The 142,038-nt window shown below is 41.5% G+C and overlaps 5 protein-coding genes and 1 pseudogene across 7 annotated transcripts; 4 read left to right on the top strand and 2 right to left on the bottom strand.

Moving 5' to 3' along the window:
- Window positions 1-79,064: 79,064 nt before the first annotated feature.
- Window positions 79,065-81,333, bottom strand: LOC146752906 (uncharacterized). 2 transcript variants are annotated; one of them, XM_085531100.1, is made up of 8 exons: window positions 81,183-81,331; window positions 81,012-81,068; window positions 80,789-80,845; window positions 80,592-80,651; window positions 80,446-80,510; window positions 80,160-80,235; window positions 79,913-79,959; window positions 79,065-79,759 (listed from the first exon to the last, which is right to left on the bottom strand). In XM_085531100.1, exons 1-8 carry the CDS (start codon window positions 81,252-81,254, stop codon window positions 79,558-79,560), a joined length of 636 nt encoding a protein of 211 aa, XP_085387226.1. In that variant the 5' UTR covers window positions 81,255-81,331; the 3' UTR covers window positions 79,065-79,557. The 2 variants fall into 2 exon arrangements, with proteins under 2 accessions (XP_085387226.1, XP_085387225.1); XM_085531099.1 differs by having other exon boundaries at window positions 80,446-80,651; window positions 81,183-81,333.
- Window positions 81,334-97,648: 16,315 nt separating this feature from the next.
- Window positions 97,649-99,303, bottom strand: LOC146752905 (uncharacterized). Its single transcript, XM_085531015.1, has 3 exons — window positions 98,909-99,303; window positions 98,525-98,595; window positions 97,649-98,065 (listed from the first exon to the last, which is right to left on the bottom strand). The coding sequence occupies exons 1-3, from the start codon at window positions 99,279-99,281 to the stop codon at window positions 98,006-98,008; spliced, it is 504 nt and encodes a 167-aa protein (XP_085387141.1). The 5' UTR covers window positions 99,282-99,303; the 3' UTR covers window positions 97,649-98,005.
- Window positions 99,304-100,945: 1,642 nt separating this feature from the next.
- Window positions 100,946-112,075, top strand: LOC146752904 (kinesin-like protein KIF20B; annotated as a pseudogene). Its single transcript, XR_014940266.1, has 11 exons — window positions 100,946-101,035; window positions 102,621-102,707; window positions 102,830-102,946; window positions 103,139-103,277; window positions 104,582-104,766; window positions 106,158-106,206; window positions 106,840-107,033; window positions 107,686-107,797; window positions 108,249-108,320; window positions 108,783-108,929; window positions 111,262-112,075. The product of XR_014940266.1 is annotated as a kinesin-like protein KIF20B (transcript).
- On the top strand, window positions 111,942-118,662 carry LOC146752903 (kinesin-like protein KIF20B). Its single transcript, XM_085531031.1, has 5 exons — window positions 111,942-112,034; window positions 112,581-112,848; window positions 113,343-113,404; window positions 114,921-115,116; window positions 117,555-118,662. The coding sequence occupies exons 1-5, from the start codon at window positions 111,942-111,944 to the stop codon at window positions 117,869-117,871; spliced, it is 936 nt and encodes a 311-aa protein (XP_085387157.1). The 3' UTR covers window positions 117,872-118,662.
- Window positions 118,663-119,109: 447 nt separating this feature from the next.
- LOC146752902 (kinesin-like protein KIF20B) lies at window positions 119,110-122,624 on the top strand. The gene is made up of 6 exons (XM_085531120.1): window positions 119,110-119,242; window positions 119,664-119,786; window positions 120,185-120,245; window positions 120,481-120,606; window positions 120,870-121,009; window positions 122,203-122,624. The coding sequence occupies exons 2-6, from the start codon at window positions 119,673-119,675 to the stop codon at window positions 122,341-122,343; spliced, it is 582 nt and encodes a 193-aa protein (XP_085387246.1). The 5' UTR covers window positions 119,110-119,242; window positions 119,664-119,672; the 3' UTR covers window positions 122,344-122,624.
- On the top strand, window positions 122,462-126,637 carry LOC146752901 (kinesin-like protein KIF20B). The gene is made up of 5 exons (XM_085531123.1): window positions 122,462-122,623; window positions 123,899-124,018; window positions 124,962-125,042; window positions 125,772-125,898; window positions 126,439-126,637. Exons 3-5 carry the CDS (start codon window positions 125,004-125,006, stop codon window positions 126,609-126,611), a joined length of 339 nt encoding a protein of 112 aa, XP_085387249.1. The 5' UTR covers window positions 122,462-122,623; window positions 123,899-124,018; window positions 124,962-125,003; the 3' UTR covers window positions 126,612-126,637.
- Window positions 126,638-142,038: the final 15,401 nt, after the last annotated feature.

The raw sequence follows: 142,038 nt of genomic DNA, 5'->3' as shown, positions 1-142,038 counted from the left end.
TATTGAGGCTGCTGAGCTTTGAGAATGGAAAGCAATGAAGATTCTAAGCATTGAGGGTTCTAAGCATTGATGATTCTATGCTATGCATTGAGCATGCTATGCCATGAGGTTTCTAAGCATTGAGGTTTCTAAGCTGAGCATTGAGGATTCTAAGCATTGAGGTTTCTATGCATTAACGACTCTATGCATTGAGCTTTCTAAGCAGTGAGGTTTCTAAGCATTGAGGATTCTAAACATTGACGTTTCTATGCTTTAAGTTTTCTATGCATTGAGGTTGCTAAGCATTAAGGACTCTATGCATTGTGGTTTCTAAGCTTTGTGGTTTCTATGCAATAAGGTTTCTCATCGTTGAGGATTCTAAGCAATGAGGTTTCTAAGCATTGAGGTTTCTAAGCTTTGAGGTTTGTAAGCATTGAGGATGGTACACATTGAGGATTCTAAGCTAAGCACTGAGGACTCTATGCATTGAAGTTTCTAAGCATTGAGTTTTCTAAGCATTGAGGATTCTAAGCATTGAGGGTTCTAAGCATTGAGGGTTCTAAGCATTGAGGACTCTATGCATTGACGTTTCTAAGCATTGAGCTTTCTAAGCATTAAGGACTCTTTTCATTGAGGATTCTAAGCATTGGGGATTCTATGCATTGAGGATACTAAGCATTCAAGATGCTAAGCATTGAGGATTCTAAGGTAAACATTGAGGGTTCTAAGCATTGACGATTCTAAGCACTGAGGATACTAGGTTAAGCATTGTGGGTTCTATGAATTGAGGTTTCTAAGCATAAATGTTTCAAGCATTAAGGACTCTGTGCATTGAGGTTTCTAATCATTAAGGATGCTAAGCATTGAGGATGCTAAGCATTACGGATTCTAAGACATAAAGATTCTATGCATTGAGGATTGCAAGGTTTGAGAATGCTAAGCACTGAGGATTCTAAGCATTGAGGTTTCTAAGCATTAAGGACTCTAATCTTTGGGGATTCTAAGCATTGAGGATTTTAGGCATTGAGGATTCTGAGCATAGCATTGTGGATTCCAAGTATTGAGGATTCTAAGCATTAACGACTCAATGCATTGAGGTTTCAAAGCATTGAGGGTGCTGAGCAATGAGGATGCTAAGCAATGAGGATTCTAAGCTTTGAGGTTTCTAAGCCTTAAGAAGTCTAAGTACTGAGCTTTCTAAGCATTGAGGATTCTAAGCATTAAGGACGCTATGCGGTGAGGTTTCTTAGCATTAAGGATGCTAAGGATTGAGGTTTCAAAGCAAGAAAGTTTCTCAGCATTGAGCATTCTAAGGAATGCGGATTCTACGCATTGAGAATTCTATGCATTGAGGTTTATAAGCTAAGCATTGAGGATGCTGTGCATTGAGGATTCTAAGCATTGAGGATTCTAAGCTATGCACTGAGGTTTCTAAGCATTAGGGATGCTAAGCATTGAGGTTTCAAAGCAATAAGTTTTCTCAGCGTTGAGGATTCTACGCATTGAGGATTCTATGGAATGAGGTTTCAAAGCAAAGAATGGAGGATGCTAAGCAATGAGGTTTCTAATCATTGAGTATTCTAAGCTAAGCATTGAGCATACTAAGAATTGAGGATGCTAAGCATTACGGTTTCTAAGCATTGAGGATTCTAAGCTATGCAGTGACGATGCTAAGTATTGAGGTTTCTAAGCTTTAAGGGCTCTAATCATTGGGGGGATTCTAAGCATTGAGGATTCTAGGCATTGAAGGTTCTAAGTTGAGCATTGAGGATGCTAAGCGTTGAGGATTCTAAGCATTGAGGATTCGAAGATTAAGGATTCTAAGCATTGAGGATTCTATGCATTGAGGATTCTAAGGTATGAATTGAGGATGCTATGCATTGAGGTTTCTAAGCATTAAGGACTGTACGCATTGAGGTTTGTAAGCATTAGGGATGCTAAGCATTGAGGTTTCCAAGCAATAAAATTTCTCAGCGTAGAGGATTCTAAGGTATGAGGATTCTACGCATTGAGATTTCTAAGCAATGCATGGAGGATGCTAAGCACTGAGGATTCTAAGCATTGAGGATTCTAAGCTAAGCATAGAGCATACTAAGGATTGAGGATGCTAAGTATTGAGGTTTCTAAGCATTAAGGACTCTGTGCATTGAGGATTCTAAGCATTGAGGATTCTAAGCATTGAGGATTCTAAGCTAAGCATAGAGCATACTAAGGATTGAGTATGCTAAGCATTGAGGTTTCTAAGCATTGGGTATTCTACGCATTGAGGATGCTAAGCACTGAGGATTCTAAGCATTGAGGTTTCTAAGCAGTGAGGATTCTAAGCTAAGCACTGAGGATGCTAAGTATTGAGGTTTCTAAGCATTAAGGACTCTGTGCATTGAGGTTTCTAAGCATTGAGGATCCTGAGCATTGAGGATTCTAAGCTAAGCATTGAGGATGATAAGCATTGAGGACGCTAAGCATTGAGGATGCTAAGCATTGAGTATTCTAAGCATTGAGGATTGTAAGCTATGCATTGAGGATTCTAAACATTGAGGATGTTAAGCATTGAGGATTCTAAGCATTCAGGATTCTAAGCTATGCATTGAGGATTCTAAGCATTGAGGATTCTAAGCATTCAGGTTTCGAAGCAGTGAGGATTCTAAGCTAAGCACTGAGGATGCTAAGTATTGAGGTTACTAAGCATTAAGGACTCTGTGCATTGAGGATTCTAAGCATTGAGGATTCTAAGCATTGAGGATTCTAAGCATTGAGGATTATAAGCTAGGCATTGAGGATGCTAAGCATTGAGGATGCTAAGCATTGAGGATGCTAAGCATTGAGGATTCTAAGCATTGAGGATTCTAAGCCAAGCATTGAGTTTTCTAATCTTTGAGGTTTCTAAACATTAAGGCCTCTATGCATTGAGGTATGTAAGCATTAGGGATGCTAAGCATTGAGGTTTCAGAGCAATAAAATTTCTAAGCAATGAGGATTCTGCGCATTGAGTTTTCTAAGCAATGCATGGAGGATGCTAAGCATTGAGGTTCCTAAGCAGTGAGGATTCTGAGCTTTGAGTATTCTAAGCTAAGCAATGAGGATGCTACGCATTGAGGATGCGAAGCAATGAGGATTCTAAGCATTGAGGATTCTAAGCTATGTAATGAGGATGCTAAGCATTGAGGATGCTACGCATTGAGGATGCTAAGCAATGAGGATGCTAAGCATTGAGGATGCTAAGCATTGAGGATTCTAAGCTATGCATGGAGGATTCTAAGCATTGAGGATTCTAAGCATTGAGGATTCTAAGCATTGAGGATTCTAAGCTATGTAATGAGGATGCTAAGCACTGAGGATGCTAAGCATTGAGGATGCGAAGCATTGAGGATTCTAAGCATTGAGGATTCTAAGCTATGCATGGAGGATTCTAAGCATTGAGGATTCTAAGCATAGAGTATTCTAAGCCAAGCATTGAGTTTTCTAATCTATGAGGTTTCTAAGCATTAAGGCCTCTATGCATTGAGGTTTGTAAGCATTTGGGATGCTAAGCAATGAGGTTTCAAACAATAAAATTTCTCAGCATTGACGTTTGTAACCATTGAGGATTCTAAGCATTGAGGATTCTAAGCTAAGCATAGAGCATACTAAGGATGGAGGATGCAAAGCATTGAGGTTTCTAAGTATTGGGGATTCTACGCATTGAGGATGCTAAGCACTGAGGATTATAAGCATTGAGGTTTTTAAGCAGTGAGGATTCTAAGCTAAGCACTGAGGATGCTAAGTATTGAGGTTTCTAAGCATTAAGGACTGTGTGCATTGAGGTTTCTAAGCATTGAGGATTCTAGGCATTGAGGATTCTAGGCATTGAGGATTCTAAGCATTGAGGATTCTAAGAATTGAGGATTATAAGCATTGAGGTTTTTAAGCAGTGAGGATTCTAAGCTAAGCACTGAGGATGCTAAGTATTGAGGTTTCTAAGCATTAAGGACTCTGTGCATTGAGGTTTCTAAGCATTGAGGTTTCTAAGCATTGAGGATTCTAGGCATTGAGGATTCTAAGCATTGAGGATTCCAAGCTAGACATTGAGGATTCTAAGCATTGAGGATTCTAAGCATTGAGGATTCTAAGCATTGAGGATGCTAAGCATTGAGGATGCTAAGCATTGAGGTTTCTAAGCATTGAGGATTCTAGGCATTGAGGATTCTAAGCATTGAGGATTCTAAGCTAGACATTGAGGATTCTAAGCATTGAGGATTCTAAGCATTGAGGATTCTAAGCATTGAGGATGCTAAGCATTGAGGATGCTAAGCATTGAGGATTCTAAGCATTGAGGATTCTAAGTCAAGCATTGAGTTTTCTAATCTTTGAGGTTTCTAAACATAAAGGCCTCTATGCACTCAGGTTTGTAAGCATTAGGGATGCTAAGCATTGAGGTTTCAGAGCAATAAGATTTCTAAGCAATGAGGATTCTACGCATTGAGGTTTCTAAGCAATGCATGGAGGATGCTAAGCTATGTAATGGGGATGCTAAGCATTTAGGTTTCTAAGCATTGGGGATTCTACTCATTGAGGATGCTAAGCACTGAGGATTATAAGCTTTCTGGTTTGTAAGCAGTGAGGATTCTATGGTAAGCACTGAGGATGCTAAGTATTGAGGTTTCTAAGCATTAAGGACTCTGTGCATTGAGGTTTCTAAGCATTGAGGATCCTGAGCTTTGAGGATTCTAAGCATTGAGGATGCTAAGCATTGAGGATGCTAAGCTTTGAGGATTCTAAGCATTGAGGATTCTAAGCATTGAGGATTCTAAGCTAAGCATGGAGCATACTAAGGATTTAGGATGCTAAGCATTGAGGATTCTAAAAATTGAGGATTCTAAGCATTGAGGTTTGTAAGCATTTGGGATGCTAAGCAATGAGGTTTCAAACAATAAAATTTCTCAGCATTGAGGTTTGTAAGCATTGAGGATTCTAAGCATTGAGGATTCTAAGCTAAGCATAGAGCATACTAAGGATTGAGGATGCTAAGCATTGAGGTTTCTAAGGATTGGCGATTCTACGCATTGAGGATGCAAAGCACTGAGGATTATAAGCATTGAGGTTTCTAAGCAGTTAGGATTCTAAGCTAAGCACTGAGGATGCTAAGTATTGAGGTTTCTAAGCATTAAGGACTCTGTGCATTGAGGTTTCTAATCATTGAGGATCCTGAGCTTTGAGGATTCTAAGATATGCATTGAGGATGCTAAGCATTGAGTTTTGTAAGCTAAGCATTGAGGTTTCTAAGCATTGAGGATGCTAAGCATTGAGGATGCTAAGCATTGAGGATTCTAAGCATTGAGGATTCTAGGCATTGAGGATGCTAAGCACTGAGGATGCTAAGCATTGAGGATGCTAAGCATTGAGGTTTCTAAGCTAAGCATTGAGGATGCGAAGCATTGAGGATTCTATGTATTGAGGTTTCTATGCTAAGCATTGAGGATGCTATGCATTGAGGATGCTAAGCATTGAGGATTCTAAGCATTGAGGATTCTAGGCATTGAGGATGCTAAGCATTGAGGATGCTAAGCATTGAGGATGCTAAGCACTGAGGATGCTAAGCATTGAGGATTCTAAGCATTGAGGATTCTAAGCCAAGCATTGAGTTTTCTAATCTTTGAGGTTTCTAAGCATTAAGGCCTCTATGCATTGAGGTTTGCAATCATTTGGAATGCAAAGCAATGAAGTTTCAAACAATAAAATTTCTCAGCATTGAGGTTTGTAAGCATTGAGGATTCTAAGCATTGAGGATTCTAAGCTAAGCATAGAGCATACTAAGGATTGAGGATGCTAAGCATTGCGGATTCAAAGCATTGAGGATTCTAAGCTATGCATTGAAGATTCTAAGCATTGAGGATTCTAAGCATTGAGGATTCTAAGCATTGAGGATTCTAATCTAGGCATTGAGGATTCTAAGCACTGAGGATTCTAAGCATTGAGGATTCTAAGCATTGAGGATTCTAAGCATTGAGGTTTCTAAGCTAAGCATGGAGGATTCTAAGCATTTAGGATGCTAAGTATTGAGGATGCTAAGCATTGAGGATGCTAAGCATTGAGGATGCTAAGCATAGAGCATACTAAGGATTGAGGATGCTAAGCATTGAGGATTCTAAGCATTGAGGATTCTAAGCTATGCATTGAGGATTCTAAACATTGAGGATGTTAAGCATTGAGGATTCTAAGCATTGAGTTTTCTAAGCTAAGCATTGAGGATGCTAAGCATTGAGGATTCTAAGCATTGAGGATTCTAAGCATTGAGGATTCTAAGCATTGAAAATTCTAAGCATTTAGGATTCTAATCTAGGCATTGAGGACTCTAAGCATTGAGGCTGTTAAGCATTGAGGATTCTAAGCATTGAGTTTTCTAAGCTGAGCATGGAGGATTCTAAGTATTGGGGATGCTAAGCATTGAGGAAGCTAAGCATTGAGGATGCAATGCATTGAGGATGCTAAGCATTGAGGATGCTAAGCATTGAGGATTCTAAGCATTGAGGAATCTAAGTATTGAGGATTCTAAGCATTGAGGCATTGAGGATTCTAAGCATTGAGGTTTCTAAGCAAAGCATTCAGGTTTCTAAGCATTGAGGATGCTAAGCATTGAGGATGCTAAGCATTGAGGATGCTAAGCATTGAGGATGCTAAGCAATGAGGATGCTAAGCATTGAGGATGCTAAGCATTGAGGATTCTAAGCATTGAGGATTCTAAGCATTGAGGATTCTAAGCTAGGCATTGAGGATTCTAAGCATTGAGGATTCTAAGCTATGCATTGAGGATTCTAAACATTGAGGATTTTAAGCATTGAGAATTCAAAGCATTGAGGTTTCTAAGCTAAGCATTGAGGATTCTAAGCATTGAGGATTCTAAGCATTCAGTATTCTAAGCAGTGAGGATTCTAAGCTAAGCACTTAGGATGCTAAGTATTGAGGTTTCTAAGCATTAAGGATTCTGTGCATTGAGGTTTCTAAGCATTGAGGATTCTAAGCATTGAGTTTTCTAAGCTAAGCATTGAGGATGCTAAGCATTGAGGATTCTAAGCATGGAGGATTCTAAGCATTGAGGATTCTAAGCTATGAGGATTCGAAGCCAAGCATTGAATTTTCTAATCTTTGAGGTTTCTAATCATTAAGGCCTCTATGCATTGAGGTTTGTAAGCATTTGGGATGCTAAGCAATGAGGTTTCAAACAATAAAATTTCTCAGCATTGAGGTTTGTAAGCATTGAGGATTCTAAGCATTGAGGATTCTAAGCTAAGCATAGAGCATACTAAGGATTGAGGATGCTAAGCATTGAGGATTCTAAGCATTGAGGATTCTAAGCTATGCATTGAGGATTCTAAACTTTGAGGATGTTAAGCGTTGAGGATTCTAAGCATTGAGTTTTCTAAGCTAAGCATTGAGGATGCTAAGCATTGAGGATTCTAAGCATTGAGGATTCTAAGCATTGAGGATTCTAAGCATTGAGGATTCTAAGCATTTAGGATTCTAATCTAGGCATTGAGGATTCTAAGCATTGAGGATTCTAAGCCTTGAGGATTCTAAGCATTGAGGTTTCTAAGCTGAGCATGGAGGATTCTAAGTATTGAGGATGCTAAGCATTGAGGAAGCTAAGCATTTAGGATGCTAAGCATTGAGGATGCTAAGCATTGAGGATGCTAAGCATTGAGGATTCTAAGCATTGAGGATTCTAAGCATTGAGGTTTCTAAGCAAAGCATTGAGGTTTCTAAGCATTGAGGATGCTAAGCATTGAGGATTCTAAGCACTGAGGATTCTAGGCATTGAGGATGCTAAGCATTGAGGATGCTAAGCATTGAGGATTCTAAGCATTGAGGTTTCTAAGCTAAGCATTGAGGATGCGAAGCATTGAGGATTCTAATTGTTGAGGATTCTAAGCAATGCATGGAGGATGCTAAGCATTGAGGATTCTAAGCATTGAGGATTCTAAGCTATGCATGGAGGATTCTAAGCGTTGAGGATTCTAAGCACTGAGGATTCTAAGCCAAGCATTGAGTTTTCTAATCTTTGAGGTTTCTAAGCATTAAGGCCTCTATGCATTTAGGTTTGTAAGCATTTGGGATGCTAAGCAATGAGGTTTCAAACAATAAAATTTCTCAGCATTGAGGTTTGTAAGCATTGAGGATTCTAAGCACTGAGGATTCTAAGCTAAGCATAGAGCATACTAAGGATTGAGGATGCTAAGCATTGAGGTTTCGAAGCATTGGGGATTCTACGCGTTGAGGATGCTAAGCACTGAGGATTCTAAGCATTGAGGTTTCTAAGCAGTGAGGATTCTAAGATAAGCACTGAGGATGCTAAGTATTGAGGTTTCTAAGCATTAAGGACTCTGTGCATTGAGGTTTCTAAGCATTGAGGATTCTAAGCATTGAGTTTACTAAGCTAAGCATTGAGGATGCTAAGCATTGAGGATTCTAAGCATTGAGGATTCTAAGCATTGAGGATTCTAATCTAGGCAATGAGGATTCTAAGAATTGAGGATTCTAAGCATTGAGGATTCTAAGCATTGAGGTTTCTAAGCTAAGCACTGAGGATTCTAAGCATTGAGGATGCTAAGCATTGAGGATGCTAAGCATTGAGGATGCTAAGCACTGAGGATTCTAAGCATTGAGGATTCTAAGCATTGAGGATTCTAAGAATTGAGGATTCTAAGCATTGAGGATTCTAAGCATTGAGGTTTCTAAGCTAAGCATTGAGGATTCTAAGCATTGAGGATGCTAAGCATTGAGGATGCTAAGCATTGAGGATGCTAAGCATTGAGGATTCTAAGCATTGAGGATGCTAAGCATTGAGGATGCTAAGCATTGAGGATTCTAAGCTATGTAATGAGGATGCTAAGCACTGAGGATTCTAAGTATTGAGGTTTCTAAGCTAAGCATTGAGGACGCGAAGCATTGAGGATTCTAACTATTGAGGATTCTAAGCAATGCATGGAGGATTCTAAGCATTGAGGATTCTAAGCATTGAGGATTCTAAGCATTGAGGATTCTAAGCATTGAGGATGCTAAGCATTGAGGATTCTAAGCATTGAGGATGCTAAGCTTTGAGGATGCTAAGCACTGAGGATTCTAAGCATTGAGGATGCTAAGCATTGAGGATTCTAAGCCAAGCATTGAGTTTTCTAATCTTTGTTGTTTCTAAACATTAAGGCCTCTATGCAATGAGGTTTGTAAGCATTAGGGTTGCTAAGCATTGAGGTTTCAGAGCAAAAAAATTTCTAAGCAATGAGGATTCTAAGCATTGAGGTTTCTAAGCAATGCATGGAGGATGCTAAGCATTGAGGATGCTAACCTTTGAGGATGCTAAGCATTGAGGATTCTAAACACTGAGGATGCTAAGCATTGAGGATTCTAAGCATTGAGGATGCTAAGCATTGAGGATGCTAAGCATTGAGGATTCTAAGCATTGAGGATTCTAAGCTATGTAATGAGGATGCTAAGCATTGAGGATTCTAAGTATTGAGGTTTCTAAGCTAAGCATTGAGGACGCGAAGCATTGAGGATTCTAACTATTGAGGATTCTAAGCAATGCATGGAGGATTCTAAGCATTGAGGATTCTAAGCATTGAGGATTCTAAGCATTGAGGTTTCTAAGCAAAGCATTGAGGATTCTAAGCATTGAGGATGCAAAGCATTGAAGATGATAAGCATTGAGGATTCTAAGATTTGAGGATGCTAAGCATTGAGGATTCTAAGCATTGAGGATGCTAAGCATTGAGGATGCTAAGCATTGAGGATGCTAAGCATTGAGGATTCTAAGCATTGAGGATTCTAAGCATTGAGGATTCTAAGCATTGAGGTTTCTAAGCTTAGCATTGAGGATTCTAATCATTGAGGATTGTAAGCATTCAGGTTTCTAAGCAGTGAGGATTCTAAGCTAAGCACTGAGGATGCGAAGTATTGAGGTTTCTAAGCATTAAGTACTCTGTGCATTGAGGATTCTAAGCATTGAGGATTCTAAGCACTGAGGATTCTAAGCATTGAGGATTCTAAGCTATGCACTGAGGATTCTAAACATTGAGGATGTTAAGCATTGAGAATTCGAAGCATTGAGGTTTCTAAGCTAAGCATTGAGGATTCAATGCATTGAGGATTCTAAGAATTCAGGTTTCTAAGCAGTGAGGATTCTAAGCTAAGCACTTAGGATGCTAAGTATCGAGGTTTCTAAGCATTAAGGATTCTGTGCATTGAGGATTCTAAGCATTGAGGATTCTAAGCATTGAGTTTTCTAAGCTAAGCATTGAGAATGCTAAGCATTGAGGATTCTAAGCATTGAGGATTCTAAGCATTGAGGATTCTACGCATTGAGGATTCTAAACATTGAGGATTCTAATCTAGGCATTGAGGATTCTAAGCATTGAGGATTCTAAGCATTGAGGATTCTAAGCATTGAGTTTTCTAAGCTAAGCATTGAGGATGCTAAGCATTGAGGATGCTAAGCATTGAGGAAGCTAAGCATTGAGGATGCTAAGCATTGAGGATTCTAAGCATTGAGGATTCTAAGCATTGAGGATTCTAAGCATTGAGGATTCTAAGCTAGGCATTGAGGATTCTAAGCATTGAGGATTCTAAGCATTGAGGTTTCTAAAGCAAAGCATTGATGTTTCTAAGCATTGAGGATGCTAAGCTTTGAGGATGCTAAGCATTGAGGATTCTAAGCATTGAGGATGCTAAGCATTGAGGATGCTAAGCATTGAGGATTCTAAGCATTGAGGATGCTAAGCATTGAGGATGCTAAGCATTGAGGATGCTAAGCATGGAGGATGCTAAGCTTTGAGGATGCTAAGCATTAAGGATTCTAAGCATTGAGGATGCTAAGCATTGAGGATGCTAAGCATTGAGGATTCTAAGCATTGAGGATTCTAAGCTATGTAATGGGGATGCTACGCATTGAGGATTCTTAGTATTGAGGTTTCTAAGCTAAGCATTAAGGATGCGAAGCATTGAGGATTCTAACTATTGAGGATTCTAAGCAATGCATGGAGGATTCTAAGCATTGAGGATTCTAAGCATTGAGGATTCTAAGCATTGAGGTTTCTAAGCTTAGCATTGAGGATTCTAAGCATTGAGGATTCTAAGAATTCAGGTTTCTAAGCAGTGAGGATTCTAAGCTAAGCACTGAGGATGCTAAGTATTGAGGTTTCTAAGCATTGAGGACTCTGTGCATTGAGGATTCTAAGCATTGAGGATTCTAAGTTTTAAGGATTCTAAGCATTGAGGATTCTAAGCATTGAGGATTCTAAGCAGTGAGGATTCTAAGCATTGAGGTTTCTAAGGTAAGCATTGAGGATTCTAAGCATTGAGGATTCTAAGCATTGAGGTTTCTAAGCTAAGCATTGAGGATGCGAAGCATTGAGGATTCTAACTATTGAGGATTCTAAGCAATGCATGGAGGATGCTAAGCATTGAAGATTCTAAGCATTGAGGATTCTAAGCATTGAGGATTCTAAGCCAAGCATTGAGTTTTCTAATCTTTGTGGTTTCTAAGCATTAAGGCCTCTATGCATTGAGGTTTGTAAGCATTTGGGATGCTAAGCAATGAGGTTTCAAACAATAAAATTTCTCAGCATTGAGGTTTGTAAGCATTGAGGATTCTAAGCATTGAGGATTCTAAGCTAAGCGTAGAGCATACTAAGGATTGAGGATTCTAAGTATTGAGGTTTCTAAGCATTAAGGACTCTGTGCATTGAGGTTTCTAAGCATTGAGGATCCTGAGCTTTGGGGATTCTAAGCTATGCATTGAGGATGCTAAGCATTGAGGATTCTAAGCATTGAGGTTTCTAAGCATTGAGGATTCTAAGCACTCAGGTTTCTAAGCAGTGAGGATTCTAAGCTAAGCACTGAGGATGCTAAGTATTGAGGTTTCTAAGCAATAAGGACTCTGTGCATTGAGGTTTCTAAGCATTGAGGATTCTAAGCATTGAGGATTCTCAGCATTGAGGATTCTAAGCTAGGCATTGTGGATTCTAAGCATTGAGGTTTCTAAGCATTGAGGATGCTAAGCATTGAGGATTCTAAGCATTGAGGATTATAAGCATTGAGGATTCTAAGCACTGAGGATTCTAAGCATTGGGGATTCTAAGCATTGAGGTTTCTAAGCATTGAGGATTCTAAGCATTGAGGATGCTAAGCATTGAGGATTCTAAGCTATGTAATGAGGATGCTAAGCATTGAGGATTCTAACTATTGAGGATTCTAAGCAATGCATGGAGGATGCTAAGCATTGGGGATTCTAAGCATTGAGGATTCTAACTCAAACATTGATTTTTCTAATCTTTGAGGTTTCTAAGCATTAAGACATCTATGCATTTAGGTTTGTAAGCATTTGGGATGCTAAGCAATGAGGTTTCAAATAATAAAATTTCTCAGCATTGAGGTTTGTAAGCATTGAGGATTCTAAGCATTGAGGATTCTAAGCTAAGCATAGAGCATACTAAGGATTGAGGATGCTAAACATTGAGGTTTCTAAGCATTGGGCATTCTACGCGTTGATTATGCTATGCACTGAGGATTCTAAGCATTGAGGTTTCTAAGCAAAGGATTCTAAGCTAAGCACTGAGGATGCTAAGTATTGAGGTTTCTAAGCATTAAGGACTCTGTGCATTGAGGTTTCTAAGCATTGAGGATCCTGAGCTTTTAGGATTCTAAGCTATGCATTGAGGATGCTAAGCATTGAGGATTCTAAGCATTGAGGATTCTAAGCATTGAGGATTCTAAGCATTCAGGTTTCTAAGCAGTGAGGATTCTAAGCTAAGCACTGAGGATGCTAAGTATTGAGGTTTCTAAGCATTAAGGACTCTGTGCATTGAGGTTTCTAAGCATTAAGGACTCTGTGCATTGAGGTTTCTAAGCATTGAGGATTCTAAGCATTGAGGATTCTAAGCATTGAGGATTCTAAGCATTGAGGATACAAAGCATTGAGGATGCCAAGCATTGAGGATGCTAAGCATTGAGGATTCTAAGCATTGAGGATTCTAAGCATTGAGGATTCTAAGCATTGAGGTTTCTAAGCTAAGCATTGAGGATTCTAAGCATTGAGGATTCTAAGCATTCAGGTTTGTAAGCAGTCAGGATTCTAAGCAAAGCACTGAGGATGCTAAGTATTGAGGTTTCTAAGCATTAAGGACTCTGTGCATTGAGGTTTCTAAGCATTGAGGATCCTGAGCTTTGAGGATTCTAAGATATGCATTGAGGATGCTAAGGATTGAGGTTTCTGAGCTTAGCATTGAGGATTCTAATCATTGAGGATTCTAAGCATTGAGGATGCTAAGTATTGAGGTTTCTAAGCATTAAGGACTCTGTGCATTGAGGATTCTAAGCATTGAGGATTCTAAGCATTGAGGATTCTAAGCATTAAGGATTCTCAGCATTGAGGATTCTAAGCAGTGAGGATTCTAAGCATTGAGTTTTCTAAGGTAAGCATTGAGGATTCTAAGCATTGAGGATTCTAAGCATTGAGGTTTCTAAGCTAAGCATTGATGATACGAAGCATTGAGGATTCTAACTATTGCGGATTCTAAGCAATGCATGGAGGATGCTAAGCATTGAAGATTCTAAGCATTGAGGATTCTAAGCATTCAGGATTCTAAGACAAGCATTGAGTTTTCTAATCTTTGAGGTTTCTAAGCATTAAGGCCTCTATGCATTGAGGTTTGTAAGCATTTGGGATGCTATGCAATGAGGTTGCAAACAATAAAATTTCTCAGCATTGAGGTTTCTAAGCATTGAGGATCCTGAGCTTTGAGGATTCTAAGATATGCATTGAGGATGCTAAGGATTGAGGATTCTAAGCATTGAGGATGCTAAGCATTGAGGTTTCTAAGCTTAGCATTGAGGATTCTAAGCATTGAGGATTCTAAGCATTCAGGTTTCTAAGCAATGAGGATTCTAAGCAAAGCACTGAGGATGCTAAGTATTGAGGTTTCTAAGCATTAAGGACTCTGTGCATTGAGCATTCTAAGCATTGAGGATTCTAAGCATTGAGGATTCTAAGCATTGAGGATGCTAAGCATTGAGGATGCTAAGCATTGAGGACTCTAAGCATTGAGGATTCTAAGCATTGAGGATTCTAAGCCAAGCATTGAGTTTTCTAATCTTTGAGTTTTCTAAGCATTAAGGCCTCTATGCATTGAGGTTTGTAAGCATTTGGGATGCTAAGCAATGAGGTTTCAAACAATAAAATTTCTCAGCATTGAGTTTTGTAAGCATTGAGGATTCTAAGCATTGAGGATTCTAAGCTAAGTATAGAGCATACTAAGGATTGAGAATGCTAAGCATTGAGGTTTCGAAGCATTGGGGATTCTACGCGTTGAGGATGCTAAGCACTGAGGATTCTAAGCATTCAGGTTTCTAAGCAGTGAGGATTCTAAGCTAAGCACTGAGGATGCTAAGTATTGAGGTTTCTAAGCAATGAGGATGCTAAGCATTGAGGATGCTAAGCATTGAGGATGCTAAGCATTGAGGCTGTTAAGCATTGAGGATGCTAAGCATTGAGTTTTCTAAGCTAAGCATTGAGGATGCTAAGCATTGAGGATTCTAAGCATTGAGGATTCTAAGCATTGAGGATTCTAAGCATTGAGGATTCTAAGCATTGTGGATTCTAAGCATTGAGGATTCTAAGCATTGAGGTTTCTAAGCTAAGCATTGAGGATTCTAGGCATTGAGGATGCTAAGCATTGAGGATGCTAAGCATTGAGGATTCTAAGCATTGAGGATTCTAAGCATTGAGGATTCTAAGCTAAGCATTGAGGATGCTAAGTATTGAGGTTTCTAAGCATTAAGGTCTCTGTGCATTGAGGTTTCTAAGCATTGAGGATTCTAAGCATTGAGGATTCTAAGCATTGAGGATTCTAAGCTAAGCATAGAGCATACTAAGGATTGAGGATGCTAAACATTGAGGTTTCTAAGCATTGGGCATTCTACGCGTTGATTATGCTATGCACTGAGGATTCTAAGCATTGAGGTTTCTAAGCAAAGGATTCTACGCTAAGCACTGAGGATGCTAAGTATTGAGGTTTCTAAGCATTAAGGACTCTGTGCATTGAGGTTTCTAAGCAATGAGGATCCTGAGCTTTTAGGATTCTAAGCTATGCATTGAGGATGCTAAGCATTGAGGATTCTAAGCATTGAGGATTCTAAGCATTGAGGATTCTAAGCATTGAGGATTCTACGCATTGAGGATTCTAAACATTGAGGATTCTAATCTAGGCATTGAGGATTCTAAGCATTGAGGATTCTAAGCATTGAGGATTCTAAGCATTGAGTTTTCTAAGCTAAGCATTGAGGATGCTAAGCATTGAGGATGCTAAGCATTGAGGAAGCTAAGCATTGAGGATGCTAAGCATTGAGGATTCTAAGCATTGAGGATTCTAAGCATTGAGGATTCTAAGCATTGAGGATTCTAAGCTAGGCATTGAGGATTCTAAGCATTGAGGATTCTAAGCATTGAGGTTTCTAAAGCAAAGCATTGAGGTTTCTAAGCATTGAGGATGCTAAGCTTTGAGGATGCTAAGCATTGAGGATTCTAAGCATTGAGGATGCTAAGCATTGAGGATGCTAAGCATTGAGGATTCTAAGCATTGAGGATGCTAAGCATTGAGGATGCTAAGCATTGAGGATTCTAAGCATTGAGGATGCTAAGCATTGAGGATGCTAAGCATTGAGGATGCTAAGCATGGAGGATGCTAAGCTTTGAGGATGCTAAGCATTGAGGATTCTAAGCATTGAGGATGCTAAGCATTGAGGATGCTAAGCATTGAGGATTCTAAGCATTGAGGATTCTAAGCTATGTAATGGGGATGCTACGCATTGAGGATTCTTAGTATTGAGGTTTCTAAGCTAAGCATTAAGGATGCGAAGCATTGAGGATTCTAACTATTGAGGATTCTAAGCAATGCATGGAGGATTCTAAGCATTGAGGATTCTAAGCATTGAGGATTCTAAACATTGAGGTTTCTAAGCTTAGCATTGAGGATTCTAAGCATTGAGGATTCTAAGCATTCAGGTTTCTAAGCAGTGAGGATTCTAAGAAAGCACTGAGGATGCTAAGTATTGAGGTTTCTAAGCATTGAGGACTCTGTGCATTGAGGATTCTAAGCATTGAGGATTCTAAGTTTTAAGGATTCTAAGCATTGAGGATTCTAAGCATTGAGGATTCTAAGCAGTGAGGATTCTAAGCATTGAGGTTTCTAAGGTAAGCATTGAGGATTCTAAGCATTGAGGATTCTAAGCATTGAGGTTTCTAAGCTAAGCATTGAGGATGCGAAGCATTGAGGATTCTAACTATTGAGGATTCTAAGCAATGCATGGAGGATGCTAAGCATTGAAGATTCTAAGCATTGAGGATTCTAAGCATTGAGGATTCTAAGCCAAGCATTGAGTTTTCTAATCTTTGTGGTTTCTAAGCATTAAGGCCTCTATGCATTGAGGTTTGTAAGCATTTGGGATGCTAAGCAATGAGGTTTCAAATAATAAAATTTCTCAGCATTGAGGTTTGTAAGCATTGAGGATTCTAAGCATTGAGGATTCTAAGCTAAGCATAGAGCATACTAAGGATTGAGGATGCTAAACATTGAGGTTTCTAAGCATTGGGCATTCTACGCGTTGATTATGCTATGCACTGAGGATTCTAAGCATTGAGGTTTCTAAGCAAAGGATTCTAAGCTAAGCACTGAGGATGCTAAGTATTGAGGTTTCTAAGCATTAAGGACTCTGTGCATTGAGGTTTCTAAGCATTGAGGATCCTGAGCTTTTAGGATTCTAAGCTATGCATTGAGGATGCTAAGCATTGAGGATTCTAAGCATTGAGGATTCTAAGCATTGAGGATTCTAAGCATTCAGGATTCTAAGCAGTGAGGATTCTAAGCTAAGCACTGAGGATGCTAAGTATTGAGGTTTCTAAGCATTAAGGACTCTGTGCATTGAGGTTTCTAAGCATTAAGGACTCTGTGCATTGAGGTTTCTAAGCATAGAGGATTCTAAGCATTGAGGATTCTAAGCATTGAGGATTCTAAGCATTGAGGATACAAAGCATTGAGGATGCCAAGCATTGAGGATGCTAAGCATTGAGGATGCTAAGCATTGAGGATTCTAAGCATTGAGGATTCTAAGCATTGAGGATTCTAAGCATTGAGGTTTCTAAGCTAAGCATTGAGGATTCTAAGCATTGAGGATTCTAAGCATTCAGGTTTGTAAGCAGTGAGGATTCTAAGCAAAGCACTGAGGATGCTAAGTATTGAGGTTTCTAAGCATTAAGGACTCTGTGCATTGAGGTTTCTAAGCATTAAGGACTCTGTGCATTGAGGTTTCTAAGCATTGAGGATCCTGAGCTTTGAGGATTCTAAGATATGCATTGAGGATGCTAAGGATTGAGGTTTCTGAGCTTAGCATTGAGGATTCTAATCATTGAGGATTCTAAGCATTGAGGATGCTACGTATTGAGGTTTCTAAGCATTAAGGACTCTGTGCATTGAGGATTCTAAGCATTGAGGATTCTAAGCATTGAGGATTCTAAGCATTAAGGATTCTCAGCATTGAGGATTCTAAGCATTGAGGATTCTAAGCATTGAGGTTTCTAAGGTAAGCATTGAGGATTCTAAGCATTGAGGATTCTAAGCATTGAGGTTTCTAAGCTAAGCATTGATGATACGAAGCATTGAGGATTCTAACTATTGCGGATTCTAAGCAATGCACGGAGGATGCTAAGAATTGAAGATTCTAAGCATTGAGGATTCTAAGCATTGAGGATTCTAAGCCAAGCATTGAGTTTTCTAATCTTTGAGGTTTCTAAGCATTAAGGCCTCTATGCATTGAGGTTTGTAAGCATTTGGGATGCTATGCAATGAGGTTGCAAACAATAAAATTTCTCAGCATTGAGGTTTGTAAGCAATGAGGATTCTAAGTATTGAGGTTTCTAAGTATTAAGGACTCTGTGCATTGAGGTTTCTAAGCATTGAGGATCCTGAGCTTTGAGGATTCTAAGATATGCATTGAAGATGCTAAGGATTGAGGATTCTAAGCATTGAGGATGCTAAGCATTGAGGTTTCTAAGCTTAGCATTGAGGATTCTAAGCATTGAGGATTCTAAGCATTCAGGTTTCTAAGCAGTGAGGATTCTAAGCAAAGCACTGAGGATGCTAAGTATTGAGGTTTCTAAGCATTAAGGACTCTGTGCATTGAGCATTCTAAGCATTGAGGATTCTAAGCATTGAGGATTCTAAGCATTGAGGATGCTATGCATTGAGGATGCTAAGCATTGAGGACTCTAAGCATTGAGGATTCTAAGCATTGAGGATTCTAAGCCAAGCATTGAGTTTTCTAATCTTTGAGTTTTCTAAGCATTAAGGCTTCTATGCATTGAGGTTTGTAAGCATTTGGGATGCTAAGCAATGAGGTTTCAAACAATAAAATTTCTCAGCATTGAGTTTTGTAAGCATTGAGGATTCTAAGCATTGAGGATTCTAAGCTAAGTATAGAGCATACTAAGGATTGAGAATGCTAAGCATTGAGGTTTCGAAGCATTGGGGATTCTACGCGTTGAGGATGCTAAGCACTGGGGATTCTAAGCATTCAGGTTTCTAAGCAGTGAGGATTCTAAGCTAAGCACTGAGGATGCTAAGTATTGAGGTTTCTAAGCATTAAGGACTCTGTGCATTGAGGTTTCTAAGCAATGAGGATGCTAAGCATTGAGGATGCTAAGCATTGAGGATGCTAAGCATTGAGGCTGTTAAGCATTGAGGATGCTAAGCATTGAGTTTTCTAAGCTAAGCATTGAGGATGCTAAGCATTGAGGATTCAAAGCATTGAGGATTCTAAGCATTGAGGATTCTAAGCATTGAGGATTCTAAGCATTGTAGATTCTAAGCATTGAGGATTCTAAGCATTGAGGTTTCTAAGCTAGGCATTGAGGATTCTAGGCATTGAGGATGCTAAGCATTGAGGATGCTAAGCATTGAGGATTCTAAGCATTGAGGATTCTAAGCATTGAGGATTCTAAGCTAAGCATTGAGGATGCTAAGTATTGAGGTTTCTAAGCATTAAGGTCTCTGTGCATTGAGGTTTCTAAGCATTGAGGATTCTAAGCATAGAGTTTTCTAAGCTAAGCATTGAGGATTCTAAGCATTGAGGATTCTAAGCATTGAGGATTCTAAGCATTGAGGATTCTAAGCATTGAGGATTCTAATCTAGGCATTGAGGATTCTAAGCATTGAGGATTCTAAGCATTGAGGATTCTAAGCATTGAGGTTTCTAAGCTAAGCATTGAGGATTCTAAGCATTGAGGATGCTAAGCATTGAGGATGCTAAGCATTGAGGATGCTAAGCATTGAGGATTCTAAGCATTGAGGTTTCTAAGCATTGAGGATTCTAAGCATTGAGTATTCTAAGCATTGAGGATTCTAAGCATTGAGTATGCTAAGCATTGAGGATGCTAAGCTTTGAGGATGCTAAGCATTGAGGATTCTAAGCATTGAGGATGCTAAGCATTGAGGATTCTAAGCATTGAGGATGCTAAGCATTGAGGATGCTAAGTATTGAGAATTCTAAGCATTGAGGATTCTAAGCTATGTAATGAGGATGCTAAGCACTGAGGATTCTAAGTATTGAGGTTTCTAAGCTAAGCATTGAGGACGCGAAGCATTGAGGATTCTAACTATTGAGGATTCTAAGCAATGCATGGAGCATTCTAAGCATTCAGGATTCTAGGCGTTGAGGATTCTAAGCATTGAGGTTTCTAAGCAAAGCATTGAGGATTCTAAGCATTGAGTATTCTAAGCATTGAGGATGCTAAGCATTGGGGATGCTAAGCACTGAGGATTCTACGATTTGAGGATGCTAAGCATTGAGGATTCTAAGCATTGAGGATTCTAAGCATTGAGGATGCTAAGCATTGAGGATTCTAAGCATTGAGGATGCTAAGCATTGAGGATTCTAAGCATTGAGGATGCTAAGCTTTGAGGATTCTAAGCATTGAGGATTCTAAGCATTGAGGATTCTAAGCCAAGCATTGAGTTTTCTAATCTTTGAGGTTTCTAAACATTAAGGCCTCTATGCAATGAGGTTTGTAAGCATTGGTGTTGATAAGCATTGAGGTTTCAGAGCAATAAAATTTCTAAGCAATGAGGATTCTAAGCATTGAGGTTTCTAAGCAATGCATGGAGGATGCTAAGCATTGAGGTTCCAAAGCAGTGAGGATTCTGAGCTTTGAGGATTCTAAGCTAAGTAATGAGGATGCTAAGCAATGAGTATGCTAAGCATTGAGGATGCTAAGCATTGAGGATTCTAAGCATTGAGGATTCTAAGCATTGAGGTTTCTAAGCAAAGCATTGAAAATGCTAAGCATTGAGGATGCTAAGCAATGAGGATGCTAAGCATTGAGGATTCTAAGCATTGAGGATTCTAAGCATTCAGGTTTCTAAGCAGTGAGGATTCTAAGCTAAGCATTGTGGACGCGAAGCATTGAGGATTCTAACTATTGAGGATTCTAAGCAATGCATGGAGGATTCTAAGCATTGAGGTTTCTAAGCGTTGAGGATTCTAAGCATTGAGGTTTCTAAGCAAGCATTGAGGATTCTAAGCATTGAGGATTCTAAGCATTGAGGATGCTAAGCATTGAGGATGCTAAGCATTGAGGATTCTAAGATTTGAGGATGCTAAGCATTGAGGATGCTAAGCATTGAGGATGCTAAGCATTGAGGATTCTAAGCATTGAGGATGCTAAGCATTGAGGATTCTAAGCATTGAGGATTCTAAGCATTGAGGATTCTAAGCATTGAGGATTCTAAGCATTCAGGTTTCTAAGCAGTGAGGATTCTAAGCTAAGCACTGAGGATGCTAAGTATTGAGGTTTCTAAGCATTAAGGACTCTGTGCATTGAGGATTCTAAGCATTGAGGATTCTAAGCATTGAGGATTCTAAGCATTGAGGATTCTAAGATAGGCATTGAGGATTCTAAGCATTGAGGATTCTAAGCATTGAGGATTCTAAGCATTGAGTTTTCTAAGCATTGAGGATGCTAAGCATTGAGGTTTCTAAGCATAGCATTGAGGATTCTAAGCATTGAGGATTCTAAGCATTCAGGTTTCTAAGCAGTGAGGATTCTAAGCTAAGCACTGAGGATGCTAAGTATTGAGGTATCTAAGCATTAAGGACTCTTTGCATTGAGGTTTCTAAGCATTAAGGACTCTGTGCATTGAGGTTTCTAAGCATTGAGGATTCTAAGCATTGAGGATTCTAAGCATTGAGGATACAAAGCATTGAGGATGCCAAGCATTGAGGATTCTAAGCATTGAGGATGCTAAGCATTGAGGATTCTAAGCATTGAGGATTCTAAGCATTGAGGATTCTAAGCATTGAGGATTCTAAGCATTGAGGTTTCTAAGCTAAGCATTGAGGATTCTAAGCATTGAGGATTCTAAGCATTGAGGATTCTAAGCTATGCATGGAGGATTCTAAGCATTGAGGATTCTAAGCATAGAGTATTCTAAGCCAAGCATTGAGTTTTCTAATCTTTGAGGTTTCTAAGCATTAAGGCCTCTATGCATTGAGGTTTGTAAGCATTTGGGATGCTAAGCAATGAGGTTTCAAACAATAAAATTTCTCAGCATTGACGTTTGTAACCATTGAGGATTCTAAGGATTGAGGATTCTAAGCTAAGCATAGAGCATACTAAGGATGGAGGATGCAAAGCATTGAGGTTTCTAAGTATTGGGGATTCTACGCATTGAGGATGCTAAGCACTGAGGATTATAAGCATTGAGGTTTTTAAGCAGTGAGGATTCTAAGCTAAGCACTGAGGATGCTAAGTATTGAGGTTTCTAAGCATTAAGGACTGTGTGCATTGAGGTTTCTAAGCATTGAGGATTCTAGGCATTGAGGATTCTAGGCATTGAGGATTCTAAGCATTGAGGATTCTAAGAATTGAGGATTATAAGCATTGAGGTTTTTAAGCAGTGAGGATTCTAAGCTAAGCACTGAGGATGCTAAGTATTGAGGTTTCTAAGCATTAAGGACTCTGTGCATTGAGGTTTCTAAGCACTGAGGATCCTGAGCTTTGAGGATTCTAAGATATGCATTGAGGATGCTAAGGATTGAGGTTTCTGAGCTTAGCATTGAGGATTCTAATCATTGAGGATTCTAAGCATTGAGGATGCTAAGTATTGAGGTTTCTAAGCATTAAGGACTCTGTGCATTGAGGATTCTAAGCATTGAGGATTCTAAGCATTGAGGATTCTAAGCATTAAGGATTCTCAGCATTGAGGATTCTAAGCAGTGAGGATTCTAAGCATTGAGGTTTCTAAGGTAAGCATTGAGGATTCTAAGCATTGAGGATTCTAAGCATTGAGGTTTCTAAGCTAAGCATTGATGATACGAAGCATTGAGGATTCTAACTATTGCGGATTCTAAGCAATGCATGGAGGATGCTAAGAATTGAAGATTCTAAGCATTGAGGATTCTAAGCATTGAGGATTCTAAGCCGAGCATTGAGTTTTCTAATCTTTGAGGTTTCTAAGCATTAAGGCCTCTATGCATTGAGGTTGGTAAGCATTTGGGATGCTATGCAATGAGGTTGCAAACAATAAAATTTCTCAGCATTGAGGTTTGTAAGCAATGAGGATTCTAAGTATTGAGGTTTCTAAGTATTAAGGACTCTGTGCATTGAGGTTTCTAAGCATTGAGGATCCTGAGCTTTGAGGATTCTAAGATATGCATTGAGGATGCTAAGGATTGAGGATTCTAAGCATTGAGGATGCTAAGCATTGAGGTTTCTAAGCTTACCATTGAGGATTCTAAGCATTGAGGATTCTAAGCATTCAGGTTTCTAAGCAGTGAGGATTCTAAGCTAAGCACTGAAAATGCTAAGTATTGAGGTTTCTAAGCATTAAGGACTCTGTGCATTGAGCATTCTAAGCATTGAGGATTCTAAGCATTGAGGATTCTAAGCATTGAGGATTCTAAGCATTGAGGATGCTAAGCATTGAGGATGCTAAGCATTGAGGATTCTAAGCATTGAGGATTCTAAGCATTGAGGATTCTAAGCCAAGCATTGAGTTTTCTAATCTTTGAGTTTTCTAAGCATTAAGGCCTCTATGCATTGAGGTTTGTAAGCATTTGGGATGCTAAGCAATGAGGTTTCAAACAATAAAATTTCTCAGCATTGAGTTTTGTAAGCATTGAGGATTCTAAGCATTGAGGATTCTAAGCTAAGTATAGAGCATACTAAGGATTGAGAATGCTAAGCATTGAGGTTTCGAAGCATTGGGGATTCTACGCGTTGAGGATGCTAAGCACTGAGGATTCTAAGCATTCAGGTTTCTAAGCAGTGAGGATTCTAAGCTAAGCACTGAGGATGCTAAGTATTGAGGTTTCTAAGCATTAAGGACTCTGTGCATTGAGGTTTCTAAGCAATGAGGATGCTAAGCATTGAGGATGCTAAGCATTGAGGATGCTAAGCATTGAGGCTGTTAAGCATTGAGGATGCTAAGCATTGAGTTTTCTAAGCTAAGCATTGAGGATGCTAAGCATTGAGGATTCTAAGCATTGAGGATTCTAAGCATTGAGGATTCTAAGCATTGTGGATTCTAAGCATTGAGGATTCTAAGCATTGAGGTTTCTAAGCTAAGCATTGAGGATTCTAGGCATTGAGGATGCTAAGCATTGAGGATGCTAAGCATTGAGGATTCTAAGCATTGAGGATTCTAAGCTAAGCATTGAGGATGCTAAGTATTGAGGTTTCTAAGCATTAAGGTCTCTGTGCATTGAGGTCTCTGTGCATTGAGGATTCTAAGCATAGACTTTTCTAAGCTAAGCATTGAGGATTCTAAGCATTGAGGATTCTAAGCATTGAGGATTCTAAGCATTGAGGATTCTAATCTAGGCATTGAGGATGCTAAGCACTGAGGATTATAAGCATTGAGGTTTCTAAGCAGTGAGGATTCTATGCTAAGCACTGAGAATGCTAAGTATTGAGGTTTCTAAGCATTAAGGACTCTGTGCATTGAGGTTTCTAAGCATTGAGGATTCTAAGCATTGAGGTTTCTAAGCATTGAGGATTCTAAGCATTGAGTTTTCTAAGCTACGCATTGAGGATGCTAAGCATTGAGGATTCTAAGCATTGAGGATTCTAAGCATTGAGGATTCTAAGCATTGAGGATTCTAATCTAGGCATTGAGGATGCTAAGCATTGAGTATTCTAAGCATTGAGGATTCTAAGCATTGAGGATGCTAAGCATTGAGGATGCTAAGCTTTGAGGATGCTAAGCATTGAGGATTCTAAGCATTGAGGATGCTAAGCATTGAGGATTCTAAGCATTGAGGATTCTAAGCTAAGCACTGAGGATGCTAAGTATTGAGGTTTCTAAGCATTAAGGACTCTGTGCATTGAGGATTCTAAGCATTGAGGATTCTAAGCATTGAGGATTCTAAGCATTGAGGATTCTAAGATAGGCATTGAGGATTCTAAGCATTGAGGATTCTAAGCATTGAGGATTCTAAGCATTGAGTTTTCTAAGCATTGAGGATGCTAAGCATTGAGGTTTCTAAGCATAGCATTGAGGATTCTAAGCATTGAGGATTCTAAGCATTCAGGTTTCTAAGCAGTGAGGATTCTAAGCTAAGCACTGAGGATGCTAAGTATTGAGGTTTCTAAGCATTAAGGATTCTGTGCATTGAGCATTCTAAGCATTGAGGATTCTAAGCTAGGCATTGAGGACGCAAAGCATTGAGGATTCTAACTATTGAGGATTCTAAGCAATGCATGGATGATTCTAAGCATTGAGGATTCTAGGCGTTGAGGATTCTAAGCATTGAGGTTTCTAAGCAAAGCATTGAGGATTCTAAGCATTGAGTATTCTAAGCATTGAGGATGCTAAGCATTGGGGATGCTAAGCATTGAGGATTCTAAGATTTGAGGATGCTAAGCATTGAGGATTCTAAGCATTGAGGATTCTAAGCATTGAGGATGCTAAGCATTGAGGATTCTGAGCATTGAGGATGCTAAGCATTGAGGATTCTAAGCATTGAGGATGCTAAGCATTGAGGATTCTAAGCATTGAGGATTCTAAGCCAAGCATTGAGTTTTCTAATCTTTGAGGTTTCTAAACATTAAGGCCTCTATGCAATGAGGTTTGTAAGCATTAGTGTTGCTAAGCATTGAGGTTTCAGAGCAATAAAATTTCTAAGCAATGAGGATTCTAAGCATTGAGGTTTCTAAGCAATGCATGGAGGATGCTAAGCATTGAGGTTCCAAAGCAGTGAGGATTCTGAGCTTTGAGGATTCTAAGCTAAGTAATGAGGATGCTAAGCAATGAGTATGCTAAGCATTGAGGATGCTAAGCATTGAGGATTCTAAGCATTGAGGATTCTAAGCATTGAGGTTTCTAAGCAAAGCATTGAAAATGCTAAGCATTGAGGATGCTAAGCATTGAGGATGCTAAGCATTGAGGATGCTAAGCTTTGAGGATGCTAAGCATTGAGGATTCTAAGCATTGAGGATTCTAAGCTATGTAATGAGGATGCTAAGCATTGAGGATTCTAAGTATTGAGGTTTCTAAGCTAAGCATTGTGGACGCGAAGCATTGAGGATTCTAACTATTGAGGATTCTAAGCAATGCATGGAGGATTCTAAGCATTGAGGTTTCTAAGCGTTGAGGATTCTAAGCATTGAGGTTTCTAAGCAAGCATTGAGGATTCTAAGCATTGAGGATTCTAAGCATTGAGGATGCTAAGCATTGAGGATGCTAAGCATTGAGGATTCTAAGATTTGAGGATGCTAAGCATTGAGGATTCTAAGCATTGAGGATGCTAAGCATTGAGGATTCTAAGCATTGAGGATGCTAAGCATTGAGGATTCTAAGCATTGAGGATTCTAAGCATTGAGGATTCTAAGCATTGAGGATTCTAATCATTGAGGATTCTAAGCATTCAGGTTTCTAAGCAGTGAGGATTCTAAGCTAAGCACTGAGGATGCTAAGTATTGAGGTTTCTAAGCATTAAGGACTCTGTGCATTGAGGATTCTAAGCATTGAGGATTCTAAGCATTGAGGATTCTAAGCATTGAGGATTCTAAGATAGGCATTGAGGATTCTAAGCATTGAGGATTCTAAGCATTGAGGATTCTAAGCATTGAGTTTTCTAAGCATTGAGGATGCTAAGCATTGAGGTTTCTAAGCATAGCATTGAGGATTCTAAGCATTGAGGATTCTAAGCATTCAGGTTTCTAAGCAGTGAGGATTCTAAGCTAAGCACTGAGGATGCTAAGTATTGAGGTTTCTAAGCATTAAGGATTCTGTGCATTGAGCATTCTAAGCATTGAGGATTCTAAGCTAGGCATTGAGGATTCTAAGCATTGAGGATTCTAAGCATTGAGGATTCTAATCATTCAGGTTTATAAGCTAAGCATTGAGGATTCTAAGCATTGAGGATTCTAAGCATTGAGGATTCTAAGCATTGAGGATGCTAAGCATTGAGGTTTCTAAGCATTGAGGATTCTAAGCATTGAGGATTCTAAGCCAAGCATTGAGTTTTCTAATCTTTGTTGTTTCTAAACATTAAGGCCTCTATGCAATGAGGTTTGTAAGCATTAGGGTTGCTAAGCATTGAGGTTTCAGAGCAATAAAATTTCTAAGCAATGAGGATTCTGCGCATTGAGGTTTCTAAGCAATGCATGGAGGATGCTAAGCATTGAGGTTCCTAAGCAGTGAGGATTCTGAGCTTTGAGGATTCTAAGCTAAGCAATGAGGATGCTAAGCAATGAGGATGCTAAGCAATGAGGATGCTAAGCATTGAGGATGCTAAGCATTGAGGATGCTAAGCATTGAGGATTCTAAGCATTGAGGTTTCTAAGCTAAGCATAGATGATGCGAAGCATTGAGGTTTCTAACTATTGAGGATTCTAAGCAATGCATGGAGGATGCTAAGCATTGAGGATTCTAAGCATTGAGGATTCTAAGCATTGAGGATTCTAAGCTATGCATGGAGGATTCTAAGCATTGAGGATTGTTAGCATTGAGGATTCTAAGCATTGTGAATGCTAAGCGTTGAGGATGCTAAGCGTTGAGAATTCTAAGCATTGAGGATTCTAAGCATTGAGGATGCTAAGCATTGAGGATGCTAAGCAGTGAGGATTCTAAGCATTGAGGATTCTAAGCATTGAGGATTCTAAGCATTCAGGTTTCTAAGCAGTGAAGATTCTAAGCTAAGCACTGAGGATGCTAAGTATTGAGGTTTCTAAGCATTAAGGACTCTGTGCATTGAGGATTCTAAGCATTGAGGATTATAAGGATTGAGGTTTCTAAGCTAAGCACTGAGGATTCTAAGCATCGAGGAATCTAAGCATTGAGGATTCTAAGCATTGAGGTTTCTAAGCATTGAGGATTCTAAGCATTGAGGATTCTCAGCATTGAGGATTCTAAGCATTGAGGATTCTAAGCATTGAGGATTCTCAGCATTGAGGATTCTAAGCATTGAGGATTCTAAGCGTTGAGGATACTAAGCGTTGAGGATTCTAAGCATTGAGGATGCTAAGCATTGCGGATGCTAAGCATTGAGGATGCTAAGTATTGAGGATGCTAAGCATTGAGGATTCTAAGCATTGAGGATTCTAAGCATTGAGGATGCTAAGCGTTGAGGATGCTAAGCGTTGAGAATTCTAAGCATTGAAGATTCTAAGCATTGAGGATGCTAAGCATTGAGGATGCTAAGCATTGATGATTCTAAGCATTGAGGATTCTAAGCAATGAGGATGCTGAGCTAAGCATAGAGCATACTAAGGATTGAGGATGCTAAGCATTGAGGTTTCTAAGCATTGGGGATTCTACGCGTTGAGGATGCTAAGCACTGAGGATTATAAGCATTGAGGTTTCTAAGCAGTGAGGATTCTATGCTAAGCACTGAGAATGCTAAGTATTGAGGTTTCTAAGCATTAAGGACTCTGTGCATTGAGGTTTCTAAGCATTGAGGATCCTGAGCTTTGGGGATTCTAAGCTATGCATTGAGGATGCTAAGCATTGAGGATTCTAAGCATTGAGGTTTCTAAGCATTGAGGATTCTAAGCACTCAGGTTTCTAAGCAGTGAGGATTCTAAGCTAAGCACTGAGGATGCTAAGTATTGAGGTTTCTAAGCAATAAGGACTCTGTGCATTGAGGTTTCTAAGCATTGAGGATTCTAAGCATTGAGGATTCTAAGCATTGAGGATTCTAAGCATTGAGGATTCTCAGCATTGAGGATTCTAAGCTAGGCATTGTGGATTCTAAGCATTGAGGTTTCTAAGCATTGAGGATGCTAAGCATTGAGGATTCTACGCATTGAGGATTATAAATATTGAGGATTCTAAGCATTGAGGATTCTAAGCATTGGGGATTCTAAGCATTGAGGTTTCTAAGCATTGAGTATTCTAAGCATTGAGGATGCTAAGCATTGAGGATTCTAAGCTATGTAATGAGGATGCTAAGCATTGAGGATTCTAACTATTGAGGATTCTAAGCAATGCATGGAGGATGCTAAGCATTGGGGATTCTAAGCATTGAGGATTCTAACTCAAGCATTGATTTTTCTAATCTTTGAGGTTTCTAAGCATTAAGACATCTATGCATTTAGGTTTGTAAGCATTTGGGATGCTAAGCAATGAGGTTTCAAATAATAAAATTTCTCAGCATTGAGGTTTGTAAGCATTGAGGATTCTAAGCATTGAGGATTCTAAGCTAAGCATAGAGCATACTAAGGATTGAGGATGCTAAACATTGAGGTTTCTAAGCATTGGGCATTCTACGCGTTGAGGATGCTATGCACTGAGGATTATAAGCATTGAGGTTTCTAAGCAAAGGATTCTAAGCTAAGCACTGAGGATGCTAAGTATTGAGGTTTCTAAGCATTAAGGACTCTGTGCATTGAGGTTTCTAAGCATTAAGGACTCTGTGCATTGAGGTTTCTAAGCATTGAGGATTCTAAGCATTGAGGATTCTAAGCATTGAGGATTCTAAGCATTGAGGATACAAAGCATTGAGGATGCCAAGCATTGAGGATGCTAAGCATTGAGGATGCTAAGCATTGAGGATTCTAAGCATTGAGGATTCTAAGCATTGAGGATTCTAAGCATTGAGGATTCTAAGCATTGAGGTTTCTAAGCTAAGCATTGAGGATTCTAAGCATTGAGGATTCTAAGCATTCAGGTTTCTAAGCAGTGAGGATTCTAAGCAAAGCACTGAGGATGCTAAGTATTGAGGTTTCTAAGCATTAAGGACTCTGTGCATTGAGGTTTCTAAGCATTGAGGATCCTGAGCTTTTAGGATTCTAAGATATGCATTGAGGATGCTAAGGATTGAGGTTTCTGAGCTTAGCATTGAGGATTCTAATCATTGAGGATTCTAAGCATTGAGGATGCTAAGTATTGAGGTTTCTAAGCATTAAGGACTCTGTGCATTGAGGATTCTAAGCATTGAGGGTGCTAAGCATTGAGGATTCTAAGCATTAAGGATTCTCAGCATTGAGGATTCTAAGCAGTGAGGATTCTAAGCATTGAGGTTTCTAAGGTAAGCATTGAGGATTCTAAGCATTGAGGATTCTAAGCATTGAGGTTTCTAAGCTAATCATTGAGGATTCTAAGCATTGAGGATTCTAAGCTATGTAATGAGGATGCTAAGCATTGAGGATTCTAAGTATTGAGGTTTCTAAGCTAAGCATTGAGGACGCGAAGCATTGAGGATTCTAACTATTGAGGATTCTAAGCAATGCATGGAGGATTCTAAGCATTGAGGCTTCTAAGCGTTGAGGATTCTAAGCATTGAGGTTTCTAATCAAGCATTGAGGATTCTAAGCATTGAGGATTCTAAGCATTGAGGATGCTAAGCATTGAGGATGCTAAGCATTGAGGATTCTAAGATTTGAGGATGCTAAGCATTGAGGATGCTAAGCATTGAGGATGCTAAGCATTGAGGATTCTAAGCATTGAGGATTCTAAGCACTGAGGATTCTAAGCATTGAGGATTCTAAGCATTGAGGTTTCTATGCTTAGCATTGAGGATTCTAATCATTGAGGATTCTAAGCATTCAGGTTTCTAAGCAGTGAGGATTCTAAGCTAAGCACTGAGGATGCTAAGCATTGAGGATGCTAAGCATTGAGGATGGTAAGCATTGAGGATTCTAAGCATTGAGGATTCTAAGCATTGAGGATTCTAAGAATTGAGGTTTCTAAGCTTAGCATTGAGGATTCTAATCATTGAGGATTCTAAGCATTCAGGTTTCTAAGCAGTGAGGATTCTAAGCTAAGCACTGAGGATGCTAAGCATTGAGGATGCTAAGCATTGAGGATGCTAAGCATTGAGGATTCTAAGCATTGAGGATTCTAATCTAGGCATTGAGGATTCTAAGCATTGAGGATTCTAAGCATTGAGGATTCTAATCTAGGCATTGAGGATTCTAAGCATTGAGGATTCTAAGCATTGAGGATTCTAAGCATTGAGGTTTCTAAGCTAAGCATTGAGGATTCTAAGCATTGAGGATGCTAAGCATTGAGGATGCTAAGCATTGAGGATGCTAAGCATTGAGGACTCTAAGCATTGAGGTTTCTAAGCATTGAGGATTCTAAGCATTGAGTTTTCTAAGCTACGCATTGAGGATGCTAAGCATTGAGGATTCTAAGCATTGAGGATTCTAAGCATTGAGGATTCTAAGCATTGAGGATTCTAATCTAGGCATTGAGGATTCTAAGCATTGAGGATTCTAAGCATTGAGGATTCTAAGCATTGAGGTTTCTAAGCTAATCATTGAGGATTCTAAGCATTGAGTATTCTAAGCATTGAGGATTCTAAGCATTGAGGATGCTAAGCATTGAGGATGCTAAGCTTTGAGGATGCTAAGCATTGAGGATTCTAAGCATTGAGGATGCTAAGCATTGAGGATTCTAAGCATTGTGGATGCTAAGCATTGAGGATGCTAAGTATTGAGGATTCTAAGCATTGAGGATTCTAAGCTATGTAATGAGGATGCTAAGCAATGAGGATTCTAAGTATTGAGGTTTCTAAGCTAAGCACTGAGGACGCGAAGCATTGAGGATTCTAACTATTGAGGATTCTAAGCAATGCATGGAGGATTCTAAGCATTGAGGATTCTAGGCGTTGAGGATTCTAAGCATTGAGGTCTCTAAGCAAAGCATTGAGGATTCTAAGCATTGAGTATTCTAAGCATTGAGGATGCTAAGCATTGGGGATGCTAAGCATTGAGGATTCTAAGATTTGAGGATGCTAAGCATTGAGGATTCTAAGCATTGAGGATTCTAAGCATTGAGGATGCTAAGCATTGAGGATTCTAAGCATTGAGGATGCTAAGCATTGAGGATTCTAAGCATTGAGGATGCTAAGCTTTGAGGATTCTAAGCATTGAGGATTCTAAGCATTGAGGATTCTAAGCCAAGCATTGAGTTTTCTAATCTTTGAGGTTTCTAAACATTAAGGCCTTTATGCAATGAGGTTTGTAAGCATTAGTGTTGCTAAGCATTGAGGTTTCAGAGCAATAAAATTTCTAAGCAATGAGGATTCTAAGCATTGAGGTTTCTAAGCAATGCATGGAGGATGCTAAGCATTGAGGTTCCAAAGCAGTGAGGATTCTGAGCTTTGAGGATTCTAAGCTAAGTAATGAGGATGCTAAGCAATGAGTATGCTAAGCATTGAGGATGCTAAGCATTGAGGATTCTAAGCATTGAGGATTCTAAGCATTGAGGTTTCTAAGCAAAGCATTGAAAATGCTAAGCATTGAGGATGCTAAGCATTGAGGATGCTAAGCATTGAGGATGCTAAGCTTTGAGGATGCTAAGCATTAAGGACTCTGTGCATTGAGGTTTCTAAGCATTGAGGATCCTGAGCTTTTAGGATTCTAAGATATGCATTGAGGATGCTAAGGATTGAGGTTTCTGAGCTTAGCATTGAGGATTCTAATCATTGAGGATTCTAAGCATTGAGGATGCTAAGTATTGAGGTTTCTAAGCATTAAGGACTCTGTGCATTGAGGATTCTAAGCATTGAGGGTGCTAAGCATTGAGGATTCTAAGCATTAAGGATTCTCAGCATTGAGGATTCTAAGCAGTGAGGATTCTAAGCATTGAGGTTTCTAAGGTAAGCATTGAGGATTCTAAGCATTGAGGATTCTAAGCATTGAGGTTTCTAAGCTAATCATTGAGGATTCTAAGCATTGAGGATTCTAAGCTATGTAATGAGGATGCTAAGCATTGAGGATTCTAAGTATTGAGGTTTCTAAGCTAAGCATTGAGGACGCGAAGCATTGAGGATTCTAACTATTGAGGATTCTAAGCAATGCATGGAGGATTCTAAGCATTGAGGCTTCTAAGCGTTGAGGATTCTAAGCATTGAGGTTTCTAATCAAGCATTGAGGATTCTAAGCATTGAGGATTCTAAGCATTGAGGATGCTAAGCATTGAGGATGCTAAGCATTGAGGATTCTAAGATTTGAGGATGCTAAGCATTGAGGATGCTAAGCATTGAGGATGCTAAGCATTGAGGATTCTAAGCATTGAGGATTCTAAGCACTGAGGATTCTAAGCATTGAGGATTCTAAGCATTGAGGTTTCTATGCTTAGCATTGAGGATTCTAATCATTGAGGATTCTAAGCATTCAGGTTTCTAAGCAGTGAGGATTCTAAGCTAAGCACTGAGGATGCTAAGCATTGAGGATGCTAAGCATTGAGGATGGTAAGCATTGAGGATTCTAAGCATTGAGGATTCTAAGCATTGAGGATTCTAAGAATTGAGGTTTCTAAGCTTAGCATTGAGGATTCTAATCATTGAGGATTCTAAGCATTCAGGTTTCTAAGCAGTGAGGATTCTAAGCTAAGCACTGAGGATGCTAAGCATTGAGGATGCTAAGCATTGAGGATGCTAAGCATTGAGGATTCTAAGCATTGAGGATTCTAATCTAGGCATTGAGGATTCTAAGCATTGAGGATTCTAAGCATTGAGGATTCTAATCTAGGCATTGAGGATTCTAAGCATTGAGGATTCTAAGCATTGAGGATTCTAAGCATTGAGGTTTCTAAGCTAAGCATTGAGGATTCTAAGCATTGAGGATGCTAAGCATTGAGGATGCTAAGCATTGAGGATGCTAAGCATTGAGGACTCTAAGCATTGAGGTTTCTAAGCATTGAGGATTCTAAGCATTGAGTTTTCTAAGCTACGCATTGAGGATGCTAAGCATTGAGGATTCTAAGCATTGAGGATTCTAAGCATTGAGGATTCTAAGCATTGAGGATTCTAATCTAGGCATTGAGGATTCTAAGCATTGAGGATTCTAAGCATTGAGGATTCTAAGCATTGAGGTTTCTAAGCTAATCATTGAGGATTCTAAGCATTGAGTATTCTAAGCATTGAGGATTCTAAGCATTGAGGATGCTAAGCATTGAGGATGCTAAGCTTTGAGGATGCTAAGCATTGAGGATTCTAAGCATTGAGGATGCTAAGCATTGAGGATTCTAAGCATTGTGGATGCTAAGCATTGAGGATGCTAAGTATTGAGGATTCTAAGCATTGAGGATTCTAAGCTATGTAATGAGGATGCTAAGCAATGAGGATTCTAAGTATTGAGGTTTCTAAGCTAAGCACTGAGGACGCGAAGCATTGAGGATTCTAACTATTGAGGATTCTAAGCAATGCATGGAGGATTCTAAGCATTGAGGATTCTAGGCGTTGAGGATTCTAAGCATTGAGGTCTCTAAGCAAAGCATTGAGGATTCTAAGCATTGAGTATTCTAAGCATTGAGGATGCTAAGCATTGGGGATGCTAAGCATTGAGGATTCTAAGATTTGAGGATGCTAAGCATTGAGGATTCTAAGCATTGAGGATTCTAAGCATTGAGGATGCTAAGCATTGAGGATTCTAAGCATTGAGGATGCTAAGCATTGAGGATTCTAAGCATTGAGGATGCTAAGCTTTGAGGATTCTAAGCATTGAGGATTCTAAGCATTGAGGATTCTAAGCCAAGCATTGAGTTTTCTAATCTTTGAGGTTTCTAAACATTAAGGCCTTTATGCAATGAGGTTTGTAAGCATTAGTGTTGCTAAGCATTGAGGTTTCAGAGCAATAAAATTTCTAAGCAATGAGGATTCTAAGCATTGAGGTTTCTAAGCAATGCATGGAGGATGCTAAGCATTGAGGTTCCAAAGCAGTGAGGATTCTGAGCTTTGAGGATTCTAAGCTAAGTAATGAGGATGCTAAGCAATGAGTATGCTAAGCATTGAGGATGCTAAGCATTGAGGATTCTAAGCATTGAGGATTCTAAGCATTGAGGTTTCTAAGCAAAGCATTGAAAATGCTAAGCATTGAGGATGCTAAGCATTGAGGATGCTAAGCATTGAGGATGCTAAGCTTTGAGGATGCTAAGCATTGAGGATTCTAAGCATTGAGGATGCTAAGCATTGAGGATGCTAAGCATTGAGGATTCTAAGCATTGAGGATTCTAAGCTATGTAATGAGGATGCTAAGCATTGAGGATTCTAAGTATTGAGGTTTCTAAGCTAAGCATTGAGGACGCGAAGCATTGAGGATTCTAACTATTGAGGATTCTAAGCAATGCATGGAGGATTCTAAGCATTGAGGTTTCTAAGCGTTGATGATTCTAAGCATTGAGGTTTCTAAGCAAGCATTGAGGATTCTAAGCATTGAGGATTCTAAGCATTGAGGATGCTAAGCATTGAGGATGCTAAGCATTGAGGATTCTAAGATTTGAGGATGCTAAGCATTGAGGATGCTAAGCATTGAGGATTCTAAGCATTGAGGATTCTAAGCATTGAGGATTCTAAGCATTGAGGATTCTAAGCATTGAGGTTTCTAGGCTTAGCATTGAGGATTCTAAGCATTGAGGATTCTAAGCATTCAGGTTTCTAAGCAGTGAGGATTCTAAGCTAAGCACTGAGGATGCTAAGTATTGAGGTTTATAAGCATTAAGGACTCTGTGCATTGAGGATTCTAAGCATTGAGGATTCTAAGCATTGAGGATTCTAAGCATTGAGGATTCTAAGCATTGAGGATTCTAAGCTATGCATTTAGGATTCTAAACATTGACGAGGTTAAGCATTGAGAATTCTAAGCATTGAGGTTTCTAAGCTAAGCATTGAGGATTCTAAGCATTGAGGATTCTAAGCGTAGCATTGATGATTCTAAGCATTCAGGTTTCTAAGCAGTGAGGATTCTAAGCTAAGCACTCAGGATGCTAATTATTGAGGTTTCTAAGCATTAAGGACTCTGTGCATTGAGCTTTCTAAGCATTGAGGATTCTAAGCATTGAGGATTCTAAGATAGGCATTGAGGATTCTAAGCATTGAGGATTCTAAGCATTGAGGATTCTAAGCATTGAGTTTTCTAAGCATTGAGGATGCTAAGCATTGAGGTTTCTAAGCATAGCATTGAGGATTCTAAGCATTGAGGATTCTAAGCATTCAGGTTTCTAAGCAGTGAGGATTCTAAGCTAAGCACTGAGGATGCTAATTATTGAGGTTTCTAAGCATTAAGTACTCTGTGCATTGAGGTTTCTAAGCATTGAGGATTCTAAGCATTGAGGATTCTAAGCATTGAGGATGCTAAGCATTGAGGATGCTAAGCATTGAGGATTCTAAGCATTGAGGATTCTAAGCATTGAGGATTCTAAGCATTGAGGATTCTAAGCCAAGCATTGAGTTTTCTTATCTTTGAGGTTTCTAAACATTAAGGCCTCTATGCACTGAGGTTTGTAAGCATTAGGGATGCTAAGCATTGAGGTTACAGAGCAATAAAATTTCTAAGCAATGAGGATGCTAAGCAATGAGGTTTCTAAGCAATGCATTGAGGAAGCTAAGCATTGAGGTTCCTAAGCAGTGAGGATTCTGAGCTTTGAGGATTCGAAGCTAAGCAATGAGGATGCTAAGCAATGAGGATGCTAAGCATTGAGGATTCTAAGCTATGTAATGGGGATGCTAAGCATTAAGGATGCTAAGCATTGAGGTTTCTAAGCATTGGGGATTCTACGCATTGAGGATGCTAAGCACTGAGGATTATAAGCATTGAGGTTTCTAAGCAGTGAGGATTCTAAGCATTGAAGTTTCTAAGCAGTGAGGATTCTAAGCTAAGCACTGAGGATGCTAAGTATTGAGGTTTCTAAGCATTAAGGACTCTGTGCATTGAGGTTCCCAAACATTGAGGAATCTAAGCATTGAGGATTCTAAGCATTGAGGATTCTAAGCTAGGCATTGTGGATGCTAAGCATTGAGGATGCTAAGCATTGAGGATGCTAAGCATTGAGGATGCTAAGCATTGAGGATGCTAAGCATTGAGGATTCTAAGCATTGAGGATTCTAAGCTCAGCATAGAGCATACTAAGGATTGAGGTTCCTAAGTATTGGGGATTCTACGCATTGAGGATGCTAAGCATTGAGGATTCTAAGCATTGATGTTTCTAAGTAGTGAGGATTCTAAGCTAAGCACTGAGGATTCTAAGTATTGAGTTTTCTAAGCATTAAGGACTCTGTGCATTGAGGTTTCTAAGCATTGAGGATCCTGAGCTTTGAGGATTCTAAGCGAAGCATTGAGGATGCTAAGCATTAAGGACTCTGTGCATTGAGGATTCTAAGCATTGAGGATTCTAAGCATTCAGGTTTCTAAGCAGTGAAGATTCTAAGCTAAGCACTGAGTATGCTAAGTATTGAGGTTTCTAAGCATTAAGGACTCTGTGCATTGAGGATTCTAAGCATTGAGGATTCTAAGCATTGAGCATTCTATGCATTGAGGATGTTAAGCATTGAGGATTCTAAGCATTGAGGTTTCTAAGCTAAGCATTGAGGATTCTAAGCATCGAGGAATCTAAGCATTGAGGATTCTAAGTATTCAGGTTTCTAAGCAGTGAGGATTCTACGCTAAGCACTGAGGATGCTAAGTATTGAGGTTTCTAAGCATTAAGGACTCAGTGCATTGAGGTTTATAAGCATTGAGGATTCTAAGCATTGAGGATTCTCAGCATTGAGGATTCTAAGCTAGGCATTGTGGATTCTAAGCATTGAGGATTCTAAGAGTTGAGGATGCTAAGCGTTGAGGATTCCAAGCATTGAGGATTCTAAGCATTGGGGATGCTAAGTATTGAGGATGCTAAGCATTGAGGATTCTAAGCATTGAGGATTCTAAGCATTGAGGATGCTAAACGTTGAGGATGCTAAGCAGTGAGGATTCTAAGCATTGAGGATTCTAAGCATTGAGGATGCTAAGCATTGAGGATGCTAAGCATTGAGGATTCTAAGCATTGAGGATTCTAAGCAATGAGGATGCTAAGCTAAGCATAGAGCATACTAAGGATTGAGGATGCTAAGCATTGAGGTTTCTAAGCATTGGGGATTCTACGCGTTGAGGATGCTTAGCACTGAGGATTCTAAGCATTGAGGTTTCTAAGCAGTGAGGATTCTATGCTAAGCACTGAGAATGCTAAGTATTGAGTTTTCTAAGCATTAAGGACTCTGTGCATTGAGGTTTCTAAGCATTGAGGATCCTGAGCTTTGGGGATTCTAAGCTATGCATTGAGGAACTAAGCATTGAGGATTCTAAGCATTGAGGATTCTAAGCATTGAGGATTCTAAGCACTCAGGTTTCTAAGCATTGAGGATTCTAAGCTAAGAACTGAGGATGCTAAGTATTGAGGTTTCTAAGCATTAAGGACTCTGTGCATTGAGGTTTCTAAGCATTGAGGATTCTAAGCATTGAGGTTTCTAAGCATTGAGGATTCTAAGCAATGAGGATGTTAAGCATTGAGGATTCTAAGCATTGAGGTTTCTAAGCTAAGCATTGAGGATTCTAAGGATCGAGGAATCTAAGCATTGAGGATTCTAAGAATTCAGGTTTCTAAGCAGTGAGGATTCTACGCTAAGCACTGAGGATGCTAAGTATTGAGGTTTCTAAGCATTAAGGACTCTGTGCATTGAGGTTTCTAAGCATTGAGGATTCTAAGCATAGAGGATTCTAAGCATTGAGGATTCTAAGCATTGAGGACTCTCAGCATTGAGGATTCTAAGCTAGGCATTGTGGATTCTAAGCATTGAGGTTTCTAAGCATTGAGGATGCTAAGCATTGAGGATTCTAAGCATTGAGGATTCTAAGCATTGAGGATTCTAAGCATTGAGGATTCTAAGCATTGAGGTTTCTAAGCATTGAGGATTCTAAGCATTGAGGATGCTAAGCATTGAGGATTCTAAGCATTGAGGATTCTAAGCATTGAGGTTTCTAAGCATTGAGGATTCTAAGCATTGAGGATGCTAAGCATTGAGGATTCTAAGCTATGTAATTAGGATGCTAAGCATTGAGGATTCTAACTATTGAGGATTCTAAGCAATGCATGGAGGATGCTAAGCATTGAGGATTCTAAGCATTGGGGATTCTAAGCATTGAGGATTCTAACCCAAGCATTGATTTTTCTAATCTTTGAGGTTTCTAAGCATTAAGACATCTATGCATTTAGGTTTGTAAGCATTTGGGATGCTAAGCAATGAGGTTTCAAACAATAAAATTTCTCAGCATTGAGGTTTGCAAGCATTGAGGATTCTAAGCATTGAGGATTCAAAGCTAAGCATAGAGCATACTAAGGATTGAGGATGCTAAACATTGAGGTTTCTAAGCATTGGGCATTCTACGCGTTGAGGATGCTATGCACTGAGGATTCTAAGCATTGAGGTTTCTAAGCAAAGGATTCTAAGCTAAGCACTGAGGATGCTAATTATTGAGGTTTCTAAGCATTAAGGACTCTGTGCATTGAGGTTTCTAAGCATTGAGGATCCTGAGCTTTGAGGATTCCATGCTATGCATTGAGGATGCTAAGCATTGAGGATTCTAAGCATTGAGGATTCTAAGCATTGAGGATTCTAAGCATTCAGGTTTCTAAGCAGTGAGGATTCTAAGCTAAGCACTGAGGATGCTAAATATTGAGGTTTCTAAGCATTAAGGACTCTGTGCATTGAGGTTTCTAAGCATTAAGGACTCTGTGCATTGAGGTTTCTAAGCTAAGCATAGAGGATGCTAAGCATTGAGGATTCTAAGCATTGAGGATTCTAAGCATTGAGGATTCTAAGCATTGAGGATACAAAGCATTGAGGATGCCAAGCATTGAGGATGCTAAGCATTGAGGATTCTAAGCATTGAGGATTCTAAGCATTGAGGATTCTAAGCATTGAGGATTCTAAGCATTGAGGTTTCTAAGCTAAGCATTGAGGATTCTAAGCATTGAGGATTCTAAGCATTCAGGTTTCTAAGCAGTGAGGATTCTAAGCAAAGCACTGAGGATGCTAAGTATTGAGGTTTCTAAGCATTAAGGACTCTGTGCATTGAGGTTTCTAAGCATTGAGGATTCTAAGCTAAGCATTGAGGATTCTAAGCATTCAGGTTTCTAAGCAGTGAGGATTCTAAGCTAAGCATTGAGGATGCTAAGTATTGAGGTTTCTAAGCATTAAGGATTCTAAGCATTGAGTTTTCTAAGCTAAGCATTGAGGATGCTAATCATTGAGGATTCTAAGCATTGAGGATTCTAAGCATTGAGGATTCTAATCTAGGCATTGAGGATTCTAAGCATTGAGGATTCTAAGCATTGAGGATTCTAAGCATTGAGGTTTCTAAGCTAAGCATTGAGGATTCTAAGCATTGGGGATGCTAAGCATTGAGGATGCTAAGCATTGAGGATGCTAAGCATTGAGGATTCTAAGCATTGAGGTTTCTAAGCAAAGCAATGAGGTTTCTAAGCATTGAGGATGCGAAGCATTGAGGATGCTAAGCATTGAGGATTCTAAGCATTGAGGATTCTAAGCATTGAGGTTTCTAAGCTAAGCATTGAGGATTCTAAGCATTGAGGATGCTAAGCATTGAGGATGCTAAGCATTGAGGATGCTAAGCATTGAGGTTGCTAAGCATTGAGGATGCTAAGCATTGAGGATGCTAAGCATTGAGGATTCTAAGCATTGAGGATGCTAAGCATTGAGGATTCTAAGCATTGAGGATGTTAAGCATTGAGGATGCTAAGCATTAAGGATGCTAAGCATTGAGGATTCTAAGCTATGTAATGAGGATGCTAAGCATTGAGGATTCTAAGTATTGAGGTTTCTAAGCTAAGCATTGAGGATGCGAAGCATTGAGGATTCTAACTATTGAGGATTCTAAGCAATGCATGGAGGATTCTAAGCATTGAGGATTCTAAGCGTTGAGGATTCTAAGCATTGAGGTTTCTAAGCAAAGCATTGAGGATTCTAAGCATTGAGGATTCTAAGCATTGAGGATGCTAAGCATTGAGGATGCTAAGCATTGAGGATTCTAAGCATTGAGGATTCTAAGCATTGAGGATTCTAAGCCAAGCATTGAGTTTTCTAATCTTTGTTGTTTCTAAACATTAAGGCCTCTATGCAATGAGATTTGTAAGCATTAGGGTTGCTAAGCATTGAGGTTTCAGAGCAATAAAGTTTCTAAGCAATGAGGATTCTGCGCATTGTGGTTTCTAAGCAATGCATGGAGGATGCTAAGCATTGAGGTTCCTAAGCAGTGAGGATTCTGAGCTTTGAGGATTCTAAGCTAAGTAATGAGGGTGCTAAGCAATGAGTATGCTAAGCATTGAGGATGCTAAGCATTGAGGATTCTAAGCACTGAGGATTCTAAGCATTGAGGATTCTAAGCATTGAGGTTTCTAAGCTAAGCATTGAGGATGCGAAGCATTGAGGATTCTAACTAGTGAGGATTCTAAGCAATGCATGGAGGATTCTAAGCATTGAGGATTCTAAGCATTGAGGATTCTAAGCTATGCATGGAGGATTCTAAGCATTGAGGATTCTAAGCCAAGCATTGAGTTTTCTAATCTTTGAGGTTTCTAAGCATTAAGGTCTCTATGCATTGAGGTTTGTAAGCTTTAGGGATGCTAAGCATTGAGGATTCAGAGCAATAAAATTTCTAAGCAATGGGGATTCTACGCATTGAGGTTTCTAAGCAATGCATGGAGGATGCTAAGCATTGAGGTTCCTAAGCAGTGAGGATTCTGAGCTTTGAGGATTCTAAGCTAAGCAATGAGGATGCTAACCAATGAGGATGCTAAGAAATGAGGATGCTAAGCAATGAGGATGCTAAGTATTGAGGATTCTAAGCATTGAGATTTCTAAGCTAAGCATTGAGGATGCGAAGCATTGAGGATTCTAACTATTGTGGTTTCTAAGCTAAGCATTGAGGATTCTAAGCATTCAGGATTCTAAGCTATGCATGGAGGATTCTAAGCATTGAGGATTCTAAGCATTGAGGATTCTAAGCCACGCATTGAGTTTTCTAAACTTTGAGGTTTCTAAGCATTAAGGCCTCTATGCATTGAGGTTTGTAAGCATTTGGGATGCTAAGCAATGAGGTTTCAAACAATAAAATTTCTAAGCATTGAGGTTTGTTAGCATTGAGGATTCTAAGCATTGAGGATTCTAAGCAAAGTATAGAGCATACTAAAGACTGAGGATGCTAAGCATTGAGGTTTCTAAGCATTGGGGATTCTACGCGTTGAGGATGCTAAGCACTGAGGATTCTAAGCAATGAGGTATCTAAGCTAAGAATTGAGGATTCTAAGCATTCAGGTTTCTAAGCAGTGAGGATTCTAAGCATTGCAGATTCTAAGCTGTGAGGCTTCTAAGCTAAGCACTGAGGATGCTAAGTATTGAGGTTTCTAAGCATTAAGGTCTCTGTGCATTGAGGTTTCTAAGCATTGAGGATCCTGAGCTTTGAGGATTCTAAGATATGCATTGAGGATGCTAAGCATTGAGGCTGTTAAGCAGTGAGGATTCTAAGCATTGAGTTTTCTAAGCTAAGCATTGAGGATGCTAAGCATTGAGGATTCTAAGCATTGAGGATTCTAAGCATTGAGGATGCTAAGCATTGAGGATGCTAAGCATTGAGGATGCTAAGCATTGAGGATTCTAAGCATTGGGGATGCTAAGCATTGAGGATTCTAAGCATTGAGGATTCTACGCATTGAGGATGCTAAGCATTGAGGATGCTAAGCATTGAGGATGCTAAGCCAAGCATTGAGTTTTCTAATCTTTGTTGTTTCTAAACATTAAGCCCTCTATGCAATGAGGTTTGTAAGCATTAGGGTTGCTAAGCATTGAGGTTTCTAAGCTAAGCATTGAGGATTCTAAGCATTGAGGATGCTAAGCATTGAGGATGCTAAGCATTGAGGATTCTAAGCATTGAGGTTTCAAAACTAAGCATTGAGGATGCGAAGCATTGAGGATTCTAACTATTGAGGATTCTAAGCAATGCATGGAGGATGCTAAGCATTGAGGATTCTAAGCATTGAGGATTCTAAGCTATGCATGGAGGATTCTAAGCATTGAGGATTCTAAGCATTGAGGATTCTAAGCCAAGCATTGAGTTTTCTAATCTTTGAGGTTTCTAAGCATTAAGGCCTCTATGCATTGAGGTTTGTAAGCATTTGGGATGCTAAACAATGAGGTTTCAAACAATAAAATTTCTCAGCATTGAGGTTTGTAAGCACTGAGGATTCTAAGCATTGAGGATTCTAAGCTAAGCAAAGAGCATACTAAGGATTGAGGATGCTAAGCATTGAGGATTCTAAGCATTGAGGATTCTAAGCTATGCAATGAGGATTCTAAACATTGAGGATGTTAAGCAATGAGGATTCTAAGCATTGAGTTTTCTAAGCTATGCATTGAGGATGCTATGCATTGAGGATGCTATGCATTGAGGATGCTAAGCATTGAGGATTCTAAGCATTGAGGATTCTAAGCATTGAGGATTCTAAGCACTGAGGATTCTATGCATTGAGGATTCTAAGCATTGAGGATTCTAATCTAGGCATTGAGGATTCTAAGCATTGAGGATTCTAAGCTATGCATGGAGGATTCTAAGCATTGAGGATTCTAAGCATTGAGGATTCTAAGCCAAGCATTGAGTTTTCTAATCTTTGAGGTTTCTAAGCTATAAGGCCTCTATGCATTGAGGTTTGTAAGCATTTGGGATGCTAAACAATGAGGTTTCAAACAATAAAATTTCTCAGCATTGAGGTTTGTAAGCATTGAGGATTCTAAGCATTGAGGATTCTAAGCTAAGCAAAGAGCATACTAAGGATTGAGGATGCTAAGCATTGAGGATTCTAAGCATTGAGGATTCTAAGCTATGCATTGAGGATTCTAAACATTGAGGATGTTAAGCAATGAGGATTCTAAGCATTGAGTTTTCTAAGCTATTCATTGAGGATGCTAAGCATTGAGGATGCTATGCATTGAGGATGCTAAGCATTGAGGATTCTAAGCATTGAGGATTCTAAGCATTGAGGATTCTAAGCACTGAGGATTCTAAGCATTGAGGATTCTAAGCATTGAGGATTCTAATCTAGGCATTGAGGATTCTAAGCATTGAGGATTCTAAGCATTGAGGATTCTAAGCAATGAGGTTTCTAAGCTAAGCATGGAGGATTCTAAGCATTGAGGATGCTAAGCATTGAGGATGCTAAGTATTGAGGATGCTAAGCATTGAGGATGCTAAGCATTGAGGATTCTAAGTATTGAGGATTCTAAGCATTGAGGTTTCTAAGCAAAGCATTGAGGATGCTAAGCATTGAGGATGCTAAGCATTGAGGATTCTAAGCATTGAGGATTCTAATCTAGGCATTGAGGATTCTAAGCATTGAGGATTCTAAGCATTGAGGATTCTAAGCATTGAGGTTTCTAAGCTAAGCATTGAGGATTCTAAGCATTGAGGATGCTAAGCATTGAGGATGCTAAGCATTGAGGATTCTAAGCATTGAGGTTTCTAAGCAAAGCACTGAGGTTTCTAAGCATTGAGGATGCTAAGCATTGAGGATGCTAAGCATTGAGTTTTCTAAGCTAAGCATTGAGGATGCTAAGCATTGAGGATTCTAAGCATTGAGGATTCTAAGCTTTGAGGATTCTAAGCATTGATGATGCTAAGCATTGAGGATGCTAAGCATTGAGGTTTCTATGCACCGAGGATTCTGATCTTTGAGGATTCTAAGCTAAGCAATGAGGATGCTAAGCAATGAGGATGCTAAGCATTGAGGATGCTAAGCATTGAGGATGCTAAGCATTGAGGATTCTAAGTATTGAGGTTTCTAAGCTAAGCATTGAGGATGCGAAGCATTGAGGATTCTAAGCATTGAGGATTCTAAGCATTGAGGATGCTAAGCATTGAGGATGCTAAGCATTGAGGATTCTAAGCATTGAGGATTCTAAGAATTGAAAATTCTAAGCTATGCATTGAGGATTCTAAGCATTGAGGATGCTAAGCATTGAGGATTCTAAGCATTGTGGTTTCTAAGCTAAGAATTGAGGATTCTAAGCATTGAGGATTCTAAGCATTCAGGTTTCTAAGCAGTGAGGATTCTAAGCTAAGCACTGAGAATGCTAAGTATTGAGGTTTCTAAGCATTAAGGACTCTGTGCATTGAGGTTTCTAAGCAATGAGGATGCTAAGCATTGAGGATGCTAAGCATTGAGGATGCTAAGCATTGAGGCTGTTAAGCATTAAGGATGCTAAGCATTGAGTTTTCTAAGCTAAGCATTGAGGATGCTAAGCATTGAGGATTCTAAGCATTGAGGATTCTAAGCATTGAGGATTCTAAGCATTGAGGATTCTAAGCATTCAGGATTCTAAGCATTGAGGTTTCTAAGCATTGAGGATTCTAAGCATTCAGGTTTCTAAGCAGTGAGGATTCTAAGCTAAGCATTGAGGATGCTAAGTATTGAGGTTTCTAAGCATTAAGGACCCTGTGCATTGAGGTTTCTAAGCATTGAGGATTCTAAGCATTGAGTTTTCTAAGCTAAGCATTGAGGATGCTAAGCATTGAGGATTCTGCGCATTGAGGATTCTAAGCATTGAGGATTCTAAGCATTGAGGTTTCTAAGCTAAGCATTGAGGATTCTAGGCATTGAGGATGCTAAGCATTGAGGTTGCTAAGCATTGAGGATTCTAAGCATTGAGGATTCTAAGCAATGAGGATTCTAAGCTATGCATTGAGGATTCTAAACATTGAGGATGTTAAGCATTGAGAATTCTAAGCATTGTGGTTTCTAAGCTAAGCATTGATGATTCTAAGCATTGAGGATTCTAAGCATTCAGGTTTCTAAGCAGTGAGGATTCTAAGCATTGAGTTTTCTAAGCTAAGCATTGAGGATGCTAAGCATTGAGGATTCTAAGCATTGAGGATTCTAAGCTTTGAGGATTCTAAGCATTGAGGATGCTAAGCATTGAGGATGCTAAGCATTGAGGATTCTAAGCATTGAGGATGCTAAGCATTGAGGATGCTAAGCATTGAGGTTTCTATGCACCGAGGATTCTGAGCTTTGAGGATTCTAAGATAAGCAATGAGGATGCTAAGCAATGAGGATGCTAAGCATTGAGGATGCTAAGCATTGAGGATGCTAAGCATTGAGGATTCTAAGCATTGAGGATTCTAAGCTATGTAATGAGGATGCTAACCATTGAGGATGTTAAGTATTGAGGTTTCTAAGCTAAGCATTGAGGATGCGAAGCATTGAGGATTCTAAGCATTGAGGATTCTAAGCCAAGCATTCAGTTTTGTAATCTTTGAGGTTTCTAAGCATTAAGGCCTCTATGCATTGAGGTTTGTAAGCATTGAGGATCCTGAGCTTTGAGGATTCTAAGCTAAGCATTGAGGATTCTAAGCATTGAGGATGCTAAGCATTGAGGATTCTAAGCATTGAGGATTCTAAGCTATGCATTGAGGATTCTATATATTGAGGATTCTAAGCAATGAGGATTCAAAGCATTGAGGTTTCTAAGCTAAGCATTGAGGATTATAAGCATTGAGGATTCTAAGCATTCAGGTTTTTAAGCAGTGAGGATTCTAAGCTAAGCACTGAGGATGCTAAGTATTGAGGTTTCTAAGCATCAAGGACTCTGTGCATTGAGGTTTCTAAGCATTGTGGATTCTAAGCATTGAGGATTCTAAGCATTGAGGATTCTAAGCATTGAGGATTCTAAGCTATGCAGTGAGGATTCTAAACATTGAGGATGTTAAGCATTGATTATTCTAAGCATTCAGGATTCTAAGCAGTGAGAATTCTAAGGTAAGCACTGAGGATGCTAAGTATTGAGGTTTCTAAGCATTAAGGACTCTGTGCATTGAGGATTCTAAGCATTGAGGATTCTAAGCATTGAGGATTCTGTGCATTGAGGATTCTAAGCGTTGAGGATTCTAAGCATTGAGGATTCTAATCATTGAGGATGCTAAGCATTGAGGATTCTAAGATTTGAGGATGCTAAGCATTGAGGATGCTAAGCATTGAGGATTCTAAGCATTGAGGATGCTAAGCATTGAGGATTCTAGGCTTTGAGGATGCTAAGCATTGAGGATTCTAAGCATTGAGGATGCTAAGCATGGAGAATTCTAAGCATTGAGGATGCTAAGCATTGAGGATGCTAAGCATTGAGGATGCTAAGCATTGAGGATTGTAAGCATTGAGGATTCTAAGAATTGAAAATTCTAAGCTATGCATTGAGGATTCTAAGCATTGAGGATGCTAAGCATTGAGGATTCTAAGCATTGTGGTTTCTAAGCTAAGAATTGAGGATTCTAAGCATTGAGGATTCTAAGCATTCAGGTTTCTAAGCAGTGAGGATTCTAAGCTAAGCACTGAGGATGCTAAGTATTGAGGTTTCTAAGCATTAAGGACTCTGTGCATTGAGGTTTCTAAGCAATGAGGATGCTAAGCATTGAGGATGCTAAGCATTGAGGATGCTAAGCATTGAGGCTGTTAAGCATTAAGGATGCTAAGCATTGAGTTTTCTAAGCTAAGCATTGAGGATGCTAAGCATTGAGGATTCTAAGCATTGAGGATTCTAAGCATTGAGGATTCTAAGCATTCAGGATTCTAAGCATTGAGGTTTCTAAGCATTGAGGATTCTAAGCATTCAGGTTTCTAAGCAGTGAGGATTCTAAGCTAAGCATTGAGGATGCTAAGTATTGAGGTTTCTAAGCATTAAGGACCCTATGCATTGAGGTTTCTAAGCATTGAGGATTCTAAGCATTGAGTATTCTAAGCTAAGCATTGCGGATGCTAAGCATTGAGGATTCTAAGCATTGAGGATTCTAAGCTTTGAGGATTCTAAGCATTGAGGATGCTAAGCATTGAGGATGCTAAGCATTGAGGATTCTAGGCATTGAGGATGCTAAGCATTGAGGATGCTAAGCATTGAGGTTTCTATGCACCGAGGATTCTGAGCTTTGAGGATTCTAAGCTAAGCAATGAGGATGCTAAGCAATGAGGATGCTACGCATTGAGGATGCTAAGCATTGAGGATGCTAAGCATTGAGGATTCTAAGCATTGAGGATTCTAAGCCAAGCATTGAGTTTTCTAATCTTTGAGGTTTCTAAACATTAAGGCTTCTAGGCACTGAGGTTTGTAAGCATTAGGGATGCTAAGCATTGAGGTTTCAGAGCAATAAAATTTCTAAGCAATGGGGATTCTACGCATTGAGGTTTCTAAGCAATGCATGGAGGATGCTAAGCATTGAGGTTCCTAAGCAGTGAGGATTCTGAGCTTTGAGGATTCTAAGCTAAGCAATGAGGATGCTAAGCATTGAGGTTTCTAAGCATTGGGGATTCTACGCGTTGAGGATGCTAAGCACTGAGGATTCTAAGCATTGAGGTTTCTAAGCAGTGAGGATTCTAAGCTAAGCACTGAGGATGCCAAGTATTGAGGTTTCTAAGCATTAAGGACTCTGTGCATTGAGGTTTCTATGCATTGAGGATCCTGAGCTTTGAGGATTCTAAGCTAAGCATTGAGGATGCTAAGCATTGAGGATTCTAAGCATTGAGGATTCTAAGCATTGAGGATTCTATGCTAGGCAATGAGGATTCTAAGCATTGAGGATTCTAAGCATTGATGATTCTAAGCAAAGCATTGAGGATGCTAAGCATTGATGATGCTAAGCATTGAGGATTCTAAGCATTGAGGATGCTAAGCATTGAGGATGCTCAGCATTGAGGATGCTAAGCATTGAGGATTATAAGCTTTGAGGATGCTAAGCATTGAGGATGCTAAGCATTGAGGTTTCTAAGCACCGAGGATTCTAAGCTAAGCAATGAAAATGCTAAGCATTGAGGATGCTAAGCATTGAGGATTCTAAGCATTGAGGATTCTAAGCTATGTAATGAGGATGCTAAGCATTGAGGATTCTAAGTATTGAGGTTTCTAAGCTAAGCACTGAGGATGCGAAGCATTGAGGATTCTAACTATTGAGGATTCTAAGCAATGCATGGAGGATTCTAAGCACTGAGGATTCTAAGCATTGAGGATTCTAAGCCAAGCATTGAATTTTCTAATCTTTGAGGTTTCTAAGCATTAAGGCCTCTATGCATTGAGGTTTGTAAGCATTGAGGATTCTAAGCAATGAGGTTTCAAACAATAAAATTTCTCAGCATTGAGGTTTGTAAGCATTGAGGATTCTAAGCATTGAGGATTCTAAGCTAAGCATAGAGCATACTAAGGATTGAGTATGCTAAGCATTGAGGTTTCTAAGCATTGGGGATTCTACGCGTTGAGGATGCTAAGCACTGAGGATTCTAAGCATTGAGGTTTCTAAGCAGTGAGGATTCTAAGCTAAGCACTGAGGATGCCAAGTATTGAGGTTTCTAAGCATTAAGGACTCTGTGCATTGAGGTTTCTATGCATTGAGGATCCTGAGCTTTGAGGATTCTAAGCGAAGCATTGAGGATGCTAAGCATTGAGGATTCTAAGCATTGAGGATGCTAAGCATTGATGATTCTAAGCATTGAGGATTCTAAGCATTGAGGATTCTAATCTAGGCATTGAGGATTCTAAGCATTGAGGATTCTAAGCATTGAGGTTTCTAAGCAAAGCATTGAGGTTTCTAAGCATTGAGGATTCTAAGCATTGAGGATTCTAAGCATTGAGGATGCTAAGCATTGAGGATGCTAAGCATTAAGGATTCTAAGCATTGAGGATTCTAAGCTATGTAATGAGGATGCTAAGCATTGAGGATTCTAAGTATTGAGGTTTCTAAGCTAAGCATTGAGGATGCGAAGCATTGAGGATTCTAACTATTGAGGATTCTATGCAATGCATGGAGGATTCTAAGCATTGAGGATTCTAAGCATTGAGGATTCTAAGCATTGAGGATTCTAAGCATTGAGGTTTCTAAGCAAAGCATTGAGGATGCTAAGCATTGAGGATGCTAAGCATTGAGGATGGTAAGCTTTGAGGATGCTAAGCATTGAGGATGCTAAGCATTGAGGATTCTAAGATTTGAGGATGCTAAGCATTGAGGACTCTAAGCATTGAGGATGCAAACATTGAGGATTCTAAGCGTTGAGGATGCTAAGCATTGAGGTTTCTATGCACCGAGGATTCTGAGCTTTGAAGATTCTAAGCTAAGCAATGAGGATGCTAAGCAATGAGGATGCTAAGCATTGAGGATGCTAAGCATTGAGGATGCTAAGCATTGAGGATTCTAAGCATTGAGGATTCTAAGCTACGTAATGAGGATGCTAACCATTGAGGATTCTAAGTATTGAGGTTTCTAAGCTAAGCATTGAGGATGCGAAGCATTGAGGATTCTAAGCATTGAGGATTCTAAGCCAAGCATTCAGTTTTCTAATCTTTGAGGTTTCTAAGCATTAAGGCCTCTATGCATTGAGGTTTGTAAGCATTGAGGATCCTGAGCTTTGAGGATTCTAAGCTAAGCATTGAGGATGCTAAGCATTGAGGATTCTAAGCATTGAGGATTCTAAGCATTGAGGATTCTCAGCTATGCACTGAGGATTCTAATCATTGAGGATGTTAAACATTGAGCATTCTAAGCATTGAGGTTTCTAAGCTAAGCACTGAGGATTCTAAGCATTGAGGATTCTAAGCATTCAGGTTTCTATGCAGTGAGGATTCTAAGCTAAGCACTGAGGATGCTAAGTATTGAGGTTTCTAAGCATTAAGGACTCTGTGCATTGACTTTTCTAAGCATTGAGGATTCTAAGCATTGAGGATTCTAAGCATTGAGGATTCTTAGCTAGGCATTGAGGATTCTAAGCATTGAGGATTCGAAGCCAAGCATTGAGTTTTCTAATCTTTGAGGTTTCTAAACATTAAGGCCTCTATGCACTGAGGTTTGAAAGCATTAGGGATGCTAAGCATTGAGGTTTCAGAGCAATAAAATTTCTAAGCAATGGGGATTCTACGCATTGAGGTTTCTAAGCAATGCATGGAGGATGCTAAGCATTGAGGTTCCTAAGCAGTGAGGATTCTGAGCTTTGAGGATTCTAAGCTAAGCAATGAGGATGCTAAGCAATGAGGATGCTAAGCATTGAGGATGCTAAGCATTGAGGATTTTAAGCATTGAGGATTCTAAGCATTGAGGATTCTAAGAGAGGCATGGAGGATGCTAAGCATTGAGGATTCTAAGCATTGAGGATTCTAAGCAAAGCATTCAGGATGCTAAGCATTGAGGATGCTAAGCATTGAGGATGCTAACCATTAAGGATTCTAAGCATTGAGGATGCTAAGCATTGAGGATTCTAAGCATTGAGGATGATAAACATTGAGGATGCTAAGCATTGAGGATGCTAAGCATTGAGGATTATAAGCATTGAGGATTATAAGCTTTGAGGATGCTAAGCATTGAGGATGCTAAGCATTGAGGATGCTAAGCATTGAGGATGCTAAGCATTGAGGATTCTAAGCATTGAGGATTCTAAGCATTGAGGATGCTAAGCATTGATGATGCTAAGCATTGAGGATTCTAAGCATTGAGGATGCTAAGCATTGAGGATGCTAAGCATTGAGGATGCTAAGCATTGACGTTTCTAAGCACCGAGGATTCTAAGCTAAGCATTGAGGATGCTAAGCATTGAGGATTCTAAGCATTGAGGATTCTAAGCTCTGTAATGAGGATGCTAAGCATTGAGGATTCTAAGTATTGAGGTTTCTAAGCTAAGCACTGAGGATGCGAAGCATTGAGGATTCTAAGCTATGTAATGAGGATGCTAAGCATTGAGGATTCTAAGCTATGAGGATTCTAAGCCAAGCATTGAATTTTCTAATCTTTGAGGTTTCTAAGCATTCAGGCCTCTATGCATTGAGGTTAGTAAGCATTGAGGATTCTAAGCAATGAGGTTTCAAACAATAAAATTTCTCAGCATTGAGGTTTGTAAGCATTGAGGATTCTAAGCATTGAGGATTCTTAGCTAAGCATAGAGCATACTAAGGATGGGGATTCTAAGCTAAGCATAGAGCATACTAAGGATTGAGGATGCTAAGCAGTGAGGTTTCTAAGCATTGGGGATTCTACGCGTTGAGGATTCTAAGCACTGAGGATTCTAAGCACTGAGGTTTCTAAGCAGTGAGGATTCTAAGCTAAGCACTGAGGATGCTAAGTATTGAGGTTTCTAAGCATTAAGGACTCTGTGCATTGAGGTTTCTAAGCATCGAGGATTCTAAGCATTGAAAATTCTAAGCATTGAGGATTCTAAGCATTGAGGATTCTAAGCTAGGCATTGACGATTCTAAGCATTGAGGATGCTAAGCATTGAAGATGCTAAGTATTGAGGATTCTAAGCATTGAGGATGCTAAGCATTGAGGAATCTAAGCTTTTAGGATGCTAAGCATTGAAGATGCTAAGCATTGAGGTTTCTATGCACCGAGGATTCTGAGCTTTGAGGAGTCTAAGCTAAGCAATGAGGATGCTAAGCATTGAGGATGCTAAGCATTGAGGATTCTAAGCATTGAGGATTCTAAGCTATGTAATGAGGATGCTAACCATTGAGGATTCTAAGTATTGAGGGTTCTAAGGTAAGCATTGAGGCTGCAAAGCATTGAGGATTCTAAGCATTGAGGATTCTAAGCCAAGCATTCAGTTTTCTAATCTTTGAGGTTTCTAAGCATTAAGGCATTTATGCATTGAGGTTTGTAAGCATTGAGAATCCTGAGCTTTGAGGATTCTAAGCTAAGCATTGAGGATGCTAAGCATTGAGGATTCTAAGCATTGAGGATTCTAAGCATTCAGGATTCTAAGCTATGCATTGAGGATTCTAAACATTGAGGATGTTAAGCATTGAGGATTCTAAACATTGAGGATGTTAAGCATTGAGGATTCTAAGCATTGAGGATTCTAAGCATTGAGGTTTCTAAGCTATGCATTGAGGATTCTAAGCATTGAGGATTCTATGCATTCAGGTTTCTATGCAGTGAGGATTCTAAGCTAAGCACTGAGGATGCTAAGTATTGAGGTTTCTAAGCATTAGGGACTCTGTGCATTGAGGTTTCTAAGCATTGAGGATTCTAAGCATTGAGGATTCTAAGCATTGGGGATTCTTAGCTAGGCATTGAGGATTCTAAGCATTGAGGATTCTAAGCCAAGCATTGAATTTTCTAATCTTTGAGGTTTCAAAACATTAAGGCCTCTATGCACTGAGGTTTGTAAGCATTGAGGATGCTAAGCATTGAGGATTATAAGCTTTGAGGATGCTAAGCATTGAGGTTTCTAAGCACCGAGGATTCGAAGCTAAGCAATGAGGATGCTAAGCATTGAGGATGCTAAGCATTGAGGATGCTAAGCATTGAGGATGCTAAGCACCAAGGATTCTAAGCTAAGCAATGAGGATGCTAAGCATTGAGGATGTTAAGCATTGAGGATACTAAGCATTGAGGTTTCTAAGCATTCAGGTTTCTAAGCAGTGAGGATTACAATCTAAGCACTGAGGATACTAAGTATTGAGGTTTCTAAGCATTAAGGACTCTGTGCATTGAGCATTCTAAGCATTGAGGATTCTAAGCATTGAGGATTCTAAGCGTTGAGGATTCTAAGCATTGAGGATTCTAATCATTGAGGATGCTAAGCCTTGAGGTTTCTATGCACCGAGGATTCTGAGCTTTGAGGATTCTAAGCTAAGCAATGAGGATTCTAAGCAATGAGAATGCTAAGCATTGAGGATGGTATGCATTGAGGATTTCTAAGCATTGAGGATTCTAAGCAATGTAATGAGGATGCTAACCATTGAGGATGCTAAGTATTGAGGTTTCTAAGCATTAAGGAATCTGTGCATTGACGTTTCTAAGCATTGAGGATCCTGAGCTTTGAGGATTCTAAGCTAAGCATTGAGGATGCTAAGCATTGAGGATTCTAAGCATTGAGGACGCTAAGCATTGAGGATTCTAAGCATTGAGGATTCTAAGCATTGAGGATTCTAAGAATTGAGGATTCTAAGCTATGCATTGAGGATTCTAAACATTGAGGATGTTAAGCATTGAAAATTCTAAGCATTGAGGTTTCTAAGCTAAGCATTGAGGATTCTAAGCATTGAGGATTCTAAGCATTCAGGTTTCTAAGCAGTGAGGATTCTAAGCTAAGCACTGATGATGCTAAGTATTGAGGTTTCTAACCATTAAGGACTCTGTGCATTGAGGTTTCTAAGCATTGAGGATTCTAAGCATTGAGGATTCTAAGCATTGAGGATTCTCAGCATTGAGGATTCTAAGCTAGGCATTGTGGATTCTAAGCATTGAGGTTTCTAAGCATTGAGGATGCTAAGCATTGAGGTTTCTAAGCATTGAGGATTCTAAGCATTGAGGATTCTAAGCTAGGCATTGAGGATTCTAAGCATTGAGGATTCTAAGCATTGAGGTTTCTAAGCTAAGCATTGAGGATTCTAAGCATTGAGGATGCTAAGCATTGAGGATGCTAAGCACTGAGGATGCTAATCTTTGAGGATTCTAAGCATTGAGGATTCTAAGCATTGAGGATTCTAAGCATTGAGGATGCAAAGCATTGAGGATTCTAACTATTGAGGATTCTAAGCAATGCATGGAGGATGCTAAGCATTGAGGATTCTAAGCATTGGGGATTCTAAGCATTGAGGATTCTAACCCAAGCATTGATTTTTCTAATCTTTGAGGTTTCTAAGCATTAAGACATCTATGCATTTAGGTTTGTAAGCATTTGGGATGCTAAGCAATGAGGTTTGAAATAATAAAATTTCTCAGCATTGAGGTTTGTAAGCATTGAGGATTCTAAGCATTGAGGATTCTAAGCTAAGCATAGAGCATACTAACAATTGAGGATGCTAAACATTGAGGTTTCTAAGCATTGGGCATTCTACGCGTTGAGGATGCTATGCACTGAGGATTCTAAGCATTGAGGTTTCTAAGCAAAGGATTCTAAGCTAAGCACTGAGGATGCTAAGTATTGAGGTTTCTAAGCATTAAGGACTCTGTGCATTGAGGTTTCTAAGCATTAAGGATCCTGAGCTTTGGGGATTCTAAGCTATGCATTGAGGATGCTAAGCATTGAGGATTCAAAGCATTGAGGATTCTAAGCATTGAGGATTCTAAGCATTCAGGTTTCTAAGCAGTGAGGATTCTAAGCTAAGCACTGAGGATGCTATGTATTGAGGTTTCTAAGCATTAAGGACTCTGTGCATTGAGGATTCTAAGCATTGAGGATTCTAAGCATTGAGGATTCTAAGCACTAAGGATTCTAAGCTGAGCGTTGAGGATTCTAAGCATTGAGAATTCTAAGCCAAGCACTGAGTTTTCTAATCTTTGAGGTTTCTAAGCATTAAGGCCTCTATTCATTGAGGTTTGTAAGCATTTGGGATGCTAAGCATTGTGGTTTCAAAGCAATGAAATTTCTCAGCATTGAGGATTCTAAGCTATGAGGATTCTATGCATTGAGGTTTCTAAGCAGTGCATGGAGGATGCTAAGCATCGAGGATTCTAAGCATTGAGGATTCTAAGCTAAGCATAGTGCATACTAAGGATTGAGGATGCTAAGAATTGAGGTTTCTAAGCATTGGGGATTCTACGCATTGAGGATGCTAAGCACTGAGGATTATAAGCGTGGAGGTTTCTAAGAAGTGAGGATTCTAAACTAAGCTCTGAGGATTGAGTTTTCAAAGCATTAAGGACTCTGTGCATTGAGGTTTTTAAGCATTGAGGATCCTGAGCTTTGAGGATTCTAAGCTAAGCATTGAGGATGCTAAGCATTGAGGATTCTAAGCATTCAGGATTCTAAGCTATGCATTGAAGATTCTAAGCAATGAGGATTCTAAGTATTGACGATTCTAAGCTCTGCTGTGAGGATGCAACACGTTGAGGTTTCTAAGCATTAAGGGCTCTAATCATTGGGGATTCTAAGCACTGAAGATTCTAACCATTGAAGATTCTACGTTGAGCATTTGGGTTTCTAAGCAATGAGGTTTCTAAGCATCGAGGATTCCAAGCATTGAGGTTTCTAAGCTTGGCATTGAGTATTCTAAGTATTGAGGTTTCTCAGTGTTGAGGATTCTAAGCATTGAGGATTCTAAGCAGTGAGGATTCTAAGCAGTGAGAATTCTAAGCATTGAGGATTCTAAGCATTGAGGATTCTAAGCTAGGCATTGAGGATTCTAAGCATTGAGGATTCTAAGCATTGAGGATGCTAAGCATTGAGGATGCTAAGCATTGAGGATGCTAAGCATTGAGGATTCTAAGCATTGAGGATGCTAAGCTTTAGGATGCTAAGCATTGAGGATGCTAAGCATTGAGGATGCTAAGCATTGAGGATGCTAAGCATTGAGGATTCTAAGCATTGAGGATTCTAAGCATTGAGGATTCTAAGCCAAGCATTGAGTTTTCTAATCTTTGTTGTTTCTAAACTTTAAGGCCTCTATGCAATGAGGTTTGTAAGCATTAGGGATGCTAAGCATTGAGGTTTCAGAGCAATAAAATTTCTAAGCAATGAGGATTCTGCGCATTGAGGTTTCTAAGCAATGCATGGAGGATGCTAAGCATTGAGGTTCCTAAGAAGTGAGGATTCTGAGCTTTGAGGATTCTAAGCTAAGCAATGAGGATGCTAAGCAATGAGGATGCTAAGCAATGAGGATGCTAAGCAATGAGGGTGCTAAGCAATGAGGGTGCTAAGCATTGAGGATTCTAAGCATTGAGATTTCTAAGCTAAGCATTGAGGATGCGAAGCATTGAGGATTCTAAATATTGTGGATTCTAAGCTAAGCATTGAGGATTCTAAGCATTCAGGATTCTAAGCTATGCATGGAGGATTCTAAGCATTGAGGATTCTAAGCATTGAGGATTCCTAGCCACGCATTGAGTTTTCTAAACTTTGAGGTTTCTAAGCATTAAGGCCTCTATGCATTGAGGTTTGTAAGCATTTGGGATGCTCAGCAATGAGGTTTCAAACAATAAAATTTCTAAGCATTGAGGTTTGTTAGCATTGAAGATTCTAAGCATTGAGGACTCTAAGCGAAGCATAGAGCATACTAAGGATTGAGGATGCTAAGCATTGAGGTTTCTAAGCATTGGGGATTCTACGCGTTGAGGATGCTAAGCACTGAGGATTCTAAGCATTGACGTATCTAAGCTAAGTATTGAGGATTCTAAGCATTCAGGTTTCTAAGCAGTAAGGATTCTGAGCTAAGCACTGAGGATGCTAAGTATTGAGGTTTCTAAGCATTAAGGACTCTGTGCATTAAGGTTTCTAATCAGTGAGGATTCTAATCATTGAGGATTCTAAGCATTGAGGATTCTAAGCATTGGGGATTCTAGGCCAAGCATTGAGTTTTCTGATCTTTGAGGTTTCTAAACATTAAGGCCTCTATGCACTGAGGTTTGTAAGCATTAGGGATGCTAAGCATTGAGGTTTCAGAGCAATAAAATTTCTAAGCAATGATGATTCTACGCATTGAGGTTTCTAAGCAATGCATGGAGGATGCTAAGCATTGAGGTTCCTAAGCAGTGAGGATTCTGAGCTTTGAGGATTCTAAGCTAAGCATTGAGAATGCTAAGCATTGAGGATGCTAAGCATTGAGGATTCTAAGCATTGTGGTTTCTAAGCTAAGCATTGAGGATGCGAAGCATTGAAGGATTCTAACTATTGAGGATTCTAAGCAATGCATGGAGGATGCTAAGCATTGAGGATTCTAAGCATTGAGGATTCTAGGCATTGAGGATTCTAAGAATTGAGGATTCTAAGCATTGAGGATTCTAAGCATTGAGGATTCTAAGCATTGAGGATGCTAAGTATTGAGGTTTCTAAGCATTAAGGACTCTGTGCATTGAGGTTTGTAAGCATTTGGGATGCTAAGCAATGAGGTTTCAAACAATAAAATTTCTCAGCATTGAGGTTTGTAAGCATTGAGGATTCTAAGCATTGAGGATTCTAAGCTAAGCATAGAGCATACTAAGGACTGAGGATGCTAAGCATTGAGGTTTCTAAGCATTGGGCATTCTACGCGTGGAGGATGCTAAGCACTGAGGATTCTAAGTATTGAGGTTTCTAAGCATTAAGGACTCTGTGCATTGAGGTTTCTAAGCATTGAGGATCCTGAGCTTTGAGGATTCTAAGATATGCATTGAGGATGCTAAGGATTGAGGATGCTAAGCATTGAGGATGCTAAGCATTGAGGTTTCTAATCTTAGCATTGAGGATTCTAAGCTTTCAGGTTTCTAAGCAGTGAGGATTCTAAGCTAAGCTCTGAGGATGCTAAGTATTGAGGTTTCTAAGCAATAAGGACTCTGTGCATTGAGGATTCTAAGCATTGAGGATTCTAAGCATTGAGGATTCTAAGCAGTGAGGATTCTAAGCAGTGAGGATTCTAAGCAATGAGGATTCTAAGCATTGAGGATTCTAAGCATTGAGGATTCTAAGCATTGAGGTTTCTAAGCGAAGCATTGAGGATGCTAAGCATTTAGGATGCTAAGCATTCAGGATGCTAAGCATTGAGGATTCTAATCATTGAGGATGCTAAGCATTGAGGATGCTAAGCATTGAGGATTCTAAGCATTGAGGATTCTCAGCTATGCATTGAGGATTCTAAACATTGAGGATGTTAAGCATTGTGGATTCTAAGCATTGAGTTTTCTAAGCTAAGCATTGAGGATGCTAAGCATTGAGGATGCTAAGCATTGAGGATTCTAACTATTGAGGATTCTAAGCAATGCATGGAGGATGCTAAGCATTGAGGATTCTAAGCTATGCATAGAGGATTCTAAGCATTGAGGATTCTAAGCCAAGCATTGAGTTTTCTAATCTGTGAGGTTTCTATGCATAAAGGCCTCTATGCATTGAGGTTTGTAAGCATTTGGGATGCTAAGCAATGAGGTTTCAAACAATAAAATTTCTCAGCATTCAGGTTTGTAAGCATTGAGGTTTCTAAGCATTGAGGATTCTACGCGTTGAGGATGATAAGCTCTGAGGATTATAAGCATTGAGATTTCTAAGCAGTGAGGATTCTAGGCTAAGCACTGAGGATGCTAAGTATTGAGGTTTCTAAGCATTAAGGACTCTGTGCATTCAGGATTCTAAGCATTGAGGATTCTAAGCATTGAGGATTCTAAGCATTGAGGTTTCTAAGCTAAGCATTGAGGATGCTAAGCATTGAGGATGCTAAGCATTGACGATTCTAAGCATTGAGGATGCTAAGCATTGAGGATTCTAAGCATTGAGGATTCTAAGCAATGAGGATTCTAAGCATTGAGGTTTCTAATCTAAGCTTTGACGATGCTAAGCATTGAGGATACTAAGCATTGAGGATTCTAAGCATTGCGGATTCTAAGCATTGAGGATTCTAAGCATTGAGGATTCTAAGCAATGAGGATGCTAAGCATTGAGGATGCTAAGCATTGAGGATTCTAATCATTGAGGATTCTAAGCATTGCGGATTCTAAGCATTGAGGATTCTAAGCATTGAGGATTCTAAGTATTGAGTATTCTAAGCATTGAGGATTCTAAGCATTGAGGTTTCTAAGCACTGAGGTTTCTAAGCATTGAGGATTCTAAGCATTGAGGATGCTAAGCATAGAGGATGCTAAGCATTGAGGATTCTAAGCATTGAGGATTCTAAGCATTGAGGATTCTAAGCCAAGCATTGTGTTTTCTAATCTTTGAGGTTTCTAAACATTAAGGCCTCTATGCATTGAGGTTTGTAAGCATTAGGGATGGTAAGCATTGAGGTTTTAGAGCAATAAAATTTCTAAGCAATGAGGATTCTTCGCATTGAGTATTCTAAGCAATGCATGGAGGATGCTAAGCATTGAGGTTCCTATGCTGTGAGGATTCTGAGCTTTGAGGATTCTAAGGTAAGCAATGAGGATGCTAAGCAATGAGGATGCTAAGCATTGAGGATGCTAAGCATTGAGGATGCTAAGCATTGAGGATTCTAAGCATTAAGGACTCTGTGCATTGAGGTTTCTAAGCATTGAGGATTCTAAGCATTGAGGATTCTCAGCATTGAGGATGCTAAACATTGAGGATGCTAAGCATTGAGGATTCATAGCTATGTAATGAGGATGATAAGCATTGAGGATGCTAAGCGTTGAGGATTCTATGCATTGAGGATTCTAAGCATTGAGGTTTCTAAGCATTGAGGATTCTAAGAATTGAGGATTCTAAGCATTGAGGATTCCAAGCATTGAGGATTCTAAGCATTGAGGATTCTAAGCTAAGCATTGAGGATTCTAAGCATTGAGGATTCTAAGCATTGAAGATTCTAAGCATTGAGGATTCCAAGCAAGGCATTGAGGATTCTAAGCTAGGCATTGAGGATTCTAAGCATTGAGGATTCTAAGCATTGAGGATTCTTAGCATTGAGGATTCTAAGCATTGAGGATTCTAAGCATTGAGGAGTCTAAGCATTGAGGATTCTAAGCATTGAGGATTCTAATCATTGAGGATTCTAAGCTAGGCATTGAGGATTCTAAGCATTGAGGATGCTAAGCATTGAGGATTCTAAGCATTGAGGTTTCTAAGCTAAGCATTGAGGATTCTAAGCATTGAGGATTCTAAGCATTGAGGATTCTAAGCATTGAGGATTCTAAGCATTGAGGATGCTAAGCATTGAGGATGCTTTAGCATTGAGGATTCTAAGCATTGAGGATTCTAAGCATTGAGGATGCTAAGCATTGAGGATGCTAAGCATTGAGAATGCTAAGCATTGAGGATACTAAGCGTTGACGATTCTAAGCATTGAGGATTCTAAGCTATGTAATGAGGATGCTAAGCATTGAGGATGCTAAGCATTGAGGATTCTAAGCATTGAGGTTTCTAAGCCAAGCATTGTGTTTTCTAATCTTTGAGGTTTCTAAACATTAAGGCCTCTATGCATTGAGGTTTGTAAGCATTAGGGATGGTAAGCATTGAGGTTTTAGAGCAATAAAATTTCTAAGCAATGAGGATTCTGCGCATTGAGGATTCTAAGCAATGCATGGAGGATGCTAAGCATTGAGGTTCCTATGCTGTGAGGATTCTGAGCTTTGAGGATTCTAAGCTAAGCAATGAGGATGCTAAGCAATGAGGATGCTAAGCAATGAGGATGCTAAGCATTGAGGATGCTAAGCATTGACGATTCTAAGCATTGAGGATTCTAAGCTATGTAATGAGGATGCTAAGCATTGAGGATGCTAAGCATTGAGGATTCTATGCATTGAGGTTTCTAAGCTAAGCATTGAGGATGCGAAGCATTGAGGATTCTAACTATTGAGGATTCTAAGCAATGCATGGAGGATTCTAAGCATTGAGGGTTCTATGCATTGAGGATTCTAAGCCAAGCATTGAGTTTTCTAATCTTTGAGGTTTCTAAGCATTAAGGCCTCTATGCATTGAGGTTTGTAAGCATTTGGGATGCTAAGCAATGAGGTTTCAAACAATAAAATTTCTCAGCATTGAGGATTGTAAGCATTGAGGATTCTAAGCTAAGCATAGAGCATACTAAGGATTGAGGATGCTAAGCATTGAGGTTTCTAAGCATTGGGGATTTTACGCTTTGAGGATGGTAAGCACTGAGCATTCTAAGCATTGAGGTTTCTAAGCAGTGAGGATTCTAAGATAAGCACTGAGGATGCTAAGTATTGAGGTTTCTAAGCATTAAGGACTCTGTGCATTGAGGTTTCTAAGCATTGAGGATCCTGAGCTTTGAGGATTCTAAGCTAAGCATTGAGGATGCTAAGCATTGAGGATTCTAAGCATTGAGGATTCTAAGCATTTAAGATTTTAAGCATTGAGGTTTCTAAGCAATAAGGTTTCTCAGCATTGAGGATTCTAAGAAATGAGCATTCTACACATTGAAGATTTTACGCGTTGAGGTTTCTAAGCATTGAGGATTCTAAGGTATGCATTGAGGATGCTAAGAAAGGAGGATGCTAAGCATTGTGGATTCTATGTATTGAGGATTCTAAGCATTAAGTACTCTAAGCATTGAGGTCTCTAAGCTTTAAGGTCTCTATGCATTGAGGTTTCTAAGCATTGAGGATCCTGAGCTTTGAGGATTCTAAGCTAAGCATTGAGGATGCTAAGCATTGAGGATGCTAAGCATTGAGGATTCTAACTATTGAGGATTCTAAGCAATGCATGGAGGATGCTAAGCATTGAGGATTCTAAGCTATGCATAGAGGTTTCTAAGCATTGAGGATTCTAAGCCAAGCATTGAGTTTTCAAACCTTTGAGGTTTCTAAGCATTAAGGCCTTTATGCATTGAGGTTTGTTAGTATTAGGGATGCTAAGCATTGAGGTTTCAATGCAATAAAATTTCTCAGCGTTGAGGGTTCTAAGCAATGAGGATTCTACGCATTGAGGATTCTAAGCAATGCATGGAGGATTCTAAGCATTGAGGATTCTAAGCAATGAGGATTCTAAACATTGAGGATGTTAAGCATTGAGGATTCTAAGCATTGGGGATACTATGCATTGAGGATGCTAAGCACTGAGGATTCTAACCATTGAGGTTTGTAAGCAGTGAGGATTCAAAGCTAAGCACTGAGGATGCTAAGTATTGAGGTTTCTAAGCAATAAGGACTCGGTGCATTGAGGTTTCTAAGCATTGAGGATCCTGAGCTTTGAGGACTCTAAGATGTGCATTGAGGATGCTAAGCATTGAGGATGCTAAGCTTTGAGGATTCTAAGCTATGCATTGAGGATTCTAAACATTGAGGATGTTAAGCATTGAGGATTCTAAGCATTGAGGTTTCTAAGCTAAGCATTGAGGATTCTAAGCATTGAGGATTCTAAGCATTGAGGATTCAAACATTGAGGATTCTAAGCATTGAGGATTCTAAGCATTGAGGATTCTAAGCTAAGCATAGGGCATACTAAGGATTGAGGATTCTAAGCATTGAGGATTCTATGCTATGCATTGAGGATTCTAAGCATTGAGGATTCTAACAATTGAGGATTCTAAGCATTGAGGATTCTATGTATTGAGGATTCTAAGCATTAAGGACTCTAAGCATTGAGGTTTCTAAGCCTTAAGGACTCTATGCATTGAGGTTTCTAAGAATTGAGGATTCTAAGCCAAGCATTGACTTTTCTAATCTTTGAGGTATCTAAGCATTAAGGCCTTTATGCATTGAGGTTTGTAAGCATTAGGGATGCTAAGCAATGAGGTTTCAATGCAATAAAATTTCTCAGCGTTGAGGATTCTAAGCAATGAGGATTCTAAGCTAAGCCTAGTGCATACTAAGGATTGAGGATGCTAAGCATTGAGGTTTCTAAGCATTGGGGATTCTATGCATTGAGGATGCAAACACTGAGGATTCCAATCATTGAGGTTTCTAAGCAGTGAAGATTCTAAGCTAAGCAATGAGGATGCTAAGTATTGTGGTTTCTTAGCATTAAGGACTCTGTGCATTGAGGTTTCTAAGCATTGAGGATCCTGAGCTTTGAGGATTCTAAGATATCCATTGAGGATGCTAAGCATTGAGGATGCTAAACTATGCATGGAGGATTCTAAGCATTGAGGATTCTAAGAATTGAGGATTCTAAGCCAAGCATTGAGTTTTCTAATCTTTGAGGTTTCTAAGCATTAAGGCCTCTATGCATTGAGGTTTGTAAGCATTGAGGATGCTAAGCAATGAGGTTTCAAACAATAAAATTTCTCAGCATTAAGGTTTGTAAGCATTGAGGATTCTAAGCATTGAGGATTCTAAGCTAAGCACAGAGCATACTAAGGATTGAGGATGCTAAGCATTGAGGTTTCTAAGCATTTGGGATTTTACGCGTTGAGGATGCTAAGCACTGAGGATTCTAAGCATTGAGGTTTCTAAGCACTGAGGATTCTAAGCATTGAGGATTCTAAGCATTGAGGATTCTAAGCATTGAGGATGCTAAGCATTGAGGATTCTAAGCATTGGGGATTCTATGCGGTGAGGATTCTAAGCAGTGAGGGTTCTAAGCAATGAGGATTCTAAGCATTGAGGATTCTAAGCATTGAGGATTCTAAGCAATGAGGATGCTAAGCAATGAGGATGCTAAGCATTGAGGATTCTAAGCATTGAGGATGCTAAGCATTGAGGATTCTAAGCTTTGTGGATTCTAAGCATTGAGGATTCTAAGCATTGAGGATGCTAAGCATTGAGGATGCTAAGCGTTGAAGATGCTAAGCATTGAGGATTCTAAGCATTGAGGATTCTAAGCATTGAGGATTCTAAGCCAAGCATTGAGTTTTCTAATCTTTGAGGTTTCTAAACATTAAGGCCTCTATGCATTGAGGTTTGTAAGCATTAGGGATGCTAAGCATTGAGGTTTCAGAGCAATAAAATTTCTAAGGAATGAGGATTCTACGCATTGAGGTTTCTAATCTATGCATTGAGGATTCTAAGCATTCAGGTTTCTAAGCTAAGCATTGAGGATTCTAAGCATTGAAGATTCTAAGCATTGAGGTTTCTAAGCAGTGAGGATTCTAAGCTAAGCACTGAGGATGCTAAGTATTGACGTTTCTAAGCATTCAGGACTCTGTGCATTGAGGTTTCTAAGCATTGAGGATTCTAAGCATTGAGGATTCTAAGCATTGAGGATTCTAAGCAGTGAGGATTCTAAGCAGTGAGGATTCTAAGCATTGAGGATTCTAAGCATTGAGGATTCTAAGCATTGAGGATGCTAAGCAATGAGGATGCTAAGCATTGAGGATTCTAAGCATTGAGGATGCTAAGCATTGAGGATGCTAAGAATTGAGGATTCTAAGCTTTGAGGATTCTAAGCGTTGAGGATGCTAAGCGTTGAGGATTCTAAGCACTGAGGATTCTAAGCATTGAGGATTCAAAGCATTGAGGATTCTAAGCATTGAGGATTCTAAGCATTGAGGTTTCTAAGCTAAGCACTGAGGATGCTAAGTATTGAGGTTTCTAAACATTAAGGACTCTGTGCATTGAGGATTCTAAGCATTGAGGATTCTAAGCATTGAGGGTTCTAAGCATTGAGGTTTCTAAGCTAAGCATTTTGGATTCTAAGCACTGAGCATTCTAAGCATTGAGGATTCTAAGCACTGAGGATTCTAAGCATTGAGGATGCTAAGCATTGAGGATGCTAAGCATTGAGGATGCTAAGCATTGAGGATTCTAAGCTATGCATTTAGGATTCTAAACATTGAGGATGTTAAGCATATAGGATTCTAAGCACTGAGGTTTCTAAGCAGTGAGGATTCTAAGCTAAGTAATGAGGATGCTAAGTATTGAGGTTTCTAAGCATTAAGGACTCTGTGCATTGAGGTTCCTAAGCATTTGAGTATCCTGAGCTTTGAGGATTCTAAGATATGCATTGAGGATACTAAGCATTGAGGATTCTAAGCATTGAGGATTCTAAGCATTGAGGATTCTAAGCTATGCATCGAGGATGCTAAGCATTGAGGATGCGAAGCATTGAGGATTCTAAGGTCAGCATTGAGGATTCTAAGCATTGAGGATTCTAAGCATTCAGGTTTCTAAGCAGTGAGGATTCTTATCTAAGCACTGAGGATGCTAAGTATTGACGTTTCTAAGCATTCAGGACTCTGTGCATTGAGGTTTCTAAGCACTGAGGATTCTAAGCATTGAGGATTCTAAGCATTGAGGATTCTAAGCTAGGCATTGAGGATTCTAAGCATTGCGGATTCTAAGCATTGCGGATTCTAAGCAGTGAGGATTCTAAGCAGTGAGGATTCTAAGCATTGAGGATTCTAAGCATTGAGGATGCTAAGCAATGAGGATGCTAAGCATTGAGGATTCTAAGCATTGAGGATGCTAAGCATTGAGGATGCTAAGAATTGAGGATTCTAAGCTTTGAGGATTCTAAGCGTTGAGGATGCTAAGCGTTGAGGATGCTAAGCATTTAGGATGCTAAGCATTGAGGATTCTAAGCATTGAGGATTCTAAGCATTGAGGATTCTAAGCCAAGCATTGAGTTTTCTAATCTTTGAGGTTTCTAAACATTAAGGCCTCTATGCAGTGAGGTTTGTAAGCATTAGGGATGCTAAGCATTGGGATTTCAGAGCAATAAAATTTCTAAGGAATGAGGATTCTACGCATTGAGGTTTCTAATCTATGCATTGAGGATTCTAAGTATTCAGGTTTCTAAGCTATGCATTGAGGATTCTAAGCATTGAGGATTCTAAGCATTCAGGTTTCTAAGCAGTGAGGATTCTAAGCTAAGCACTGAGGATGCTAATTATTGATGTTTCTAAGCATTAAGGACTCTGTGCATTGAGGTTTCTAAGCATGGAGGATTCTAAGCATTGAGGATTCTAAGCATTGGGGATTCTAAGCATTGAGGATTCTAAGCATTGAGGATTCAAAGCATTGAGGATTCTAAGCATTGAGGATTCTAAGCATTGAGGTTTCTAAGCTAAGCACTGAGGATGCTAAGTATTGAGGTTTCTAAACATTAAGGACTCTGTGCATTGAGGATTCTAAGCATTGAGGATTCTAAGCATTGAGGATTCTAAGCTAGGCATTGAGGATTCTAAGCATTGAGGATTCTAAGCATTGAGGTTTCTAAGCTAAGCATTTTGGATTCTAAGCACTGAGCATTCTAAGCATTGAGGATTCTAAGCACTGAGGATTCTAAGCATTGAGGCTGCTAAGCATTGAGGATGCTAAGCATTGAGGATGCTAAGCATTGAGGATGCTAAGCATTGCGGATTCTAAGCTATGCATTTAGGATTCTAAACATTGAGGATGTTAAGCATATAGGATTCTAAGCATTGAGGTTTCTAAGCAGTGAGGATTCTAAGCTAAGTAATGAGGATGCTAAGTATTGAGGTTTCTAAGCATTAAGGACTCTGTGCATTGAGGTTCCTAAGCATTTGAGGATCCTGAGCTTTGAGGATTCTAAGCTAAGCATTGAGGATGCTAAGCATTGAGGATTCTAAGCATTGAGGATTCTAAGCATTGAGGTTTCTAAGCTAAGCATTTTGGATTCTAAGCACTGAGCATTCTAAGCATTGAGGATTCTAAGCACTGAGGATTCTAAGCATTGAGGCTGCTAAGCATTGAGGATGCTAAGCATTGAGGATGCTAAGCATTGAGGATGCTAAGCATTGCGGATTCTAAGCTATGCATTTAGGATTCTAAACATTGAGGATGTTAAGCATATAGGATTCTAAGCATTGAGGTTTCTAAGCAGTGAGGATTCTAAGCTAAGTAATGAGGATGCTAAGTATTGAGGTTTCTAAGCATTAAGGACTCTGTGCATTGAGGTTCCTAAGCATTTGAGGATCCTGAGCTTTGAGGATTCTAAGCTAAGCATTGAGGATGCTAAGCATTGAGGATTCTAAGCATTGAGGATTCTAAGCATTGAGGATTCTAAGCTATGCATCGAGGATGCTAAGCATTGAGGATGCGAAGCATTGAGGATTCTAAGCTCAGCATTGAGGATTCTAAGCATTGAGGATTCTAAGCATTCAGGTTTCTAAGCAGTGAGGATTCTAAGCTAAGCACTGAGGATGCTAAGTATTGAGGTTTCTAAGCATTAAGGACTCTGTGCATTGAGGTTTCTAAGCATTGAGGATCCTGAGCTTTGAGGATTCTAAGCTAAGCATTGAGGATGCTAAGCATTGAGGATGCTAAGCATTGAGGATTCTAAGCATTGAGGATTCTAGGCATTGAGGATTCTAACTATTGAGGATTCTAATCATCAAATCTTCATGGCCGTGCTGAGGATGCCCTCTGAGCAGGGTCGGCGCAAAGCCTTCTCCACGTGCCTCCCTCACCTGGCTGTGGTCGCCCTACTTACCATCACTGGGTTTTATGCCTACCTGAAGCCACCCTCCTTCTCTCCATCCATGGACCTGATGGTGGCAGTTCTGTACTCAGCTGTGCCACCAGCAGTAAACCCCCTCATCTACAGCATGAGGAACAGGGAGGTCAAGGATGCTGTGAGGAAAGTGATTACCAGATGTTTTTCAAATGCAGTGAATTGCCTGTCTTTTGGAATTTATGACTTGTAATGCAGCTTTTTACAGAGTTGCTCTCTCTCTCATTGTTTGTTTGTTTCATGCCACTTAGTATGTGTAATTTATTCTGCTTATTATTATGTTTTTAAATACTGTAATGTTTTTCACTAAAACTTCATTATTAAAACCAATTCTTATTCAGCGTTTACCTTTGTATTTTAGCCCAGATACACTGTGCATAATGAACCAGGCTCTCGGTGAACCTTAAAAGAATAAAGGACGTGCAGTTACTCTGTCTGTCCTCCTTCTTGTGAGACATTTCTGGAGCTGTTGGGGTCGGATGTTCTCAGAAACCCACAATCCAGCAGGAAGCACACAGCTGTTCATCAAATTGTGTGGTTACTTCAGCCTGCAACCGTTTCCAGCTGGTCCCTTGCCCAGTGTTCCCCATAACGCTGACAATGGAGTTTCAAAATATTCTTTTCTTATCTGATCTGACATCCTGCTTACCCAAGCCCCTCTGCAATAGTTGAGCCTTAGATTGTCCCCTTGTTCAAACTCAATCCCCCTTTTCTTAGACTTTGCAAATACTTTTGCTAGATTGCTACATTCTGGGAAAGGGAAGATTTCAAATAACTTCCGCTCTCCACTTTCTGTCTTAGCTTGTGCTTTTTCTATTCTTCACAGCTATTCCCACTGGTTTTACACTGCCGTAATGCACACCTCATTTCAACGTACATTAAAACAAGCAAGATGACTGCAGTAATACAAAGCAACAAAGAGCTGCTTCAGCCATGCAAACTGTGGTAGCCAAGCAGTAAGTTTTTCACACAATTTGGTAAATCCAAATAAAGTATCATCTATCGATACATGATGAAGTAGTTTAGTATGTTCCCATATTGCCTGTAGACCAGATTCTCTCTTTTGTTGTTTTAAGAGATGTAGTTAATCCAGTCCACATTGTTGTTAATTGTCACCCACCAGAACAGTGATTCAAACCCTGCAGCAATTGGATTTCTTGCCTTAAATTTATCACAGAAACCTCTGAGCATTCCCATCAAATCTATATCTATATACAGCATTATCAAATGAGAACCCTAAGCTCCTTTTGTTCCTTCTGGGGGTGTGTGACATCCCCTTTGTGAATGCCAGGGTGGATGGTAGAGCTCGTTGAGCAAGTACACAGGTACCTCCCCAGTAAGATGGGAGAGTGGACTGTAAGATCTTCCCACAGGCCGCAACAGCACCAGAGATCTGCTCTACAGATTCCCAATCTCAAATAGTTTCCTGCTGAATCTTCCATGACATTCAAGGTCTCACTGCATAGGGAGATATTCCCTGTAGTCCTGGTAGCTCTTACACCCTGTCTTGAGAGGCAGACTGTATGGTTACCCGAGGCCATGGGGAATGCAGGAGGGGTTTTGGCATCCACCTCAGGCATTGGAGAGAGCAGTAAAGATAGCGATTTACAGGCTCTGTTTCCCTAAGTGGCTTTCTCCTGATACAGGGCAATCATGCACCACATCCCTTGGGGTTCCTGAGTCCACCCTAGTGGAAGGGGTACTACCTGAGCTACAGGTCATCCTGATGAATGATGAAGCATAGCAATCGCTATGGTTGGTATTCTGGATGGTATATTTAATCAGTTCTACCCAGGCATTCATATCCCCATGCTCTGTCTCAGCTTCAAACATTTGACTGAGATCCTTTATTTCTGCAACTATTACAACTGCAGGGTTTTTAGGAAGATTATCCACTCTCTGTTCCCTATCCTGGACATTCTGAGTATGGTCAGGGAATGAATCCCATACGGCTATGCTGAAATGTATTGGTCAGAGCTAGCATATAATGAAACCATCCTTTTCCTTGGGAGTTCAGAGAAATCCATTTGCTATTGTTGCCCAGCGTAAATTCCCTTTCCTATTTGTACTACAGAAACCTTGGGGCTGGTTCTAGGATTATTCTGCAAACAAACCTCACATTGCTGTGCTACCTATTCAGTGGTGGTGTATAACGTCCAAGCCATAATCTGATGGCTCAGCTATTTATAAAGAGCCTCTGTTCCCCTGTATGTTTTCCTGTGCTCAGCCATGAATATTGCGCATAATAGGGACTATTATTTTGTTTTGAACCCTTACCCACCCTCCTTCTCCTACCTGCCCTCCTAAGACCTCTATCAATTTTTGGTATCTTGTTTTTTAATCTCATTTTAAATTTTTACTGTCTGGAAACAAAGCCTGCATTTCCATGTCCTCCACTTCTGTATGCTCTCCGAACCACCTATCTCTTCCCCACCCCACCCCCATAAATTAATTTCAACAGATATGGAGGGAGAAAACTGAAAGACTGTAACTATCCATGCCAGACATACCCTCTCAAAATAATAACCAGACACCTAGCATGGGTGTTAGCAGATGCTGTAAAGACCATAGGCAAGCGCCACCAAAGCTGAGGTGGCTTGAAGTGAGCAGTAAGGAGCCATGGGTTCATGTCTGACAAAGGAGCAGATGGCAAATCCAGAGGAGCAGACGGCAGAGTGCCAAATGGTGGCAGATGAGCAGAAGGTGGATTGCCAAATGGTTTAAGACCCCATCACTTGTGCACGGAACCCACTCTATATTGTACTGGTCAGGACAACAGGGGGAGATGTCTGGGGGAGATGAGCTGTGCAAAAGGAGGTGAGCTTGAACATAGAGCTGCATCTCCCATGGGAATGGTTCCATGGCAGGCTGGGAGCAGGGTGCGGTGGGCGGCACATTGCTGAGTGGCTGCTGACAGAGTACTGCACTGAGATGGGGGCACCTGATGTCTCCTTTCTTGTCAGGAAGAACTAAAAACTCATTGGGGAATGCATTCTGTCCATCTGGCGTAATAGGAAAGTGCAGCATTGTCACATCCACAGGCAGCAGGACACCAGCATCCACAGTTTCTTTCTGACTGACAGCTGAGAATTTGACAGCCTCTACGACCTCATCACCCACCACCGGGAGACGCTGCTGTCATACAACAAACTTGAGATGAGGCTGACAGAGCTGGTGCCTCAGTCCAACCCTTGCAGCAACACAGTCTGGGTGCCATGGGATGGCACAAGAGGGACCATGCCAATTCCACTGATGATTTTGTAAGCGGTGTATAGGGATATGCTACCAATGGATATAAATCCTCCACAATTCTGTTGATAACCCTTGAATCTTGTAGTATCTGGTAGTTCCTGTACATTTTTCTAATCATGAGGATGGGTGAGTTGTATTTTTGACTCACTCCACCAACATCCAGAGTTTCTGAAAATGATCAATTATTGGCTGGATTTCTTTCCTGTCTTTGAATATGAGGAAGAACTGTTTAATCCAAACTGGCTGAGCTCCCTGCTTTATTCTGAATGCCATTGGTGCTGCAGCCTTAGCCCTTCCTTGAGTTTGCACAACAAACACCCCAGGGTGAACATGATCACTTACTTCATCTGAACTCCCAGTCCCTGCAGGGGTAGTGATCAGTGCAAAACTAAGCAGTTCTATTAACTGTTCTTCTTTTACTTCAGACTCCAGTTTTCCTTTAGACTTTATTTCAACTTCCATTTTTTTCTAGTAATTCTTGCCCTAGCAAAGGCTTTGGTGAATGTGGCATCTACAAACCTTTGTGTATTCCTACCTGTTTACCTAGAATAAATTGTAAAGTCTTAAGAAAGCAAGACTTTTCACTTTGGGGCAATAGTTTCTGCTGCTGTTAAAAAGCCATTTATGCATAGTAAGAAGCACCCATATCCACCAGGAAATAAACCACCTTATCCTGCTTCCCTAGCTACAGTTTCACCAGTGGATCTGGTAGGGGAAACTTTGAAATCAGAGAAGGTTCCCTCTCACTTAGCTTGGTAGGATTTCTCCACCAGTGTCCCACTGCAGTTTGCACACTGCTTTCGTTCCAGTTGGGCAGAGAAATCTTGGGGTGAGCTGAAAGTGTTCCCCCTCTCAGCTGGTCCAGCAGCCGAACAGAGCAGGTCCCATCTGGGTCACCAAACTGACTTGTGGAATCAAACTCTGAAACCCAGAGTTAGGTTATAAAGCAGGGATGTGTTTATTCAGAGCAGGGTACAAAGGGGAATCACTCCTCCTGTCTTGCACACAAGCATGCAGAATCATTACATATTTCAAAACCAAGCTCATACATATTCAACAAATCTACAGGAACTCATCTACATATTCATAGGCAGTAGATGCATGTTTTTGCTACATGTTCTGCAGTTGCTCCATGCTCTGGACAGCTCCCGCTGTCACTCCACCCCTCATAATGAGCTCTGCAGTCACTCCTGCTACAGGTCCTGTAGCTGTTCCAGGTATTGTGATAAGGAAATGAAACAAATTCCTCCAAAGGGAGGTGAACTGTGCCAGGAGGTTCAGCCCTGTGGTCACTCCAACCCCTCCAAAGAGCCCAATGGCTGCTCCAATTCAGTCACAGGTCCTGTGGTGACTGCAGCTTTGGCAATGAGCTCTGCAATTGTTCCAGTTCCTGCAATATCCCGACAGCTGCTTCAGCTCCTACAGTGAACTCTGTGGCAGTTAAAACCCCTGCAACAAGTCCCGGACTTGCAAACAGCTTTGCATACGTATTATTATCTGTGCATATATGTTTGCTAATTCATATGTTGTATATATGAGAAAATATTCTAAATATATTATGTATATATAAATACATTTGTCATAATTATTATCATTTTCTTTTTCTCTTTATCTCAACCCATAAACTTTAAACCACAGCACTGCCCTGAGTCCCTTACAGATCTCCTTGGGACTCTTCAATCTGACCTAGTTATGCAGTAAAGAGCACCAAAACATCTCAAAGCATTCTCAGGGAGCAGCTCCTGAAATATATTCCTTACACCAGCATTGGAAGAGGCCTCCAGTTCTCTGGTCCTTCTCTGAAGGGGCCCTGTTGTTATGGCAGTACCAGGAAGGAGACCAGCTCTGACACAGCTGTTCGTATTGCTGGCTACTGACTGCTGTGCCAGAGTGCTGCTGTACAGACAACTGGACTGTTTTGAGATACATAGGACCTTCAGGCCTGCACAAATGAGAGGACTTCAGAGCATTGTGGTAGTGTAAATAGAGCAGGATTTAAAAGAGCACTATGTTCTGCTGTCTGTGGCTGTACCTCCCTAAGACCCAAACAAGGTAGCAAGAGAGAAGGGCTAAGGAATAGTCAATTTTGAAAGCTTTTTAGGTATCTTTTAACCTATTCAGGAGATCTGTTTACATGAGCTCTTGGAGTGAGAAAAAAGAAAGTGGGTAGGAAAGAAGTGAAATAATTTGCAATTTTTTTTTCCTACAGATTGCTGTACCATTCACAATCAAACAATGATGTATCAATAAAACATAAAGAACCATCACTGGGAACTATGTGAGGAAGATGTGCACATTATTGAAGCTGGAATAGTGCTTATTGCAACACCTTCCAGAGAGCCTGCTTGATCTCTCTGTTCCTCATGCTGTAGATAATAGGGTTCAGTGTTGAAGGCACTACTGAGTACAAAAGTGCCACCACCAGGTCCATGGATGGGGAGGAGATGGAGGGGGGCTTCAGGTAGGAAAAAATGCCAGAGCTGACAAATAAGGAGACCACAGCCAGGTGAGGGAGGCACGTGGAGAAGGCTTTGTGCCGTCCCTGCTCAGAGGGCATCCTCAGCACAGTAATGAAGATCTGCACATAGGACACCACTATGAATACAAAGCATCCAAAGACTAAACTGGCACTAAAAATGAGAAACACAACTTCCCTGAGATTTGATTCTGAGCAGGAGAGCTTGAGGATCTGGGGGATTTCACAGAAAAACAGGTTGACAACATTGCCTTGGCAGAGAGGCAGTGAAAACGTACTGGCAGTGTGCAGCAGGGAATGGAGAACCCCAGCGCCCCAGGCAGCTGCTGCCATGGTGGCACAAGCTCTGCTGTCCATCAAGGTCCCGTAGTGCAGGGGCTTGCAGATGGCAATGTAGCGGTCATAGGACATGATGGTGAGAATGGAACACTCTGCTGAGAGGAAGAGGAGAAAGATAAAGAGCTGTGCAGCACATCCTGTGTAGGAGATGGCCCTGGTGTACCAGAGGATGTTGGCCATGGCTTTGGGGAGAGTGGTGGAGATGCAGCCCAGGTCGAGGAGGGCCAGGTTGAGGAGGAAGAAGTACATGGGGGTGTGCAGGCGGCGGTCGCAGGCTATGGCTGTGCTGATGAGGCCGTTGCCCAGGAGGGCAGCCAGGTAGATGCCCAGGAAGAGCCAGAAGTGCAGGAGCTGCAGCTGCTGCATGTCTGCCAACGGCAGCAGGAGGAACTCGCTGATGGAGCTGCTGTTGGACATCTGCTGTTCCTGGACATGGGGAATCATCCCAGAAGGAAAAAAAAAAAAAAAAGTTAGATGAGATTTCTCTTGGCACAAACCTGTACTGTTCCTTGGTGACCTTCCTTCTGCTGTTTAATCCAATCCTTTTTCATTTTCCGATGGAAATTTTGGTTCAGATCCACAGCCTAATATTGTTGTCATGAGTTTTAATGTGGATGGAAGAGAAGAGAAGAAGAGGCCTCTGCTGGTCAGATCTTGAGAAGGCGAGCCTGAACCACCCAGGTGGGTACACTGTAAAGTGACAGGACTGCTCGGTTTTACTTGTAGAATGTGACGTCTTTCTTAGCATCTCTTTACATCATCTCCCTAGGCAGATGCTCTTTCTGGTAACAGAGAGATGCTAAGACAAATACTTGCATCCTGCAGGGCAGTTCACAGCTTGCAAGGACCTCTCTCTTAGGGAGAGAGCCAAGTGTCCTAATGATGGAGTCTCATTAAAAGAAATGCAGCTCATTTCCCAGCTGCATAGAATGTGTTCTCCACAGCCCTGAGCAGCTGCTCTCAGCCCGTGTGCTGGAGAACGAAATGAGCTCACGCCTGGAGAGATGAAGCTCTGCTCTGCTGGAGCTCTGGCTGCAGAGGAGGCGGTTCAAAGCTGATGCTCATTGTGTCCATCGAGCCAGAAAAGGCTGATGGAGCATGAGGATGCTGCTCACAAACCCACTCATCTCCAAAGCTACAGCACAGCAGTCTCAGTGCTGTGTTAATATATACAGCTTGTCTCTCATTTCTCCGGTCATCCCTACCCTAACGGTAGGAAAATGAACAAAAGGCAGGAATTCCCATGTTTGGTCCTCTTTTTTTTTTTAAGTCCCTTCTGCAATGCCCCGAGCACGCAGTGCAGCTGTGAGCCTCCAGCCTCATGCAGCACCCTGAGCAGCAAAAGGCCCCAGTGCTGCTGGAGGTCTCCTTCCCCCCCCCCACGTCACCCTACAGATACCTGTTCAGCTCCTCGGGCAGGCAGAGTGCTGAGCCTGGCTGGCGGCTGAGTCCCTGCCCCAGCACAGTGCCCTGGGATGCAGGGATTTTGGCTCTGCAGGACACCTTTACACTTCCATAGGGACGGGATTCAACTGAATCCATTCAGGCATCTTATCCTGAGGTTGTAGTCCTGGCTCCTGGAGGGGACTCAGCTCCCTCCCATGCCTCTCACACACCCAGCTGGACCAGCACTGACCTCACATCGGGCCACAAGCATCTGGCCCCCTGCATCCCTCCTCTTGCACAGCCTTCTTTCTCCTCCATCGCCATTCATTCCCATCTCTGACTGTTGCAGTCACACTCCAGATATCAGCTCTCACTGAGTACATTTCCCTCTTGGATCCCAATGCTACCCCCATTCTGGCTGTACCTCCCTCTCCCTGGCAGAGCTGCCATCTGTGTCACACGGGTTGTGCTGCACTTGGTGACATCTCAGTGCCTGCTGTAAGATAAAGTACCCTTAAATAGGACATCACCTTTTTTGGGCAGTGATCCTTGAAACCGTCATCTGCAACACTGAGACCTCCCTAAGGAGCAGTTCAGGCCTTGAAGACTTGAGGGAAATGGCTTGTTAGGTCTTTCTGCACTGTAATGAGCCCCACAGCGTATGTGGTGTACATGAACTTTGGGGACTGAGAGAAGACTGCTGTAAGCAAACGATGGAGGTACAGACAAAATGCTGTCCAGAAATGTTCGAGAAAGTTGGAGCTGTAATTGGTCCCTGTGGGGCCATTACCAACAAAGTCTCCCCACAGCTGTGTTTGAGCAGATAATTGGAGGCTGTCATTACAGGCAGGCTTTCATCTTTTTGCTTAGCACCACTACTATGGCAAAGTGGGCTACAAACTTCAGTTCCAGATGATGAGCTCAACACCAAGAGATAATAGCCTGACAATCACACCTGGTTTGACTCAGATGGTATTGGCTATTCTCTCTTCTCAGTTGGCAAAGCACAAAGAGAAGTTTGTTACTGTCAGACTTTCGCTCTTTCTACTGCCACTATTGATGGAGGGTAGTTAGGGACACCAGACTCTCCTGAAATAAATTCTCATTTTGCAGTTTTTCATATTCAGTTAGTTGGCCATGAAAACCATGGAGCCCACTGGCTATGTGCTACACCACGTCAACTTCTAGGAAGCCGGTGAAACATTAGGACAAGTGAGGCTCTTCTTGAGATACTCCTTTAAAGAATTAAGAATAATTTGTATTGTTGTCCAGGCTGAGTGGCTTCTAGTAGACTCCCACAGTGACATCCACTTTATTTCCTTGACCCTTAATCAGTATGAAAGTAGGAATCGGGTAAATAGGGCTCTTCCTTGAAGATGAAGTATCCTTGGCTTTGGGGAATGTCAGAAGAAAAGGATCAGTGGGACATGTAGACATTGCTATAGTTACAATACAGCTGGGTCTATAGTTAAGACAATACTGCTGGGTATACATAAGGGAAGGGTAGCCAAAGAAACTGGTTTTGACCAGACTAAGTGAAGGAGCTGGGTCAAAGACGAGAGGTCAACCTCTCATCAATAGTCCTTGAAGGTCATTAAGAACCAGGGAATGGTTTGGGATGGCATGATCTCCTTGGGAGGCTCCTTGATGATCAAAGAATCGTGGATCGGCTTGTGTTGGAAGGGTCCTGGAAGGTTTGGGTGTTCCTTAATGATGATAGAAGTACAGAAGGGTTTGTGGGGGGTTTTAGGTTTGGGGTTTGGGTTTGGAGTAGGGTTGGTTTTAGCTTTGGGGACTGGGTTTGGGCTAGGGGTGGTTTTAGCTTTGAGGTTTGAGTTTGGTTTATGGTTGGTTTTAGGTTTGTGGTTTGTGTTAGGGTAGGGTTGGTTATAGCTTTGGGGTTTGGGTTTGAGTCTCAGTTGGGTCTGGGTTTGGGGTAGGGTTGGTTTTAGCTTTGGGGTTTGGGTTTGTGTCTATGCTGGGTTTGGTTTTGGGGTAGGGTTGGTTTTAGATTTGGGGTTTGGGGTAGGGTTGGTTTTAGGATTTGGGTTTGGGTTTGGGGTAGGGTTGGTTTTAGGTTTGGTGTTTGGGTTTGAGGTAGGGTTGGTTTTAGCTTTGGGGTTTGGTTTTGTGTCTATGTTGGGTTTGGGGCACAGTTGGTTTTAGGTTTGGGGTTTGAGTTTGTGTCTATGTTGGGTTTGGGTTTGTGTCTATGTTGGTTTATGGTTAGGCTTCGGCGCTGGATTAGGGTTAGGGTTGGGTTTGGGTTTGGCTTCGGCATTGGATTAGGGTTTGGGTTTGGTGTAGCAGTTGGGATGGCGTTTGGGTCAGGGTTAGGGTTGTGAATCATGCACAACATAAGGCTCAGGGCCACTCGGTGCAGTTGGGGTCGGGGGGAGCAGAATTAAGGCTCACCCTGCGCCCCTCCCGCTCACCCCCCCTCCTCCCGGTCAATGCCGTATTCAGCTCCTCGGGGGGGGGTGTGTCTCCATCTCCTCTTTGCTCCCCCTTCCTTTACCCGTAGCGGCTCAATTGCGACCGTCGGCCGTCCCCCCCCCTTGGGACGCCTCCAGATGATGCCGCATGTTCAACGCCATGTGGGAAACGCTGGGGGGGGACCCGAAAGCCGGTTGGTGTGGGAAGGGGCTCGACCCCCCGCCGCCATCACCCCCTTCGTGTTGGATGAAGGGGACGGAGATGGGGGGTGGGTGGCGGCCGCCTCGTTGTCCCCCCGCGGTCTGGCCCTAATCTGGGGGAGGGAGGGGAGAGTGGACGTGCCGTGTCAGCGCTGGGGGGCTCTGGTCCCTTTGGGTCGCCTATTGAGGGGGGAGGCTTGAGGGCAGCACACGGGTGGTTCGGGAAGGTATCTATGGGTCTGGGTCGGTTCTAGGGGGTGGGAAAGGAGGGTGTTTCTCATGAAGTTTTCTCTGTAAATGGGAACGATGCAGATTGGAGTGTTGAGTTTTGTGTTCCGTAAGGATTCGGATGCGTGGTTCCGGTCCGGTTCTGCTGACCCGACTTCGTTTCGTTGTCGTAAAGAGAGCGGAGAGCTCTCTGCTGCCACCGCGTGGCCAAAGCGCGGAACTGCACCCTGGTGTCACTCCAAACCGACCCTCCCATCACCACCTCAGCGATGTCGCCCCCTAAGGGATACCCCAACATAACCCCAACATGACCCCCCAGCGTCACCCCCCAGCAACAAAAACATCCCTCCCTCCCTGACAGCAACCCCAGTGATACCCCAACATCACTCCTAACATTGCTCCCCAACATTACTCCAACGTTGTACCAACAGCATCACACCAGTGTCACCCCAATGTCACCCCAACACCATCACCCCAGCGTCACCCCAACACAGCCCCAAAGTCACCACGTCACCCCAACACAGCCCCAATACCACCCCAATGTCACCCCAATGTCACCCCAACAGCATCACTCCCGACATCACCCCAGTGTCCTCCCAGTGACCAACCCCCAGCTCACCACAGCCTCCCTTTGGGGGTTATAGGGAGCAATAAGACCCTCACTACCCCATAGCAGATCAATCCATGCCCCCACTTGGTGTTATCTGATGGCTGTTTGCTGGCGGGCTGTTGCTCCATTCAACCACCACTGTCTGGGCCCATCCTCCAGTCAGTTCCTCACCCAGCACAGAGTGCACCGATGCATGCCAATGACCCCAGAAGTGCCCCCAAATGACCCTAAAATGACCGCAGAAGTGCCCCCAAATGACCCCAAATGACCCGAAATCCCCCCAAGTGACCCTAAGATGATCCCATAAGTGCCCCCAAATGGGCTGCAGCTTCCCCAGGAGAAACCCATGGCGGATGGTGTGGAAGTTTTGCTGAAGTCAGTGCAGACCAACAGACACCAACAGCCTCAGCTGTCACCTCCCCCAGCACTCATGGATGGATCCCATCCGGCCCCATGGACTCGTGGTGCTCCAGGTGGAACAGCAGGACTCTGTTTCCTCTTGAATCGTAAGGGTTTGCTCTGCTCCCCATCCCAGACAGCCAAGTCAGAGAGCAGAGAACCCATCAAGAGCCTTTTTGTCCACCATTTTCCCTTCACATCCCTTACCCACTGCAGCTTTCACTTCCCTGAAGCTGCTCTCCCCATACACTGCTGGAAGGAGCCTTAAAGCCACAACTACCAGCCCTGGGGCTCAGGGTTTGGTGACAGGGATGCCTCATTGGGCATTGGGGTGCATCTAAAAGGGCTTCAATCTTTGGTTCTTGGGTTCAGGCCTTTGAGAGGGGTTCACCCTTTGATTCCTTGGGGTTATACACTTTTCTGACCCATTTGGCATCACGGTTCTGCTTTTAGTTGCCCTTTCTCCCCCATTTTCCATCTCTATGCCCCTCCAGGGCTCCATAGCAGAGACACTTTGCTGCAGCCTTCATATATAAACTTCATGTATGAACTTCATATAAAAGCAGAAGAGAAGCATGCAGACCAAGCAGCATCTGAGCGCAGAATGGATGCTGCCCATCCCATCTCTCTTCCTATCTACGTCTGCTCTCACTGTGCTTTTCAAGGGGGGAATCTTTCCCCATCTCCAATGCAAAGGGTCCCAAACTCCAAAGTGAGGGGAATAATAGATATGGATTTTATTGAGGGCTTTCTTAACAACTAACAACAACCAATTGGGGGTAACATTGGCTAATGGGTTAATATGGGCTAACTACAATTAGAGGCCGTACTTATAGGCCATGGCTGCTCTGATGAGCCATAGAATGAACGCTGACCAAGAGTAAAGACAGAAGAAAGGGAAGGAGGGACAGAGAGGCAGCAAAGCGAGGCAGTTCAGTGTTGGTAGATCCATTCACATCCTGCTGTTGGGTGCGAATCTTCAGTCTGATGGGCCATCAGACGTTTGTTGTTTGACAGCGACTCCCGATGACAGTCCAGACTGATTTCCAACAAGTCCAACGTGGTGGCACTCAGCCGCCTGCCAGCACTGCCCCACTGCTGTGCCTGGGGGCAGGAGCACAGGAGAGGCCCCTTCCGTGGGGACAGAGCCCTGTCCCGTGCCCCAGCACGCAGCCCCGAGCTGGGAGGGGTTACTGAGCTGGGTGGTCAGATGGGCAGCAGCCCATCACAGACCACACGCAGGGTCCTGCTTGCAAAGTACGCCACGGAAGCGTACATTGGCTGGGGCAGCACCCGCAGCAGGAGCCGATAGAGCAGCTCCTGGTCATAGTGCTGGGCATAAAATAGGGCAGAGCCCAGCACAGCAATGAGCAGCAGCTGGAGGCAGACGAAGATGAGGCAGATGGTCCTGTGGAGTGCAAGAGGGTCGGGAATGAGGCGTCTGTGCCCCATGGCAGCACAGCCCCATACGGTGCCAAAGGGGCTGCAGAGGGGTCCAGGCCATCAGCACATTGATGGGAACCCGGCTGCTGTTGGCAAAGAGCAATGAGGGGATACTCACTGCATCCAGAAGGAGAACCCACGTCTCCTCGCCCGCTCCTTCTTCTCCTGTAGGTGAAGATGGAGCAGAGATGGAGGTCAGGGTCTGCTGCACAGCAGGGGGATCATGCAGGACTCGGGAGCCCAGCAGCACAACAGTGCTGTAAGGAGCCCTGTCCTCAAGGAGACCCCATTGGATGGGGAGACCAGTGTTGGATGGGGAGACCCCTGTTGGATGGGGTGAGGGTGCTGTGTGTTCTGCTCCTTACCAGCTGTGCCTCCACCAGCTCCGGCAACACAGCCCCAGGCTCACACTCCACCTCCATCTCCATCTGATGCTGCTGCCTGTGTTGAACAAGGCTTGGTTGGAGTCTATCACCACAGGGGGCTCCCGAACACTGTGTGCCCACCCCCCAGGGCTGGGATGGGGCTGCTCTGCCACACCGTGCAGGAACCAGAGCCCCATCTCCAGCAGCACTGCAGTCCCATTGCTGCCCCATGTATGTCAAAGACCCCCATGTGCAGGCAGGGTCCCATGGGTGGGTCCCCACTCACCAGGCACCCTCCAGCTCCAGCTCCTCCCGCTCCTCTCGCAGGCGCTGTTTCTCTCTGCGCAGCACCTGGAAGACAAAACCATGAGCTCCAGGTCCACAACATGGGGGTGGGCAGACCCCACCCCTCCCCTCAACCCACCACCCTACCTCGATCTCCATTGTCTGAGCCTTCAGCTGCTCTTCCAGCTGGGCAATGAGCTGCTTCTCCTGCAAGACAACGCGTGTGCCATGAGGGGTGGCTGCGTTGGGTCCCATGCACCCGAGGGATTGGGACCGAGGTCCTCCTGCACAGCCAGAGGCGTGAGGATGCTGAGCTGTGAGGATGAGCCCTCACTGCCCCCTACCTGCTCCAGCTCCTCTTTACGGGCAGCCGTTCTTTCAGCCCTTATTTGCTGGGCATTCTGTGGGAAAGGAGAAGAGCAGCGGCCGTCAGGGCACCGGTGCTCCCATGGGGCTCCGTCCCCTCCTGCCTCCTCCATCGGGGCAAGCAGGACCTGCAGGGCTGGAGCTGCAGACCCACACGAGGGGACTTCTCCCACCCCACACCACACAGCAGCATCTCCTCACCTTCAACAAAGACTCCCTGGCTGTGGCCGTGCGGTTCTCCATGATCCGCTCATGAGCCTGTGGGAGGGGAAAGGAGCAGCGTTGTCCCCCGGCCCTCTGCTGCCATGCCATGGGCAGGGTGCCCTTCAGCCGGCAGCTTGGCCCTTCTGTGCCCGTCCATTCAGTGCTCACCTGCTCCAGCTCCTGCAGCAGCTCCACGCGCTGCAGCGCTGTTAATGTTCCACTGGCAAACTGGGCCCGCATTGCTGCACCACTCGCACAGCTCCTTGCAGGACCTGCACCGCCTGCAGAATGGGGCCGGCAGGTTTGGCGCTGACCCACTGCCCCTACCCCACCCCGGCAGGACTTCTATGAGGTCAGCGTGTCATTGTGAAGGTCACAGAAACAGAGCATGGTCTGTGCTGGAAGAGTCCCTGAAGGTCATTAAGAACCAGAGAATGGTTTGTGTTTGGGATGGAGGCTCCTTGAGGATCAAAGAACCGGCTTGTGTTGGAAGGGTCTTCGAAGTTCACATGACTGTAGGATGGTGTGGATGGAGGTGTTCCTTAATGAAAATAGAAGTATAGAAGGGTTTGTGGGGGAGAATCCTTGACAATCTTAGCACTGCAAGGAGGGTTTGTGTTGGAAAAGTCCGTGGAGATCTGAGGAAATACAGAACAGGTTGGTTTGGAAGGGTCCTGGAGGATCAAAGAAGCATGGAGTGGTTCTTTGTGTTCTTTAGGGTTGTTTTTAGGTTTGGGGTTTGGGTTTGTGTCTCTGTTGGGTTTGGGTTCTTGAGGGTTGTTTTTAGGTTTGGAGTTTGGGTTTGTGTCTCTGTTGGGTTTGGGTCATTTAGGGTTACTTTTAGGTTTGGGGCCTGTGTTTGTGTCTCTGTTGGTTTGGGTTCTTGAGGGTTGTTTTTATGTTTAGGGTTTGGGTTTGTGTCTATGTTGGGTTTGGGGTAGGGTTGTTTTTAGGTTTGGGGTTTGGGTTTGTGTCTATGTTGGGTTTGGGGTAGGGTTGTTTTTAGGTTTGGAGTTTGGGTTTGTGTCTCTGTTGGGTTTGGGTTCTTGAGGGTTGTTTTTAGGTTTGGGGTTTGGGTTTGTGTCTCTATTGGGTTTGGGTTCTTTAGGGTTGTTTTTAGGTTTGGGGTTTGGTTTTGTGTCTCTGTTGGGTTTGGGTTCTTGAGGGTTGTTTTTAGGTTTGGGGTTTGTGTTTCTGTCTCTGTTGGTTTGGGTTCTTGAGGGTTGGTTTTAGGTTTGGCGTTTGTGTTTGTGTCTATTGTGGGTTTGGGTCATTTAGGGTTACTTCTAGGTTTGGGGCTTGGGTTTGTGTCTATATTGGGTTTGGGTCATTTAGGGTTACTTTTAGGTTTGGGGTCTGTGTTTGTGTCTCTGTTGGTTTGGGTTCTTGAGGGTTGTTTTTATGTTTGGGGTTAGGGTTTGTGTCTCTGTTGGGTTTGGGTTCTTGAGGGTTGTTTTTAGGTTTGGGGTTTGTGTTTCTGTCTCTGTTGGTTTGGGTTCTTGAGGGTTGGTTTTAGGTTTGGCGTTTGTGTTTGTGTCTATTGTGGGTTTGGGTCATTTAGGGTTACTTCTAGGTTTGGGGCTTGGGTTTGTGTCTATATTGGGTTTGGGTCATTTAGGGTTACTTTTAGGTTTGGGGTCTGTGTTTGTGTCTCTGTTGGTTTGGGTTCTTGAGGGTTGTTTTTATGTTTGGGGTTAGGGTTTGTGTCTCTGTTGGGTTTGGGTTCTTGAGGGTTGTTTTTAGGTTTGGGGTTTGGGTTTGTGTCTATGTTGGGTTTGGGTTCTTTAGGTTGTTTTTAGGTTTGGGGTTTGGGTTTGTGTCTCTGTTGGGTTTGGGTCATTTAGGTTTACTTTTAGGTTTGTGGTCTGTGTTTGTGTCTCTGTTGGTTTGGGTTCTTGAGGGTTGGTTTTAGGTTTGGGGTTTGGGTTTCTGTCTATGTTGGGTTTGGGTCATTTAGGGTTACTTTTAGGTTTGGGGTTTGGGTTTGTGTCTCTGTTGGGTTTGGGTCATGTAGGTTTACTTTTAGGTTTGTGGTCTGTGTTTGTGTCTCTGTTGGTTTGGGTTCTTGAGGGTTGGTTTAGGTTTGGGGTTTGGGTTTGTGTCTCTGTTGGGTTTGGGTTCTTTAGGTTGGTTTTAGGTTTGGGATTTGTGTTTATGTCTATGTTGGGTTTGGGTTCATTAAGGTTGGTTTTAGGTTTGGGGTTTGGATTTGTGTCTATGTTGGGTTTGGGGTAGGGTTGGTTTTTGGTTTGGGGTTTAGGTTTGTGTCTCTGTTGGGTTTGGGTTCTTGAGGGTTGTTTTTAGGTTTGGGGTTTGGGTTCTTTAAGGATTTTAGGTTTTGGGTTTGGATTTTGTGTTTGTGGGTTTGGGTTTGGGTTCTTGAGGGTTGGTTTTAGGTTTGGGGTTTGGGTTTGTGTCTCTGTTGGGTTTGGGTCATTTAGGTTTACTTTTAGGTTTGTGGTCTGTGTTTGTGTCTCTGTTGGGTTTGGGTTCTTGAGGGTTGGTTTTAGGTTTGGGGTCTGTGTTTGTGTCTCTCTTGTGTTTGGGTTCTTTAGGTTGGTTTAGGTTTGGGATTTGTGTTTATGTCTGTGTTGGTTTGGGTTCTTTAGGGTTGGTTTTAGGTTTGGGGTTTGGGTTTGTGTCTATGTTGGGTTTGGGGTAGGGTTGGTTTTTGGTTTGGGGTTTAGGTTTGTGTCTCAGTTGGGTTTGGGTTCTTTAGGGTTGGTTTTAGGTTTGGGGTTTGGGTTTGTGTCTCTGTTGGGTTTGGGTTCTTTAAGGTTTTTAGGTTTGGGGTTTGGATTTTGTGTTTGTGGGTTTGGGTTTGGGTTCTTGAGGGTTGTTTTAAGGTTTGGGTTTTGGGTTTGTGTCTCTGTTGGGTTTGGGTTCTTGAGGGTTGGTTTTAGGTTTGGGGTTTGGGTTTGTGTCTATGTTGGGTTTGGGTTCTTTAGGTTGGTTTTAGGTTTGGGGTTTGGTTCTTGAGGGTTGGTTTTAGGTTTGGGGTTTGGGTTTGTGTCTATGTTGGGTTTGTGTTAGGCTTAGGCGTTCAATTATGGTTAGGGTTAGGTCTAGTGTTTGGGATAGCGTTTGGGTCAGGTTTAGGGTTGTGAATCATGAGAGCAGCTGTTTTACGTTTTGCGGATAGCCTCTTGCACAACTTGGGCAGATACAGCCTGAAGGACAAAGGGCTGGCGTTAATATCAGCTCAGGAACAGAACTGGGAGTTGGCCACAGAGTTTGCTGTCAAGGGAAGATTAGAAAGTAGAAATGTGCTGGTGTTGAAGATAAGATGGCAGAACAGATGCCTCAGGTGGATGTAACATCAGCGGGAACCGCCCTGGGCAGCCCCCTTTAAAGGGTTGGGCATTTACAGCAAGAATGGCTATTAGCATTCATCCCACCACGATCAGAAATGTTAATTAATGCTTGGAATTTCTGCCCATGTTCTTGGAATGAATGACCACAGAAAGGCTATGCCTATCAATGGTATGAATGACCACGGATAGGCTATGCCTATCAATGGAATGAATGACCACGGATAGGCTATGCCTATCAATGGAATGAATGACCACGGATAGGCTATGCCTATCAGTGGGTAGTCACTGCTTGTCTGGGTGTGTGGGTTGATGCAGCGATCCCCATGCACCCAGCCCCGCAATAAAAGGAACAGAACCCATTGGCGTGTCACAACATTCCTGTGTTGGTTTTCTCAGCTTTACCATGGCCATGGCTTTAGGGTCATTTATGGGTCATTTGGGGTCATTTGGGGTCTTTTGAGGTCATTTGGGGGGATTTGGGGTCACAGATCAGCTTCCAAAGCCCCTTATTTTAAAGGAGATTCCATGATCCAAAGAGAGGAGTTGCTGAGCTTCTTTTACCTCAACTGGTTAGCTGTATAGGAAGAAACAATAATTAACGTGTTACATATACACACTCCTATATACGTATATATACATGAAATCACTGACTGCACTCCCCCAGCATCAAATTCCCTTGTGGTACACACTGGACGTCCCTGTGTTTCTCCAGCACCCACCGAGTGCACCCAGCTCCCTGGGGAAAAGCAGTTCCACGGAGAGGTTTGCCCTTTCCAGAGGCTGGAAGGACCCAAACTGCTTTTCCCAACATGTTCTTTACATGCACTACAGGGACCTCATCTCCCTCTGCAGTATGCAGGGGGATGGATTGGCTAGGACCATCACAATTGACAGATCCTCTAGTATTGACCAACCAAGTGGCTTCTGCCCAATGCTTCTCCCTGTGCTTCAATGTTCCACCACCCATTGCTTTCAACATAGCTTTCAACAACCCATGGTATCATTCAATCTTACCAGAGGCTGGTGCATGGTAGGGGATACGATAAACCCACTCAGTGCCATGATCTTCGGCCCAAGTATTTATAAGGGAATGTTTAAAAGGAGACCCATTATGAGATTCAATTCTTTCTGGGGTGCCATGTCAACACAGGACTTGTTTCTCAAGACCCAGTATGGTGTTTTGGGCGGTAGCATGGGGTACTGCGTATGTTTCAAGCCACCATGGCAAGCGCATAACACCATTGTGAGATTGTGGCAAGGTGATATAATCAACCTGCCACGCCTCCTCATATTTGTCCTTCTGCCATCACCCTTCCCCCCAGGGAGGTTTCATCCTCTTGCTTAAACATGGCACACATGTGTCAGTCATGAATAACCTGTGCAATAGCATCCATAGTTAAGTCCACCCCTCGGTCTCCACCACACTTATAATGTCATGCCTCTTCCTTGATGGCCTGAGGTCTCACTGGCCCATTGGGAAAGAAACAATTCAACCTTGTTCTGCCAGTCCAAATCTATTTGAATCACCTCAAATCTTGCTGCTTGATCTACCTAATGTGAAGGATGAGAGAAGGGCCCCACAGTGAGGGAGAGAAAGAAACTGTCACAGAAACTGGGACGGGGGGCGGGAGGGAAGAGTAGTCTGGTAAAAGAAGAATGGGGAGTACAGACACTGGGTGTGGAATAACAAGGGGGATGAAGGCCATAAAGATAAGGATGCAACAGCCTGAGTACAGTGAGGTGACTGGATGTCCACAGGGCAAAGTGGAACCAGTTTGGGGGGTGCCCCTTTTGCAGGGTTGAAAGTTTACAGCGAGGAAGATGATGAGCCTTCATCCCACCACCACCCCCACAACTCACTATGCACACACAGCGGGGGAGGGACTGCGTGCTAATGGGGTCTGAGGAATGTCATGAATATGTATCCCAATTCCTGCCAACTACTGATGATGTATTAGTTCAGCCTACATCTGTAGCACGCTTTCTCCTGACGGTGTGCAAGTGAGGTGGAGCTCTCCCCCTTGCACCAGGGTGTGTGCACATCACTCATTAAACATACCTGCTTTATAACTACTTGGTGGTTATGGAGTTTGATTCCGCAAGTCAGCTGCACTGTCAGGTGAGTGGTCAGTTCTCAGCTCAGGTGAGCCCAGTGAGCTGAGAGCATTGATGTAGGGTGAGAACTGCTGAGCTGCAGGCTGAGGTCACTCTGTGAGCTCTGCACTGAACCAGCATCTGCTGGGAAGGGAAACTGATGAGCTGTGCATGTGCCTTTTCACTGTCCTGCTTGGCTGGTGACACTCGGTTTTGTGCAAGCCAGTGAGGGCTCCACAGGGCGATTCAAGCCAAACACATTTACAGTTGAGTGACAGACAATGTGCATTTGGACTTCCAGACTTCTGCCTTAACAACACTTTCAAACCAAGGCATCTAGCATTTCAAAATGACTACTGCTCAATGCACTGGGCATGGAATTCTTCTTCCAAGCCGTGCCCGATACCATCAGTCCTGCTGAGGTTTCCTGTGCAGTTGTCTGTTTCCTAATTACTGTGCCTACTCTGCAAGGAGTAAAACCATGCTAACCGTATGGCCAGAAAAAGAAGTTGGAAGGAAGAAAAGAACTCCAAGTAACTGTTCCTGCCATTCACCTCTCGTAACTCAGTGCTGGGGTTGCTGACACAACACAAATGAATGCTGGTGACAGATTAGGGCATTCCTAGAGAAGAATCACACTGCTTTATGTTTGGTATTTCTGTTTGCCTCACTTGTTTTCAGCACAACTTGATATCTCTGTTTAAAATAAAACTGTATCCCAGCGTACCAGATTCTGTGCTCATCTGATAGAATCCATCAGGAGCACCAGAAAACAGGCCCTTACTGGATATGTTTAGGTGACTAAACAAGAGGGACACACACTGGCATCCCAAAAGGAAGGTCTTCCACACCAAAGAAAATACAAAACCTTTCCGGTATCTTCCTTCAGAAAGTAAAGAAGTTACAAACTGGGTCGTTTCAGACCATGCAGGCTTCAGCATCTGGGAAGCCTCTGTTATTAGAGGAGGAAAGGGCTCATGCACCTGAATAAGAGCCATGACTTTCAGGACAGCAGCCACTCCCGTTCTTCTCCATCCAAAGCTGTCATTTAGCTTTCACTGCGTCTATTTCATGCAGCCATTCATTAGTTCTGCACTGCAAAGAATGTAGATCAAGGGAACCAATCTAATGTCCTTAATTTCCTGATGAGAAATCTCTCTCGGTCTCTTGCAATAGCACTGATCACCTGGAGCAGAGGAAATTAAAGCGCACAGGAAAAAGTTCCTCGGGTGGCAAAAGTTGAATCACAGCGTCACCTGCTGGAGACCGACATCTCGAGGGAAGCAGGATGGATGTTGCAGCCAAATGTACTCCTCCACCACTGGTTTGCTGAGACGTACCCATGAGCACCACACATCTGTGCGGTCTGTCTGTCCATAGAGCTACAAAGGCAGAAGCAGAACATCTAAATGGTTTGTTGTGGTTGTGTGTTGTGACTGATATCAGTCCTTGGACCTGTTAGACTTCACAGTTGGGTTCAGAGTTTTCACAGCTCATCCTGGCTTTCTGGTGCTCCCTGCACAGTGACACCATCCCTCTGACCCCTTCTGTCACCCCATTTAGTCCAACTGATTGTGATTTGCATGTAACTCCTCCACGGTGCTTCCAAATTCCTAACCGAGTGGGAAACGAGCCATGGGACCCATCTAATATCTGTAAACATGAAAACACGTGGAACTCCAGTCAACTCTGTTCCCCTAAGGATTAAATGTGAAGCAGCAAATGGTTTGACCTCGTATCACAGCAGACTCTGTACAGAGGATACTACTTGTGTTACAAAAGAGACTGAACACCATCAGCACAAGGCCTTATCAACACTGACTGCACAAAGAGACTGGGGAGTGAGGGCCCATGATACTCTGACGGTATATGGAGCTGCCTCTGGTTCCAGAGGAAACCCCGTTTCAGTCAGTGCTGCCTACGCTGTCCTGTGCAGATGCCCGAAGTCACGTGCAGCAAAAGCATTTACAGATCTCAACTTGAACCTTCAGATCTCCACTCAGGTGAGGTCCAGCAATGCTCATTTTCATCATAAACTGTACAGAAATATTACTTCAGAACCCAACTTTACAGCATGATCATTTCAAATAGCTCCTCACTGGCAAGAGAAACAGCAATTGAGTCTGTGAGACATTTGGCAGAGCACAAAGCCAAAATCCCCGTGCTGCTTTGTCACACTTTGCCATTAATCTCAGCTCACCTCACACATACAGTGAACAAAAACCTGTTTCCTTCCCTACCTCATAGTCTGCTAAACACGCTGATGAAAACATATTCCCTGAGATGCTCAGACTCTGCTGCAACAGCGATCGCATGTGTGTGTAAAAGTGTGTTTTGATACACAGTGCAAAAACATCAAACATGATCTTGGGAAAGTTCAGCTCATGAGAAGTGGTTTCTTCTTGCTGTATTTTTCCATCTCTGCATTATGAATTTTTCAAAGACAGCCGAGCTTCCATCCTACGTACACCCTGAAAATATCTCCTTTGTATTTGTACTTCACATACAAAACACACAACTTTGTCAGACTGTATTTGCAAACACTCACTCATCAGGTCCTGTAGAGGTCAAAGAATTATCACACCCTAGGCAGATTTTTAAGCTTTACACAGGTTTGCATGCAAAGCGGAGATTCATCGTGTGAGCTCAACCACAAGACCAACACCAGTGCCTACAAACCCTTCAGAGAATGAAGGAAAGCAGTACAAGTAGAACTCCTGAACACCACATTGATTTCCATGCCTTGGTGCCCCTGGAGAGATGGAAGGAAAGGCTTTCAGTCTCACATAGTATGATCTGTCATAAGTCATTCACTGAAACTTCAAGATCCAACAGAGACATTAAAGTATTTTCAATTGGGTTTGAGCATCTCTGTAGAAAAAAAAATAATAAAAAATCAGTTATGTACAGTGTTACACATAAAATACAACAGTGTTACACATACAGGTAATAAAAGGCTGAAACTTGCAAGCTGAGACTGGACATGACACTTTCCCTTCAAAATGATGGCTCTATTTTACAAGTGGCAAATCACCCATTCCATTTGACTGCTGGGATTAGTACTGCATTAGTAACTGTTGTTTGGCTTTCATTGCTCTATCCAAAGTCTACACTAAACAGGCTGACTTTACCCATTCTCAAAATCAATCAATACATACGTGAATCTGAAAACACGTGAAGCAGAGCAAATTCCAGTCCCTCTACCTTCTCCTGGATGTGGGTTCTTCCAGCAGACTGAGGCTTCTGACCGTCCTTGCTTTCTTCTCCTCTTTGGAGTTTGCTCAGGTGCTCGTCTGAGATCCAATCCTTAAGAGCAGTCAGGAGCTCATCAACTTCAGAATTTGGTGGTAGTTGTAATATAGTCACATCATCAGCTATTTCAGCTTTCAACTTGATGATCTTCCAAGCCAAAACCTGAGCAGATGGGCATGCGCCAGAGCACATCAGTTCTGCTCATTATCCACTGAATGATGCATGATATGTCAAACAAATAAGAAGTAGATACAGACACCCCATAAAATTCAAAAGATGGTCCTAGCAGCAAGCTTTATTTTCTCTGCCCACTTCCCCCTCATAGAATCTATTCTTTCTCCAACTAATTAACTCATGAAACAAATGAAATTAGAAAAGTTTCCTTATTTCAACAGGTATGCAGAGAATGTTCCATTGCTGAATGGCTTTTGAGTGAATTTCCCACTTTGCCCAACTCTTACTTGATCCCTTCCTGATGCTGCCCTCACTTCCTCCTGCATGAAAGGTGTCATCTGTTGTGCCACTTCACCAGTATCCTTACGCATCTCTGCCACTATAAACTGATATTTACACTACAACAAAACAGAACAAGGAATTCTGTTTTTCTTCTGACCTACAAAGGAATCTTATCCAGATAAGAAAACACCTTACCTTCAAGATAGATGAAACAAGCTTCTGCTGTCCTTATCTATTGATTTGAGTACTTCTTCCCTAGAATCCCGTCATTTACCTGAAATAAAAGAAAAATACTCAAATATCTGAGTACAGAAAACTCGATTTTTTTGGTAAACAACACTCCGAAATCCTTTGACGGAGTTCCTGAGCAGCAGAGTGATTAAACCAACAACTGCTTTACCCTTTCTCTTCTTGTAAACAAGTGACAGAACAGTAGAGACCACGCTGCAAAAATGCCTCAAGAACTCAGAAACACAGAGGGGGAAAGTAATTGACTGCATTCACACCCTTCCTGTCACAGAAAAACCAAGTCATCAGCTTTGCAGACATCCCGTTCAGACAACCAGCAGTGTTAACTCAGACTTGGAGAGTTACTGATCATAGGAAATAATTCCTCTCGATGGATTTCATATGGATTCATTTGCTTCCTCAAGGTCGTCCTGACATTCGGCAATTTCCTTCAGCAGCATTTCAAGCCTTTTCACTTCTGCATCCTTCTGCTGTAGAAATATCACATTCCAAACAGGATGAACCAGATCATTTTAGAAACGATTACAAGCCAAGTTGCAATAAGCATCCTTACATTACCGCACCTCTTTCAGATTATCTAGAGAGGCTTCTTGCTCCATCAGAGCTTCTTCTTTTCCATGGAGCTGCAAAAATCAAGGGGAAAATGTTGAAATAGCTCCAAAACCTGTTCAATTTTCACTTAATGCCAATTTGGCACTATAAAAAAAAAAAAAAAAAAAAGGTTGTTGACTGCTATACCTTTGAAGTAGTATCACTCCATAAAATGATGTACTGTTTTCCTCTGAAATCTCTCTCTGAAATCAGTTAATTCAAACACGGTTGGAGTTTTAGTAGCTGAAGCTGGATCCAGGTTTGGAAACAGCTGTGACTCCTTTCTCTCCCAGAGAAATGTAAGATCTGTGTCTCCCTTCCAGTGTTTGAAAAGACCTGAGGTGCAGTGAGAGGAGCCAGAGAGTGTTTCTTCTGCTGTGTTTTATTCCTCACAGAGTGAAAATAGTCACGTCTCAGAGGTGTGAGAATAATCCTATGAATTTTGTGACCAAAGCATTTGTAAAGGCTTCTTTTTTACTCAGTGATGTTCCAAACACAGAGAAGTCTAAGTCTGTTACGCCCTTCAGACTTACAAGCCTAGCAAGCATATAAAAAACTTCTGCATAAGTGTTAAGAGCTTTATGCGTCAGCAAGCAAGCTTCCCATTCCTATTTGTGTACAGGTGCCTTATTACACTATTGACAGCTTTTCAGCCTAGAGGTCTGGCGTAGGTTTTGTGTTTCCAGAAAAAATAGCGTGTTGGTAATTTTATTAAGAGAGCCACAAGACAGATTTGGGAAGGGAGACGCATGATCCTCTCCCAAAAGGAAGGAGGCAGCAGTATTGCTGCCCATCAGTCCAAACTGTATCAGCATCTGTCGGTTCCAAATGTCCTTTCCCCACAAAAAAGGCAACACAAAAATCAACTTGGTCTCTCCTTACCATCACCCTCTTCAGGTACGTATCCAGGCTTATTCTTATAACAGAAGAACATCGAAGGCGCATTGAGAAAGCCAGCACGAGCTCTCTGCTCTGGGATAGGTGCTGGTTCATCAGCAATTATAGCACCATCAGATGGAGGATTGTCTGATGGCACAGTCGTCATCTCAGCTTTGGACAGAAATTGAGCCAAACGTGAAGACTGAATTACTTCAGAACAGCAACACTAACCCCACAGTGCCCTTATTTCTGAGCTGAGCTGTCTGCAGCAATGTGTACTACTGAATCACTGAGTAACTGTGAGGGTTTGACATCCCAGAAAACATTAACCAGCAACTGAAGAGGACTGGTTTCAAATTATTTGGGGGAAGTCTGTGCTTCTTACCAACTAACCTCAGTCTATTACCATGGTAGCTGTTACTGAAACTTTTACTGTTCAAGAAGTCATCCTTTAGTTGCATGCTCCTGAGACAACCAGAACACTGCTCTCAGTCTCTGAAATGTAACAGACAGGTTCATAACAAATATTATAGGTATTAGATATTTGAAACGCATGTAATTACGCACCTGAACAACAGATACTAGCAGACTAGGTTGACATTGTGAGTTAGGATTCTGACAGGATCAACAGTTTTCATCACTTGCTTCATTTTGGACTAGGCATACAGAACAGCTAAAGAAAAAGACATTTTCGAGTAATTCTGAGTGGTCTTTGGAGCATCTACTTGCTCAAGTTTAAAGGAGAATCGCTGAAGAGAAGCTCTGGTATTAGTTTTGCTTGGATTCCAGCAGGCAGTGCATTAGGAGGCAGCATGGTTGTTTCTCACCAAACAGATTATACAGTCCCATTGACCTTCCTGCCTTTTTAGCAAAGACAGATCCACATTTCTCTTGTGCAGTATTACGACTGGCTTTGAAACTTGCAGCACATTCAGTAAGAGAGGGCCATTACTGTGTTTCCCACATAGCTGGATTTGGGCTTTGGCATGAAACAGTGCCACAGTGTAGCTGTAAGCAACACCACCGCATCTCTCCAAACAAGCTGTAGAGCAAGAATGACTTTGTCAGCTACTGACAGATCTGAGGAGCATTCATCAATGATCTTCATTAGGCAGTGCTTTCTTTGAAGACAGGGTTTGTGCACTTCTTGTGCTTCTGCCAACACACCATCATTCATAAACTCATCTGCCTTTCTTTGCCAAAGCTAAGCAACAGTATTTAGATTAATGAGAATCAGCTGGAATGCAAGTAACAAAAAGCATTTGGGGTAATGCAAGCTAGGAACCAACCTCGGCAAGATTCCAGTGTGAACCACATTCTTCATAGCTTCAAATGCTAGGAAAGCATCATCAGTTTTGCCTTCAACTGCATCCAGCACTGCAAGTGCTATACATGCCTCTTCTTCATAGGCTGCAACCTGAAAGACCTACAAGCAAAGCGAAAAACAAGTTATACCTAACGTACACACTGATACTTGGAACAGCTGGTGCATGCCAACAGCCAGGAAGGAATCGGGTAGGAGAAAGTTAACGACATCGCTCATTTTCCTCTGAGACAAGAAAATACTTCTGGAAGAAAGTCGGTGCTCAGGGAGGTCAGTGTCATCCAAGCAGATACAGTTCTACAACTAAGAGAAGTTCTGAACAAATACTGTTTCCCCCTTCACCAGATACATTCTGATACTACCAAATCTCATCGTTAGCACAAACCAAAAGAAACCCAACAACAACAACTACAAAATAAATAAACAAACACAACAAAAGGCCCAAGCAATGTAAATGTGGCTCATTTCCAGCTGGGACAGACCTGCTTTCTTCAGCTTGTCAGGTATGATGCAATGTATTGGTTCTAGGAGAAAAGCAATGCTGATAACACACCAATGTTTATAGCTCCTGCTAAGCATGTTGTGCACAGACAAAGCTGTTCTCAGGAAAGGATCCAAGGAGCTGGGAAAGAACAGAATTAGGACAGCTGGTTTACGCTGGCCAAAGGGGTGTTCTGTACAGTATGGCATGGTGCTTAGCCATCTTCTGGGTCTAACCACAGCCAAAAGCTTGTATATTGTCATATAACACCCTCTACTCTACTCTTAGATCAATCCATCTGCACCTGAACGTCCACATGATGGAAATGCTTGTAGAGAGGATCAGTCAGTTCAGGAATATTTTTGTTCTCCCTGATGGTTTCCAAGCTAATCAGAAGTTTCTTTGCCCAATGTATTCCTTCTGGTCACAGAACAATTCAGACTAGCACCCTGTTGAAGAAAAGAAATAGAAGCTATCTCAACAAATCCAAATCAAGTGTTACCTTGTTTGGTTCTTACTGGTTTTTCCCCATGTGCCGGACTGTGTGCTCTGCTGATTCCCATTCCTGCCTGTTCATGCAGCAGGAACCAGTGTGCAGCAGTCTGGTATTTATAAGGCAGACTCTTCTAATGCAGTCTTCAAACAAGAATTTGCCAGCAGTTACTGTTAATTGTTTATTGCCTTCACCCAGGACATGGAAAACCAAATCTAGAAGGAATTGCATTAGAAGACCATTAGTGGTATAATGGAATAATCCATTAGTGGATTATTCCAGCTTGCAGTGCCCACATATTTGGGAAGCTTGCTTCCTCACTTCATTCCTACCTTGGCAGTGAGTAGTTACAATTGCTTTATCTTTCTTGTGTAATCATAAATGTTTTAGAGCAAACAGCTGTGTCTTGTGTGCTTTCACAGTGCCAGTACGTGTGCTGGTGACCCACTTTGGAAGTCTGAAAGCAACTTTTAACTACAGCATAAGCTCTTAAAACTCAGAGGATCGAGGTGTACCAGCAATTTAATCTGGTGATATTATCCTCAGGATGATAGGAAAAAGACTGGACTAATGTGACACTGCCTGCTGTAAAACCAAGTTTCTGTAGAACTTCAAATACATTTATTAAAATCCCCTCTCCAAACCAGAAGCACATGATGTCTGTTCAGCCTTCTAGTTTCACGTCTTGAAACAATCAAACCCAGCATGCCCCATAGTATATCTGAGCATGTATTTCTGTGCTTCATGCTAATATGTTCCCAATGCAGCGTTTGCCCCCACACACCGTGTGCACACAGCCTCACCTGGCATAAACAGCTGTATGCGCACAGTGCTGCTGACTTCCCAGCACAGAATGCCCTACCACAAGGTCTAGCCTGGTTCCTTCCAAGCTGCTAAGAGCAGACATAAAACACGCGTTGTTTTAGTTTTGACCCTATATGTGTATAGTTATACAACTGAACACTTAGACAGCCAATAGGTAATGTAATGTAAATGTAAACACAGGGTATACAGATGTTTCATAGAAATGATTAATATGATAGAAGGATAAAGGGAAAATGCTCACCAACACTGAAGGTACACAGTAAAGTCAAAAAAAAAAATAAAAAAATCACCAAAGGAAGAAATCCTGCCTTAGAGCTGGTCAGCCCTTACATGAGATCTGGGAGAGTTGGAGCCAAGCTCCACCCCTTCCAGTAGCACAGCTGAATTACCTTCACCTGTGCTCCTGCAGCTGACTCATTGCTTGCCTCAGGTGGTCAATCAGAAGTTCAGGCTGTGATCAGTAGTTTCCCATACACTTTGTTAAGGTCAAAATACACTTCACAAAAGCTGGTAAAGCAATTGCTCTGCCAGTTGTCCTCCAACTTTGCTGTCGCTCTAATTTGGCTGTTAAGATCTGCAAGCTCCACCACAAATTACACACCAACTTTGCTTTCTTTCAGAGCTGGTTTTTGAGCACCTGCCATGTCTTCAAGGGATGGACTTCTGCAGGGACTCTCCAGAACTGGTTGGGAACGCAGCTGTCTCAAGCAAACACAAAACAGTCCAAAACTTACCTGAGAACATCTGGCACAACTCCAAACTTGAGTTTCTCACAATGGTGATGTGGCGGTGCATCTGGGAGGAGGTGACCCAAATTTACAAGGTGGGCATCTCTGTCCTTTTTCCCAGCTGAAATGCGTTTGAGGATCCAGACTCAGCAAATATCTTCTCGTCTTGTTTGCATTATCACTTCTGTCTTCAGATTCGTTGTGCTGATTCCCTTAGTTGTCAGAGGGAGCGGGGTGTGACCAGGACTCAGCTGGGCTGTGATCAAACTGCACGTACAGCCTCAGAAACTGCTCAGGAAATGGTTAAAAGAGCCGCTTCTTCTTCCTTGAAACTTCTGGCCTGCTGCAGCTTTGATTCTTTAGGGAAGAACAGACATAGCTGTGATTGTCAGAGTCTGTGTGGTTTGATTCTGGTTTCTGGGACACGATGAAGTGCGTGGAGTGCAGGGTGATGGCACTCTAAGGACATTTCCATTTGGGTTGGATTTCCAGGTTGCTGTGTTCAGTTAGGGGAGTCGTGGCACTGAGGTCTGTGTGCAAGGTCTTGCAGGCAGGCTCAGACTGTGCTGATGGCTGCAGTTGCTGTCACTGTGTGCTTGCAGCCAGCACCCTGCTGCCCAACTCATGCCACCCACGTGTTTCCCTGGCGTGTTGAAACAAGCAGGAAATCCTGAAACTTGGGAGTTTCAAAAGCAGCGTGATTTGTCTCCTCGGGCAAAGTCCTCAGCCAGAACTGCAGTAGAGACACCCCCTGGAGCCAGCAACTGGGGGTCGAAAGTACTGGATTGGAAGGGGTCAGTGCCAGGCACCCAGCTAACCTGTGGAGGTAACAATGTGCCTAGAACTAATTTGGCCCTGGACTTCCAGAGAGCCTACTTTGATTTTTTTCTGTTGCCTACTTGGAGGTATCTTCACAGGCTAGAGTGCTCAAAGGTAAGGGGGCCATGAGAGCTGGGCAGCATTTAAATAGCGCTTCTTCGGAGCTCAGGATTGGTGCATCCCTCAGAGAAGGAAATAGGGAAGGGGGGTGTCCTGGAAATGGGTGATGCTGAGATGGTGAAGATGTTGAACACCTTCTTTACTTTGTTTTTCACTTCAGTGACTGCCCCTTGGGACTCCTGGGCCCTGGAGGGAAGAGAGAGAGCTTGAGAAATGGAGAGCTTCCCTCTGGGTGAGGAGGGGGTGATCTGAGAGCATCTGGTTGGGATCAGCATGCACAATCCATAGACTCTGATGGGATGCATCCACATGTGTGGAGGGAGCTGGCAAAGGTGATTGTCAAACTCTTTATCATCTTTGACAGGTCTTGGAGAAGTGCCTGAAAACTGGAGGAGAGCCTGTGACACTGCAGTCTTCAGAAAGGGCAAGGAGGAGGATCCGGTAAACTGCAGGGCAGTCAGTCTCACCTCTCCCTGGAAAGGTGGTGGAACAGCTTGGTCTGGATGCCATCTCCAGGCAACTGGAAGGGAAGAAGTTTACCAGCAGTAGTCAGCTTGGATTCACCGGGGAAATGTCATGCTCAGCCAACCCTGCAGCCTTCTGTGATGGCATCACCAGCTGGGTAGATGTGGGGAGAGCAGTGGATGTCATCTACCTTGACTTCAGCAAGGCTTTTGATACTGTCTCACATGACATCCTGGTAACAAAGCTGAGAAAGTGTGGGATAGATGAGTGGATGGTAAGCTGGGCTGAGAACTGTCTGACTGGCCGAGCTCAGAGGGTTTTGATCACCAGCACAGCGTCCAGTTATAGACCTGTGTTCCCCGGGGTTTGTTGATGTGTCTGGTCTTGTTCAGTATCTTCACTGATGACCTTGATGAGGGGATAGTGTCCACGCTCAGTAAGTACACCTATGATACAAAGCTGGGAGGAATGGCTGACACACCTGAAGTCTGTGCTGCCATTCAGCAAGACCTGGACAGACTGGAGAGCTGGGCACTAATAAACAAGAAGTGGTTTAACAAAAGCAAGTGCAGAGTCTTGAATCTGGGAAGGAATAGCAGCAATTATCAGTACAAGGGCATGCAATGTTGTGTGGGCACATGGGTGTGCAAAGGAAGAACAGTGCTGGGATGGGCTGTGGTGGGCCAAAGATGCATAGTGGACCGAAGATGGTAGATGCAACTCTGGACCAAAAGTCATGCAGCAGCTCATGGAGTGTCACTGGACAAATCAGGCTGTGAGCTCTTTGTGAATCTCTAATTGTGATGGTTTATTGATTGACTGCAATCAAACTACAAGTACTGAGTTGGGCAGCAACTGAAACACTGCGCACTGCAGCCGCTGCCTTGTGATGTTTCTCCTCTCAGTCTTTCAGCTGCAGCTTCTGCATCATCTCTGCAAGGCTGTTCATCGCTGCAGAGAACTGGAAAGAAACAAAGCAAGCGTAGAAGTAGGACAGAAACAATCTAGGGAGATCTCATGAAGAAACTCTGACCAGTAAACATCCAGAATGGCCCCGTGTGGAACAGCATGTTCCTTTCATTCAGGTCACTGACACTACTTCCCATGACACGTTGTCTATGGTAAGATTCATGCTCTGTCGTGGAAAGGCTGTTTCAAAGGCTGCAGTGCCCGACATGGCAAGCTTCTTTATCACAGCAAAACCTTCTGGCTGTTACCAACCACATCCTTCTCAAGCCAGAGGAAGGCGTCCAAGCTCCCCATGGCAGCTCTCATTGACAGTGTCATTTCCTCAAACACACAGCTGGCTGCTTTTCTATTCCATTGCTTCCCTCAGGATTTTACCATCTCTTTCATATCTGACAGATGGAGGCACTGAGACCAACAAGAGAATGTGTGTCTGTGTTCACCAAGGACTCACCTCTATATGTGCAGCTCTCTGAGAAGCCTTTTTAAATTCCCTTCTCCTTTCTTTTTGTCGTTGTCTTCTTTCTATAAAGCAAGAATACCAATGAATTCATTTTGTTAACAGCAAAACTGCAGAAACATGGGTGCTGTGAAAACAAATGGCAGTCCAATGACAAAGCAAATGGGACTAGGAAGCCTCTCAGACATTTCCAGGGGGACATACAGAAGACCACTGTGAAATTAACAGAAAGAGATGCATTTAGGTATTCTGGCACCTCACTGCCTTTGGACTTTGTAGCCTTCAACTGTTATCCCCTCTACAGAGCAGGAAAAAGCAAGCCCTAAGCAAACTCAATGTGTTGCACTTCACCAGGACGGTACCGCAGCACCTTCTTACCTCTTTGCTTGGAGCTCAGTGCTGGGGCAGGCCCAGGGTGTGCTGCTGGGGCCGGCACACTGTCTCTGTTCTGGCCTCTGGCTCTTTTGGTAGCAGGCAACTGCTCTGCAGTCTGTTTCTCTTTGTCCAAACCCTTGCGTTTACACCCAGCCAGGGTCTTGGAGAAAGAGCTGGGACCTGCTGTTACAGGAAGCCCTCCAGCCTGAAGATGAGCTTTCTCTGAAAGCACTTCCTGCACCACTTTCGCATAGATGTTTCCATTTGGCTCCAGGCATACATCTGTTATAATCAAGAAAGGAGAAGCAGTAAGATTTAAAGAGTGACCAAGGCTAATTTCTGTAGCAAAATGGGCCACAATACTAGGAAATCTCATCTTGCGTGTTCACAGTAGCGGATCTTAGGATCTGAGCTGAAGGGTGGGTTTGCATTTCAAATCTGGACAGGGAAGGTAATTGTAAATCCCAGGGATGAAGACCTCAAGCAACACGCAGCAAAAGGAGTATGAAGAAAGAATGGACAGAAAGCCTAACTAGAAAGACATTGAATCAAACCCTGATGCCTGTTGTGCATCTGTACCTCTCCTGGGTTCCACGTCACAGGCTGCAGTCCTCCCCAGACTTTCCGCAAGGCTGCGCTTGGCTGGAAGACCGCTTGTGTCAGCTTCTGGCAGAAAGGAACAAGCAATACTTGAAGAGCATCTCCTGGGAGGAAGATTTGAGCGCAGCCAACCACCAACTTCCACTCTTCAAGTGTAGTTCCTACCACTTGCCTTTTTGCTGCTAGAGCATGGTGCCATTTCTGCAGTAAGCACAGATCTGCAGTGGACTTCCTTCACTCTTCCATCACACACGCACCCCTTCATGCAGCCCTATTTAGAAATACCCACATTCTGGAAAATACAGACAAAAAAGAAACAGGCAGAAAAGCGGCACTAATACTTTGTCACTGGTGGGAATCTCCACAGAAAGTGCTGTGCTAAAGGTGTGAGGTTAAGGGATCATCACTATCAAGATAAAAGTCACAGCATGGAAGATTTAGCGATGGCGTGCTGACTAGAAGGAAAAAACAACACTTACCTTGGAGCTTGTTCATTTTCCCTCCTATCATCGGATATCTTATCATCATCTACGTAGCTCTGAGGTTGGCCAAAGCCTGTTGCCATGAGCTTTGCTAAACGCAACAGTGCTGTGGCTCAGAGGTATTACACCGGCACATAGCATAGGAGAACTCCATAACCCAAGTGTCGAGGGAAGAAGAAAAGGGAACTGTTACAATTAATTACGTTCACTAAATTGATAATTGTAGGCTTCTTGTCACACACTACTGCCTACAGCAAAACAGCACAGATGTTGACAACTGTGATTTCTGCATACAAGCAACCACTCGAGGCTGAGCACTTTCTCCTGTCTCTTTGCCATTCCTAGAAAGACCCAGAAGAGCTCAGAGTTCTCTTGCTGTTAGTTTACATCCTCCAAGCACTTCCAAAGGCACGCTGCTCTGTAGAAAAAGCTGAGCTGCCCAGAAAGTTTGTGCAGGAAGAAGGCAGCAGTATCAGTGCACGTCATCCTGGGGGATCTGAATGCATTTGTGAAGAGAACAGGGAAAGAAGAGGGAAGAGAGCAAAACCAACAGGCACTAGCACTGCTGCCCACAGGGGGCGGGGCTTGAGGCAGGGCCTGTGCCAGAGGGGGGCCTGGCACAGTTAGGGCCAGCTCAGGGCCCAGAGCAGAGGGGGAGCAGGCAGAGGCAGGGCCTTGGGGCCCAGGATGGAGGAGGACCAGGCACAGCTGGGGCCAGCTCAGGGCCCAGAGCAGAGGGGGACCAGGCACAGCTGAGGCCACTGCAGGGCCCAGGTGAGAGGGGAACCCAGCACAGTCGGGGCTGCTTTGGGGCCCGGCACAGCCAGGGCCTATCCCCCTTTTTTGCACATATGAAATGCTCCCAGCTGTGCTGCACAGCAGAACATCTTTCAATGGAGATGAAAGCCTGTGAAATGAAAGAATCCTTTCTTATTTCTTTCACATTTGTGTTTGTTGACTGCAGTTCCAACCAGGTGGACTCGCAGTGTCTTGCAAGTGCCACCTGGAAGCAGGTACAGACTGGAGACACAGCACCCTCAATGTCCAGGTGAGTAACAGCAGCCAAGGAGGCCTTTGGGCTCTGCAGGGTCCAAGTGTGGAGCATTACACACAGGAACAGCTGAATATAAAGACAGTGGCAGAGCTGCAGAGCTTGCCATAGTAGGGAGGCACGGTGGCTCAGCTCATTTCCCACAGTAACACAGGAAATAAGAGCCATGAGGGAAATGCAGATGCCTTCTGCCCCCATCAGAGGGGAGGAATGAGCTGCACTTCCACAGAGACATTCATTCCTCTCACAGCCACTCACACCTCAGGTGTGGAGGGACGAGCTGGGGCTGCTGGTGGCAGCTGTGGAACACTGCCATCTGTGGTGCTCCATCCTGCCCTGGAGGGGCATGTAGAGCTGAGGACCTTTGTCACTGCACAAATGACTGCAAGCAAGATGTAGCAGAGGGAACATAAAGCATTTAATAACTTATCATACAAAGCAATGAGTAATAGAAATGACAGTATTTCCAACCAAATATCCCCCATCCTAGCAGTCATGCCTGATCTCTACAGTCCCACCCAAACAATTTCCCAGCCCCCTCCAATTCATCCTCACTATCCCACCCCTGAATTTCCCTCCCCCAATTCCCACACAGTAATTGCCCACACTAATTACCAGCATGCAGGGCATGGGGAACACCTGTTCCTTGTGTGCAGGCACCTGGAAAAAAAAGAAGTGTCAGGGAACTGGGGGTCTGTAGCAGGTTGTGGAGGCTCTGTATAGAACATAACCCCAGACCACAACCCCATCAGCTGCTGGGGCAGCAGCATCCCTGTCATTGGGGGATGTTGCCAGTGGTGGATAGCGACACAGGGAGAAGCCACACCTTGGTGTAGCTCTGATCTGCTCATGTCCAGTCCAATCCTCTATAGCACTTTCCATCTTCTGTCCTTTGTTCTTAACCGTATCCTTCCTTCTCTTCTGCTCTTTTTCTTTCTTTTAGGTGTCTTACCTGTATCTGCTTTTCCCCTCTTCTGTTCTTTTACTGCTCTGGTCAGCATCCAGTGTCTGCACCACAACTCTAGGTTTTGGGATCGAGAAAGGTACACAGGGCATAGATTTGTACAAGAAAAGCTTTCTTGCTGTGCCCAACAGGTGACAAAAAGGGGCCCTCAGGACCACAAAGGCAGCTTGTTTCTCCAAAAAAAAATAAACTTAATTCTTTTCTTTATAAGAAGCATTAGAATCTTACAGAGAAGATGAAAATCATCTTCACTATGCTTTTAGACTGTGCATAGACTAGACCAAGATGTGTGGTGTTGCTTTGATACCTTATGAGGAGCACCGGTATTAGTGGATGAAGCTAACATTGTCTCAGAAGCACAATAATGGAGTACTTTTGTTTATAGTTGGCCTGAATGCAGTACAGGAGTGTGTTGCAGTAGTACTTGTTCTGAAATTCTAGGCTCTGACTAAGAAGTTTAGCAGGGTCCAAAGCACTTGTGAAAACAGTAAAATATTACTTCCTGTGTTAACAAATGAGTCTGTTACAATAGGATGATGAAAATAATGCTGCTTTAATGTGCTAATCATCAAACAGAGGATCTAGTCAGATTTCTAACTTCCAGCTCTTTAATTTTAGAGGTCTAGTTTGGAGCCTAGGGGACACATACAAGTTTGCCTGCGTATTAAACCCTTTACGGCACGGGAGAGAGCAAATGGATCACAGGTAAGGCATTTATTTAATCATAAACAAAAAAACAACCCTTAAAGTATATATGTTTTCTTTCCTGTAAGATGACCTTTTAAAACTTTTTTCATGCCTGCATTACTTGTGCTTCCTTGTAATAGGGATGTGTTTCACTTGAGGACTCAACAAGCATTATACTGAAGTCCCCTAAGAGCTCATTGGGAAGAATGAGCGATAAAACTTTAGGACAGGCAACACAGAAGTTCACCTTTTCACAGGTAAATTAATTGTCTTTAAATGATTTTACGTTACTTATGGAAAAAGTTGCTTGTCTTCTGTTACTTCATATAAAGCAAACAAGTTCTCCTTAACTGTCTTTAGAATTATCAACGTGTATCTGACTCCTTACAAGTACCTAAATATTGCTTAAACAAAATAAAGAGATTAACCAGCTTCTTGGTAACATTCAGGTGTTTGGACCTGAAGCAACTCAAGAAGAATTCTTTGAAGGTACTGTGAAGCAACCAGTGAAAGAGTTCTTAGAAGGATGTAATTGCCTTGTTTTTACGTATGGCGTTACAAATGCTGGGAAAACTTACACATTCCAAGGTATGAGCAGAAATGCTTTTTCCTTGAATTAATTTCTTAAAGTGAGAACTACTTCTAGAAGAGAGAGATGTTATGACTTCTTACCTAGTTACTCAACAGGCCTTGTACGTTGCCTTCTTTTGAATACTAGTAGCCTTGAAAAGTCGTCTTCTTCCATAACAAATATTACTAAATTTACAAGTGTGTAAGACAGCATACACTACAGTAACTTTGGTTTTTGTTCCTACTATAAATGCGTGCATCTTAAATGCTGTTCTTTATTTGAAGGCAAAGTATGTCTGAGTTTGTTTGATTTATTGTAGGCAGAAATTAAACATTCTGAAACATTTGATCAAGGTATTTCAATCTTTTTCCAAATTTCTGATTTTAGTAATAACAGCAGCATAGAAGATTGTGTTCCCTGAGCTTTAGTAGTACAGAAATAATACATCAATCTCCTTTCTGGCTGGGAGCAGTTGTTTTTTATGTTTAATATTGTCATAACAAATGAAACGATTGGGTTCACAGGAAACAAATTCCCCTTATTTCTGTTATTTAGTGTTCTGTTACTATGTATTTCCAATAGTTTTATATGCATGGAGCTGAAGACTTTCCCATAGTAATACCTTTTTAGGACTTAAATATTAAGAATCAACAGGGTAGTATGTTCAAAAATTATCTTTCTATGCACCTTCCATACAGCACTATAGAAATTCTTCTGCGTATTGTCCTCTCTTGTGTTCATGACTGACTTTAAAACACTGAAGCTTGCTTGGTATTTAGTGACAGTGGAAAAACTAAGGCGTGAAGTAGGCAAGATGTGGAGGTAGTTGTGTGCTCCAAGAAAAGGCAATGGGAAAGGAGCTGAGTTACTTTAACAGTTTTTATGAGACTTGTAGATATTTCTAAATAGGGTTTGTGGGACGAACGGAATGTTGTAGCAGAGACATCACTCTGGTTGTTATTTCAGGGTTGTTTCAGAGCGGGAAGGGAGCCTGGTAAACAGTTGAAAATCTGCACGTCTGTTAAATGTGGGAGTTTGCTGTGGGTTATTTTTTCTTCTTAAGGCTAAGCTTATGCAGAATATTCTGGCTGTTTTAAAGTGATGCCCTGTAATGTCTAGGGAATGGGATGTGAGCTGTTGCTTAAAGCCAGTATTTTTCAGGGAACAGTCTAGTAACACTGCAAACATTGCTTCAGACTGTAACTGGCCTCTAAATTCTTTGTGTATACTTTGAGATTAGAATCAGTTATCTTTGTCTTCATTTATGTTTATATGTTGCTTACAATAGTAACCTGGCCCTTCTTTTGTGTATTGCTTACAGGGACAGAAGATGATGTTGGTATTTTGCCAAGGACGATGGATATGTTGTTTAAAACTGTTGGAGGAAGGCTATACACAAAAATGGATCTGAAACCTATTCGGTGGAGAGATTACGTAAAACTGACTAATGACAAAGTGAGAGAAGAAATTGCTCTTAAAAATTCGTTGCTTCGTCTGACAAAAGAGGTAGGAAACTACTTTATAAAGAAATGATGAGTACATGCATCTTGTGATAGTTCAGTGTTATCCTTTCCATTCTGTAATGAAAGAGGGTTCTGTATTTACACACAGTTTTCTATTTGTCTTTCTGTTCCTGCTGAAAAAGAATGAAGCATCTTATTAGTGGTGTGCTACACCACACTGGGGTATTTTAGTTGTGGAGTATGTTAACTTGATCTTACTGATGAGGTGGTTAAGTGTGGACTTCACAGTGTGAAAGGCAGGTGGCAGTAAAATTCCTTCTGAATTATTTCAAGAGCACAGCTGAGTATGAAGTCTAGCTCCAATGATATTTAAGTATTTCGGGGAAAAACAACACCTGTCTTCTACATGAACCAAAGATGTGTAAAACTGTTCTAGGTTTAGTGAGTATGTGGAAAGAAAATGCAGTGGACAGCTATATGCTGATCTCATCCTACTCCATTAGAGAGTTAAGATGTGATCGTGCGATATAGGTGCCTCCTCTAGTTTCAAGACCCGTGTTCCTAGGTAAAATACTTGACCTTATAAGCTAAGTAGGTACAAGCTTTGCTGACTATACAAAGCCAGATCTGGGTGAGTGTCATGTAGATGAAAACTTCTATGTTAAAAGTTTTACTTCTAAGCATACTGTATCTGGTAGGTGAGATTCCTCCTCTTCAGTAGATGAGAATTTCTTTCTACTTTTGTGCTCTATAAAAAAGCAACACAACCTGAAGCCTGGGAACTGAGTATACAACTATGAACATCATGAGATCTACATGTTGGGAGCTATTCTGTATTTTCTATGACCAAACTACTTAAAAATATTATATTTACAAAATTTAGTCATAACTTCATTTGTGTAACACTTTGATAGCCTGAGTTAAGAAATAATAAGCTGCTTATCTACATTAAGTGATCAAGTATTCTACCTTAACTTCCTTTTCTGAGAGTTGACCTAATAAGCCATAGGATATGGAAGTCCTGACTTAAGAAAATCCCAATAAGAAAAATATTTCAGGAGTCCAAGATTCATGAAGGGTAAAATGCAGGTTATAAATGGGCTATTGAAAATCATCTTATTAAATAACTCCTTTTCCTGTTGGGGATTCTCTCCCTATTTGTTCTTTTTCTTTCTGAATCAGGAAGCTGAAATGCATCAGATCTTATAGTAAAGGAATTGTCAGAAATGAGTAGTAAGGTGAAACCAGTCAAAATGTGTAGCCAGGATTTTTGTGTTGGCACCTTGGAACTATACTGTATTGTTTTCTGGTAGAGCAATACAGCTGCTTTTAAAATAAATAAATAAATAAATAAATAAATAAATAAAAGCAACCAGTGGTGTATTGGTGCTGTACATCAATAATAAATCCTAAAGTCTCTGTTTTGTTTCGTAGGTAGACCATCACAACAGCACTAATGACAAATCCCCATCTGATTCTAAGGGTATGTTTTATATTAAACAGTAGCAATTAGAAAAGCTTCTGTAAGGTCAACGACTGGCTTTTTTGGCTAATGCTGATAATAAAAGGATTATTTAGCTTTTATTTGTAACAGAACGGAATAATGGGCAGGACATCTGGGCAGAAAACAGAAGGAATAAAATGGCTAGGAGACTACTGGGACATCTATCATAACCTGGTTTTATGAGGTGAAAGTAAAACAAAGAAAAAGAGTATGATTTGTGATAAGATCCCTAGTGGTTTTCCGACAGGCCTTTAGGGCACTTAAGAACTCACTAAATACTTTTTTTTCCCTAAAAAGTCAGAACGAAGTGTCCTTACTAGTTCAGTTCTCTATATTGTAAAGACTGAAGAGTTCTGAATATTTCTAACCCAACTATAGATGTTAGATTGGGTTTTGGAAGTGAAAAAGCAAGCTTTATAGCAGGCGTGTCTTTGCAAATGTGTAGGGCACGCGTCTTGACTTCCAGATACTTAGTGTTTGTATGAGAGGTGGGGATTCTCTGTGTTTATGTTCTGGGAAAAGTTTTAAGCTGTAAGCTTAACTATTACTTATTTTTAAATGCAGCTAGTTTTACTGTCTCTACATTGACTTGTAATATTTTCTACTTTGCAGGTGCAGAAAATCTCTCAGAAGGATCAGACCAACTTAGCAGATTATCTATAGATGATTTTGTGAAGTTCTCTGGGTTTCATTTTTTGAGATTTACAATGAATGTTTTTATGATTTACTGGCTCCTTTATCAAATGACAGAAAAAAAAGGACACTTTGCCTTGCTCAAGAGATCAAGGGATATTCTTACGTAAAAGGTAACTAGAATACTTTGCAAACTGCCAAGCTTGTCATGGAATAGTGTAACATGTTTCTTCTGAGATAGAAAACTCTTAAATGTGTTCAGTGTAGCTCTAGAAGTGTCTGCTTGAATGTGAAGGCAACAAGCTACATGTACGTATCTGCATCTTCAACAGTATTCTCCTTATTCCTGTACTTTGCCCATAAAGCCTGTGTGAACTCCACTGCCTTCATCATCCTTGAAAATGAGAGCCATACAGTCGTTATAATGCAGACAAAATCCAGATAACCCATCCCCAATAAAAACTACAAGCTAAAACAAAAAACTTCTCAGATTGACTTCTGCACCAGTGAATACAAACTTTGGGCTTCTGTAGTTTAAGAACTTAGCTTTTGTACTTTCAGTACTAAGGCTGCTTGCTTAATTTGGATGGAGCATACTTTAGTATACTGGTAGGATAAACTGTTGTGCTATACTATACCTTGCCCTTTTCTGTGGGAGGAAGAATCTTAGTCTTATCTGCCATCAGCTTGTCGTATGTTTGAGGCAGAGTTAATGAAGCATTTTATTGTCTTAACTAAATGTTCTTAGTTTGTATACCTTATTTCTTGTTCACTTTCTCTTTTGCTAATGAAGCTTGCAAAAATCACTTTTCCTTCTTTTGAAAGGTTTGCAGTGGGTTCAGATTTCTGATTCTAAAGAAGCTTTCAGACTTTTTAAACTGGGACAGAAACACCAGAGTTTTGCAAGCACAAAGCTAAATACTTGCTCCAGCTGAAGGTGGGAACTTTCACTAACATTGGGTGTAACATAGTGTGGGGAAGAGGGATGAATGAAAATATTGTTTATGGCTTTTTTTCGGGGAAGAGGCTTTAAAAAGGCTTGATATCTAGTGTTCCATGTGATGTTTTGTGACAGTTTGTGATTCTAGTGCTTTAAACTAGAAGGATTAGTCCTTCAAGCAGATAAGTGCATACAAAAGCTAAGTGTTTTATCAAAAACTCTCAACAAAACAACTAAGCCTTCTTCCATGTAAGTAATGGTGGTTCATGAGGGGGAAGAAAAGCAAAATAAACCAAGAAAGAATGTGTCTTTAAAAGGTTTAATGCATCTAGTAGAATTATTGTTAATTGAATCTGGAATAAATCCAGCAGTGTTTTGAACAGATGTTATAGATTTTAGAAAATGTGTGTATTTCTGGCTATTGACCTTGCTTCATTTCTCCTTTTAGCCACAGTATATTTACAATTAAGGTACTAAGAATCGAAGACCTTGAAATGCCATGAGTGACATGAGTCAATGAGTAAGTTCAGAGCAGAGTTCCCTTCTTCTTTTAGGATGAAATTGTCAGTTACTTTCAGTATTGATGTATTGATATTGGGCTACGGACACTAGGTTCCCTGATACAGCCTCCTGTATGAGTGGTGGTTCCCCATTTCCTGTCATTGTGCAGTACTAAACCATCAAGTTGTAATGCTGTTCTATATCTTGTGCCCACTGTTCCACACAGTGTTCCTTTATCCTTCTCACTCAACTTCTGAACTAATGTAAATCCTCAGAAGGAAGAATATGGCAGAAAAATGGAAGCTGTGTTGGAAAAGAGTTTGGCAGGAAGTAGTGTGCAACTTCACTAGGAAAGCAACATTAAAAAGCATGAAAGGGTTCAAGAAATTGTTCCTCTAGGAGGAGTGGTTGTGTTGGAAATGATAAATAATCAATGTACATTCAAAGGCAAGAAAACTTAATTTTCCTTATCTGCCTTCAGATTATCACTGTGTGATCTTGCTGGTTCAGAAAGGAATACCAAGACGTGCAATGAAGGTGACAGACTGAAAGAGAGTGGAAATATCAATGCATCTCTCCTAACTCTAAGCAAGTGCATTAGTGCACTCAAGATCAGTCAGCAGTCAAAGTAAGTCCTTGTACAAACTGTAAACTAGTTGTAGATTTCAGATATCATGTACAATGTTTAAACTATTGTTTAAAATGCAGAGTACAAAACTATGTTATGAGTGAAAACTATCTGTAGGCTTCTGCAGATGTGTGAAGACTTAATGATCTAAGAAAGTGATCTGTAAACTTGCCTTCTTTTTGTTGTTGTTTTTTGTTTGTTTGTTTGTTTGTTTTTTCAAATAAAACCATTCCAGTTCTAAATTTCTGAATGTGTTTTCATAGACTTAAGCAAATTAGCGTTGTGGTTTTGTTTTTTTTTTTTCTGGCCTTGCCTTCTCAAACAAGTCCTGGGGCAGATTATAAAATTTGTTTTCACTATTTTCACTTTAAATGTGTGAAATGTTAGACCTTTTCCTCCTTTGTTAGTTAGTTGCATTTATCATTTAGTTCTGCTGTAACAGTTTTCCTCAGGGATATTGCTGTGCTTTGTCCTAGCCAAGAGACATGGTCAGAATATATATATATATAATTTGGGGGAAAAAAATTATATATAGATATATATAATTACATATATACATATAGATATATATAATTACATATATACATATAGATATATATAATTACATATATACATATAGATATATATATTTCCAAACCTTGATGCAACTTCATCATTCTTTCTGATCTAGCTAACCAAATTCAGAGAGAAGAAAGCCTGCTTGCTACTTCTGTCTGAGGTTGTGCTTTAAATGAGTGCAGACAGAGCTTTCTGTATTTTAAACAATGTAGTATTTATTTACAGTCACAGCTGGATATAATTGCAGAATTCTCTGCTGATTCTCATTTGAAGGTGTCTTTCTGTCCCAAAGATTAGGTGAGCTCTGTGTTCCTGAAATGCCACACTGTGCCTGGTAGCCTATTCAAATTCTGTTATGCTTAAAAGTAGATGAAAATAGGCCTTGCTACTGGATTAGTCTCTGTCATGGTTTTGTAATTTTGTAATTTTGCTATCAGTATTCCACATCATAACATCATGTCAAGTATGGATACTTCTGTTGAATGTGCAGTCCACAGAAGAAGACTACATATCCCAGAGAACAACAGGAGTAACAATAAGTCACGGGACCAGGACTCTATATAATCTCGTTCCCAGGCTGGAGTGCCCTCCTTCTTCTCTCGAACTTCTCGGAGAGTGGGAAGCGTTCCAGCCGTGTCGCCTAGAGTTCACAGTAGGCCTCTCGGTTTTCGGAGACTCTCTCTCTCTCTCTGTTTCGTTCGATTTTGTTAGCCTTAATTATATTATATTGTGTTATCTTGTATTTCGATATCATATTTAGTAAAATAAGTTTTTCCTCCTTAGATTGTCGCTGTTTTATCCCACTCCCCTTTTCCCCCTCCTTTCCAGGCCCCGGGGGGGGGGGGCGTGGGGTGGCTTCCCCTGTCACGGGCATAGGTAAATCTAAGTAACCCGTGACAGTCTCTTATCTGTCTGTCCTTTCTAGGGAAGAAGGATTCCTTAAAATTAGCTGCTGCTTAAAGTGCTTTGATTTATTCAGAACTGTTTTATTTCTTGGTCCTGATCACTTGAAATTTTAACAATATGGGGGAAATGTAGTGATGACTTTGATAGTAATTTTCTTTAAAATAAGAACTCATTTACCACTCCTGCACTAAAGCTACTTATGGGTCACGTGTGTTGTGACAGGAGCGTAGCTATGTGAAGCTTTTAGCTCTGTTGGCAGAATTCAGTAGCTGTAAAGAGTCCAGCAGGTAACCTCACTAGAGAACAGTTTGTTTAGTCACGCTTTAGGAGTTCTCTCCTAATTTTCTGTACATCACCAGCTGTTTGATTCAGTGACTTAACCTTGGTTTAGGAAACACCAGAGATGTTGTGATAAGTATATGCTTCTTTATTTCCAAAGTATTTACTATTGTCCTTTCCTAGAGACAATATACTGAGAGAGTGGTTATCTCTGATTTTGTTGGGTACTGTTTTCTTAGAAGTAGATAGGTCAGTTTGCCAGATGTGGTAAGGGAAAGAGAAAGGTGAGAGAGAATTTAAGCTAACGTGAGGCTGTATGACCTATCTTAGGCTGGATGTTGAATGTACTTTTTGTTTTAAATGTTCTCGTGGGTTGTCTAAGAAGATAATGGCTGCATAGTAGCTGGAACAATCATACAACCTGTCTGCAAACTAGCAAAAAGATTAAATTCAAAACAACCCACAACTCAAAATGATTTAAAGACTAGTGCAGTTATTAATGTGTTGTCTTCCACATGGATAGCTCTCACATTGAAATGAAGCTGTTAACTTCTGCTAATGGGATTTGTTGTGGTTTTTGTCTTCAAAGGGTGCAGCAGCACATACCGTTTCGTGAAAGTAAGTTAACACACTTTCTTCAGGGATTCTTCAGTGGAAAAGGGAAGATACACATGTTAGCAAACATCAGCCAGTGTGCTTCAACCTATGAAGAAACACTCAATGTGCTAAGATTCTCAGCTATTGCACAAAAAGTGAGTATGTTGTAGTCTATTTTGTTGATCAGTACTTATGATTTGCATTTAAAGAAAAAATTCTGTTCTTCTAAGAATATGAATCTATTTGTGTAGTATCTGTAGTGAATCTGGGTGTTTGTCTCCATACAGCAGTCAGGTTTTTTAATTTAGTGTTTTAGTTGAGCTTAATTTTCCTACAGAGTTTTCTAAAAATCTCTACTGGGGTCTTTGTGTTTCTTTGGGGCGTGAGGGCAGAAGCATCTTCTGAGAATCTCATTCCTAAAAAGTATTCAACCTAACAAGAAGCAACTTGTTACATCTGGAGGAGATTTTATGCTATTTACTTAATTTTTCTCTCTTCTCAAAATATGATCCCATGTAGGAAAGCAAATCCAGCTACACCATATGTTGCTGCTGTTGTAATTTTGAATATTGTCCAGTTCAAGTGTTGACAAAAGAAGTGGAGCAGTAAAGAGTTTGAAAAGCTGTGTTATGGCCATCAGATGCTTCAGTGGGAAAGTGGGGGTTAAGCGGAATGGGTAGGAGTGAGTGCTGTGATATAACACTGAAGAAGTTAAGCTGTCAGATCAGTGCTACAGTCTTGATGGAAAACTTTGAAGTGCTGAGAGTTTGTGTTTGAAGCACAATTGATGGATGTGTGCCCTTGGATTGTGGCCTTCTCTGAAAGAGGTTAAGTGTGAAAGTAGAGGGAGCAGCCTATGAGGGTGATGTGGCGCTGCAAGACAAAGAACTGAAAAGATGATGATCAGTTGCATTGAATGCAACTGGAAACTCAAAACATAAAAAAAGCAGAAATCTATGGCTGCATGAAGTGGCAGTTCTTGTACATTGTTTGCCTAGTGAAACTCTTGAGGTTAAAAGCAGGATTGGAGTCTGCAATAACTCCTTTGTACTTTCTTGAAAACTGGTTTAAGTAGTGACCAAACATCAAATACTATAAAATATATTAGCTGTTACTAGAATGCCACTTATCTTCCCCCCATATGAATCACTGTCATGTTGTATGTGAATTTGTGAGGTGGGTTTTGAAGCTGAAATTAAGAACTTCTTGTATGGCTGTCTTCATAGTGGCTATCCAGACTATCTGTAGAAATAACAGCTATTATGTAGTCAGCTATTCACCAGTTTTAACTGATTATAAATTACGTTTCAGGGTGGAGAACATAGCATAGTGCCTGACACCTGTGTTGATCCTGAGGGCATTCTTGATTCTGTGCATTATGATGTCATGGATATTAAAGAGCAAGCTGAGGCAGCACATAGTTCCATTGTATCCCTGGAGGACCCGAAGGAAGATATTGGCTGGTTTGAAAAGCAGCTGGAGAAAACTAACTTTGAACTGATGGAGACCAAAGAAGAGCTAACAGAGAAAAACAGCAAACTACTTAAAACTGAAGAAGAGCTGATGCAGAAGAACAAAGGTGAGTTATGCAATGTGAAAGGTAGAAGACAGAAATAGTTCATTAATCTAAAAGAGAAATAACCAGTTTGAGTAGGAATTAGAGGAGATGTTCTACCTTTGGAACCATAGCCTGTAGATAAGTGATAGTTTGTTCCTTGTGTATATTCAGGTTCAGCAATTCCACGGTTTTTGGTTATTTCTTTTTTTTTTTTCCCCTCTCCTTTAAACTGCAACTAGCAGCTTTACGCTTTCGTAAGTATGGGGTTAAATGTCTATATCTTGATTTTTACTTTTGTATTGTAATCTCTACTCTTCTTTATGTCTTGTTGATGCAATGTTTTCATTCCAAGAAATATAGAAAACTTTTGAATCACTCCCAATAAGTGAAGACCACATGCAAATTAATTAATCTGTTCAAAAGCTACCTAAACGTTAGAATATCTGGAAAAATTGATTACTTAATAAACTATCTATTGGCTACTTATGTAATACAACCTTTTCTGTGTGTTACAGACTTTGAAATGCAGGTGATTAAATTGGATGAGTCTGTTGAGCAACTTAAAGAAGAAACTGAGGTAACTTTATCAAGATGTTGTGTAAAATTGTTTTAATTAATTAATTAATTAATACCAACTTGTGGTAGCTTAAAATGCTATTCCAGTAGGCTCAATTAATAGATTTCTTACCGAGCTTAGCTTAACTGAATTTGCCTTTAATGCATTCTGTAATTCAGCTACTTAACACTACATTAGAAATTGATGACTGAATTTTTTTTATTTTTTATTTCCAATCTCAATCAAGGTGCAGAAAGATGACATTATTACAGAGCTACAAGACTTAAAATCTCATTTAGAAGAAAAAGTAAAAGATTATGTGAGTTTTACACATCTCCGTATCCTTATACAAAAAAAGGAAAACACTAATTCTATGCTTGTAATCAACACATTTTTGGAAAACTGATTTTCTGTATGTAGCTGGTACTCGCTTGAAATTGTAAACAATTCAAATTTATCTGAAGGTAGTTGTTGTTAACACAAACAACAAAAATATCAGTGTGTTCCACTAACTCCTGCCTCACACTCCTACATCAGAGGAAGAGCAACAGTAAAAGTATGTTGAGTAGAGTTGGAAGTACGAGTAGGAATGCTCAGGATATCTCCACGTTCTATGCAGTCCATAAAACTTTATCCTGACTAATGTACTGCGAGCTACTGAATATGTGAAGACTAGCTTGATTAAGTATGTGTGCATACCACTTCTGGTGGTTTTTGTTCATTTTTTGATGTTTGGTAGCCTGAAGTAGCTCTGAAAACATTTATAGTTAATTCTGTCACTCAGATCTCTAACCTTGTAAGCTTAGCAACTTGACCCTTCTTAATCTTTGACTGTCTGCATCACTGCAACTTAGTATTTCCATGGTATTAAAGCTGACTGTGGTGAGTAGTCATGTCCTCACCTATTACTTCTTCCAAGAACAAGGCTCCAACTCTATCTGTGAGATTGTGTGGCCTGAAAACTTCTGAGGCTTTTCTTTTCATAAGTTACTAAAGATGAATAATCAGTCCTTGGCAGTGCCAGCATGGCTTAACAATCGTCATCTTGTAAGTAAGGAAGCTTCACTTGTGGTCAAGGACACAATCTAAAATATGCGTGACAGAGCTGACTAAGCTTTAAGGTTGGATTATATCTGTCATGATGAAAGTGATTTTAGCAGCTTAGCAGAAGTGTGATGTGATGAACTTGTATGAGAGCTGACCATTTGCTTTTTGACCATGTTTGTAATTTTGTTGACTTCTTGGAAACAGGAAATTCTTTGATAAACTGGTAAACTCTTGATTGTGTGCAAGTCTTTTACTTTGTAACCTGCTAGGCTCTTGCTTTCCCTTGTATACTCTACCGAGTATTGCACTTGTCATTATCTGAAGGTGTACTTGTTCTGTCTGCTATTGAGATTTGTAACTGATGTCTATAGAGTCACCGGGTAAATATTTTAGCTGTATGGTTTTGTGTAAATATTTGCCTACAGAAGATTACTGAGACTTAAGTGCTCCTTTTGTTAAGCTTCAATGTAACTGATTTATATCAATACAGGAAAAGACTACCTACCATTTAACTACCATTAAAGCAGAACCGGCAGAAGAGAACACTAATAAAGGAACTGAAAGCAGCCAATTTTCAGTGCTATCAGTTAAAGCACTGAAACAAGAGAAAACTGAGTTGGAAGTGGGAAGAAAGCGCAGTACTGACGAGGATAAGCCTACTGTGGAAGAGCCACCTCCAAAGAAAGGTACAGTTTCTTCCATCGTTGAACAGGGTGTCTTCCAAAACAATAAATTGCTTCCTATTCCGGATAGGAAGCAAAAGGCTGTGAGGCGCGTACCTTATGGTATAAGGAGAAAAGCCACTGTGTTAAACTGTAAATAGAAGTAACTGTTATGTAAATATCCCTTTTTCAGAAGGTCCTATGCTGTTCATTTTTGAATGCTTAAGAATAAAAGGTTTTTGCACTATTTTTTTCCTTTTTGCTGCTTTTTCCTCATCTGTTGATGCACTTGCAGATTTGGTAATAGTTTTAAAGCAGTTTCTTTAGGATTGTTTCAACTGCTGTTGCTGATCTTCTGAGTAGCATCAGCTGTTCAAGTGCTTTTTTTTGTTTGTTTGTTTTGTTTTTCCTGAAGCAACTATCAAAATTGTTGACGACCTGCTAATTGCTCGCTCATGGGCAATATTTGAGCAAAATGGTTTGGATAAGCTCTGATGCATTTAACTTCACTTCTGGGCACAGCTGAGCATCAGTGTTCCTAGAATTACGGAAGGCATATACAATGTAGAAGGGAAAATCTAAAACTTAGCTGTAGTCCCTTCCTTTCTTGTATTCCTCTTGCAAAATATGTGCAAGGGAGAAAGTCAAGGCCTTCTTTGGATGAGATGCTGTTCTTGGATGATTTGTCCCTGCTGCCTTTATTTGGCATAAATATTGAATCCTAATGTGACCACTGAATGGCATCACATATAAGCATCTTACCAGAGACTGAGGGAGGGATGTGGACTCCTCCATACTCCAAATAGTAGTGGTTTGTTCTAATCATATGACCAAAGCTCTCATTTAAAAATTAATGACAGCAATGCTCCACATAGGAATTAAAATGGGTAGCTGATAGTCACAATGTCATCATGAAGTTTTCTGTTAAGAAGTACTGAGTATTCAATCATGTTAAAATTTTCTTCTATTTGTGAGTATTAATAGCGTCCAATTTCAAAAAACTCTTAATATATATTCTTTAGCTATGTTAAATATACACAGTAGAACAATGAGCACAGGTATGTTGTGCTGGTTCTTTTGTAGAATTAGTTATATAAGTAGCACGAGCAAAAGTGTTTTAGGAGATGCTAGGTTATCTCAGCTTCAAGTTCAGGGTATTTACACCATTCTCTGAGCTTTTAGGTCTTGTTTCCTATGCTCTGTAATAATGCTTTTTCCCTACTTCCTGTGTAAGGAGCTTCTAGACTGAACATTACACATCTTCTCCCTAGTCTTATTTATCTTGCTTTAGTGCTTGCTTGTTGTTTTCAGCATAAAGTGTTTAGATTACTTATAAATCGTATTCCCCTCACTAGTGTTGCTGGGAGCAGCAATCAAAACCCAAAACCTGGTTTGGGGTGGAATATGCCACTGCTGTTTCTTCAGTATGACTTTTAAATCAGTTGAGGGCTGTATATAAAACTCCTTAGATGAGTTAAGAGGCTGTTTCCATGCAGTACATGTGAATCTGTATGTAACGCAGGCTGCACGTGGGCACTATAAAATTCTGCATTGTAGTAATAAAAGGACTGTACTAGAATCACCATTGAATATATTGTTGTGGTGACCCAATCCCTAGTAAGTCTTGACTTATATTTATTTTTTTTAATACTTAAAGTATGCATATTATGAATGGACATAACTGGATTCTAAAGCAATGATGAAATACAGCATAAGTTGCTTTTGATAGAAAGAAAATGCATGTGATTTTAGCTAATTGCTCACCAGTTAAAGAAAAAAACAGCCCCAAGCTAATGGAATATTTATGGAAACTTGAATCTGCAAATTTGTACAACTTTATGAGTGAACTTTATATGCAAAAGAGTAAGTGTGGACAGAAGTAGGAATCCTCATATTTTGTTTAGAGATCAACTGAATAAGAGAGACAGATATCAACACTTAAGTGATCAACTTGTCCAGGGTATTATCTTTCTTTTGAAAGTAAGAGGACTGTGAGTTGGAATTAAATTTCTTAGAGAACTCTTTATCTACCATTTAGATGTAGATGGAGTGATTCCTGGCTGCCTTATAGGGATTGCTGAAGCACGGAAGATAGAAAGAATATAGCTGTGAATTATCTATGTCGTTCCCATGTTTCTTAAATCTAATTAGATTTTCTACTGGTGTGGAGTGGAAGGTTTGAGTAGTGCCATGGTAAAAGTGTTCTTCCAGACTGAAAACCTTTTGCTGTTAATTCTGTATAGAAATCTGAGGCACCTGATTACGTGTTCAGAGAACTTTAATTCCTTCACTAGTATCAAATACTATGTGATGTGAGGGCATGGCTTGCATATTACGACAGTGTTTCACTTAGAAGTTGCTACTTGGTGTTGTGAACTGCTATGTAATAATGATTTTAATCAATCTGAGCTACATTCCTTTTCCCTTTTTTTTTTTTGTTTCTTTGTTTGTTTGTTTTACAGTAGTTGTAAATGAGAGAAAGAAAAAGAACACTGTAGAGCAAAAGACAATTGAACACATGAAACAAAATTGCTCCGCGTACCGAAAGGAAGTACTAGCACTGAGGGAAAGAACTGAAATCTTGGAACATCATTTAACTGTGCTTGAAGAACAATGCAGAAGAGAAAAAAATAAAAAAGAAGATTTCAGTAAGCAGGTAACAAGCCTGCGTATTGAGCTTTCTTTTTCTGAAGAAACAGCTGATGCCCTCCGTGAACAAATTCTGCAGGGTCAAGCTATCGGGAAATTGCTTCTGAACTGGATGAACAGAAATCTATAAATATGACACTAGAAGACAAAAATGCCCAACTAACTAACAACATAGAAGTTGCCAAAGAATATATAATTGATAAAGTGTCACAAGTAAAAGAAATGCGGACCAAATTAGATGAATTATACAAATGTCACTTAGAGTTTCACGCCATCGGTACTGACTTTGTCAGTGTAAAGGATTCCTCAGACTGTGAAAAAGATGAGACAGGGACATCTCAAATTAGTTCTGCATGCATTCAGTCAAAGACTTCTTCCATCTCAGATCTTGTGCAGGACCTCTCCTTTAACTATAGTCTTGAAAGGATTTGGGAAGTATGCAGAAGTATAGTTGATGTTTCCTCACAAAAAAGTCAGCACATCAAAGCACTGCTTCTAGTCAGGAAGATGATCTTGTGAATCAGTTACATGAGCAAATAGAAAAGAAAACTCAGGAGTTTGAAGAAAAGACTGCAGAAGATCAGAGAGTGATTGCACAATTTCAGGAGGAAGTTGCCAACTGTGAGGTAAAAAGAAGAGAGCTTGAATATCACCTGGAGGCTTCCAAGACAATGGAAGACAATGTGTCAAAACTCAATGAATTACTTAAAGAAAAAGAATCTATTATTGTTAATCTGGAGACAGTTACAGCAACTCTGCAGGAGAAGTCTGCAAATGCAGACAAAAAGTTTGAAGAGTTAAGTAGCAAAGAAGCAAATCTGATTCAAGAAGTTATGCAGCTTAAAAACAGCTTGGAGCAGATGAAACACTCTCTTCGGGAAAAGGAAAAGAGTGAAATGGAGAAAGTGCAACGTATAGAATCGTAAGTAACCACTGAGTTAACTTAGAGCCCCTTGAGAATGAACTAGAGTTAAAAATAGTTAATGGGAACATCCCTTCGACTTAATGCATCTGCATGCTTATCAATGGCCAAACTACTACTTTAGGATGCTTTGGTATGCTACTTGAGTTCCAAGGGAAAACAGGAGTGTGCAAGGAAATGAAGAATAATATGGGGATTTCTGGTGGTTTTGTTGTACATCCCTCAGAATAGCATCTGAATAATTTATTGCTTCAGCATCTGATTATGAGAAGCAAGCTGAAATTCAAAAGTAATTGTTTAAATCTTGTCACTGGTCTAGATAGATTTAAGAGTCTATTTACAAATAGAAACCAACAGGCAGGGCATGGATTAAGCTGTAATTGCTGTTTCCATGAGATGTGTAACAGTAATGTTCTTTGTCTCTTTATTTTTAACATAAGGCTAGAAAATATTCTTTCTGAGAGTTCTGCCCTTGTACTGAATTTGAAAAAAGATTTGCAGAGGAAAGAAGAAGAGTATGCAGATCTAAAAGACAAACATTCTGATGCCAAGAAACAAATTCAGCAAGTACAAAGTGAGGTTTGTAACTCCAAAGCCTAAAACCTAAGTCTTGTGAAAAAACGCTGATAACTGGGAAGAAGAATGCTATTTACTTGACGAGAAATAGACTAATTTCCAGAGGCTCTTTAATATAAGCATGTATATTTTTTTTCTTCAATTTCAGCTTCAGTGATGTTAATAGTTAAAATTTAATTATTAAACAAGAAGATATCTTAAAACCCATTTTGCAGGATCTTAGTCTGCAAGTTTATTGGGTGTGCTTGGGGTGGAAAATTGAAGCTTAAAAATGAATTCATGTCTTCCTTGGTAACCTTGCACTTGCTGTCATTTTCCTACTCAGCACTTGTTTGTGAATTCCTCTTTATTTAACAAAGAAGTATTTGGCCAGGTTGGATTACAGAAGTCTTTTAATGAACCGTGAGCTGTGCTTACATTACAGGTGTCCACGATGCGTTCTGTGGAGGAATCCCTCAGGATCAAGACGTACGAACTTGAAAGGGTTATTAACTATTTTAAGGATGAGCTGGATTATAAAGACTTCTATATCCAACAACTTAAACAGGTATTTTACTTGCTCTTATTTTTTATTAAATGAATGATGCAGGTTTTCCAAGCAACAGGAAAAAGGTCAAAAAAAAAAAAAAAAATTGGAGCAAAATGAAAGTGGCCAACTGAAATTAGTGGTAGACCATGAAAGATATTCAAATAATTAGTCACTACAGAGCACTGGCAGATTGCTTTAAATACAATAATCTGCATAGTAAATACATATGTAATACATGCATATAACCTGATCTTGTTGAGTGACATCATGATATGTTAATTGAAATGTCTTATACAAACTCTTTTTATCAGCTTGAGTCCTTATTTATGCTATATGGAAAACTTATTAATTCTAGGCTGTCTTAAAGATTCTGCTTGTTTTTACTGTGTATGCTTTTCTTTCAACATGAAATATAGGAGCTGGTGGAAACTGAGAGGATGGAAGATATCTCCAAAGACTATGACCAACTATGTGACGGTCAGCCATTATTTGTGTGTGTGTGTGTGGAATATCCATGTAATTGTTGTCACATTGCTAATGACTTTGAGTCTTCTGTGTTTCGATTTTAAAACATATCTGCATGTATTTGTATGTAAATATTTCAATGGAGATGCTCTATTTCTTTTAAAAGAGCTTTTGGTCATGGGAGAATCTTGATTTGAGAATAATGGGAGCTAGTAGGGAGTTCATCTGTAAATTTTCAAACCTTCAGATCTGTGTGCAAGGGATAGAACAATTGAAGTTATGTGGATGGCATTAGAAGAACAAGAGGTAACGCAGCTTGAACAAGATGAAATGCTTCAAGCTCTGTTAGAAGAGAACCAAAAATTAGCTTCAGGTAATCTTTCCAGGGAAAGGGAGCAGGGATGCAAAAGGGGTTTAGACGTACTGTGATAGCCACTTCCATTTTCATGTGACTGTTACTTAGGCATTAACGTTCCATAGTAAACAACAACTCTCTTGTAGTTAAAGGCTTCTGTTATTTCTTTATGTCTGTAGCAGATAAAACCGAAGCTGCTTTAGTAAAAAGTCATTGGTGTGGTATTTCAAATATATATTTGAAATGATATGCTATCTAACCTCATTTTGTGTATTGAGTAGAACTGATTGCATGGAAACAGAAATACAGTGAGCTGGAATACCAGAGCAATGGTGACTGGCAGCAAAAGAACAACGAAAGTGATGAGGCAAATTTGAATGAAAACAGTACAGAATTAATAAAGCTGCAAAAAGAGCTGGAGGTAACTTAACTTCAAAGTTGTAACTTGATAAAGTAAACTGTTATATTGATTACAGAAACTTCCTGTAAAAGCTGCAGTGCAACATGCAATAGGGACCAGGTGCAGCTTTTTTGTGGTACGTTAAGAATGGCATCACTGATGCCCCCATAGTATAGGAAGTGTAGCCTTCCCTACATTATGCTGCCATGAGCAGTGCTTCTTTTGCTGGCCTCTGAACAGTTAGTTGTCTTATCCCATCTGATGTTATTTTTTGTTGTTGTTTGTTTGTTTTTTTAAATAAAAGTAATGGGCTGGCAGTGGGAGTTTTCTAAGTGAGTATACAATAGGTTACATCCACTCTGTTAGTGGAATGGTTCTGAGCTTCTTTCCTCTTTCACCTTGAGTAAGCTTATTCATGATATTTTTTTTAATGCGCAGAGCCAATTCCCTTTTTCAAGAAGAGGGGAAAGTTGAACATTCATTGCTTCATTCTATACCACGTCAATGTCCTATAAGCAGAGTATACTTATACAATTGTTGTTTGCAAGAAAGGAATACTAACTCAAAGCAAATTGTAACTTACGGTGTATTTGTCAAAACTGTTTTCTGTTAGTTGCTTGGGCAACTAATATAAGCTATCGAAATCATCATCTAACTTTATCACCAGGAAGCCTTTTTTGTTGGGCTGCGGGTCTACTAATTTTCCTTGGTTAAAAGACTTTTATTTTTTCCAAGCAGTTTCTCAGGTGCTCTGTCCTATATATGAGAATGTCTGCCAGTAGGTTTGATAGGAAAGGAGACTACTCCTACAGTGTAAACTATGTTGCTTTTCTTTGTCTTTCAACCCTAAAGGAGCTGCAAGTTTTTCTACAACTGCTGCAAGGCAGCGTAAAGTGTTAGAAGTTTTTAAGTTAAAAGAGTTATTCTTATACTGACTTTTGGTGTAAGTTCTGTAAAGCTTGTGTGAACATTTATAAAGAAAAAGAGATGTTTTATGGGGGCTCTGCAGTCTGAATAAGAAATACTGGAAATGATTATTTTTTAATGGAAAAGAACTAATGATTATCCAATACCTGCCTTTGGGAATATTCTGTAGTAAAAACTGCTAATGTTTCTGTTATCTTGCAGAAACAAGTCTATTTAATGATGACCTGGCTTTTAAGACTTTTATTCCTTAATGACTCACTATTTCATTTTTGGTTTCTTTGAAATAGGAAAGTGAGACTAAGTATCAAACTGATAGAAAAAAGTGGCTGGAGGAGAAAGAAGAGCTCCTAAATCAGATAAAAGAAGCTGAGAATCTTCGCAACAAAGAAATGAAACAATTTGCTGAGGACCGACAACATATATCATAGATCATACATTTACTAAGACTGTAAAACGGTGCTAACTACCGAAGTGTTAGAACAGTTCAGTGTGTAGTAGGTGATGTTCACTGTTCATCTGTTCTTCTTTTAGGAAAGACTTGTTGCCCAGCTGGAGGAAAAGGACCGTAATCTTCAAAAGTGGCGTGAGGAGAGAGATCAGTTAGTAGAAGCTTTGGAAAAACAGCTCAAAACTTTGGCTTCTAATGTCATACAAAAAGAGACAGAAATAGCAGAACTGAGACAATCTGCCTTAAAGGATTCAAGCAAGGTCAGCTCTCCTTTCCTCCTTCCTGATTAGCTACCCATAAATTCTGTAAGACTCCTGTACCTGATCTTTGTATTCTGGGTGTGGTTCTGTTCTTGAACACTGTCGTATTGACATCATGTGCAACTAACCAAAAAAAGCACCAGCTTTTATTTTTGTTCTTCAGAAACAGAATTTCTGTTAATTACTAAAATTTCAATTTTTTCAGTAGTTCAGATAAGCAGATGTCAGTTTGATGCTTATGATCCTACAATCAGACTGGACATCTGTAGCTTTTTCTGATAATTCACAGCATTTCCGGATCCCAAGCTAGGCTCAATACTCAGACAGTAGTTCTGTCTCAGGTTTCTTACTTTCTTTGCTTTCTCTGAGGTAGTATCTACAATGGCATGAAAAGACAGAAGGGGACGTGGAGAGAGATTAAGGGAAGCATCAAAAAGCAGAGGGGGGATGATCTCTGGAAGTTGCATTTCTTATTTCAACATCCAGCTTTAAATCAGGATAGCCAATCTAAGCCGTAGCATAGAATTTCAGAAGCTAAACAGAAGACTAAATGAGTTGTGCTCTTTTGAGAATGTTTGGATTCACTTTCTCTGAGAAGAAAGGTGTTCTCATAGCAAAACTTCCCCTACAACTGCCGACTTTCTCACAGTACCGAGGATTTGGGAACAAATAAAAGCTCGGGTTATTATATCTTAAGGGAGATGAAGGCTGAAGCACATAAGTAAAATAGAAGAATCAAAATATATTGTATTACAACTTACTACATATTCAGTGATGAGTACTTGTTGGTTCTTTTTGTCTTCCACTCAAACATGAGCTCTCATCTTCTCAAAAATATTTTATTTACTAGAACACCATCTCTCTGTGTACATTATGGAACTTTTCCATGCAGTTTTCCATGTATTCGTATGTGGATGCTGAAGATTAGGCAGAGGTTTAGCCTTTGGTTCTAACATAGCAGCTGTGAGCGTGCAGAGTATGGGGGGAATGGATGACAAAACAACCAGCGTTACAGATTTTGTCCCTAAATAATGTCTCGCTTTCTCTCTTTTGGAGGCAGAATACTGCCTGAGACTGTTAGTGAGACCCAGTAGGGTGTATCTGAAGATCACACAATGAATAGATGTTACTACCTTCCCACACTTGTGCTGTCTTTCAGCTTACGTGTTCATGTGGCGTCTGAGCTTGAGGTTTTACACTGTAACTTTAGAAAACTCGAGATATTTTGGAGGTCTAATGCATAGCCTAATCTTTACTCCTTTTAAATATTTACAGCCTAGGAAACAACAAAGCAAAACTAAAACTGGAGAAAGTATTCCATTAAGATGCAAAGCTGAAGACAATTATTTGTCACGTCGATGTACTAGGAGCCTTACTTCATTAAATGAATCTGAGGTTAGTATGAAACTTCAGATCTGAAAATGTTGTGATTGTATTGCTTTTGATAAGGAATGAGTAGGAAAAGATCTCATGTTCTCTAAACAATTCCCAAGTTTTAATTTATTTATCCCTTTCAAGGTGATCAGATCACCTGTTTTTATAGCCTTTGATAGGAATAAAAGCTGTTGAAACAATTGTGTGATGAATTTTTGTCACGTGCTGTTGAAAACTCTCCTCATGTTAATGCTTATGAAGTGGCTCATGATTAGATAAGTTACTTGGAAAAAATCCATGGAGCCACTGAAACGGGCACAGCAAACTGAACTTATTTTCTTCCTCTGCGGGATTTCTGGATATTGTTTTGTTAGCAGATGATGTTAATCATTCCTATATAAGTTTTTAATTGCTAACTTTCATAAAATAGCAGTTACATATATTTTAAAAACAAAGTATTTATTAACCAACTTAATTCTTGGAAATACAGTGGGTGGTGATACTCCATTCAGATTCTTAGCAGAGCCTGATAAAGTGGCTCTGACTACTTTTTGTCTTTCTACAATTAAAAAAAGCATTAAAAACAAGCATTAAAAAATGCTATTTCTACCTCAGTAAAGTAGTTGAAGAATTTAATTAATGAACTGCTTTAATGAACAAAACTAATAGCCAAGCTCAGTGATAATGGTTTAAGAGAAGGGAATTTCTCTTAACTCCATTGTGTATTTTCTTTGAAACCTGTAGACATAAATCAGCTTTTTAGACATCAAGAGATGTCTAATACTGATATCTTAATGTCCTGTTTTTATAATTGAATGCTTATTTATTATTTGATTTACAGTGGAATAGTTACCACTAGCAAATACTTCCCTACTATTAGCAAAGGTGTTTAAAGTGTTCACTTTTGTGACATCAATTGTTCTTTCCAAAAGAATCATGGCTGAAACTTGTCTTATTTTCCCAGGATTTTGTGAAAAGTGAGAACACGAAAAATACAAAATCTGTCATGGCTTTTAATTCACCCTCTGCAAGTGACGAGAAAATGGTTGTTTTTTGTTCTAGTTTTGAAGGCTAGCTTGGGACTTCCTGTAATTGTGTGGTCACACGAAAGAAGCAGTGTCTTATCCTTATGTGTATACCTGAATGGGAATCTTACATGCTTATGAGCTCTTCCTATTAAATTCCATAAGCTAACCAAAGGGCAAGTCAGTCTGTCCCCAGAGCGTGTCATGGCTGTACTGTGTAATGATTTGGAGGGAAGGATATTGCACACTGAATAGTTGGGAAGAGAAGCTTTAGTGTATTATCGTGTGCTTTTGTAAGTGAAGCCCTTGTATTAAACTAAGGTTCATATCATTAATATGCATGGCAGTTATTAAAAACAGATGTTCACATGTGATAGCAGTATCCTTGGCATGGTCAGAGTATGAGTAGTAGATTTTTCCCATCTGTTGTCTTCTGTTTTGTATGTTTGTTTATTTTATGTAATTAGAACAGCTTATGTAAGAAACAACTCCACAGCTTGGGAGCTACTTTTAAAGAAACTACTGCCTTATTAAGAAACTTTAAGAAACGTATGCCTTGAAATAGCTGAGATTTTGACAACTCCCTAAAGGGTATAAAATTGTCTACATTACTTGCCGTTGTGGTATCATCAGCATAATGAACAGAGGTGTCAGTAGTAAAGCTCAAAATGTCAACTTAAAATAACGTTGAACTAAAATGAAGTTTAAACAATGCTCTTGTTTCACATGTTCACATCTCTGTTGAACAGAAATCCGGAAGAGACTACTTCCTGAGAAAGCGAGTACATGCTTCAAGACTGACTAAAAAGAAGGATGAAACACTGCAAAAAGTTGGAGATTTTATTCAAAGCTCTCCTTCTATTATACACTCTAAAGGTTGGTGTAGAATAAGTTTTATTCCATGTTTTCTAGACATTGTAGAATGGCTTGTTTCTGCTGTAGGCTATTAATGTATGTGTTCTTAGAGAACTTGTCTGCCATGTTAAGTTGTCCTTTGATTTATGAAGTAAATGCATTTATTCATCTCTTCCGAGATTCATTATTACATTTGTGAAAACCTACAAGTATACAGAGAAAGTTGGTTCTGTCCTGTGCTTCTGTCAGCACGAAAGTTAGGCCTGTTGTTTAACTCCTGCTGAAGTTTCTGACTTCCAGCGACTTCTGAGCCATGATTGTCTTTCATACTCCATTTTAATGCGTGCTTTAAGCTGCCGTACCTGAACCTATAAACAGTTTCAGCTATAGAAGCAATAAAGAACCTCGATGAACAAATACAATTTCTGAGTATTTTCACTTAAATTTTACGTGTCATTTATAAACCAAGTTTGTTACAAAGCTTTTTTTGCATTCATTGATTTAAAGACTCACAAAACCAGTAAGTTGATTGGTTTATGTATCAAAACAAATTTCTTCTAGCCAAGAAGCTGATGTCAGCAGTAAGTTCTCCTAAATCAAACGAACCTGAAAGTCTCGAAGAAGGAGAGACCAAGCCAAAACGATGCAAAAGGAAGCTGTATTCCACTGTCGTTTCTGGCCCTCTAGATATACCTGCTTCTTCGGTAAGTGATTATACTGTAGTCTTGGCTTAAAATAAACTACTAAGGAGTCCAAACAGACTGGAGGTTTCATCTATTTGCAGGAGGAGGTTGAAAGTACTGAGGTATTTCTTTATTCTACCAAGTCATTCTTGTTGGTCTTCCTGCTGTTCTGTTTTAGTTTGACCTCAAAGATCTCTGTGTTTGGCTGGCTTACAGTTTACTAAGTAGGTGATGTAGCAATCACGGAGATGTCTTCTAATTTGGAATCATAGATAATTTCAGTGTGTCGGAGTGGGATTATTCTACTACACGCTTTTCTAGAGCACAACTTAGACAGCTTTTTAGGTATGCTTAAACTATGATCTCCTGTCTAAGCCAACTTGCAAAGGATCTGATGTGCCAGTTTCATGACTCTGTCGGCAGCTATTGTGCTAAGAACATTCTTGCTCTGTTGGAACTGCATCTTTTAATTATATTAGAGTCCTTTTTCTGTTCAGCATAGTGATCATTTGCCCATACTGTAATATCCCTCTGAATTTTTTGATGATTTGACAAATGATAGGGGCAGAAACCAAAATGTTATTTTTTTTTGTTAGAGGATGAAGAAGATGAGAATTTCTTTTCTCACTGTAGTTCTGAGAACATGGAACTGAACCGAGAACTGAAATTCTGGGCAAGTCATAGCTACAGGGATTGAGGCTAAAAATGTTTTCTGAACGCTTCATGTTTCACAAAACAAGTATTATAATACTCTTTTGAAAACAAGTATTTCAAAATGAAAGCTGCCTTCAGGCTTTCCTCAGATGTGTGTGCTTTTTTAAGATAAACAGGATTTTGTACATTCTCCATATTTGTTCCTTGTGATTAAGCTGCATTAAAATGATCTCGGTATCCCATAGTTTTCTGAATAAAATATAATAAGCAAATTCCATTCTGAAATCCATTTAGGGGAAGAAATATGTTTGCATGGGTCAAGAAGAGCTTGTCAGTCTTGTGCGAAAAGATGAGTAACTTTTGAAATGTTTTCTTCAGGAATCTGAGGAACAAAAGAAGGAAAGTGATCATCTGATCATCAAGCGACGGCTGAGATCCAGAACAGCTAAAAAACCTTGAAGAAGCGTGTTTGTTCCCCTTTCTCAGGACATACTTTTATCGTGTTATTAAAACTGGTTGTTAATAAACAGTAACAGTTACTCCGTTGTGTTCTTAAATTTGTATATAGGTGTACAGTGTCTCTCTGACAGTTTCAAACTGACTCCATTGAGGCTGAAATAAATACAAGTTTTCTTAAACTGGGTTTGGATTTTATTGTGGTTAAGGGTTTATTTATTTTTGTCTTGCCTCCCCTGTATAGGAACAGTATCTCTAGGACTGATTGCTATTTACCCATTGTGCAGTAATAACTGTACTTGTTCAGGATGGCCTGGCTTGCTTTTTTCACGTGACTGATGTACTTAGCAGAACTCTGGCAGAGAGAAGAGCATGAATACACATTAATATTTATGTATTCTTAATTTTTGGGCCTTTTTAAAGAATTTTCTTTGGAGAGAAGATGGTGCCAATTCCTCAGTGTGGAAGAAAGGTGCTTTCCCTCACTTGTGCAAATTCAGCTTTAAATTAATAAACTTAGAATAATAAACCCAATACATTTGGGGGGAATTCTAATATCCCAAATACTGTTCTCCCCCTCAGTGAGCTTCGAACCTTTAGATGCTGTTGGATGAATTAGCTGAAAGGTTCTCAGCTGGCAGTATGTCCTTGTGTTGTCTCCAAGTCCAATAGTTCCTATAGATTCAATTGCTCAGGAGGTAAAAACATGGATGAAAACCGACTTGGGTGAATATTTGAGAGTTTGATGGGAGTGAATTGCCTTAAAAGCAGCTGGTGATAGAACAATATACTGATTGTATTTAAAAAAACCCACAATCGTACTATTTGTTGCTGTGCCGATAAGCTTTCTCCTTGCTTGTAGGCTTGTGAGATCCAGGTTTGCAGAAAACAATCTGTGAAAAATCATGGGGATCATGTGGTTTTATGCTCAACAATCTCATTAAAAACTTGAACTGACTTTTAGAAGCTTTTCTCCATGGTGTTAGCTGGACAAATCTGCATGTGGATGTCAACATGGAGGCTTTTATTGACCTGGAGCAGAAAACAGCATTCGTTCCTACCAGGTGAGATGGGCAGCTACTGCACAGGTACACAGAAGAAACTGATGGAAGCATAAGTACTTGAAATCACCCTCCCTCCTATTTATTGACCTATGTATGTGAATGCCGTGCATGAATGCCTCATAGCCAGATGTCAAAATGGAACAATGCTGCCTGAAGTGGTTGGTGACAATATGGAAGACGGTTCTGATTAGCTGCAGTTTGCAAATTACTTGCAAATATTTCATATCCAGAAGACTGCAATTTATCAGCCATGCGATATTGGAGGCAAAGTCATTGCAGGGGATGGGAGTGATCTACTTGTTCCAGAAGCTGTTAATAGAGCTCTCGTTGCTACTGGGTACATCATGATATACGCTTAATTACACTACTTTTCAAATGGTATTTTTATTATGAGAACAGCCTCATTGCTGCCTGCTGCTGCATGGGAAAAGTAGTTGCACACTTGGTATAATTATATGTGGTTCTCTGCTGCAAAACTGACCTTTTACAAAATGTCACATGTGGTGTTTGGTGAGTCTCAGGCTTGCCTAATTTCTGTGCATTTTCGTAAGGCACAGCAAGTGCAGAAAACAGGTTGCTTTGTTTAGGGAAAAGAAAAACCAACCACAAATGTTTAGCTGACTTGGGGAATCAAACTCTATAATCCAGAGATGGGTTGTAAAGCAGGTATGTTTATTCCAGCGTTGCGCAGCGCCGGGTGCAAGGGGGAGAGCTCCTCCAAACTTGCACACCGACTTGTAAAGCCGTGATACAGAAAGCAGGCAGAAGAAACATCCTTCAAATCCGGAAGGTAAACTCCGCCTATTCATTCCTTAACTGGGTTAATAAAGTGCATGGATTTGCCACCACTGAGTGTATGCATTCAACAATTCTATTACTCGCCTTCAAGTGTTGTACCAAACTACAGCACTTGCTATCAAAAATTTTTGCAAAATTGGAGTCCAAACTCCAGAAAGTCTTCTATCCTTCTACAGTTATGTATCCTTATAGGGTACCACTTTACCCTGACTGGGCAATCTCTTGCTTTTAACTTCTATTCAGGGCTTCATGTTTGGCCCTGATGCCCACACCCCTAAGTGCATCATGTTTGATATTGCTGTGACTCCTGGGGTACAACATTGTTTTTCCCCATTTGTGCTAATGTCAGACTTACAGTTTTTAAACAGTCAATATTGTTGGACCCTTAGCTCCAGTTTTATTAAATTTCTTGCCAGAGCAACCTGGCAGGTACAAGAATTTCTGTATTCCTACTTAGTTTATATTTAATTAATCCAAAAAAAAAACGTAAACCTTTTCTTGTTGGGCAGTAGCTTCTATTACTGTTACAAAACCATCTATGAGTAGTAAGAAGCACCCATATCCACCAGAAAATAAATCTCTTTATCCTGCTTTCCTAGATGCAATTTCCCGTTGCAGTTTGCACACTGCTTTCCTTTCAGTGGGGCGGAGCCCTCCCTGGGCACTTCAAGCCCCCACTCCCCCCACCTCTCCCTGAGGGGATCTCTGGGTCCTACGGCCCTATTCTGGCACCACAACAGTAACAGCTGTTATTATCACCAATTCCCTTACTATCTGTCAATCAGTTTTGTTTTGTTTTCATATCGTTCACCTCTTTTCAGTCCTGACATCCCTGTTATACCTTGCCAGTCCTTACTCCTCCAACCTGTGTCTGTCCCAAACTCTCTCACTTTCCAAACTCTCATCATTACAAAAACTACTAACATCCTATTTCAGTTTCACCTCCTTCTCTCCAGGTGTCCAGTGCTAACACTGGGATTTCAGGTTTCCTACATCTCTGCACATGAAGGCTATTCTCACTTCCATTGCCCCCTCCTCCCCACCTCCCCCCTTTGCTGCTTACAGCAACAGTCTCTGTACCCGGCTCTCTCTCACTCCAAGAGTTCTTGCAAGGGGGGGGAAACAATACAGGGGGTTGCTCTCATACCAGCACACATAAACTCACTTTCTCTTTAACCCTTTTTCCTTTGTACACAATTTCATTATTTGTACCTTCAGTTACACTTTGACACACCCTCAATTATACTTCTGTATACCAATAGCAATTACACTTTCTTATACCATCAAAGCAGTTTGTCCCATTCCCTTCAAAACCCACAGATCAAACAGTACAATTTTTCAGTTTCCACAAACACCCTTAATACCATATAACTTTCCCTTAGCAATCCATATCATTCAGTTCCTTGGGCTGTTCCACCCTTATCTTTATGGCCTTATTTCATGTTTTTCTTGATTCCCAATTTCATCTTTATCCCCTAGTTTTAATACAGTATTCTCAAAAAGTGGTACTGTCATCCCGGTTCTCTCTACCCCTATTATCTTTAGGGCCTCATTTGTTAATTTGAGTCCTGACACCTTACGGGCCAGTGATGAACGAGCTGTCCCAGTATCAACTAAAACCACAACTTCTTCCCCCTCAGGTCCCACTTTTATATTTACCAGGGGGTCCTGATGGGACCAAAGTTTTGAAAGCCCCAGAAATTGATCTAATTGTTCTGCTACTCTTATAGAATCTTCAATTAAAGATTTCATTTCCTTCTTAAAATTTCTAATTTCTCCACTAGTGAGTGGGGAGTTTACGTAGCATATTTGTCCTTGTCCCAATGGGACCTCCCATAAGGGGTACACTGAGGTGCTGGTACAGCTAGTGTCTGGGAAAGGAGAAATTTTTATGTCCCTTTTACATTGTTTTAATTCTCTCCTGAGCCCAGCATGCCCCTCTTTTCTGTGAAATGTCCCTGTGTGCTTTACCATTTCCTCTTACTGGGGCACTGCCTGTCTCCCTTTGTGCTACATTGGGGTTATATGGGGGGGAGATTCTCAGGAGGGTCCCATTGATTAGTTCCTTTTTCTAATTCCTCTCCTTCCTGGTCCGGGCCTTTTTCTTTTTACTAATAACAGGCTGATTTCTTGTATCCAACAGGCAGCATATTCTGATTCCTCCTTTGAAAAGGGGTTTTGTTCTTTACATATAAATTCGAGATCTGACAAACCCAACCTTCATCAGATCCATATTTTGGCCAAATATTGATTTTCCCTGTAGTGGATCTCTAGGCTATATCTAACACAATATTTAAACATCTTTTCCCTATCCTTTTTCCTGGTTTTGGGATCATTTTAACCCATCCTCCAACTTATATACTAACCACCAATGATTACATAATTTGATGAGGGTGTTTTTGCTTAGATTCCCTCCCGGTTCCCCAGCAATATCCCTCTGATATGCCAATATACATCCTAAGAGATTTTCTTAGGTATCTCTTTCCCTTATGTTCCTACACACACGAGGAGGGGGAGCAATGGTTCAAAAACAAATTTCGTAAAGTTAACATGTTAAAGCGGAGGTAACACAACCCTATTGTTTCTCTAATCTGGATCATTATCACATTTAAACCGCGGTATTTTCTACAACAAAAGCAACAGGGTCTCGATACTAATTGTGGTTTGCCTTTTGTGGGCTTTTACCCCGCAGGATCATCTGCTTCTGTCTTTAGTGAAAGGACTCTCCCTCAGCAATCCCAGACCCTGGAGGTTGATGAGAGAGTCCGGGGAATGGGAGATTTCCCTTTAGTCGGGGAAGAGGTGGTCTGTGAGTGCCTAGGAAACATTAAGGTCCATAAATCCATGGGACCTGATGGGGTGCATCCGCGGGTGCTGAGAGAGCTGGCGGAGGTCGTTGCTGAGCCGCTCTCTGTAATCTATCAGAGGTCTTGGAGAACTGGGGAGGTGCCTGAAGACTGGAGGACGGCCAGTGTCAGTCCAGTCTTCAAAAAGGGCAAGAAGGAAGACCCGGGTAATTATAGGCCGGTCAGCCTCACCTCTGTCCCAGGGAAGGTGATTGAACAGCTTGTTCTGGATGCCATCTCCAGACAACTGGGTGATAAGGAGGTTATCAGCAGTCCTCAGCATGGGTTCACCAAGGGGAGGTCATGCTCGACCAACCTGGTGGCCTTTTATGAAGATGTCACTAGCTGGGTGGACAGGGGGCGGGGCGGTAGATGTAGTCTACCTTGATTTCAGTAAGGCTTTTGATACTGTCCCCCATGACATCCTTATAACAAAGCTGAGGAAGTATGGGATAGATGAGTGGACGGTGAAGTGGGTCGAGAATTGGCTGACTGGCCGAGTGCAGAGGGTTGTCGTTGGTGGTGCGGAATCTGGCTGGAGGCCTGTAACTAGCGGCGTCCCCCAGGGGTCTGTGCTGGGTCCGGTCTTGTTCAACATCTTCATCAGTGACCTTGATGAGGGGATAGTGACCACCCTCAGCAAGTTTGCTGATGCCACGAAGTTGGGAGGATTGGCTGACACGCCTGAAGGCTGTGCTGCCATTCAGCGGGACCTGGACAGGCTGGAGAGCTGAGCAGTAAGAAACCGGATGAGGTTTAACAAAAGCAAGTGTAGAGTCTTGCACCTAGGGAGAAATAATTGCATGCACCAGTACAGGGTGGGGGAAGAGCTGCTGGAGAGGAGCTCTGTTGAGAGGGACCTGGGCGTCCTGGTGGACGACAGATTGACCATGAGCCAGCAGTGTGCCCCTGTAGCCAAAAAAGCCAATGGCATACTGGGGTGCATTAAAAAGAGCGTGTCCAGCAGGGCGAAGGAGGTGATCCTCCCCCTCTACTCTGCCCTGGTGAGGCCTCATCTGGAATACTGTGTCCAGTTCTGGGCTCCCCAGTACAAAAAAGACAGGGATCTCTTGGAAAGAGTCCAGCGGAGGGCCACTAAGATGGTGAAGGGCCTGGAGCATCTCCCCTATGAGGAGAGACTTAGGGAACTGGGTCTGTTTAGCCTTGAGAAAAGAAGGCTGAGAGGGACCTTGATCCAGGTTTATAAATACCTGAGGTGTGGGAGCCATAGTGGTGAGTCTGGTCTCTTTTCAGTAGTGCGTGGGGATAGGACTAGGGGTAATGGGATGAAAGTACAGCATAGGAAGTTCTGCACAAATGTGCGGAAGAACTTCTTTACAGTGAGGGTGACGGAGCACTGGAACAGGCTGCCAGGGAGGTGGTGGAGTCTCCTTCTCTGGAGCTATTCAAGACCCACCGGGATGCCTTCCTGTGTGACATGGTGTAGGGAGCCTGCTTTGGCAGGGGGATTGGACTCGATGATCTCTAGAGGTCCCTTCCAACCCCTACAATTCTGTGATTCTGTGATTCTGTGATTCTTGTGTGTTGGTGTTTGCATTAGTGCAAAACCACAGAAGTAAACATCCTAATTGGAAAGCATCACTGGACATAGCCTGACTGGATAGCTCATCTATGCTATCAGTGTGCAGAAGGTGGCACACAAACATTAGACTGATCGTGAGTCTTGGAGGTGACGTAGCAGCACGGACACACCATGGGCATGGCTTTGCTGAAGGCCCTGTGCTGCACTTGCAGCTGCATGTGAATTCACCAGACAGCCGGTGCTATCCCCTCTCTGGCCCTCGGCTGATGGCCAGGAAGGAGGTGTCTGTCTCAGGGACTTCCCACACAGTTTACAAGCACTGGCACACATCAGGAGCAGCCCAGGCACCTTGGGCATCACCCAGTGTATGTGTGTGAGCAGCTGCCTCCCCGCTGAAGGACCAAGGACTCAGAGCAGGAGCTCACATGCAGGCAACTCCTTGTGCACTTCTGAACTGATCCAGAGGAATCCCAGCTCCTGTGGGTGTGTAGGGAGCTGAATCCCATTTCAGCTCCAGGATTTCTGTCAAGGGATGAGACTCCTGCACTGCCTCAGCTGGATCACTGCCCTGCACAGGGAAAGTCCAAACCTCCCCGTCCTCGTCTGGGTGCCCTTTATGCTTCATCAAACTAACTCTGAAAGTACTCGTTATATATCTCCAATCAGTCACTGACCACTGGACATGTTGTGGTTAATTGAGAGAATTTCAAAGCACAGTCATGATGCTGTTGTCTTTCAGGAGCTGTTGGCCATGAGGACCCAGGGACATGTCAGGGGAGATGAGTGGGAAGGATAAAAATGACATCATCTGATGCTTGCTTGTACTGGCACCTGGGACACAGGGAGCTCATAAAAGTGTGCAGAGATGTAGAGAGACAGCTGTGCCCAGGAGCAGCTCTTGTGCACAGCACAGCCTGAAGTTAGCAGAAGGAGAGGAGAGAAATTGGAGAGAGCTTACAGGATGTGTATGGTGTGAGTGGGCTGTGAGATCGATGCAGGAACATTGCTCACAGAGCATGACATGGTAAGTCTCTCTGTGGACCGTGATCTGCTTTTCATAGAGCGCTAACAATCTGGGACACCCCATAGCAGATCCGGCTGCAGGTACAGCATGTTTCTTTACTGTGTTAAAAGCCTTCTGCTCCAGCTCTGGGCTTCCATGCTGCAGTGTCAGAGCACAGCCCTGAGTGCTGCATGTCCCAGCACGGCTGCAGGCTGTGCAGCCGGGGCTGCAGGTGCCCAGGGCTGTCCTGCAGAGCAGGGTCCCTGCTGTGCCCCAGGGGCTGTGTGCCGGGTATGGGACTCTGCCGCCTGCCAGGCTCAGCTCTCAGCCTGCCCGGGGAGCTGCCCAGGGCGCTGCGGGGAGACGTGTGGGGGGAAGGAGCCTCCCAGCAGGGCTTGTGCTGCTGCTGCTTGGGGCGGGGGGATCACAGCTCCACTGCACAACTGAATGTTGGTAAGGGTACTTTGCAAGAGGAGAGCCAAGGCAGGGGGTTTCCATTTCCTGTTCTGAGGCAAAAAGGTTTGGAGTCAGAAATCTAAAAGGGGCAATAAGAGTTATGAGAATTTTTCGTCAACCAATTGCTTGTTTTGTGAACAGTCACACATGATGTGCTTTCAGTCACCCCTTTCTCAAAGGATGGAATTATCATCATTTTCTGTAGGCGTGAATAATTCACTTATCCTACAAACAGGCAACATTTTATAACTGAAACTGAATGCCACAGAAGCTTGGGTAGGGGGCTCTAAGAGCACTTGGGGTAAAGATATGAGACTTGAAACAGATGAAAATATCCAGGGAGAAGGGATAAGAAAATAAGAGGAAGGTTAGAGCTCCATATGCTGCTTCTGCTTAAGGAATGTTGAAATACTTGAAATTAAATGCAAGTAATGGTGCTAAATTTACACTGTTGTAGGAGAATGAAAACATTTTATATTATTGCAGGAGGAGTGTCTCTGAGAATGGTCTGGACTTGTCGTTATCTTCTGCACTCTGAGCAGGACTCCAAGCCCAACAACAGCAGATGCCCAACAGCAGCTCCATCAGTGAGTTCCTCCTGCTGCCGTTGGCAGACACGCGGCAGCTGCAGCTCCTGCACTTCTGGCTCTTCCTGGGCATCTACCTGGCTGCCCTCCTGGGCAACGGCCTCATCAGCACAGCCGTAGCCTGCGACCGCCGCCTGCACACCCCCATGTACTTCTTCCTCCTCAACCTGGCCCTCCTTGACCTGGGCTGCATCTCCACCACTCTCCCCAAAGCCATGGCCAACACCCTCTGGGACACCAGGGCCATCTCCTACACAGGATGTGCTGCACAGCTCTTTTTCTTTACCTTCTTCATCTCAGCAGAGTATTCCCTTCTCACCATCATGTCCTATGACCGCTACGTTGCCATCTGCAAGCCCCTGCACTACGGGACCTTGATGGACAGCAGAGCTTGTGCCACCATGGCAGCAGCTGCCTGGGGCACTGGGGTTCTCTGTTCCCTGATGCACACTGCCAGTACGTTTTCACTGCCTCTCTGCCAAGGCAATGTTGTCAACCAGTTTTTCTGTGAAATCCCCCAGATCCTCAAGCTCTCCTGCTCAGAATCAAATCTCAGGGAAGTTGTGTTTATCTTTTTTGGTGTGAGTTTAGGCTTTGGTTGCTTTGTTTTCATAGTTGTGTCCTATGTGCAGATCTTCATGGCTGTGCTGAGGATGCCCTCTGAGCAGGGACGGCGCAAAGCCTTCTCCACGTGCCTCCCTCACCTGGCCGTGGTCTCCCTATTTGTCAGCACTGGCATTTTTGCCTACCTGAAGCCCCCCTCCATCTCCTCCCCACTCCTGGATCTGTCAATGGCACTTCTGTACTCAGTGGTTCCTCCAACACTGAACCCTATTATCTACAGCCTGAGGAACAGGGAGATCAAGCACGCTCTCAGGAAGGTGTTGCAATAAGCACTATTCCAGCTTCTATAAAATGCACAACTTCCTCATAGGATTCCCAGTGATGGTTCTTTATTTTTTATGCATCTTTGATTGTTTGATTATGTGAGATATAGCAACGTGCATATATATATATATATATTATTGAACTTATAAATAAAAATGTATTACACTTCTTTCCTACCTAATTTCCATTTTGTCACTTTAGGAGCTCATGTAAACATGTATCCAGATTCCCCGAATGCGTTAAAGTATACCTAAAAAGGTTTCAAAATAGACTTTTACGTAGCTTTTCTTTTTTCCTACTTTGTCTGGATTTGGGGAGGTACAGCCACAGACAGCAGCTCAACATGCTCTTTTCATTTCTGATCTCTTTTCACTACCACAGTGCTCTCAAGTCCTCTCATTTGTGCAGTCCTGAAGGTCTTGTGTGTCTCACGACAGTCCTGTTGCCTCTACAGCAGCACTCCAGGGCTGCAGTCAGTAGCCAGCAATATGAACAGGTCTGTCAGAGCTGGTCTCCTTGCTGGCACTGCCATAACAAGAGGGCCCCTTTAGTGCAGGACCAGAGAACTGGAGGGAGGCCTCTTCCAACGCTGGTGTAAGGAATATACCTCAGGAGCTGCTCCCTGAGAAAACCTTGAGATCTTCAGGTGCTCTTCACTGTGTGACCAGATCAGAATGAATAGTCCCAAGGAAATCCTTAAGCATCTCGGGGCAGTGCTGTGGTTTAAGGTTTATGGGTTGAGACAAAGAGAAAAAGAAAAGGATAATAATTATGACAAATGTATTTATACATATATAAGTGTATTTTCACACATATACAACATATGCAGTGCATATATGAACTAATCCCTATGCGCATCTGTTTGCAAGTCCAGGACTAGTTGCAGGGGTTTTAACAGCCACAGGGTTCACTGTAGGAGCTGAAGTGGCTGTCGGGCTGTTGCAGGAGTTGAAGTGACCTCAGAGTTCATTGCCAGAGCTGGAACCACCACAGGAACTGTGACTATGTTGGAGCAGCCACTGGGCTCATTGGAGGGGTTGGAGCCACCACAGGGCTGTATTTCCTCCCTTGGGAGGAATTTGTAGCATTTTCTTATTACCATACTTGGAACAGCTACAGGACCCGTAGCAGGAGTGACTGCAGAGCTCATTATGAGGGATGGAGTGACAGCGGGATCTGTCCCAGAGCTTGGAGCAACTGCAGGACGTGTAGCAAAACCTTGGAGCTGCTGCAGGGTCTGTGCCAGGAGTTGCAGAGGTTGCAGCACTGTCAGCAGATCCAGCTCTCTGGATCTGGCACACTGCAGTCATTTGTGCCTCTTGGGGGTTACCAGTGCCACAGCAGACCTGCCCCCACTATTCTACCAGTTTCTCAGGATCCTGCAGTTGCTCGGAGATGAAGTTCCAAAGCCCTGGGGGTGCCCACCGCTCCAGGCAGCTGCCCAGACCGTCCCACACCCTCTGCCATGCAGAGCCTTCTCACCTTGGGGCAGATCTCTCACTGATATTCCTGAATAATTGTTTAACCTCAATCCTAGAATCATAGAATCACCAAGGTTGTAAAAGGCCTAAAAGATCATCCAGTCCAACCGTTCACCTATTACCTATAGCTCCCACTAAACCATGTCCCTCAACACAATATCCAGTCACTCCTTGAATACCCCTGGGCTCCCAGAAGACAATGTAAAATGTGTAATTCCTAGTCATACCAGCAATATTACTTCCAAAACCCAAAGATGACCACAGAGCTGAATGTGCACAAAACTTCACTTTGTCAGCTGCCAATTTTATCATGGTACAAACTGAGGTCAAACAGCATAGCAAAATAAATACCCTAATCCAGCAACCAAGCACCATGTAAGGAGCTGTGCAGTGAAGCTTCATGAGAAGACTCAACAAGCTCCACAAATAGGGAAACAATTAGCATCATGGCCTGCACTTCTCCAGCTCCCACAGAGCCCTGAGTTATCTCATTCTGGACAGTTGTGCTGTTATCTCTACCCTTGGAGTCTCACATCGGGCACCAAAATGACAGTGGTTGTTGAACCCAACATATGGCTCAGCAGCACACAGTGCTTGGTGCACTGCCCCATTCCCTGTGGGATGGGGAAGAAATTGGGAAAAAAAAGTACAGCTTGTGGGTTGTAACAAAGCAATTTACTAAGAGAGATAAAAGGAGAGGAGTAATAGTTATCACTATATATCTGTTGATATGGAATCGTATGTAACAACTGATGCACAAGCACTTGCTCAGCACCACCAGACTGATGCTCAGCTGGGCCCTGGGCAGTGAAGAGACTGAGATGAACTCCCACCCCTTTCAATACAATTTCTGCTTGCTGTCAGCTGATAGAGAACGTCCCTTTGGCCACTATCAGTCAGCTGTCCTCACTCTGTTCCCTCCCAGCTCCATGTGCCCTTTACTGACCATGGCCTTGGCTCCGTACAACACTGCTTAGCAGCAGCTGTGCATAACCACCATGACCCCATCTGAAATGCTCCTGCACTAATTGATTAAAGGGCTTTAAACCAGGTCCGAAGGGGGAAGGGAGGGGAATTGGATGTGACAGAGAAGGGCTGAGGGATGATGTTGGTGTTGGAGATTGCAGGGAAAGCCTCTGAGTTGTTCCGTAGGACTGTGGGAGGATTCCTCAGAAAAGGTCTTGTTGCCAATACCCCGTCCTAAATCTTACTGTGTACCCTCTGGGTGTAACCCCAACCTGCTGCTGCCCTAAAGTGCCTGTAGACCAGTGCGGGTAGCATGGGAAATAAACGGGACAAATCAAGAGAAAACCACAGAGCATTTCCTTTCATGCAGGCTGCTGCTTCTGAGCAAGGCCCTGAACATCAGTACCACAGTGTAGATGCAAGACCCAGACAGTCTAAATCAAAACATGCTTCTGGAAGGGGATGCTTTCTGAAGAGTCTTTACACTAATGAGAGGATCACAAACATTCACTCAGCGAACTCCAAATCTCTGTGCCTTTGCAGGCCTAGGGTCTTGTTTGTCTCACAGAGACATGGTGGGATGGTTCGCACCTCTGAACTGTAGCAGAGCAGATATCAATTCTTTATGACGGATGGCCAAGGACAATTAGGAAAGGCTGCTGCTGTCTGTCATGGTTTAATAATTTTGTAATTTTGCTATCAGTATTCCACATCATAACATCATATAAAACATGAATAATTTTACTGAATCTGCAACTTACAGAAGAAGACTACATCTCCCAGAGAACAACACGATAGGTCACGGGACCTGGACTCTATATTAACTCAGTCACAGACCAGACTGATGTCTTTCAAGTTCTGGCGTTCAGGGGAGTTTGTGAGAGCCTAGATTTCACAGTAGGCCTCTCGGTTACGGGACTCATTATCTCTCCTATTTTGCTTGATTTGTTAGCTCAGTTTTCAATTATATAGTATTACATTGTGTTATCCTGTATTTCGATATAGTATTTAGTAAATAAGTGTGCCTCCTTAGATTGTTGCCGCTGTTTTCTTTTCCTAATTAACTTTTTTCTTTCGGCCTAGGGCCCCTGCGGGGCCCACGGCCCCTGTCATGGACGCAGGTGGATTTTTTCGTTCAAACCGTGACACTGTCTGTGAGAGTGCACTGAGCTTTGCCTGGGAATGGCAGAGGAGCCAGCTGAGAACTGATGGAAAGGGCTCAGAGAGCAGAGCAGCAGATTCTGTTCCTTGCTTCCTGATCAGGAAGGACAAGAGGAGGAGGGGGACAAGCAGGTATCTGAGTTACAGCTGGGATGGAATTGTTTTCTTCAGGCTGCCTACTATGGTGCAGTTTTTTGTTTCTAAGAGAAAAACAATGGTGATAACACTCTGATGTTTACAGCTGCTGCTAAGCAGAATTGTACAGAGCCAAGGCCACGGTCAGTGGAGGGCTCAAGGAGCTGGGAGGGAACAGACTGCGCACAGCATACAGGAAGTGGTCAAAGGGACGTTTTGTAGCACCTGACAGCAAGCAGAAATTGTATTGAAAGGGGTGGCAGTTTATCTCACTCTCTTCTCTTCCCAGTGCCCGACTGAGCATCAGTCTGGTGATGCTGAGCAAGCGCTTGTGCATCAGTTGTTACATACTACTCCATATAAATGGATATATAGTGATAACTATTACACCTCTGCTTTTATCTCTTTTTTCAGATTGCTTTGTTACAACCCACAAGTTGTACTTTTTTTCCCCAATTCTCTTCCCCATCCCACTGGGAATGGGGCAGTGCACAAAGCACTGTGTGCTGCTGAGCCACATGCTGGATTCAACAACCACCGTCATTTTGGTGCCCGATGTGAGACTCCATCGATTGAGATAACAGCACATCTGTCCTGAGTGAGTTAACACAGGTCTTTGTGGGAGCTGGAGAACTGCAGGCCATGATGCTGATTGTTTCCCCATTTGTGGAGCTTGTTGAGTCTTCTCATGAAGCTGCATTGCACAGCTCCTTGCTTGCTGCTTCTTTTCCTTGCTGTACTGTTTGCCAGCTCTGGGGGCTGGATTAGAGTATTTATTTTGTTATGCTGTTTGACTCTGGTTTATATCATGATAAAATTGGCAGCTGACAAAATGAAGTTTTGTGCACATTCATCTCTGATGTCATCTTTGAGTTATGGAAGTTGTACTGTTGATAAGATTAGTAATTACACCCTTGACTTGGACTCCTCAGGGAGTCTTGCTACGGAGGAGAGAAGGGATGACACTTTCCAGTAGTCCCTCAGACTCACTCTCACTTCTTTTTGTCCTGGAGATTGACAGCTAGTTCCAATAGCTCTTGAAAATTTTCACTATCCGTGGGGTGCTCACACCAGCACACTCCCACTGTTACGTGTCATTAATGTGTTTCAGCTTATGTTTCAGATTAAACAGTTATTCAGAAATATCAGTGAGAGATCTGCCCCAAGGTGAGAAGGCTCTGCATGGCAGGGGGTGTGGGATGGTCTGGGCAGCTGCCTGGAGTGGTTCATATACATTCATATGTACAACTTAAAATTAAACAAGACTCATGAGAATTTCTCATGTTGAGAAGGGCTAACACATATTCATTGATTTTGATATCTGTTTTCAATTTTTTGTCTCAGTTTGACTGACATTAATGAACATCTTTTAAGCTTACGGCCTAAATACAAATAAATAAATAAATAAAAAATAAATAAATAAATAAATAAATAAATAAA

Source organism: Coturnix japonica, unplaced genomic scaffold, assembly GCF_054131305.1.
Source record: "Coturnix japonica strain WE unplaced genomic scaffold, WE-NBRP24 Scf040, whole genome shotgun sequence".
In the NCBI taxonomy this organism is placed as follows: Eukaryota; Metazoa; Chordata; class Aves; order Galliformes; family Phasianidae; genus Coturnix; species Coturnix japonica.
Note: the sequence above shows the minus strand (reverse complement) of the source record. Positions and strands in the feature narration are given on the sequence as shown.

What these genes read in the sequence shown, in the direction of transcription:
- LOC146752906 (XM_085531099.1), bottom strand. Translation starts at nt 81,254, where the DNA reads ATGCGGGCCCAGTTTGCCAGTGGAACATTAACAGCGCTGCAGCGCGTG. An exon ending in AGCTGGTGGAGGCACAGCTG is followed by an intron (nt 79,960 to 80,159) that starts GTAAGGAGCAGA and finishes CTTCACCTACAG; the next exon opens with GAGAAGAAGGAGCGGGCGAG. An exon ending in GGGTTCTCCTTCTGGATGCA is followed by an intron (nt 79,760 to 79,912) that starts GTGAGTATCCCC and finishes TGCACTCCACAG; the next exon opens with GACCATCTGCCTCATCTTCG.
- LOC146752905 (XM_085531015.1), bottom strand. Translation starts at nt 99,281, where the DNA reads ATGAGATTTCCTAGTATTGTGGCCCATTTTGCTACAGAAATTAGCCTT. An exon ending in ACTGAGCTCCAAGCAAAGAG is followed by an intron (nt 98,596 to 98,908) that starts GTAAGAAGGTGC and finishes CTTGCTTTATAG; the next exon opens with AAAGAAGACAACGACAAAAA. An exon ending in AGAGAGCTGCACATATAGAG is followed by an intron (nt 98,066 to 98,524) that starts GTGAGTCCTTGG and finishes GTTTCTTTCCAG; the next exon opens with TTCTCTGCAGCGATGAACAG.
- LOC146752903 (XM_085531031.1), top strand. Translation starts at nt 111,942, where the DNA reads ATGGGTAGGAGTGAGTGCTGTGATATAACACTGAAGAAGTTAAGCTGT. An exon ending in GCTGATGCAGAAGAACAAAG is followed by an intron (nt 112,849 to 113,342) that starts GTGAGTTATGCA and finishes TGTGTGTTACAG; the next exon opens with ACTTTGAAATGCAGGTGATT. An exon ending in AGAGCCACCTCCAAAGAAAG is followed by an intron (nt 115,117 to 117,554) that starts GTACAGTTTCTT and finishes TTTGTTTTACAG; the next exon opens with TAGTTGTAAATGAGAGAAAG.
- LOC146752902 (XM_085531120.1), top strand. Translation starts at nt 119,673, where the DNA reads ATGCGTTCTGTGGAGGAATCCCTCAGGATCAAGACGTACGAACTTGAA. An exon ending in ATATCCAACAACTTAAACAG is followed by an intron (nt 119,787 to 120,184) that starts GTATTTTACTTG and finishes CATGAAATATAG; the next exon opens with GAGCTGGTGGAAACTGAGAG. An exon ending in CTATGACCAACTATGTGACG is followed by an intron (nt 120,246 to 120,480) that starts GTCAGCCATTAT and finishes TCAAACCTTCAG; the next exon opens with ATCTGTGTGCAAGGGATAGA.
- LOC146752901 (XM_085531123.1), top strand. Translation starts at nt 125,004, where the DNA reads ATGGCTTTTAATTCACCCTCTGCAAGTGACGAGAAAATG. An exon ending in CTGCAAGTGACGAGAAAATG is followed by an intron (nt 125,043 to 125,771) that starts GTTGTTTTTTGT and finishes TCTGTTGAACAG; the next exon opens with AAATCCGGAAGAGACTACTT. An exon ending in TTCTATTATACACTCTAAAG is followed by an intron (nt 125,899 to 126,438) that starts GTTGGTGTAGAA and finishes AATTTCTTCTAG; the next exon opens with CCAAGAAGCTGATGTCAGCA.